At 34.1% G+C, this 121,896-nt stretch overlaps 2 protein-coding genes across 2 annotated transcripts; both read left to right on the forward strand.

Moving 5' to 3' along the window:
- The first annotated feature begins 75,505 nt into the window (after positions 1-75,505).
- Positions 75,506-95,984, forward strand: LOC124358255 (protein lin-28 homolog). The gene is made up of 4 exons (XM_046810549.1): positions 75,506-75,608; positions 86,616-86,761; positions 88,981-89,153; positions 91,041-95,984. Exons 1-4 carry the CDS (start codon positions 75,506-75,508, stop codon positions 91,321-91,323), a joined length of 705 nt encoding a protein of 234 aa, XP_046666505.1. The 3' UTR covers positions 91,324-95,984.
- A 17,318-nt stretch (positions 95,985-113,302) lies between these two features.
- On the forward strand, positions 113,303-114,402 carry LOC124358673 (venom allergen 5-like). Its single transcript, XM_046810978.1, has one exon. It carries the CDS (start codon positions 113,436-113,438, stop codon positions 114,351-114,353), a length of 918 nt encoding a protein of 305 aa, XP_046666934.1. The 5' UTR covers positions 113,303-113,435; the 3' UTR covers positions 114,354-114,402.
- The last annotated feature ends 7,494 nt before the right edge of the window (positions 114,403-121,896 follow it).

Raw genomic sequence — 121,896 nt, forward strand, 5'->3', positions numbered from 1 at the left:
TGTTTTTCAAACACAGTCATATTAGTAACTGGCAGTTTAAAGTGGATAAGAAGCTTTATTGAACAAAGCAAAATTTTGTATTCAGGCACTTTGAACGAAAGAAAACTCTATTAATACATATATCAGATGTTAGATTTACAGTTAAGAAAGAAAAATTAAATAAACGTCTGTTATAAAGGTCTATTCACAAGAAACAGTGTTAACTCCTTAAGGAATTTCAACACTTTGAGCTTTCATATATCCGTAATAGCTTTCTTTAATAAAAGGAAGTGTGAAAATATGCCAAACATAAGATTTTAATTTTTTTAATTGTAGATGTTATATTTACAGGTTAGAGCATTATACGTTATTATGCATTATAGCGCAAAACAAAAAAGCATTTTAGCATTCTCAGGTCATGTACAATAATGGTTTCCCCACGTGTTTTTTTTATACCTCATACAATTTCCAGATAGCGGGTGTACACAGTTTTAAGTAGTATATCTCATTGCAAGAAAAACTTCGAATTGTTAATAGATTCAGTATAAATGTGGTATAGAGACAGTATATGGATATGGCTTTGTTGAGTTCGTTATCCAGCCGTAGCCATAAAACGTTTCAAGATGGCGGTCATTCGCATTTGGGTATACCGTATTGACAAGTAATTTCAAGCGTATTCTTCATTATGATTCATAACTCTTAAAGGTAAAGCTGATGTATGAAGCCTAATATTTTAATTGTAAATCATGCATAAATCCTTTTTATTTAATACAGCACAATAGTTATACTAAATTTAAACTTTGAAACATAATAGTACATTATTTACTACATAAGCTACAATAACTCATTTTTATCATTTCATTCTTGCTCGTATCAGCTATTTTTATTTTTTACCTTTTTTGTACATAGTATCCCCAACACAGGCACAGCCTTATGGGGTACTTAAATTTCCCTTATTGTGTAAATGTATTGGCCTAATTATTAGTTTAAAAAATAGAAAGAAAACCCTAAAAGGATGTAACCTACTTTTTATATTTTATTACTTTAAGTACATAAATTAGAAATCATATAAGTAGAAAACATTTTTTTGTATTTGTTATTTACTGCTATTGTAAATACGTTATGTCATAGTATTATTTATTACTAAGCACTGGCAATAATATTTGGTTGTAATATCCAGTTTGTTATTTTGGGGAAATAAATGATTTATTATTACTATTTATTATTATTGTTTCAAGTTTGTGGCCGTTTTAATTTATAGAAATTATCTATGTAATTGAACCATTATTACTGAATATGTTCACAAACAATAATTTTTAACTAACGGTAACTAAATCAAGCCTACATTAAAAAAATAAGTATGTATAACATTATAACAATTTTATTTTGTAAGTTTTCAAGATTATGTGATTTCCAAATGTTTGAAAGTGTTACGATTATATTAACATGCCAACCATCTTGGCCCTTATATTGTGCAAAATAAACAAAGTAACTAGTAATGCATTTTAAGTTTGACATTGAGAGATGACGACAATATGTACAAATCTACCTTTCTCCCGACTGAGCCAGAAGGGATATTTTTGATGAGTAAACAATATTTATTTTTTCAATTACATTATTATAGTCTCGACTACCATATTGGAACCGAAATTCATTTCTGAAGTTTGTTTTTCAAAGTAATAAACTTAGCTAAACGATTACATCAAATCAACAGAACACCACAGGGATAGCACTAATCATAGGTTGAATTCAATTTAAAGCGAAGCAATTTAACGCGAAGGAATTACAGAGTGGCTACATTACAAAGGCCGGACGCTCCAGCATTCAATAGGCAATCATAATTAGTCAATTTTATGGTAGAGTTATTAAACAATAGCTTCGTAAAGAGCGTAAAACTACCCGAAATTGGAGAGCGGAGGCCCTCCAACACGAACCGGAAACAGCGAAAACGGGCGGGAATGGGCGATAAGCTGATAGTGAGTGGTTTATAGTGAACGAGAAACTATCCGACACCTGGCGGTGTAAAACTACTCCTAGCGGGGCTCCTCCCTTGGAAGGGGTCAGGAAGTGGGTCAAGGATATTCCGAAGAGAAAAAAGACTTCGGTTTCATTATTCCAACACGCGTATGTATTTATTAGGAATAACAAACACAGGATTCATAGTAACATAGTAATAACGTATAAACGTTATTAATAGTACACATACAATGTACGCGTAAGCATATAATAAAAGGAAAGCATGAGATACCTTTTTACAGGCCACAATTCTTTAACTTTCACACAGTTGCATAAGTATGGCTCAATTATGTGGTATCCATAAGAGTTTATTTATGTTCAATTTAAAACCGTTATGCAAAAATACTTGATCTGGTAATTATGTCTTACTTGAAGTACCGTTTTTTACAAAAAAATTAAGTAGACACCAATTTTTTACCTTGGAAAAAAATTGTTCTATAACACTGTGACATTTTTCTGCAATGAATAATATTTGATAAAAAACATAAAGTTAAAATTAAAGCTAATAATTTTGCAAAATAATTTGTTTAGATCTGTGATGGAACTGTACTGTACACAAATGTGTATTTTTTCTGTCTTTTAAACTCTTCGTTATGATCGCCTAATAATTGACCTAAATTTAAGTTTTACCATTATTACATGTCACGTACATATTTAAATCTTTTGTTAAACTATAATACTGGTCATTGTATTATTTATTACGTTGTTGTATTAATGCTACATTATTTATTTATTTTTTAATTGTTACCACTTATACTTTTTATTTATTTGTCATTGAATGTCAATTTGTGTTACTTTTCAGAGCATTATTTACTACATATTATTTTTATTGCTCATTATTCCAAGCCATAGATTTATTACCTGATATTTTATTGTTATGCTGATGTATATTATTTATTATTAATGAACTGCTTGTTGCTGCTGCCTTGTAAACTGGTTTGGAGCGAACAAGACGTTTACAGAACTAAAATTGGACAATGAATGTAAAGAAACACCACTTAAAAGATGTGTATAATACTTCCGCACGCGCCGTTTGAGGTACATTGTGAGGTAAGAATTGTATGTATTCATGTATTTTTCAAAAATAAAAAGTTGAAGCTTTGAAGATATACAAAATAACCGGCATAACGTGTTATCACAAAACCCTTCAGAACGTAACCAAAATCAAACCAAACCAACAAAGTACTGTAAATCCATCTCTGAAGAAGATAGCCTTGCTATCGAAAGGCCTCACAAAAAATAAAAGTATTAAATATTGGTTTTATGTTTTAATGTAATTAAGTTAAATCCGTCATGTTGGAATGAATTAAATTGTCATATGACTGTACTCAGTATGTATACAGGTTTAATTTATCCGATTTTAAACAATGAAAAGAAAAAAATCGTTAACCTCGTTTGTAAGACGTTTGCAAACAATTAGGGCATACTCAAGAAAATAAAAATACAACAGGATCTCTTATGGATATAATGATAACATAAATACAAATTTGTACAATAGATGCAAGTGAATGTAATATATTGCAGTAAAAAATATTAAGTAAAATATATGGCTTTAGTGACAGTACCAATAATAGCTGTTCGTTAATAACCCCATCGGTTACTAATGTGAAACTAACCAGACTAAATGATATTGTTTTGACGGTTATGTGTATAGCGTTTTTAAAGGAGGTAAATTTCAAAATTGAGTACTTGCATTGTTAGATTTAATTCAACTCACATTTAAACGCATTGCTAGTAAAAACATAAGTGGAGCGTACATTATCAATATTTTGAAAATTATAAAACTAACTATCATGCCAATGTCACCCACCAGGTGAACATTACGCAGGCTGTACAATATTTTGGGGTGCCGATGTATAAATCGTTAGTTATGCTTTTATTTATTCCAAATACCGATTTTTAGAGCCTTAGTTTGATGTTCGTGCATATACAATCCTGAGTTTTTTTAATACACTTGCTTTTATATTAACACTAAAAATTTCAAATTTTGTCCATATACCAAAATCGACAATGCACATTTTCCTCACATTATCATCACCGAATTTTGGATGAGTGCAAAAGAACTAAATCTAAAAAAGAAGGACCATTAACAAAGAAAAATAGTAAACAAGTCTCACTGGATCAATAATTATTAAGAACGTGATCCAATGATGGTCTGGATGGCGAGGCTTTACCATTTAGGTAACCTCGAGTAAAAATAGTGGTCTGTGTCATATTCCACAGTGGGACGTCTAGTTAATATTGTCTTTGTTTTCAGCAAAAAACATTAAAATTTTTATTATGATATTATTCTATCTTCGAGGATAAAATTTACATCAACCAAATATTTCTTTTAGTAAACTAGTGTTTAATTTTTTTTAGATTTACGGGTTAACTGGATATTTTCATGAATATTGTTATTTTTGTTTTGACCCTTTTCTTAAATATACTATCAGCATTATTATCATACCACTGTCTGTTTTTTATCCAAATTTTGTTAAAAACTATTGTTAAGTTTACTAATACACAGTTGTATTATCATCTCATCTTGAATTGATTATTTTGTTTACGTGTTCTATGTAATATATAGCTCTACACATAACGTAGCTTTTAGTCTGTTACAACGTCTGATTTCAGAAGCTGTGTACTAAGCGGAAGGTGAAATGGAGCTAATGACCAACACTCTCTTTATATGCTTATTGTAATTATTATTAATCCTAAATATTTCTGACAGTAAATTTATTGCTGGGTAATGTAAGAGTGTGGTGACCACCGTGGAAAAAATGAAAACGAAAAATGCTTAAAAATTGGTTTGGTAGGCTACACAATAATTGGTACAAAGTCTAGATGGTAGTTTCATTAGATTTCCAGAAATGCAAACAGAAGCAGAAAAGGACAGAAAGAGGACAGGAAATAAATGATAGGAATGATGCCAGATTCCACAATGCAGCCCCATTTAAATTCAACGACTCCCACACAAACAGGATGGGTGGGCGAACTACCTGACTTCTCTGCATCCTGGTGGTCATCTTAATCTTATTCCACGTACTAAGATTATATGGCTGCTCAGTATAACCCTATGGTGGAATTGCCTTCAATTCACAGTTTTAGTCAACCAATATTCTCGCCAAGGTGAACTCTGCAACAAGCAATATAATGTTGCTAGATATTTTTCATACTTTGGCCTTCATAATGGACAGCGCCCACTGATTAGTCATTATTGATTCAAAAAATGTCACAACCAACATCTCTCATTGGGGTGTACCCTATTCTAGAGCATCCCTTAGAAATGATTTTATTGTGATATACAAGCTTCTGAAGCGCATCAGATGTTTTAGTGACGAGTTGTTGTGTAGTATTACCGAAGAAATATACACCTTTGCAACGCATATTGTCTCATTGTACCTACGCTGGCCACCTATAAGGGTGAATTAAGAACTTAAAGTTCATGACTAGCAAAAGGACCTTTTGTTTCTTTACCAACATTTTGCCAAATAATCCTGATCAACGCTGTTATAAATCCTTATCAGAGTCTCCTTTCATTTTACTGCACCAAATCTCATGGCCTCTAAAGGATCCACATATATTAAAGGAATTATTTATTATATTCTACCATGAATATTACAAGGATCCCCCAAATTTTTATGTTTTTTGGGAGAAAGTCAGTGAACGTAGTTTTGAATTAGGAGAGAAAAACAAACTTGCATTACCACTTATGATGTAGGGTGAATGTTCTTTGGTAATTTATTATATGGTATTCATTTGCTGCTGTTAAGATGAGAAAGGAACTGCTGAATTTAGAGCATTTCTTGGTGTGCTATCTTAGGCTGCATGAGTATTCGTGCAAAGTGTAACTTATTTTTCCCAGTTTATAATGACACAATATAACAGTAGGGCGGAGCCCGAAATTTTAAGAGCACAGCCAGTGATTAAGTGTTACTTTGGAGTAATTTAAATTGTTCCAAAATGCCATAGTAGGCCTAGTTGGTTCTGTAGTTACAAAGATGGGATGATCATCAAGCGGCCGTACTTTCAGTAGGCCGGACCTCAACCCTACTAATATCCCATCCTTTTAAAGGCGTGATAGGGTTGGTCACCGTGATTAAGGGTAGTCTCCATGCCCACGGAAATATGCCACTCATTATGGTGGAGGAAGTGGATGCCGTCACTGGAGCATCATCTATGGCTTGTTGAGAAGTTTAGTGACTAGAGGTAGAATCCCCCATATATTTCAGCCCTGGAATGAGTGGAGTGGTATATACATGTCTGAAACTACATATATTTACTTTCATACTAGACTTTAAATTGGTAATATTTCTACCGTGATAAATAAGTTTACGCTTTGCATAGATTATAATTACTAATAGATTCTTTATTGTGACGTTTCAAAAGTACAACAGTACTATTCAGCCGGCCGAAATTTGAAGCGGCCGAACTTACAGGTGGCCGAATCTGCCAAATTTATAAATTAAATACATTATACCTGACTAATTCAAAATACATCGGATAACTTCAGAAAAGAAGATCGGCAGATCTGTTTAGTAACTATTACATATTTGAACTAATATTAGTAGATATTAAAATATCTAAGAATCACAAATCAATTGGTGATTTTCTTTTGAATAATTGGTCGGAGAGTAATTAAAGTAACACATAAACATTTGTGTCTAATAGTGTTTTATGTAATGCTGTTCTATTATTACTTAACTTCGATTACCTGTTTAAATCCTTTCTAACTGTAAGACTTATAGGTTTAGTAATTCAACATGTAATGTTACACAATTGAATATTGTCTACACTAACACAGGACGAAAATTTTACTATTTCTGCAATCGGAGAGTCTTCACTTTCTCGGAAGGGTCCTCATGAAAGTCAACAAGAGAATTTTGGCTATCGGATGTACAATATTACTTTAATGATAAAATAGCTTATGTACTATCATTTGTACCTTATAATAAAAAATGTAACATTTGTATTTACAAAAGCTAATTAACAAATACAAAATTAAAAGTTAAACAAGTTAAACTTTTAAAACCGATTGTCGACCACTGTTTACAAGCATGAGGAAACTAGCTATATTGCGATCTCGACAACGTAATTTACATTTAAAAAGCCATTAGTTTGATTTTTAATTGTATATAAAGGGCAAGTACGAATTGCATGCAAGACAGCAATCAGAATAAACGCGTTTTGGGAGATCAACAAGTAGTAGAGTAAAACTATAAATGAATGGCATACCAAATACTGGAACGCAAAAATCAATAAAAACTGTGGTGCATACGGTGAAACGGAAAATTGAATAAGTTGGAAGAAAAAGAAGAGTTTTCGATGTAAACTACCCCCAATAAAGAATCCTGAGTTTTAAAACTTAATTCAAAACTAGGCAAGTAATTTCGATTAAACTATACACTTAGGCCCATAATTGTATACAACGTTCAAACAATTTCCAATATTAAGTTTATTGGAACGTTGTGTATGAAAAACAGGCTTCGTTAAGTTTGCATGCAGCATTTGAAATCCCATTTCACTCTCGAGATGTCCTGAAGGTGGATATAGAGACAGAGAATACTACAGAAAAGAAAATGAAACAAAAATTACGCTCAGCTAAATTCCATGCTTGAGCATACACCATCATAGACGCATTCTTGTCTACGTAGAAATAAAGTTTCATGCATAATTTAAAGTCTAAGATGCAATGTTTCTCGGGATATCTTGTCAAATGATCCGTTTTTGTTTATTAAATTAGGTTTTATAGCAGTGATCAAATAATCAAAGTTCTTGTAAGTTAGACCTACAACGCAAGAGTGCGCTGAAATCATATCTGACACCGTCCTTTAACATTAAATTTCCACTCTATTAAGTTTTTACTCTATGAACTAAAATGTGTCATATATGAATGCAACTACTGTACTTAGTTTGTTTACAACATTATTTATTCTCCTATTTTCTTGTTGCCATTATGGATCCTCGTAAGACCAATGTAAAAATATGCGCTAACGCTCGACCAAATCCAATTGTGTATTGTACACCATCATCAAACTCTATATATAGAAGTATTGTTTATATAGAATTAAAGTTTCAAGCACAATTTCAAATCTATAGGTAATTGCGTTTTTTAGATATCCTACGGACAGACAGACAGACAGAAAGAAATAAATGTTTTCAACCTCTCGAGTGATAGGCTTCGCTCAAGCTCAGCCAATAATCAGTACTACTTATTTAGACTAAATTCAAGCAAAATAGTTTAAAATAGAATTTGAAAATACAATTAGCTACCGAGAGAAAATAGTGTTTAAGCCAGTAGCTTTAAGTTTGATTGATTTTAAAAAGATGTAGTAGTAAGGGGTATTAACGATTGGTATAAAAGGGCAAAGTTTACAAGCTATATCAGCTTAAGGTAAAAAACTAAATTTTTATTCAAAATCAAGGTTAAACCGAGTACACGCCACTTAATTGGTTATATCATTACAGCAAATAGGTTTCGTTAAACATTGACGACAATAGTAAACGCCTACAATAAAATTAAATACTACAAAAACAATGCATTTTTAAAGCATCAGGGGTGAATATTTCTTGAAAAAAACGAGACAAAATTGTCAAGGGCAGTGGGATCGTTGTAGAGCAGCTCAGCTCAGAACTGGCAGCATCCCTTAGTGTGCACTGGTGCTCAACTGTGAATCGGTGTTTCTAGGAAAAGGACACAAGGGTCGAAGCGTCAGGAGAGGGGGAGAGTGCAGGATTTCAAAAAGAGCCCCAAAATAGTTGAAAACAGCCCGGCGGCCGAGGAGTTTGAACTACACCGGGCCGGATCTTTCGCGGTTTTGTTTTATTCACATAATTGTGATTGTGCATAATGACCGAGACTCCCAATTCCAGTCAGACCGTGGGTCCGTCTTCCACCCCAGCCCCCGCCACCGTGGACTCGGACCACCCCGACATGGAAATCATCAACACCCAGGAGGTCCGGCAAACCGTCAATGGTGAGTCTCATATCTATAGTCTGATACAACAATGACGAATCAGAAAATTGGTTTTGACGATGGTTGGCAACATTACATGCAGGTTTTAGTTTCTTCGAGTTAGTGTTAAAACTTCATACACTTCATTCTATACTTACATATTCTGTCAACATAAAATTGCAATTTCCAATTTAGAACTAATAATTTTAAAAAACTAACGTTAAATTGAGTTTTCTGACAAATATAAATAGAAACAATGTTTATGTTTAATAGTTTACTACACGTAACAAAGTGCACCAAGATTAATCGTACATTACCAAATGATCTTAATAAGGCCTAAATAAACAGTAATTGGTAATTAATTAGAGCATTTTTAGTTTCATAGTTAAATAATTGATGGGTTAATAGTTAGTTCAGTTGATGTTTAAAAAAGGAACATGGAACAAATCAACGTAGTGGATTCGAACCTGTTTGTCTCCCGCGTGCTCCACTGGTTCCCCAGATTTCTTGTATTATTCTCGTTTGCTTAAACTTTTTATTTAATATTTGAAAAGTAAATGTAAAATTTCCTTAAAATTCTTATCCTGCCAAATCAAAAATCGTCATTACGATATAAACAAAACAAAAATCAAACAAAAAAAACTTTTTTAGTAGATAAAACGTACAATATTTAAATAAAATTTTAAGTTATTTAAATTCTAAGAATCATATCTTATAATGAAACGCATAGTGAGACTGTAACAATATTACAAGTCTAATAGTCAATAGTTGTACAGCAATTCAGAGAAACAGTCTGACTTTTAAAATGTTTTAAGGATGATTTGACACGTTTTGTGTATTGTAGAAGATGAAAATGAAAGTATGTTAGTAAGTGAACATGATTAAAACACCAACATTATTGTCGCTATGCACACCTAATAACTATTTCACGTTTATTAGACGAACTTAGCGAAAATAATTTTACAATACTCGCTATTTAAATGTGTACAGGTAAAATTATTAAATAGAAATGTCAAAGGGAGGTTAAACCGCACACGATAGAAGCAAATATTTATAATTCTATGATATTTTTAACAAAGATTAATACATTATGTTAAACAAAGACAAAAATATAATATTTTTATTGAAAAATGGTTTACATACGTAATACTATTCAAATACAAAGTCATCAATTAAAGTTAACCATTAAATTGATTTTTTAGTTTTTAAATCAGGTCTCGGCGCGTGATGTAAAATATTCTTAGTCTTTTTTATTTTTAAATTATGGACCAGAGAACAATAATATATATTGGAGAACTCTGTTACTTTCTGTAATATTTCGAATATTTTGACTGATTCTTTGTCCCAAGACCGGAATTCCTTAGTTACATGGTCGGTAAAAGATGCATAAAGAATTACGGTTAACTTCTACCCTACGAAAAAAGCTTTACTTAGCCTATAAGATTGTGTCTCTCTAGTCGAGAGTTAACGGGTTTGACTCCTGAGAGGTCAAAATTGCAAATGTGTTTGGACCTTTTTCTCTTGAAGTAGAACACCATTAATTAATGGCATTGTTGTTCAAAGTATCCCTTAACAATTGTCGTGCGAACCGATTAAAGCCTCCTCATAGTGAAGTGGATATTGAACGTATTATTGCATTCAATATGGTCGCAAGTCATAGAAGGTACAGGGGGTCTGGGATATAAAATTGATAACGAAATGTTTTCATATTGTTTGTCTCATAACAACCTCCACTTAATGTCCAATTTAACTACATTAACAGTGTCTTTTAGTTTTCAAACATTTAAAACTTCAAAATGACGCACTATTGGGGATTGCCCAATGTATATTGTAAATATCGATGTATCTTAAAAACATAATACATTCAAATATTTTTTACCAGTATAATACAATGTAACCATATGGATCATTTAAGGTGAAATACATATCAGGTATTTGTTTAAAGTTGTTTTTGTGATGGATTATTTATATGATAACATGAAATTTGCCATTATTATGTATTACAACAAAATACAACGTTTATTACAGATCCCCAAACATATTTTTAAAGATTTCATGCATGCTTACCATTTTAAGATTAAATATCTTACATAAATATGCAGTCGTTATAACGTCAAATGTCCAAATCTCCAATACATTTAAATTGGCATATAACTATTTGGTGCTTAAGCTTTTCATATAATTCTGTTTGAAATCAGTTTTTGGTCGGTCATGCTGCACATTAATCAATGGGAATCTTCCTACGTGCAAAATAAATTTTAATACTCCAACTTAAGGCGGGGTGCAATTGACTTTGGTCGGAATAATTATTTTATGTTTAATAAAAATGCTCATTAGAATAAAATGCATTTACTGAAGATAGGAACAATATTTATTTATCATCCCAAGAAGAGTGGTATTTAATTAGGGCCACCTTACAATCGAGAAAAAACTGTTGAAAATAATCACATGTTTTTACAGCATGTAGGCTACTTGAAATGAATGGAGAGATTTACGGTTTTAGGTGTAAAACATTAAAATCCGTAGAACAATTATTACAGTTATTTCATTGATTAATTTCCTTATGCCATGAACCATTAAAAGACATACCGCTCACGTAAATACTAAAAAGACTCTCATTGTTATTTGCACCTCTTTTTAATTTGGGACTGATTACAAAATTGCCCAAGATTTCTTTCTATAAATGCCTGTAATCGTCGTGGAGTGATAAAACCACATTGTTAATAATAATAATAATAATAATAATAATAATAATAATAATAATAATAATACTTTATTGTCATGGACATATATACATGTATTGACAATGTCAGAATTGTTGAACGTTACATTGTTCTTAGTCATACTAGAGCAGTAAAAAAACAAAACTTAGCTGTATAAAATAGTAACAATGCATGTATTGCGTGTAATGTAATAAATGTAACAATTTTAAAAACAACGTAAAATTGATAATAATAAACTAATTAATAAATAAGTATATAAATAGATAACATCACAAAAATTCAACAAGTTAACAAAAAAATAAAGACTATTAGTAAGAACAGTTAACAAGAACAAAAATAAACTATTTAAAGAGTCAACAAAGCAAAAAGGTATTGATCAACGGACAATATATTACAGAGTTATGCCAGGGTGTTCTAGGAATTCCTCAATGTTATAAAAAGGATTTGCTAACAGCCAGTCATTGAGTTTTTTTAAGAAAAACCTTACAACTATACAATTTAACAAAATAACTTAACTTATTATAGACTTTTTTGCACATGACAGAATGGCTATTTAACATTTTACTTAATCGGCATTGTTGAAAACTAATATTATCTTTATTACGTGTATTGTATGGATGTAGGTCTTCATTAAGTATCATTTCTGGTAATTTTTTTAAGGAGTAAGCAGCAAGTTCAAAAATGTAAAGATTGACGACAGTGTTAATTTTTAAACTAATGAATATAGGCTTGCAATGATCTAATGGGGCTGAGCCATTAATTATTCTAAGAACCCTCTTCTGCAATTTCAAAATCTCAACAATCCTTAGAGAGTTACCCCATACAAGCAAACAGTATTTCATTATTGACTGAAAGAAAGCGAAATATGCCATCCTAATATAATCTGTCGTTACACAATGTTTCAGACGTCTCAATAGAAATATAACTCTAGACAATCTAGTTTTAATGTGGTCTATATGTGTTCCCCAGGTCAGCTGGTGATCAATAAAAATACCAAGAAACTTAACATTATTAACGGTGTCCAACTCTACAAGTTCCTGATTGTATGGCCTTAAGCTAAATATTACATTTTCAGTTTTACTTTTATTTAAGAGATAACCATTGGCTCGAAACCACACACCTGCCTCTTCTAAAGAGCTCCTCACCAAATCATTCAGCTCTACAATATCATTTGAAACATTCAAGAAAGTTGTGTCATCAGCATAAAGGAAAGTTCTACTAATAACATTTACAGGCAAATCATTAATACTTATTAAAAATAACAAAGGCCCCAAAACCGAGCCCTGCGGCACTCCATATTTTAGGACAACTTCTTGAGACCATTCTCCATCGATAAAAACCACCTGCCTTCTATTTTCTAGATAGGACTTGAAAAGCCTCAATGAGCTACCCCGAAAACCACAAAAATTAAGTTTTTCTAATAGGTCCGAGTGATCAACACAATCGAAAGCCTTGCTCAGGTCACAAAACGTTACCTGAGCAAAGGCCCTGCTCTCAAAGGCCTGCAAAATTTCAAAAACCAAACTATCTATGGCATCAAGCGTGGCTTTACCCCTCCTAAAACCAAACTGAAATTTGGTCAAAATGTTTTTCTCTTCCAAAAAAGTAACAACTTGTTCATAAATTATAATTTCAATCAATTTGGATACAACAGGTACAATTGAGACTGGGCGATAACTTTCAGGTTTATCTCTCGGACCTTTCTTGTAGATAGGACAAACTCTGGAGATTTTAAGCTCTTCAGGAAAATTTCCTTCTGTAAGTAAACAGTTGACACATTTAGTAATAGGTTCGACAATAAGAGGTAGTATTTGCTTCAAAAGAGTATTAGACATGTAATAATAATCATTGCTGTAAGAATCACTCAAATGTTTTGCGGCCTTAAGAACATCATCTGTTGACACGAATTTCCACTCAAATAAGCTAATATTACTTAAACTAACTGGGCAAACATTTTTAAGGAGAGCTTTAGTAGTAACAGCAGGTTTTTCGATGGCTTTTTTTGCTTCAACAACTGCTTCTATACAATAATTGTTAAACATATTTGGTGAGATCAAGGGCTCTTGGCCTTTTGCCATGTTACAGTTTTTCTTTATTAAGGACCAAGCTGCCTTACACTTGTTCTTGCTAGAATCTATTAGCTGACTGTTATAAGCTACTTTGGCAGCAGAAATGTTATTGGTGTACTCTCTCTTTAGCACTTTCAGCTGATTTTTAACTGTATTACTACCAGTATTCTTGTACAAAAAATCAAGAGACAACAACCTATCCTTTAAAGTTGCCAAGTCAGATGTATACCAACTATTTCTCCCTTTCACACCATTTACTTCAAATTTAGGTCGTTTTAAAATCAAAAAATAATTCAAAATATTAATCAAAATAGATAAAAGACATGTGAACATTGCTGCTCCATTACAAAAACACTGTGCAGAAAACAGGGACCAGTTAACAAGATTAAGTCTATCAGTTAAACAAGACATACTTTTTCTAGGCAGGACAAATTTGTAAGAGGAATTAGCCTTAAGTATACTATGTTGTTTAGATGAAGCTCCCTTTGCCATCGATCTATTTATGACCTTCAAATTAATAAGCATGCCATCATGGTCAGTAAACGGAAAATTTTTGACAACATTACAATTTACATAGTCTAAACTACAATTTACAAAAACATTATCAAGACAGTTGTTACCTCTAGTAGGTGCAGAGTTCAAACAGTAGCAGTTAAATTGTCGAAGTAGATTAAGAAACTCAACTGCTGTGGTCTTTGTAGTAGTTACATCGAAATCAGCATTGAAGTCGCCACCTGCTATGACTGTGTAGTCATCCCATTTTGTCAGGTGTATAAAGAGATCTTCCAATGTACTGAGAAAATGTTTAGGGTCAGACCCAGGCGAGCGGTAGATGCAGATGATGATAAGCTTGAAATTGTCCACAATTGCTGCCGCTGCTTCAAAGTTCAACTCGGAACAGAATGATCCTAAATCTAATTCTCTGGTTTCCAAGTTATTTTTCACAAAGATTGCCGCGCCACCTCTGATATGATCAGTTCTGCAATAATTTGCCGCACAATAATAATTCTCTGGGTGAGAATTCAAAAGTTCATCTTGACACAACCAATGTTCTGTGATACATATGAATGCGATCGGGGATAAGTCTAAGTTAAGATTCACTATATAGTCCTCAAGAACGACAGTTTTATTGTTAAGGCCCTGTATATTTAGGTACAAAAAACCAAGCACACAGTTATCATTATTTGATTTCACGAGGCTAGAGTCATCTAACCTCTGCGATTGCCTAAAAAATTGCCTCTGAATTGCCTACGCAGTGGCACATACTCCTTAACGAGTATACCTTCTTCCCAGAACTCGGGATCCATGACTTGATCAAACTGTGAGTCCTTTACACCAATTTTAAAAGACTTGTATGTATCATATTTTGTCTCCAACTCTAAACAAACAAAGTCCTCGATTTTAGAGTCTTTCAAGTATGTTTCAATATTTTCCTTGGCAACACTTGTATCCAAACGAGAGACAAACACCCAAGATCTCTTACTAGCAATTTTTAGTTTACTACTACCCCCTGTTTTTATCCCAACAATAGGTCTAGCTGTAGCTTTTTCTTGATAAGTAGTATCACCACTGTTATCTCTTTCTTGAGCATACTTCATAGCAGATTTTCTCCTTCGTGAGATATAAACCTCAAAATCCTTGTCACTTTCATTATTTTTTGAGACTGTATCATTTCCACCCATCTTAGCGCCAAGAGCACTGTTTTTAACTACTCTGGAATAGGTTATGTTGTTTGAGCGGGTAGCGGTAGTATTGACAGCATCAGGTTTCGTCTGCTGGCTCCTGTCCGTGTGACACAGAGTACTAGATGCAATAGAGCTTTCAATATTATTAGTTACGTTGTGATTAGTAGATCGACCTACACATGTTCGAGTGTCTATTACTTGAGAATTACCGTTTATGCGCATAATCTCATTCAAAGTTACATGGTTTGTTTTAATTTCACGAAGTTCGCTGTTAAGTTTTTGATATTGGGAGGAAAGCATATTGATTCTCTCACACAGTAAAACATTGTTCTTGCTTTGATTTTCAAGTTCTGTTACGACTACATTAATTATACTCGGCCACTCACAACCGTCGTCAACTTTCGATGACTTGCGGAAAAGCATATTCAGTTTACTGTTACATGCCTCGCAATACCATTTAACCTTATCGGCTATGTCATTGATCACAGCATACATTTCATTGTCAATGTCCACACAATCAGGGTGGTACCATAATTGACAAAAACCATCACACCCCATAGCCATTTCATTGGAAACTGGCACATTGCACTTTCCACACAAAGATTCTTCTTCATTTTCTATAGTATTTGCCATACTGATTTTGGCCTCAAGATTATTACGACTACGCGTATTCATAGTTCAAATATGGTTGGCTGCCTGTATAAAGTATGAAGAAGGAAAAAAAAAATTCTTCAGTATAGGTAATAAACCTACAGTGTATTATGAAGAAAAGTATTTCCAAACAAATTAACTTTCTTGAAGTACAGATAAAAATAATCCAATACACATAAATGTGTTTTATTCAATTAAAAGTAATTTTCTTCATAAGCAAAAATATATTGCCAATGGCGAGAATTGAACCAGGAACCTCAGACCCAAGAGCTATCTCACTAACCAACTGAGCTATCAAACCATACAGGTTATTGCTGATAAGCTCTACTTGGCCACAATCAAATCAGTTGCTTTGCAGGTAGAAAACTGTTATCAACAATAATGACCTCAGTTCAGCCTAGGCCCAACCAACGAACTATACTATAATTCGATGGGCCCAACTCACCAAAGTGTAAATGTCAAAATCAGCTGTTAACTGTTGTTTACAAAATTTTATTTCACAAACACTTTCAACTTTCTTTCAGTTTTAATTGAAAAAATTTATTATTTTCACAAAATACTTATGTTGCAAAACACAATTGTTTCTACACGTTCTATCTTAAAGGAAATCTTAATGAACTATATCATTGAAATATAAGAAAAAGTTTTATTCCAACCATAAATCGATTGAACCACCATTAATGTTGCTCGAGTAAAATACATATTATAGGTCACCTCCTTCACTTATCCTCATCAAATTGAAACTACTTTATACGTTTTGTAATAGTACTAATTTGTTATCTGTATTAAACTGCTAATATTTTTTCAGAGGGTATGTCTTTTGTTAGAATAATTGTTTAATTGAATATGTTGATATTTTTTAATTGGCCAGAGAGAAACAAAACATGGAACTACAACATTTTCCAAAGGCAATCGCCTGAGTAATTCTCTAACGTTTAGCGCAAAGAAAAGTAATTTTGAGAATGGAGGAGCAAAACTTGATGCTGACGCAATCAACAATATGATGTGGTGATGGAGAGTTTGTGACTAAGCATGATGGACCAGGATTATAAGATAGTTAACCCAGAGTGGAACCAAGGTCAGATGCTAACTGGCGTGGAAGTGCTGGGGGTTTACACCCTATAAAACATCCTGCAAGGGACAGACTGGAGCGGTTTATGTATGCGCGGCCTCACCGCAGAGAGGATGACGTTGGTTCTCCTCTTCTACAGGGAAGTGTAGAATACCTTCAGACCTGGAATCCTGTCTTGTTTCGAGTAAGAGTGAACTATGAATCAATCTCTGTTTTTGTGATGGCCCTCTGTGGTGGGGACAACTGGTAGTGTACTAACAGTTCAGACAAATTCAAAGAATGTCTTATTTTACCATTCGAACTGAAGGCTAAGAAGCCCTCTCTTCCACTTAACCTGGGGACTCCTACGAGGTGTCTTCGGAACGACCACCAATGACCGGGCTGACGGACCGCTTGAAAGACAGGATTGCTCAGCGGTCACCCATCGAAGCAGAACCAAGCACTATGCCATAGGCAAAGTGACAGAATCAATCAGCATCATAATATCAATAAAGGACACCTTAAACGTTCAAACAATTCCCTTGGGTGAGTTTGCAAATACGATTAAAAAACTAGTTCCATTTAAAGAAGTTATACCTCAAACATTTCTGCTTGATCGAAGATCTTTTGTTAGAATTAAAAGTTATTAATTTAGAGTTTTACTTGAAATACTGATTATTTGGAATTCACGACAGGTATTTTAGTTACGCTATGGTAGTCTTTTTTTACAACACCATGCAGGGCGATTTTATATACCTACTTTTTTACAGCCAAAGACAATCAGACTCTCCTCGCTAGGTACCATTAGCCGCTTTTGAATGTATTCTGAAATTCAAATATAATGAACTTTGGTTCGTACACTCAAGCCACTATGTGGTGATACTATAGCCCCTCAATGAGAGTATGTCACTTGTAGAACTACAAACAATTATATCCTGAAATGTTTACATTTTTACAGCTTAAATTTTCTGAACATTTATGAATATAAATATCATTTATTAAAAAAAAAACTACTTACACGATTAAGTAATTTTACAAATTATGTATATAACGCTTTTACTATAATAACGTGTTTTTCGATAATGCAACTACATCAAAGTAATTATTACTAATTTTCAAAATAAAACTACAATCAGGTTTGTCTAGACACTGTTGAGTCGATTAAACCCCATTCCATGGTGTTAATGGATTTCATAAAGTATGCCCTAGATATTGTTTGCTAGAAAACGTACCATTGTTATCTACAAACTGTTATGTAAAACATTTCAAGAAGATAAGAACTCCTGGTTGTCCGAATTCCTAAAATTTAGCGAATAACCCTTCTAAAAACGTCGTGCCAATTCACGTTTTCCTGCATAAAAAATAAATGTACAGATCTATTTATTAATAATTTAAAAAAAAAGAAAACGCTGTATTTTACTACGATCATATGGTCCTTACGCCACAAAAAAATAACAAAGAAAATAAATTTGGTTATAAATCTCAAGGGATTTAAAATATAAAGTTAGTCCATGAGCCAAATAAGCATTCATTAAAATAAAAAAAATCACGACTGAAAGTTTGTAAAGCAACCTCCTACTAACCTTATTTTCAGGATTGTTGCATAGCTATTTAAATCCAGTTACATTAAATTTTGAATACTTATGTTATTTAGCACGAATACATATTATAGTGATTATCACGCTACATCCTTTCTGACAACATATTACAAACTGCGCGCTGTAATGTAATGAAGTAAATTTAAGTTTTGCTATTAAAAACGCATGGACATAGTTACTAGGACACCTCTTGTAAGGTATGTTTCAAGAAGATCTCGGCTTTGTCTGATTTTGGCTAGAATTTGGCAGAGGCGCAATTACTGAAGAGGAACCGCGTAAACCGGTATAGTCTGTAACATACGGGTATAATTTACATTTAAATGAATAACCTGTTTTGAATCGTTGACTCACGATTCGAATTTGGCCAAATACAGCAACAACAAAACATTTAGTTTGCCTAAAAGTGAAATGGTGAGGTAAGCAAGTTATTTCGTTTTACACTTAGCAATTCTTCGCAGTTTGGCCCCTACTTCTCGTCTTCTCAGAAGAATCACGATTGGAATTTGGCCAAATACAGCAACAACAAAACATTTAGTTTGCCTAAAAGTGAAATGGTGAGGCAAGCAAGTTATTTCGTTTTACACTTAGCAATTCTTCGCAGTTTGGCCCCTACTTCTCGTCTTCTCAGAAGAATCACGATTGGAATTTGGCCAAATACAGCAACAACAAAACATTTAGTTTGCCTAAAAGTGAAATGGTGAGGCAAGCAAGTTATTTCGTTTTACACTTAGCAATTCTTCGCAGTTTGGCCCCTTACTTCTCGTCTTCTCAGAAGAATCACGATTGGAATTTGGCCAAATACAGCAACAACAAAACATTTAGTTTGCCTAAAAGTGAAATGGTGAGGCAAGCAAGTTATTTCGTTTTACACTTAGCAATTCTTCGCAGTTTGGCCCCTTACTTCTCGTCTTCTCAGAAGAATCACGATTGGAATATAGCAACAACAAAACATTTAGTTTGCCTAAAAGTGAAATGGTGAGGTAAGCAAGTTATTTCGTTTTACACTTAGCAATTCTTCGCAGTTTGGCCCCTTACTTCTCGTCTTCTCAGAAGAATCACGATTGGAATACAGCAACAACAAAACATTTAGTTTGCCACAGTTTTACACTTAGCAACAAGTCTTCTCAGAAGAATCACGATTGGAATATAGCAACAACAAAATTTAGTTTGCCTAAAAGTGAAATGGTGAGGCAAGCAAGTCATTTCGTTTTACACTTAGCAATTCTTCACAGTTTGGCCCCTACTTCTCGTCTTCTCAGAAGAATCACGATTGGAATTCATCAGGGTAAGCTATAGTAGGGTGAACTATAGTAGATGGGAATAATATGATCAATTCAGGTGCAAGTGGTGTAGGAGATCAGATAACCTGTCGGGTAACGACATGTCAAACAATTTTGACATGTAAAAATTTGATGAAATCAAAGGAGTAATAATTTCGTTACCATCGCCAATATCACTCATTTCCTCTTATATTTCTATCCCCCTTTCTCATGATGTCCACTTATGCTGCTAGGTAATCCAAACAAATATCCCACCAATCATTCCACTGAAAAACTTAACCTTCTACAAAACAATTCTTGATGCAGCAGTTTTGAGTCTGACCACAATGAATCTTCCCTATATCTCGCCTCCTATAGATTTCTAATGGAACGGTCCTGTCGAAATCCAAAATCTTTCTCGAAGGATTTCGGTGATGTAGACTTCTTAAGATATATATTACTGATCTAGCGGATGTTTAAAAAATTTGTTTACGTAACGTTCCCAATTATGCATTGTGGTGACTATATTCAATCGATTTAATTACGATTCCCAATCAATAATCGATTGTTAATTAGTGAGGCTTTATGTATGTATGCGATTATGAATGGGATAAAAAGGTCAAAGGGAAGTAGTTGCCTCTACAGTCAGTTAGATAAAGGCTGAACATTACCTTCTTGGGTCCTTCCGTACTCTCTAGTACCGGTTTATTTGGAGCTAATATATAAACCTATTTCAAAACATTAGCGAATTGAAAACAAGATTGTGTACGTCATGCGCCAGTTTATAACTCAGCACTCGATTAGTCGAGTGCGGGTCTATAATCCTTGAATGAAAATCAAAGCCAAATCTCGAGAGACAGTTCGACCACTCAGTTGTAGCAGTTATATTTGTACTTAGTCGAAACGTTAATAAGCATCGCTTCGTCTTTGGATTCGGCCTCCACATAGGCACATTTCACTTGCAATCTAATCACTAGTTCTTCGTTAGTTCGACCACTCAGTTGTAGCAGCTATATTAGTAGTTAGTCTAAACGTTAGTAAGTATCGCTTCGTCTGTGGATTAGGCCTCCACATAGGCACATTTCACTTGCAATCTAATCACTAGTTCTTCGTTAGTTCGACCACTCAGTTGTAGCAGCTATATTAGTAGTTAGTCTAAACGTTAGTAAGCAACGCTTCGTCTGTGGATTTAGCCTGTACATAGGCAGATTTCACTTGCAATCTAATCACTAGTTCTTCGTTAGTTCGACCACTCAGTTGTAGCAGCTATATTAGTAGTTAGTCTAAACGTTAATAAGCATCGCTTCGTCTGTGGATTAGGCCTCCACATAGGCACATTTCACTTGCAATCTAATCACTAGTTCTTCGTTAGTTCGACCACTCAGTTGTAGCAGCTATATTAGTAGTTAGTCTAAACGTTAGTAAGTATCGCTTCGTCTTTGGATTAGGCCTCCACATAGGCACATTTCACTTGCAATCTAATCACTAGTTCTTCGTTAGTTCGACCACTCAGTTGCAGCAGTTATATTAGTAGTTAGTCTAAACGTTAATAAGCATCGCTTCGTCTGTGGATTAGGCCTCCACATAGGCACATTTCACTTGCAATCTAATCACTAGTTCTTCGTTAGTTCGACTAAACGCTTCGTTAGTTCTATATTTTAACTGTTACTTGCTATCTAGGCTAAATGAGGGTACCAAAAAGCACTAGCCTGATAAAGAACGTAGAACTAAGAAAACTATGATGAACTAACGTGAACTATGAGACAGGAATTATTTGTCTGTAAATAAAGTGAGCAGGGTAATATCATAGACTTGCAATTAATTTTTATATTTGTTCCTTAAACCAACTATGGTTACAGTAACCAAATACTCGTTTATTAGCTACATAACAGAATTTTTTATCTAAGACGTTGCTGTTTTCAAATGTTAAGTACTAAATAGTTGGAAAAAAATATTAATATACACGAATGTTTTACGAAACCTTAAAAAGTTACATTTTTAGTTAAGCAATAGTGTTCTTGTTTTTAAAACAATAAATACGAGTGGTCCTTATTTTGGGTTAGCGCATATATGGCCACTTCTGGTTCTAAGTAATTATATTTCCAACGCAATGGTTGAGTTTGCTTTATTGCCCCATTCACAAAAGCCTACTTCTGTCAAGAACAACTAAGGTGGGACTTTATAAAACTCTGTAATTTTTTATTAAGTTAGATAGTAACTTTGCCTTAGACATCTGTAGCAAAGTATTGACCAAGCAATGAGTTGTTAAAATTTTCTAAAATTTACAATTAACGTATATTTGTACTAAAAACATCCAATTTTATTATCTGGATAAACCGTGCTCTACAGGCAATACAAAAAAGATGGAAATAAGAAGAGTTGTTACTATCTAGCTTACCCTATGCTTTAAAGACTATAAATGTAAACAAACTTAAAATGGTAGTTACAGTAAATTAATAGAACTGATTTTGTCTCATTTCAGTGTTTACAGAACAGTTTGTATTTACAAACAACAGGCTCTTTAATTCAATAACATTTGTTTACAGCAATGCATTTCTTATGGGAATTTTCGCAACTTTAGAAGACCAGTGGGACGTAGCCCTGACGCCGAAGAGGAAAATCCTTCCTTAATGCGGCTATAGGCACAAGAGAAATATATGTACCAAATTTCATGTACCCATCATTCGTAGTTATTCCTGAGCGTTGGCGAATCAGTCTGTCAGTCAGTCAGGGCATATCATTATATTTTTAAATAAATATATATATTTATCACCGTTAGAATTAAAGTCGGTTAAAATTAAAGAGACTGAAATCGCCTTTTTCAGCCAAATAGTTGGTTTCATTGACGATGATTTGACTTTGTGCGTGTATGACGATTGGTTTTATGCGTATCAAGCTAAATTTAATGATATTCATCTAAGAAAAGATATTGTTTTGATATTTTAAGATTCTCTCCTATTCGACTCTCCCCAAAACTATCGTGGCTGGCTATGATTTTTCATAAATAAAATTCATCCATTATTTCTGGAAAAAAACTAGTTTGACTGCTTATACAGTGCAAAACCTTTCTCGGCTTCTGGAAAACTCTTTCTTTCAAACTTTCTTTCAAAACACACCGCATAGTTTTGTATCGAGTACACTGTTGTTGTGAAATGTGACTAGACAGTTGGACAGATGACGATGACGATGAAGATGATGGTGACAGATGACGATGACACGTGTGTGGTCCACTAACCACTCTACTGTTATAATTTCATAGTTCATTACCCCGGTCTAAAGTTACCTGGCTGCGGACTCCGCCATGCTATCCGACCAGAAACTAGCCCGCCCTCGACCGTTATTTCTACTCCGATCGCACGAAATTCTCTTCATCCGTATCGCTGAAAAGCTGATAGTGTCAAAGAGATCGGCAGACCGCTCAATCGGTCTTCCTGATGTTGAAGAATACATATACAAATAAACTATAAATGTTGTGAAGAAGTAATATTACATATTGCACGTTTGTACATATTATCAAGGATCCGTCTTATCCTTTTTAAAGTTATACTAATGTTGTTCGTTATAGAAAGGCCCTGGAGACTTGAAACTTGGTACATGGGTTCCGTCTGGATTAAGGAGGAAACAGAGGTCAAAGGGCAACAAAGTTGCAACTATTTTAAAATTATTACATCGGTCTTATGGGTAACCATAAGAACAACGTGGAAAACACAAAACATAAAGTTTTAAACAAACCAAGTACAATAACATGGCATTTTCTCAACAAGTTACCAACAGATTTGATGATATAATGCGATGGATTGGCTGACAAAACGTTCGTTACCTTCTCTTTGGTTCTTCGATAGTTTAATTTGTTGTATCGGTGTAGTTTTATAAATATCTCTCTTAATTTTAACAATTTGGAACTAAATGCCATAAATGAAGACATAAATTTTTTTTGTTTTTATTTATATTTATGATATACTAAATATTTATAATTTACTAATACATCAAATGGTATTTACGGTATCAATATAAAATAAGTTTAAAGGAGTAAAATTAAGACTGCTGTGTTTATACAGTTTATCACAGTTTATTCAATTGCGTTTTAAATAATTCTGGGATATCAACGCACGTATGAGGCTTGCTTCTTCGGCTAATGTTAGAGAAATTTCTATTATGGGTGCCAACGACGTAAGAGGACGGTTCTTCTTAAGGTACGCTCAAAAAATGGAAATTGCTATCCAAAATCATACCACTGTCATATCTGGCGACCACAATAATCACATTCAAGAAAATAATTTTTGGGGATGGAGGGAAAAGAAGCTTCTCTCCTACATAAACGTCTTTGATACAAACCCGTTACATTTTGAACTGTTTTGAGAAAAGCCTCCGTAAATTTCTATGACGAATAACTAAGATTTATGACTGAAACGTTCAGTGTTGCTTTTGTTTTACTCTGACAACTTTACCTTATTCTTCGATCAAATACGGTCATAGACCAATTAGGCTACCTTCGAAACCGTCTTGAATGTTAGGCACAAAATATGGGGCTCCAACAAACAACCCTCTCACAGTTTTTAGGTGCAGACAGCAAAGGGAAAGGTGGTACGAAGAACATAACATATTCAGTACGAGGGTGTGGGGTGGAGGCCTGTATAATGAGGCATTTGGTCCTATCTCGCCCAGATGTCACCCCTTCTGGAAAAGGAAGGTGTAACTTATTCCGGCTTGAAATATATCGCAGTTAATTAGTCACTTCTATTATTTATGAAATATGAAACGTTACGCGTAAACGTTATCTATTGACTTACTGATTAAGAGCTACTTTTATGTTAATGATGATTTCAAATTCTCTTCCTATTAGTACTGGGTTTCACGGAGTGGAACAAAAAAAAACATGTATTAAACGTGTCAGTTGGTTTTTTTGTTTGCATGTTTTTACAAAACTCCCTGTTCATTTTCCTAGGCCCGGGTTGAACTTTTGAATATAATTCACCAATTCGATTACGTCTGTTCTATTCTATATTCGATTACTTAATACAGTAGCAATGAAACAGCAAGAACAGCATATGTACCCTTGTTTGAAGCTCACCTGAGGTACGGATTAGCTGTTTGGGGTGGGACATCAGCAACAGATCAGCAAGAATACTTACCCTTCAAAAAAGGCTCTAAGGGTTCTGGCTGGACTCGGACGGGTGGAAAAGCGTTCAAGAACCTGTGAATTCTAACAATTGTATCACTTAACATACGGGACTTAGTATTGAATTTGGATGGCGTAGAACTTCCCAGAAATATATATCAACATCATACATATTAGTCTTTATATAAACTTACAAATCATCATTCTGAACTGCATGACAGAAAGCTATCATAAAAGGATGGAAAACTACAACCACATCCCAACAGAGCTGCGGTCAAAGACCGGAAAACCACTGAAGTCACCACTACAAGAATGGCTACGGACACACCCTTTGTACTCAATGGAAAAATACCTGCAAAGAGCAAAATCATTGTTACTTTCTTTTTTCTATACTTCTACTTCGCAAAAATGTAAACACTAATTTTAAACTTGATAACCGACCACCATTAGTAATCTTTAGGATTATGGTAAGGTTGTTTCTGATTTTAACTTAATGATTTTAACGACTATTTTCTATTGAACAGTAATTAACAAAAACCTAAAATGAATTATATGATCCACTTATATCGAAAGAGTAACTAAAGTGAATGTCATATAACGAATGGCCGCTGAGTATTCATTCATCTTTAACGAATACTTGATTCATTTCTATCTTGATGGGAGAAATTGTTGACTTATTATTTTGTTACATTGACTAAACAGTAATTTACTAGTTTATTTTATATAATCGATGTATTTAATGTATATTAACCATGCTATTCTAACGTTAAAATAACAATACTTTTATTGAAGGAACCTAATAATTTGTACAGGCTATTAAATAAATTTAAACTAATCAAGTCATTTAATACTTTCTCTTGTATATTTAGTATAAAATATACGTAAATATAAAGTTAAATTCTATTGTATTTCTATAACTTTTATTTGGATAATACATTCACAATCGATGCTTCAAATAACGAAAGCATGGTATTGATTATTTTATTCAGTGCCTGGATATACTTCAATAAATTTGAAGAAAATTGAATGAAATAGAATGATTCGTAGTGAATAGTTAATTAGCCGTTAGTACGTACTCTAGGATCAAACAAATATGAATATACACGAGTTTGGAAGTTAACTACAGTCCGTTATTATATCTCTGTTAGTTAGTTTGTAGTTAACTTTCAACTCGGATATCCGAGAACATTATCTGAGAACTTTATGTACACATTAAAGTATTGTACAGAAAATAATAAAACTAATTCAATTGTTACTGTTTATTTTTTATAATTCAAACCAATAGTGATGTTGAACGTGGTACTTGAACAAATAAACAAAACAGTATATTTTAAATCTGGCCATTTTGTAGGCTGTAGTAATGTATTTAATGCACTATGCATTGGTGGGCTTCAAATCCTGAAATATGGTGTGGTTAGCACACCAATAATTAGAACGGCGCAAAAATTAGCTAATTTGTATAGGAATATATTACATTGGATGCAGTATCTTCTCATAGACTGTTGTATAAAATTAAGGGTTGCTTACTGAAAAGCTACGTATGATTAACCTTCACAATATAACCTGTTTGTTTACGATTTTTTACACTAATAAATAAGTCAGCTTTCAAAGCTGATTATTAATACTCTGATTTTTTTCTCATGTACTGTCACTTTGCGTGGGACAAATATTGCTAACTGACTTCTTGTGCTTACACAGACGTTAGTAAACATAGCCTTAAGCCCTGAACACATCCTTTCCGACAATGCAAAGTTTTCAAATAAATGTCCTAAAAAAATACTTCTTTTCAGTTGAGGATGGCCACAAATCTTAGCTTCACAGAGTAAGGATGACCTGACCACGAAACCTGCTACCACGAAGTGCTGCTAACACAATTCTCAACTAATTAGATTCCAGCCGAGAAATTAATTAATGAAATAAAAACTGCTTTACCAGTCGGGCTACGCACTTCCAGCTTTACTATTAGTTTTAACTATTAAACTCATGAAGGTAAGGAACTGAATTACTTTTAACTGCTAATTCACTAATTCAGTAATATTAATGATTAAAGAAGTTATCGGCTTAATAGCTATCATTATACGCAGAATTAATACTACTAATACGGACATATTTTGTGGGATTTCGTATCGTAGCGTGATACTAACGTATAATCACCACACATATACCAGAAGTTGGTTTTTTGACTCAGCCATGTAAAAGTAGAAGCATTAATTACGATAGTACTATTAAATGTTACGATCATCACATACGGTATAAACAGGAGCGCGCACCAAGCAGCCCAAGCAATGCGAACTATTTTAATGAATACTGAATCGAATAAGTATTGGAATTACAATATGGTTAGACCAAAGAAGTTGCGAGGTCAGCTGTCCATAATGGTCAACAGTTAAAACTATTCCGGAAATTGTGAAACCTTTCACGTCCCTGGGAAGTCGTAAATATGTGAGGAGCTCCTGCCGCCTGAGTCGTGCTGCCGGGATATGTGCTGACGTCAGGCGGTCATACATTCGTGATCACTCTCTGTGGGTATGGTGAAAATGCATTTTGATAAAAAAACTTCTTTACCGTCAGCTCTTAGAAAGTTTTAAAAATAAATTATTCCGTTATGACAATGTCGAAATAGTCCTTCCGGCTCAGTTGTAAGAAGTCGATAGATTTTGTGACTAATGAAATATTATCAATTTATTCTCATTTGATTTGTGTGTATTCAATATCTTGGATATAAACGATTTTTGATACAGAATGTTTGATAAATGTTGTAAACAAGCCTGAACATTTTTATTCTTTAGATTCATAAATACGGAGTTACAATCTTTTAAAGTTCGAACGGTCGCCATTTTGAAACTAAATGGCGTACATAGCTGTATGCCAACGAACTTACTCGACATATCTGTAAGATCAGTTTTTGTATCAAGTTTCAACTTGTTTGTGCTTTTTGGGACAGTTATCGTTTCCCCAAACCGTGCTATATAGCTTATATTGATATGTATACATTAAGTCAGAATAAGAAATCAGAACGTATTTATGAAGAAGAGCTCTATATTTCGGTTAAAATATTCTTCAGGAAATGAAAGATAATAAATAGGGTTATAAGAATATTTATATATCTCTATATCGGTATTATTAGACTATTGTCGTCGATATAAGTAATGAACACTATACAGAGTGTAAAATAAGTCCCACACTGGCGTGATAATTCCCGAACAATTACAGGTAAAGCAATAAAACTTGGTAAATCATTCCTGCACGCATAAATGTAATTTTTGGCAACTACGTGATGGCATCCAAGTAGTTAGAAGGAAATCTTTATTAGGTTTATTAGAAGAGTACAATGCCGTAAATCCAACCTCAAAATGTTCACTCTTTAAAAAGTTATGATGGTTTAAAGTTTGAAATATTTTCAGTGTAAGTCCTGTTGTAGATGGTTTAATATTCTTGTATTGGCTAATGTTGTGAAATTTAAACTTAGTACATGACCGGACTTTAAAAAAATAGTTTTTAAGGTAGTTAAGGAGTTCGATAAAAAATTAACGTAAACATAGCTTGACATGCATCATTATAAAGGGGTTGTTTAGCAGAGATGAATGATAAACCGAAAAATCTAGTATCGGTTATTATAATAGAAAATTCTTATTTTTATGTTGGGCTTTGGACCGGACCTATCAAGCCCATGCGGAACTGTTTACACCCTGTATATAAATGTATACCTTTGAATGAAGGGGGTGGTTTTGAGCTATGTGGGTGTTCGGTGTGTGGTAGAAATTTTTGGTATGTGCTACCATAAGGACCATGCGTGATTTCAAAGCATTCGGATATTAGAAAACAAGCAATTTCACAATTATTACAATGATAGTATTCAGTAAATGAATGAATGAATGAAAAGTTATTCAATTTAATTTCAATATTTAAACACAATAGGAACAGAAACTAAAACGTGAAATTCCACAACTAAAATTGCTATTCTAAAAACTACTATGCCGGGTATACAAATCACTCTAAAGAACGATACAACTTTAATACATTAATGAATTACAGTGCATGTTTTCTGTTTGAAGAGAAAGCGCATGTTCTAAAGAAAATACCCTACCTATGTAGACGGGCCTGTGCGATGGTCCGAGTTGATACAAACTATTGTAAAAATTTAATTAACACATAGTTACGATATAGGGCAAGTTGAGATCAGAACAAATTTGGTTTATATAAGTTAATTTGTGAGTAAGATTAATGGAATTAATTAATTAATTAGGAAAAAAGTTTACAGCCGCAAAATCTGTATGGTATTTATCATAGCAGCCTTGTCGGGTGCGGGGTTGGGGTTGGTAAGGTAAGTCAGGGAAGAGGTCAGGGGTCAGATCCGCCCACTGTTGGCCGCATTCAGTAATTGTCTAAGCAACAGTTAGGTTTGCCAACTGCAATGTTGTTAACGTGGTTCTTGAAAACGTATGTTAAGGGGGTTGCAAGAGTGTTTTATGTTGTATACATTAATGAAGAAGCAGAGTAGCAGAAAACTTACTTTTTTATGTGAGAATTTAGCTAGGGATTGATCATCATATTACTAAACATTCTCTTAGCGATTTAAACCGCCTTGAATGACTACACTCTCTTGCGTAATACTCATTTAGTTCTGAGAACAAACTTTTATTACACTCACTGAATCATAGTATATTTTAGGAAGCTGCCAGTTAGTTACTCGATCTGTTGTAGGAAAGAATGAATGGAATTTCCGGGAAAAGATGGCTGACCTCATCTCAACCAAAAACGGGGTCACAGCCGCAAGTCGCTTGCACCACGTGCTTCGATTGCCTCGACCGCTTGATAGTGATGTTTTAACAACTGTATGTGTTCGCCAGCCAATATACACAAGTGCTATTGTTGTTTTAACAGGCTTGGGAGAAGTCCGCTTCAATTACGAACACATTTACGTAGTTATGAGCATTTTGTTTATTGTGTTTAGATTTCCTGAATAATAAACGGAAAGATTAATAAAAGAATAAACAAACAAAGCAATGGAATACCGATCAAAGGAGATAGTGGCGTAGCCAGAATTTTCATAATGGTAGATTCATAGGAAGTTTCTTTATAATGGTCAATGAAACAACCTTATAATAATCCACGATTAATGTCAAGTTTTAAACAGTCTTACAACCGTCTGATCGCAATAGAGTGTATTTATTTTTCAATATTGTATATTCTGGGGTGTGCGTATGAGGTGTCATGGACAGTAGTTGTATCCCCGTGACCTTCCTTTTGCTACCCCCATTGATTTAAAACAATATAATGTATGAAGTGTATATGAACTTCAGGATTATTTGGTACACCAGTGGAGGCTCATATTCCACATTTATTCTTCTGACATTAGCATGAAGGATTTAGACAGACGGATATGAGGAAAATAGGAAACACGTTCTGATACGCTTAAAGAACAGTACTTTGAGCGTATTAAAGCGAAGAACTCGACTAAAGGCGACGTAGAGTCAGCCGTGTCTATACATATCTTGTGCATTCTACGCAGGAGGAATTGAACATCCAGTCATACAGTATCATCGTTACTCCAGTCATGAGGGTTTGGAATAGTAATCACGAAGGCGGGCTTGACAGGATCGGACTGTCTTCATACTGTCGACTGTGATGCTCGAGGTCGAAGAATTCTCCTAGATAATAACTTTTTTCGCAGGACTTTAGATCTCTGTGATGAAGCTTCCATTGTAAAGATTTTCAGAGATCCCCAGACTGTGCAGCTGCATAAAGGGACGTTCATTTTTACTTTCAGTTGTTAGTTGGCGAGTTGAAGTACTCGTTGAAAAGGCGAAACTCGTCGCTGACTTAGTCTTTGAATCTGTCGAATCTCGTGCAGGTCTTGAATTCGCTGGGTGTCCTCGAGGTGAATTGTTAGTTATGCTATCATTGTTACAAATTTAATCACGTTCCCAACCGCAGCTAACAGGAACTTATGTTCCATGCTCTCAACATTAGATACTGCATCGCTCGGTGGTGAAAGTGCCACATCACGGGAATTTGTAAATCTATCTCTCAAGAGGTCCATTGAAACCATTTTAAAGATAAGTAGGTATATCACATATTTATTGGCATAACATTAAAAACACGTAAAAAATCATCTGTGATGTTATTTGGAAACAAATCTTAAACTTGATTTTCATCAGTCTTATATTTCAACTTTAAATCTGCTAATATAAGCATATTCACATAATGTTGCTCTCATGGAATGGCAACGAAACTCGGTGAGTTTCCGGAGGAACCAGCGATTCCTGCTATCGCTGCAGGTGCACACGCGAACACTGCGATTTCTTGAAACGGGACAGGTGCACTTGCCAAGATTTCCGGAGTTGAGCAAAGTGAGGCCGGACAATTGTTTAATTCTCGCAGGTGTCAGCTCTGACTCATCCTATCCGCCTCCATTACGCGGTGATGGAACTGTAAAGATTATCTCGGCACCTGCCAACAGCCAGGTCTAATTACCGCCAAAACGGCACGCGCCGTCACTGCCCTTGCCTCTGCCTCGCAACTGGACTCTCCTATATTACCCTTGATTGCTGCCCTATTAGGCGAAATGGCTTTTAGGTAATAAACCCTCGTGTTAACATCCCAACGGTGACCTATTCAAGGGAGCTTTAATTATCGAAGTTATTTCAGTTTATCCTACAAGCAGTTCTTTCAAGTAAGCATTTCAGTTTACTTTAAACAATACAATCACGTTATATTTATTGATGTGTGCGTTATACTTAAAAGACATGATTTATAAACATAGTAATAGTAGCAAACACCGTAGTAATTTGTAAGGACCTAATTTATACCAATGCTAAAAACTCACAGTTTATTTTTTGTATTTTTTAGTCAATTTTACTCTCAGCGGACAAGAGATGGTACTTTATTTATATATTTCCATTAAGAGACCGCTACAGCGGTAGTGGCGGCCATCTTGATTTTAGTCCCGTAAGAATAAAGGTTAACCTCCATCACTTTTACGACTTAATATTAAATTGTACAATTTTTCGGTATTTTTTTGGTTACACATAAAAAAATCTCAAAGGAATTTTATATGAAACACTTAATGGCGTTTGGATGCGTATGAATAAGATCTGCAACATGCGACATCTCTCGTAAGGATACTACCATAGTCCTCATGCCCTTGCATGAGATTTAACATTGTTCTTATGGAAAAAACTCAAGGCCTTGACTGTAATGAAAGTAATAATACAGAAATGTAATAAAGTAAGTATAAAATATTAAAAGTATAACAACAGAAATCACTGCTAAAACAATAACAGATGTGTAGCCTACAACCTCGGAGATTTTATTTACGATAACATTACAACGAAATTCGGTTCAATACATCGCATCAATACGTTGTTAAAAATTAAAGTCTTCAGATGGTTTTAAAAATTTTTAATAGAAAAACACTCTCTTTGATTAAAGCAAGCTGCAATTTTGCTAACTTTATAGATTTAGTTTCTAAACATAGTTTAGAATACACAAACTAAATATTGGCTGAGCTTTATAGAAATCTCACTCGTAGTGGCTGATTAACGAAATCCTATTTCTGTCTGTCTGAACGCACGATAAAGTGTCGAACGGGTTGACCTTGAGAGCTGAAATTTGGTGTGCTCGATAACACGCTATATCATCGCTGAAGTGGAGGACTTCACTCCATTAGGAGTCATGATTTCTGTTTGTGAAAATTTAATGTAGCTGGTTATTTGGGAAACCATGTACAAAAAAGACTAAATAAACTAATTAGTAAACAGTTGATTGTGACGATAACATACATGACGTTTGTCAGTAGCTTATCAATACATGTTATTAATTATTAGTTGCTTTGTTGGATTTGTTGCAGAGGGAATACCTTCTACGGCTTAAAATTAATACGGTTTTTATTTATTTACAAAGTTTTGGAGATGTTACTCCACTCGGTTTATGTCTGCTTTTGTAAAGTATTGGTTTTATTGGCTAGGCGTTTAAACGCAGTCTATCTCACTAATGCATAACGAAGCACAGATCTTTGTGTACGAGTAGGTCTATGTCTATTTGCTATACCTCTCCACAGAGTCAACTTGGAAAGTTGAAATTTATTTTGAAACTCCACCTCCACTAACCCTACATCGAAATTTAAAATTGTAAACATCGGTCCATGGTGAGTCGCAAACCGAGCCAGGATGTTCCCTCCTGTGAAGGCAAAGACTCACGCTGGCCCGGAGTCTGACAGGAGTTTCACTTTGTTAAGATAAAAAAGACATATTGGTATTTTTACAAGTAGCATAAATTTTACAAGTATTTCTAGTTATGAGACTGGGCAGCGGGCAGTACCAGCTGGGCGGTGGAGAGGCCGCAGGCTCTGCTCCGCGCAGCTTGCGACAAAGACAGTAACATAAAACATCAATAAACCTCGGCGTAAACCGCTCGGTTCCCCGAACTACAGCTATAAGCCGCTGATTTATCAGAGTTTGGCGATATTATCCTCGACCTCACCCGCGACCGACATTTCAACTCTCCGTGTTGCATAGGGTATCTCATGAAAAACTGCCAAATACTTACCACTCTTACCTATCACCATTTCAATTCTCGGTGTTGGATAGGGTATCTCATGAAAAACTGCCAAATAGTTACCACTCTTACCTATCACCATTTCAATTCTCGGTGTTGGATAGGGTATCTCATGAAAAACTGCCAAATACTTACCACTCTTACCTATCAACATTTCAATTCTCTGTGTTGGATAGGGTATCTCATGAAAAACTGCCAAATACTTACCACTCTTACCTATCACCATATCAATTCTCTGTGTTGGATAGGGTATCTCATGAAAAACCGCCAAATACTTACCACTCTTACCTGTCACCATTTCAACTCTCCGTGTTGGATACGGTATCTCATGAAAAAAACCGCAATATACTTACCACTCTTACCTGTCACCATTTCAACTCTCTGTGTTGGATAGGGTATCTCATGAAAACTGTCAAATACTTACCACTCTTACCTATCACCATTTCAATTCTCTGTGTTGGATAGGGTATCTCATGAAAAACCGCCAAATACTTACCACTCTTACCTATCAACATTTCAATTCTCTGTGTTGGATAGGGTATCTCATGAAAAACTGCCAAATACTTACCACTCTTACCTATCAACATTTCAATTCTCTGTGTTGGATAGGGTATCTCATGAAAAACTGCCAAATATTTACCACTCTTACCTATCACCATTTCAACTCTCCGTGTTGGATAGGGTATCTCATGAAAAACTGCCAAATACTTACCACTCTTACCTATCACCATTTCAACTGTGTGTGTTGGCTAGGGTATCTCATGAAAAAAACTGCCAAATACTTACCACTCTTACCTATCACCATTTCAATTCTATGTGTTGAATAGGGTATCTCATGAAAAACCGCCAAATACTTACCACTCTTACCTGTCACCATTTCAACTCTCCGTGTTGGATACGATATCTCATGAAAAAACCGCAATATACTTACCACTCTTATCTATCACCATTTAAACTCTCTGTGTTGGTTAGGGTATCTCATGAAAACTGGCAAATACTTACCACTCTTACCTATCACCACTTCAATTCTCTGTGTTGGATAGGGTATCTCAAGAAATACCGCCAAATACTTACCACTCTTACCTGTCAACCATTTCAACTCTCTGTGTTGGATAGGGTATCTCATGAAAACTGGTAAATACTTACCACTCTTATCTATCACCATTTAAACTCTCTGTGTTGGATAGGGTATCTCATGATAACTGCCAAATACTTACCTCTCTTACTCGTCACCAATTCATCCCTTAATGTTTTCTTTTTCATATTAGGATAAACTGATAACTGTGAGATAATTGCCAACTCCATAATTCGCTTTAATATTTCTGGTTATCATATCACTGCACAAACTGGTAACATTTAATTAATTAGAATTACTCATCTCACTTGTTCCAAATATGCAAATTCTCCATATTGGCTGGTTTATCTTATGAAAAACTTAGTCCATTTTTCTAATTTGAAAATTTGTACCTCATCTCATCCGTTCTAAATATTTCAATTTTCCGTGTTGTATAATTCTTGTCGTGAAAAAGTTGATAGTATCTTTCTGAGTAACAAATGTTTTTTATCTATTTCATCCCTTAATGACAGCTTTATTTAAACAAATCCTATTTAGTACTTATTTCTATCTATACAGTTTTGATTAACTTAATGAGGATATATAACAAAAATAAATTATACATTAATATTACGTTCCAACAAATTGTAAAAAACATATGAAACATAATAATTTATTACGTTGAGTATACATAACTGTTGATGGAAGATATTAATTCGATCCGATAGGCGATAAGACCGCCAAGTTGTTGTTACCTAATTGTAAACACATTTGGTGTGTATACTTAGTAACAACCTTGCACGTAGATCTTGAGGACAGATAGTAGTATAACGCAATTTTATCAATCTGAGAAATTTTAAATTTATTTGGGAATTGTAAAGCTTTACTTAACAATACTGTAAATCTTAGACATACCGGTATCGAATTATTCAATGGTGTACACTGTATGCAAACCGCGCGTGACTCACAAGTTTCTGTTTGAATTTAGAACCAATTTACTTTAATTTTATAAGAGGACATTTTAATGTTCAGTAATTATCAACATTCAATAAGATTTTAGGTAGTCTTACGCTCCTTTCTGAATATCCAGAATGATTCCACTTATACTTTATTAAGAACTACTTATTTATGGATAGAACTATTATTACGAAAATATATGGGACGCTTGGCGTACTGTAATATAGCTAATCAAAGCGCTGGCGTTTGGGAAATTTCAGCGAAGGGGGTTTTGTACCTGGAATTCCCTTGATGGCTAGACCTTCTAGAATGACGTTCTCAGTAGGTTTGGGCGCAAGGAGAGATATCAGAACGTGTAGATTTGCCTATAGGACGTATCAGGACCTTTGAGGCCATGTAACCTGAATGAAATTTACCTTATAAATTAACCAGTACAATTGAAAAGATAAACTTTCTTTCTAATGACCCTTCGACCTACACAAGTACGAACTACACAGATTCCACCTTTCATTCACCTCATACAAGAAGTTTGGACTGTTCCCTTATACAAAGCAACCGTTCCTTTCGTTAAATATTCTAGTGGCGTTGACAAATAAATAACAAAAATCATAGTCATTCCTCCACTCTCCATGGTTGCGACGGAGACTTTTATAAATTAGAAGATAAAACCAAGCGATATCCATATTTTAAGCGTAACATTCCCCGTTAGTAAACATTACAGTTTTAGCTATCAGCTGGCTTCACGAAGAACCAGGTAAGGAACGATGCAATAACCGACCCATTCTTTAAACTGCAAGCTACCGCACCACTGACCCCTGATGCAATTATATAGAATAGTGATTGGGCAGTGCCTGACCAATGGTAGTCATGGGGGCGTGCGGGGAGAAGGGGACTCCCTCATGCTGGGTTGGGAGTGCAAAATGCAATGCGGAAGAGAATGAAGAATGAACGGTTCTTTAAAGATGAAAGGGTTAGGATACACGTTTTAATTATAAATCACTCAAAAGTAAAAAAAACTCCCGCAACTTTTTTTGACAAAACTTCTTAAAACGCGTTGTTGATGGATTGTGGATTGCTTTAAGATTTAATTTGAGTGTCGGTATTTTGTAAAATATATTAAAAAGTACTGTTTGTACCAGGGACATCGCTCCCTTCGATTATTTATCCCTATTAATTAAAGAGCTTGTAATTTTTATTAGAATGTTAATGAATATAATTCACACCCCACACGGGTATACATTTATAAAATAAGAATGGTACAAAAATAAGGTTAAATGAATTACATATGAAGAGGTACAAAATCATAAAAACTGCATAAAACTATTTGCTATATTAACGTTTTAATGGACATTACACAAATTTTAATATGCACCACAAATACTCGATAGGAGTAGCTACTGTTAATTACTCTGTAAATATCCAAGCGATACCTGTGAAAAACTAAACAGTTGGTGTCTTTTCGTTCGCAAGAATTAAAACAGGTGATTGTCGCAACAATGGAAAGGACATATCTATAAGTTATGTTTTGTCTTGGTTTGAAATGATACTTTGCCAGACGTTGGTCGCAATGACAATGAAGACGTGTGTGATCTTCGTTGCGTTGGTCGCCACGATTTACTACTCCTTGCGATGTTTCTTGTTGGGCTTGATTATAGACAAAGTTTACCATTCTTTTATGTTTAAGCCTAACAGAATCAGTGCAACCATAGCACAGGAAATGTAAAATAACTACACTCGTATCAAGTGCATATTAAAATATTACTAAATTTGTTGGTAATAATGAAGTCATAATCGAAATAGATAAACACTAAATTTCTTAGTTAAAAAGGTTTTTTTATTATAGTACTTGCACAAGAGAAATTGATATTACAAGTAAATAAATAAGAAATAAGACAAATGTATAATAATACATGTACTGTTTTGAAATGGTTTGAAACTTTACATTAGTACTTAGATTTAGTAGCTAAATCTAGAGTAACTACCTACATTGACTGTAGGTGTTAAATCGTAAACTGTTAAATATTGATTTAACTTTAAAATTAGTTCGTCTATACCTATCTCGTAACAAATGCACAGCAACGTTGTATAAAAACCCTGAAGTACATTATTAAAAATACAATGCAGGTTAGAATTTACATGTTGTTGATAATAATAAATAAGAGACAAACAGAGATGGAAATGTTTTGAAAAATAAAATGATACGCCACCAGAAGAGATAATTCCAGTTTGATATCTTATCATTAAGGTAGCGTTATTAAGAGAGTGTATCTTGAATCTCAACAATAACAACACAAACATCAACATAAGTTACGTCACTTCACTTATATGATAAGGAGAATATCGTTCATACTGTTTACCCAAAACAGTCAGGAAGATAGGGAAATGTACAACACTCTAAATAATACAATGTAGGTAATAGTCGAATCAAAATATCCTCCAACCTTAACCAGATACATATGACTTAGTCACATTTCCATGCTCTTTGCAATAGTCTATGAATCCCGACGTTTTATCGCTGTAAACGCATTGTCATGAGTAGTCAGAGTTACAAATGTTATTTTAACACCGTTATTGTTTGAACATTATCGAATCCTGTAACTCGAGGGTTGGACAAATTTCATTTCTGTTTGCCTGTCTATATATATCTGTATATACATGACATCTAGAGAAAGAATTGACCTATGCACTTTACGTAAAGCCAATATCGAGTTCTGTGATGATGCATGTCACTCCATTGATAACGCTGAGCGTTAATGAACATTTTACCTAAGTGTTATGGGTAACCATAGTGGCAACGGGTAAATTTCCATAATGTTCTGCGTGAGAGGTAAGAATAACAAAGCATATTGCATTAGTACTAAATAAGTATTATCTTAATCAAAGCTTGTGCTACAGAGTGGTTTGAAACTTAACATTAGTATTTTACAATTTTAACTTAAAGAAAAGGACTGTGAAAAGTTACAAAATAAATAATATTTCTTAGAGATAAATTTCAACACTTTTACTATATATTATAGCCTATTATCACACTAATTAAAAATAAGTACATTAAGTACACACAGAATAAATACTGTTGAGACAGACTGGGGGACATGTCAGTCTAGTGGGGTGGTTTATATTAACTAACAGAAAACTAAAGTTTTATTGTGAAATCTTAGTGATACATCCTTTTGGAAAGTATAATTTGATTTTTGGTAATGGAAAATTTGGATGCCGTGTTACGTAAGGATTGATGAACACGGGATGACATTCAGTGGAAGGAAGCATTGATTGATCTCTATTTAGCGGAAACGTGCCGTGGTTGCGCTTTTTGCTCCTACGAGCGCTCATGTCTTTTACGTATGCACAGTAATGTCACTGATCAATTTTCTAGAACACGAAGAATGCAATGTTAGATATATCAATATTTTAATTGAATGCTCTTGGTTTTATTCTGTTTCAGTTATAATGTTTACAATGAAATTGAATACTTCTAATGATTTAAGATATTAAAAACTCAAAAATGTTGGTCCACTAAATTTCCTACAAGATATTTTCATTCATAATCATAAACGAGCCATTTTTGTGTAGCTATCAGAAAAGGTGGAGCTTTGGGCCAAAAATACCGGCAGATGCTGTATGGATGCGTATAGTAGAACTGAAGTGTTACCAGAAGTAATATTGGATAAGAACAAGATTAGGAGAGGCTGGATGATTGTTAATAACCAGCAGGACTACTGGTGTTGCTTGGAGTAACGATAAAAAATCGTGGCTTTGATGGATAACTACCAGCCATAATGGCAGTAGTTGCTTGGAGTAAACGCACAAAAATAGCAGATGGTTGGTTGGGTCATGGTAGCTACCAGATCTGCAGAGAATCCTTGTAGTAATGATGAGTAATTAAATTTCATAAACGATGAGTGACAACAACCAGATCACCACAATTGCTTGGGGGTAATGAAAGAACACAACCCTTGAGTTTTGATTGATACGCTATAACCGCCAGAATTACTGAGGTTGCCAGGTTTAATGATAAATAAAAGAATAGCTGAGGTAGGATGGTGAAAGATAAACAACAAAATCACTAGAGTTGTTTGCTATAATGATAAGTACATAAATCGCGATAACCGCCAGAACTGTAGTAGCTGTCTGGTATTATGTAATTCGCTATTACCTATCCACTTGCGTCATGTCGCGTCGGTGGAAATGGGTAAATTTAAAAGGTCCGGGATCGTGAGTACTTTTCCACAACTTCTTTCCCTTCTTCTCTCACATTTTCGTAATTTTTGTACTCCTGGTTCCCTTGTTTAAATGAAAACTTTTTAAGACAAAATTTATTTAAAACTACTTTAATTCAGAGGCATTTAAATTAATGTTTCACATTTAAATTTGAATGTAAAACATTATAAATAAGCCGCATATCTTATCTTTAATGGAAACCCTCGAACACAGAAGCACGCCCGCTCTAGAGGGCGCTTTACTTTCTCTGCCTTCTCTGTCCAAAAATCTATCCCGGAAACGCGTGCGCTTTGGGCGCATCGATTCTCCAAAACAGCACGTGGGGTCAACATCGTTCATCCTCTCCGGCCTTCACGTCTATCTGTTCTCCCGCCAAACGAGATTTCGTAGCTTAACTAAAACAAAAAATAAGTAATATCTTATTAATGCACCTTTTAGTGTAATATATCAAAATTCACGGTAGTAGGTTTTACAATCAACTGTATTTATTCATCTGTTCAATTAATCTCCATTTTGAGGGCAATCGTAAGGTTAAATCATTTTTACCATGCCGATGCTGTCACCAAGTGATTGAGCTACAGTATTATAGTTAAGAAGAAAGGGGAGATGATTGAACCAATTTTGAAAATTATTGTGTTACAACAATTTTAAACCGCGAAAATTAGTATTTTATTATTTCCCGTTGTAATACTGTATCTTGTAAAATATCGTTCGCATTCAACTGTTGAAGATTTAGTGTAGTTAAAAGTGTAGTTCATACCCTAACATATGCAATAGAGGAACCGATCTACTCAATCATAACTCTAAGAAGTTTTGCATTTGAAACATACTAGAGTAGAAAAAGGGAGAAATGAGTCACACAGAAAACACAATATTGGAATTCACAGGTTTCTTTAAGCTGTTAGGTGCTTCTTCTAGGTGCTAGGTTATAACCGTGGCGTATAATAGACATAACATTGTGCCGTGGCGATATCATGGTAAACTTTATTTTATTACTACATCGTCGTAATGACCATCGCGTTTTAAATTCGTAAAATGATGTGTAAATTATCATAAACACAATCACTACTTTCTTAATTTTAACATAAAGAAATGTTATTATATTTTAGATTGCAACTAGGAGTAGTATAATACTATTTAAAAAAATAAAACTGCATATTGAGGGTTCTATTAAAAAGAAACCCTGGTACTGTTTAGGTTGGTTTAATTGGAAAACAAAACCTGCAAGGATATAAGGTTAGTTTTCTAGTTCTTTTAGTTTGTTAAAATTGAGTGAATAAATAATATGCTAGGTGCATACAGATCTACTTAACATTTTACACGTTTCATAAAATGGACATAAACTTACACTTTTTAAAATAACTGATATTACAGATTCGTAAAATTTAGTGATTCAACAGATTTGTGTTAGTAAAAGACAAATTGGCCCAGAGGTGAGACTCAAATGCAGAGAACGTGGAAATATCTTTTAAATACCTTACGAATAATGTTACTTTAACACGCGGTATCGCAATCCCATGTTAAAAAGGCAACATGTCCATTACAGTTTTAATAGTTGGTAGACAGAAAACATTCATGCAGACCAGTGGATGTGTAGATCCTCCAGTACACTAGGGTATTGGCAAAATTTTGAATCGCGTGACGCAATGACGGATTTCGTATAACAGAATCGCACCCTTTGGTTGTAATGTGTAGGATATGAACATCTATAAAAGTGCTCATGCTTAGTTATGAGTAAACTAAGCATACTCGTTGGTTACCACAGTGCACGACAGTTTTTAAATAGAAGACAATGTAAAAAATATAAACCAGAACGGAGACTTCACCAGTATGCAACATCTCGTAAAAAAGAACGAACAAAGTAACGCTCCCCTAATCTCAAGTGTGGTGCTGGAGAGGATGTAAGATGTAAGAAGTTTAATTAAGAACTTCTTCCCTCGAGGTTTTTAAGAACTAATGAGCAAGTCGTGCGTGTATGCAGTTTGTTGTAGTGGTGAATAACATATCTCAACTTTCTTCCCATCTGTAATATCCAGACAACGTCTAAAAATATTCTATTCAGTAGAATCATTACGTTTTTCTGTTTTTACAGTACCAGTTTGCTTAAAAAAATTGTTTGGACCTTTTGTAAGATGGGCAATATTTTATAAGAGTGTTGATTACGTGTGTAGTCTTCGCCCTTTTTAAAGTCCAGAGGCCAAAAGGTTACATTACTTCATATCTTGTTCAATTTTTTGTGAAATTATCTAACTCAGTGTATATCAATGGGATATTTGGTCTTCGAAAAGGACTACCCCTGGAGTCCATGCTCTTTGCTGGGAGCAAAATACATAGTCGTGGTTCAGTGTAATATAGCATGAATGGATTCAATTTTGACATTTGAATGTTGTAGTAGACATCTACAACTTTTATGGTACATGTTTCAATGGATACAGTTATCAAAAACTGTCTGTATTAATTTTGTACTACATTGCATTCATTATACCAAAGAAATAGCAACAAACTACGAAAAGATTTAATTATGGGAGAAATACAATTCAAGCAACCACAAGAAATGCTGTGAGCATTGCAGTAGATTGTGGATGAAACATATGGAGAAAGTTCTCCTTGAGTGAAGTTGGTGTATTCCCCATATCGCCTTGAAGATTATAGAGGCATTCCACCATGGGTGAAGCTGGTTTTTTTCTCAATGCCGCCTTTAGTTTCGTGACACAGAGTTCCAGGTGATTAACACTATGGAGGATAGTACCATACGATGTCAATACAATTCCATCTTGGATTTTGGAGGGACAGAGAGGTGCCTGTCAGTGAAGTCAATGAACAAAATACACCATGTGTCTGAAAGTAATATTGTTGCCAGTAGTTCTAAAGATGTGAAGACAGGTACAGCTGGGTAATTCTTAACACTTAAGGCTTTCAGGAGGGATACGCTAATAATACATTTGATTTTCATGTTATTGCCGTGGAACCTGTCAAAAAATTGACTCCTGATAATTGACTACTAATTAATGTTGTGCCATGACACGCATATAGGATTTTCCTAACAAATACACCATGACCGGTGTCTATCATCACAATCTATGTTTACTCTGAATGTCTCAATCTAGTGTTCATGTCATTAGTCAAATGAACATTAAAAAGCAAACCTCTTGAAACTTGTGAATAACAGATCAATTGCTGAAGGTGACAAGTGGTGTTGGTCAAATGTTATTGCAACTATCCTGCCATAAACTTAGTAAATCATCATTATAACGTGATGTACCTCTGATGTAAAAATACAATTACAAAAATTATACTGTAGCTAATAGGGAAGCCAAGAGGAGGGTCAAACAAGCGTTATAAGTTAAACATCAACGACGCCACCAGGAAAGAAAAGAAAAATAAACGGAGGCACAACACACTAACGAAGCGGCACTAGAACAAAACAGAAAGGTCAATTCCGACCGAACAGTGTCGAAATGAATGAGAATTGTGGGAGAAGAAAGGGGAAACAGAGAGAGCGCGCGATAGAGCGCGACAGAGAGGGAGAATCTCGCGGCCGCGGCTCGCGGGGAGGGGAGGGAGAGAGGGAGACGCACCGCGTCGTAGGGATGGCATTCTCAACATTTTCTCTATCCTTTGAAGAGTGCGTGTATGCGTGCGCGCGCGTTGTGAGGGGGTCTTCAGTAGACCTACTTGTCATAGTCTTCTGAGAAGGTTTTAGAGCGGGCCAGTCGAGTCTTTCCGTCCGTCCCGCGCACACTGACGCTGACGCTGTGCCGCCTAACCTCAACTATGCCCTGGTGTCGGTACTGTCGTGGGAGTGGGTGACTACAGGCAGCATGGAGCAGGAAAACACGAGTGTCCGCAGTGGTGAGTTACATTTATACACTGTTCATGTCCAACATTACATATCGCGATATTTAGTCGCAGTGTAGATGCCGCTGTGACCGAGTCGAGTCGGCGGCAACATCTATGCTCCCTCTCTCATCGATAAACGCTAGTTTGTGAAACATTGTCGCCTCTCCTCCGTGCCGACCATTTCATTTCTTATCCTTCTGCCGTGATATCGTTTAAAAAAAAACCTCCCCAGTTTACGTTGAATCCAGAAATGCATCGTGTACATAACTATTTAACCAATCACTGCTAATTTGATGCCACGTCGGTTCCTAACACTCTTTAACTCAATAAATTATATTACCATTAATGATCGTAAAATATTAGACTTAATTATGTTGTGTAAAATGTCTGTAACTTTAGCGGATAGCGTCTCATTATTTATGTAAATAATTAATCATTAAAAAAAAAAAACAAGAGAAACCGTAAGTACAGTATATACTCGGGATTTAAAATCTCCCAACTTTCGTTATGTGATTTCATAACTATTTTTAGTCACAGCGGTAATTTATGAGATCTCATCTATTGATTATAAGAAAAACAGTATTAGCCCAGTATTGTATCACATGTCATATGTTTAGTCAGCAAGAAGTACTCGTTTTTAAATAATTCAACTCTAACAGCATTCGGTACTAATATTATAGGATAAAATTAATTGCAACAATTGTGAAATTATTTTATATTTCTCAGAAAACAACTATAATCCCACGTTGTTCTTAGGGAATATTATATTTACGTCTTCGGGAGATTTTGGGAGGTTTCTGAGCTGTAATAAAGTTTCAGAATCGTCTTTCGACCGTGAGCCAACGACCGTCCTGGAGCCCTTAGATCCAAACGGGACGGTACGCGGTTTCAACAAACGTAACCATTTTTTTTGGGCGGTACGGTATTACCTGTCCTGTCTGGGGAGACTGGTCCATGGGACTAGGGGACTGTTGCGCCCTCCGGGGTGCCGCCCTAAGGGGTTAATTTCGATTTAATGCACAGGTACCGTAGTGGTGCATTTCAAACTGTCCAATGGACGGGCGTCTTGGTCTTGCCCATTGCTAAACCACTGCATCAACCCTTTGCCCAATCGTTGTTAAAATTCATTGGGTGTTTTAGCCTGTAAATTTAGATTTGGAGTCGTTTGTATATGATGAAATAGTGACATCGAGGGATCATTTACAAGGATCATTTTAAGAGAAAATTCATTGTGTTAAAGTTTAGATGCAAATAATTCCTTAATACTTCAACAATTCAATCGAAAATGTCGGGTTTAAATAGGATTTCAAAGTGATCTCTAGTAACATAAACAACAGTTTAATAATGGGTTTATCTTCAGTTATTATAATTTTATATAACGGTACAATAATTTAACGAGATTAACAAATACTTTTCATCACGATTAATAAAAGAAGAATCACTTACAGCTTTTAAAATTTATTATATTCTTACTTAAAATATGCCCAAAACAGACTGTTAAACATATGGAGACATACAGAGAATATAGCAAGAGTATAGCGTAGTCATCTCTCTGTTCAGTACTAAGTAGTATCATGAGACATGAATGAAAAGGACAAGTAAAACCACTCCAATTGTTGACTTTCCAAACCTGTAACAAAATATTAATCATTCCAGAATGTATTGTTAAAGTACAATTTCCCTTGTTATGTTTTGCCCAACATTGTAATACTTGAATAAACCTACATATCCTCAATTGGAAATATTTTCATATAATTATTATTCGTTAGTCATTTCAAATCATAAAACGTTAGTAGCGTACTTTAAATAACATTTAATTATTAATATGGTCTCGGAGTTAGTAAACAGATCAATAAACAAATATAACAGTTTCTCTTAGCTTCTGAAAATGATGCTGTCATAACCTTGACTCCCGGAATCTGGAGTCATGTTCGTCTGAAGAGACCCAGAAAAGATCGGGGAGGAAGAAGATCAAAATAAACTCTTTACATCATTTATACATCAGAGACAACTGGATTACATATTATAATGTAATCTAAGTGAAAAGGTATTCTCGTTGTCTGATCTGGTGCACAATTGGAGCTAAACCCCACATACACATCGAATAAATCTCTTTCCACCGTAGGTTTTCTAAGTTATGTGTAGAAAACTGACAATTTAATATTCTTGCACAAATTTATGGATGTGAATTAAACTCACAAAGACTCCTTCTGAATCTGTTTATACGTTTAAAAAGAAAAGGGCATATTCACTTTATCTAAATCTTGTAAAAACAATTACCTATCTATCATACGGTAAGGGATTCTCTGTGTACTTAGAATCACTGAATAAACTATATTGATCGACATACATTACCAAAACCTTACTTTCTGTACCAATTTTGCATAAATTATGGATGAAATCCAATGCTTAACATTTCGTGCAAAAGAATTAAAACAAATCCTTCTATAAAAAAATGTTTGTCGTAAAAGCGCGGTATTCAAATAAAATACCGTAAATAGTAAAACACTAATCTTTCCATATTATTCCAATAATTGCATCGCAATTCCGAGATTTTTATAAGTTGGTATCATGTTAAGCAAAGATGAGAATCACAGTTTAATTTTTGTCCAACCAACTATACCGATGAGCAAAAATGTTCGAATAGTTTATAGTTTCAAAATGTGGATAAAAGCATAAGGTGAAAAGTTTTATCAAAATATTTAATATTTTCCAAGTCCCAGAAATATTTAAAACCACGACTTTGTACTTGAGAGTGGATCATTTGTTTCACAATATCACAAGTCTTTTTGTGAGAACATTTTCTTTAACAAAATTAAATTTTTCTAAAGTGTGCCTTGCATGGTGACAATACTAATACAAAGCTACACTTTGATACAATAGACTTTAATACAACCTAATAATTATGGAATCTTTATATTGTGATTTACTAAGATCCAAAGCATTTAAAAGTTGTGAACCATTTCATATTCTACAAAGCATGCAATTTCTAACATAAATCTAAATTAACGTTTTACCATTTCAAATTTGTACCCCAAAATGAAAAATCTTATGTGTTCCCACGGCCGATAGTTTCCGGAGTTTACGTGTTGGATGACTTTAAACTTTGTTGGCATTCTCTTCTGTGCTAATGATCGTTCTTTAACAAGTCCAAAGGTTTGTCTCTGTTTGTCGTATGGTTAACTGTAACATTTAACAATGAGAGTTTTAAGTAACATTTGTTACTTTTGTTGAGAATTCAATGGATTAAAAATTGTCCTAACTCAATCCAATGATTCATGTTTTTTCCACATAAAGACTCTTCTAGGATTCCAAAAAAGGACCATACTAATCCCTATAAGATCTAAGTTCTTCGATTCAGCTGAATGGAATTCTTTTTAAGAAATAAAAGCTAGTGTTCAATGCACATGTTTAAGCACAGTGAAAATAATTAAATGTTATACTATAGGCAATGGTGTATATCCTTTTTGAATTTTTTTGGATGAAAACTTAAACTTCCAAGTTTGTTATGCAACATCTTACAACAAACTAAGTTTGTTTCTTTTTGCTCACTCAGATGTCCTAGTGAATCTTAAAATCTTTAATACTGAACGAAAATCACGAATAAAGCGTAGTAGTTGTGCTTTAAAATGCGCAATCGTCTTTTATGGATTTGCTAGAACAGTAATGTATAATTTGTAAAAAAAAAACAAAAAAACAAAAAGAAATTGTATGGACACTAATAATTTATGGTTAAAAAACGCACACTCTCTATTGGACACGAAACACCGACTTTATCTCGATTTTATATTTTAGAACTGGTACAATTTAAAGTAATTAGATGTAATAGAGTTCATTTCTCCTTTATTAGTGAAAACAACTGGTAAAAGAATTGGTTTCCTTTGCTGAAAAGTATAAATAGATTGTTTATTAAACTGAAATGCTTTAGTAGTATATCCTAACAATACACACAACAGCATAATAAGAGAAACTATTTCTGTTATTACATTAATAGATGTTAATATTGTAATGATTATTAGACACAGAGAAGTCATTATCAATTTATAAATCTGCCCCGCTTTAGAATCATAAGGGTTTCTCAGGTGATTCTTTTTCACAAAATTATTTAAAAAATTATGTATCATTTGTCGCATCGTTACGTTTCCTATTTCTCTCCGTCAAACAGCGCTAATATGTAAAAGCTTTTCTTTTAAAAAAATAATTTTTAGATTTGATATTAGTGAGGAGATAGACACGTTGTAGTAGTCTGTCAGATCTTCTTAGCCAGGACGTTTTAGTAGTAGAGTTTAGTCCCCTACACTGGTAGGGATGGTACTCGAAGAGAGAGCGAAGCTCTCAATCTTTAACTGAATACTCTGTAACATTTCAGCTGTCATTGTGTTACAGCGTACTCAGTTGAAGATCGATCGCTTCGTTCTCTCTCTCCGAGTACCATCCCGGCCAATGTAGAAGACTAAACTCTACTCGATATCAGTGTTCAGAATGTAATACATTTTGTGAGTTCAACCGTGGAAATATATTAAACCGTTTCCATTTCTTCGTTACACGCTCACGGCTTTTATCCAATTAGTGAACCAGGTCAGAGAGATTTGCAGACTGCCATTAGCTTTTGTTGTTTGTATGATTTATTTCGACAGCCCGTATATTCGAGTCTGAACAACAAATTTAATAATTCAGAGGAACAAATTGTGGTTTTTTCAAATAAAAAACAAATTCTGTATTCATTATACAATCTTTCCATACGGAAATACACGTATTTACACAATTTCCATAGTTTACAATTTCTTCGTGTCGGATTTTTCGTTTATATTTTAACATTATTTCTCAAAATCGGCCACAAACCATTGTAGAAGAGTTCGAGGTATACATGTGAATTGAATTAAATAAAAATAAATAAAAATGGTGAAATCCAAAACGGAAAGTGATTTTAAAAATTGAACGTAGGATAATAAATTTACGAGTGCACTATAATAGAACATGTGTCCAGTTGTAGAAAATAAAATACGATATATTATATAATAAGGGAGTAACACATTACCCTTCCATTTAAATTTATATAATATGAAAGATGGAAAACAGATTCAACATGTGTTGTATAGTAACAATTTGTTGCAACCTTAGGTTCACGCGTGTAACATTGTATGGAACTTGTTAAGTATATTGTTTAAAAATAAGGTAGACACTTGTAATAGGATACGAAAGTTTCTATATCAGAACGAGTGAATGTACGTAAGTGTAGTTTCACGAGAATGCTGTTTTATAATACTACAAATACTACAAATACTAGAACAAATTTGTAACCTTCCGATAATGTATGAACACGATGTAGAACGTGTAAAGAATTAAATATTCTATGAATAAAAGTGTAATCCGGCACGGAAACTACACATAATAATACATAATATGGTAAAATACAAAAAAGCGCCTGACCCTTTCCGGAAAGTATTCTAGAACAGAACGTGTGAACATGGAGTAAAGATGTATAACTTGGTGTAAAACGTTTTTTTATAAGACGTGTAAAGAAGTAAAACGTTCAATTCGGTGCGAAGAATTGTTGTATGTTAAGACGTATAAACACAAAAAAATATAACTCAGTGTGGAAATATTTAAATATGAGACCTGTGATTATGAAATAGAAACGTGTAACTAGGAGCGGAAACCTTTGACCATAAGAAGAGTAAACATGATGTAAAAACGCCCGAAGTGATGAAGTGTGGAAAGTTTTGATTGTATGACGTGTAAACATGAAGTAAAACGCGTAATTCGGTAAGAGCCATTTTTTACACCAAAACGTGAAAATAATTGTGTTATCTCGCGGAGAGAGTTTTTTTAAATGTTATAACGCGTAACGATTGGGTAGAAAGTTCGGCCGGGTCCGGAAGGTGTTGTCACCAGGGCAACCGTCGCTGTGACCCAATCGCGGACAAAGTTGAGCTTGTGTTGTCAGAAACCCGATAACTGATAAAAGAGTTGAGTGACTCACGGCATCGTTGCTTGGAGACTTCGACTTTGATGTTTGACTCGTGTTTGTTAGGTTTCGTTGTTTGTTCCACACAAACACGTGTTACTTGGAAATTGTGCAACTGAATGTAGCACAATACGATGCTTTTCTCAGACTTTTCCCAATGTTTTCGCTGGACCGAGAACGATTCTTGAAAATAATGGTGCTGTACACAAGAGGACGGAATAAAACTTTCGTTCTTCTATTGTTTCTCAAAAGACCATTTTAGTCTTTAGTCGTCTAAAGTTTGATAATGTTACAGTTAATATTTAAACGCTGTTGCTTAAACCTCCTAGGAGGAGCTGCAACACGATGCCTCAAAACGCTAAACTAATCATCCTCCTGTCCATTTGCTCGCCATGATGGTCAGTATCACTACCACCTGCAAACTAAAACTACACAATATTGGCCAACAAATTCAAAAAATTAAATATCTTTAACTGTTTGCAGTAAACCCAATACAGTACTAAAGTTAACACAGTTATGTATAAAGGTCCACGCGATTTTTGATATCAGCAATAAATTCCGTTCTTAGTTTTATGCCGATTTTGACATCATTTGGATGTATACAATTGATGGTACGTTGTTTTACGTATTTAATGCAGTACCATTATTTCGCATAAAATGAAATTTGTAACTGTATATTTAGTGTGTGGCGTTTTGTTGTTAGTTGCAGTTTTAAATTTAAAGACTAACTTAACATGTTTAGCATATTTAAAAGGGAAACTTTTACTTATAACTCGAGACCTAAAAATATACTGAACATTTATAGGAGTTTTTTAAAGCAATGTAACCAATAATACGAAAATGTTTTGTAAAAAAGTTCAATTTTGAAAATACATCGTTATAAAATCTAAAATTTTAATCCAAATGAGAACAACGCATTAAATATTGAATATTCCCAAAACAATACTAAGGTACAATACATGTAATCGGTAATTTTGTGATACTTTTAATTCATGACATGAAGGAATACTTAGAAGGGCCACATGTAATATCTATATCAATGACAGAATGACCTTACCACCCCAACCCCCACCGCCCACCCCATTCCTTTTAGGGTGGCTTGGGGTTGCCAGACAAGATTGATTTTTCAGATATAATTTAAATATAATTAATGGTCAGATACTGTTCTTCTCTAATTAGGGATGTCCTCCGCCATAACTTATATTGATTATTAACGTTGAGTAATAAACAATTTTTTTGTTTATAATAACCAAATTATAGTAATTAAGTAAGAATTTATTGATTAAACATTTACTGACGTAATCAATGCAAGTATATGCATTTTAATATTCCATTTAAACAAGAAACTGTTGTTTAATTCTAAAAAAATAAGTATTATACAATTTTGGATTGCTTTTTAAAATAATTTTTATAGCATTTACTCAAAGAGTGTGGCTAGGAATGGACTTGATCACGTATTTTCTGGAATGAAACAAAACAGATTATTATTAAATTAGAAGCAGACGTGAACCAATCTACGCGTATCTTCTAAAAGTGTTGAATGAAAATTACTATCTGGTTCAAAGTAACAGGAATCATTAATGTATTTTACGCTTTTATTTTGTCACAAGAAGACGTATCAAATAGGGAGAACTTTTGTAAAGAAAATAAATGCTAACGTTTATATTGGTTCGAAAATTACATAATTTCACTACGCAGAGATAATAGATGTGGACAAAACTTACAGAAGACAAGTAGTAGTGTGTTTTGTGTTTTGGTACAGGCCAAAAGTTTTAAAGACATTTAGCTTTCTATACAAACATCCAAAATCCAATAATTGATTTTTTAAATAATAAATTAAATCAAACGTCAAGTGGAATAATTTTAAAATGTATATGGTTATTTAAGTAAACTTTGTTACTTTAAATATCACTATTGACTTCAAATAAAAATTTAACCTTAATTCTAAAAATCACATGATTACAATCTATGCCAATAATATAATAATCTGGACCCAAATTGGACCCAAATCTGGATTACAAATTTAGAAGACTTCAAATCGTTTATGACGCGTAATGCTGAATGAAATGTAATATTTGTTGCAAAAGGATACGATATCAACTGATAGTTATACATTTCTGTATGCATATATTAAATATTGTTTTTTTATAGAGAGACATGCGTACTAAGAGGTAGTACAGAAATTCAACCCTTATAGGTACGTATAAGATGCTCTAAGCGACGTACAGTAAAAGAGGATTAGCATTTGTTGCTATAGTCCATTGAATTACAGAAACAATTTAGCTCAATCAGAACGCAACATTAGAAAGACAGATAACCCAATATGGCAATAACATGAGACATATAGCCTGTGTTGTTGGGCTTCATTGTCACATAAGCGATCTCTACGTTCTACCCCTTTTTCTTAAATATATCACTATTTTAATAGAAAATAACGCTTGAAACATTATTTGTTATTTTTTTTTTCATGAAAATGTGGTTAACAATAAGTTAAAAACTATTTCTTACGCATTAAAAGAAAAAAATATAAATTTACTAACAAATTTACCTATTTTAAAAACTAATTAGATTGATTTTATTACTGAAATAAGTTTAAAGTTTGCCACTATCGTACCAACACATTAAACACAGTTTAGTGAGCACTCTCTCCTTCACGTGTTAAATTCTAAGACAAGACTAAATAAAGTTTATGAATAAAAATTGTTCTGAATTTGATTAAATTTAGCTCGAATGAAGTTATGTATTAAGTCGTTGGATCAAATAAAGGCCTCACTCAATTTGTCTTTTGCTACGTTTAACTTTCAGAGTAAATCGTAATTTTTAATAATTCATAGCTTTCATGCAAGCTTTTAAGTTGTTTGTAACAGAGAACGCTGGCTCATAATCTAAACCCTATTATTCTTATAAAAAGAAAATAACTTTATCGCTCCTTTATTGATCCTTCCATCTGACACCAAGGAATACTAGAATTCTTGTGACCCTGTGGATACATTCTGGAGACGTTGTTGTACGATTAAACGATCATGTACGTTTGTTTGTGTGTACCAAAGAACAACATGTATATAAGCTATTATTCATTAATAAATGATTTACCTATTCTAGTTTACTAAGCTGACCTATTCAACATTTTATGTAATCTTAGAACAGAAAATAAGGGAACTATTTAGGAAACTACGTCCTCAGCCGTAAATTTGGTTTTACCCTAACGAAAAGTAGAGAGCTTTCCCTATCACAACTACGTGTCCCAATACCTAAATATTATCTGCAAACAGTTACAACTTGGTATCACGTGCCTGTACATGAACAATGTACCTATTGTAAAAAGTACCTCGTGGTGGAAGTTCGGGTGGGACGGAAAGGGTTTGTTTGGATTTGTATACGTCAAGAATTGAGTATGACGTGACAGTCAGCAGTGACAATACGTTAAGAGCAGTTTTAACAGTAAATTAAATCAAGTATAGTAATATAATAATATGTCACTTAAACCCGAGGAATTAAATACTTCGTGGTGTATTTAACTGTGAATGTAATGTTTTTATTTAATCAGCCAAAAACTTTTTAGCCTTATTAATTTTTTTTTATACTTTGATAATGCCAATTCGCCTAAAAGTATTTTATAGTTATCTAGGTTCTTTTCGACATTTAAAACTAAATCTTCCATGTTCAGTGTTTTTGCTCAATGGGTTGGTGTGCAAAGACTTTGAATACCATTTGAACAATACAAAGAACATTCGTTTTTATCGCGGTACCTTGATAAGAAGTTCGAAAATAAATGTTAAATCGTGATTAAGTGAACATCTTAAATGAACTTATTATAATAGTTCAATAATGTCCTGTGCAGAAGTATACAGACAAGAATAATGACATCCTTCAGTAATTTGAAATTTGATATAACTGTTGGCTTAAGCTGAAATCACAGAAACATTTTTTTTATTAATGTCTTTAATGACCCAAACAACAGTCCCTTCCTCTAAGCTGTAAGGAAATTAAAGCAGCACACTGGACAAGACATTATCGTGCTGCCTTTTTTCAGATAGAGGTTTTTATGTAAATTTACAAGTAACCCAAATTGCTCTTTGCTGTTTCACTGAGACAATCTGTCCAATAAACTCAATTTGCTATATAGAAAATTAGTTTTCTTGATTTTTCTTCAAAGCAATAGAATAACATTTTGGCATGTTTATACTCGGCATATTAACGTAGATACACTCAAATTTTGGCCACTTTGTTTCACTTTGTATTTTAGTGAAACTCCGAAGAAATAAAAAGAACAATATTAAGTCAATTGATACGGTGTATTGTAAACTGCTGTAACATGTGATGGAATGGATGTACATGAATGAGATTGTTTCGATAAAGATGAGTATTTTACAAATAAGAATCAGAAAGTTACTTATACAAATTTCTATGTGAGGGTGGAGGTTGGCTCCTGCGTCAAGATGTTTTTAAATTTTTTTACTATCTCAAACGACATTAGATCCTAGATTGAGGACCTTCTGAGACCACTCAATTTCCGAAAGATATTGACGGAGTTCTTGGAATTGTTGCCTTACTCATAAACGTAATAATAATTAATTTAATGTTTATTACTGAAATATTGATGATAAGGAAACACAGTGATTTGTTTCTATAAATTCTTCTATAATTCGTATTGCACTAATCGATTATAAATGTCTCAAATTAATATCTTTAGTTGTTGGTTTTAAATGTATTTCAAAACTTAAGTGATTGTTCGAGAGCGAATGTTGATTACTTTCAGAATTATATCTGAGACGAATGGCTGTGGGTTTCGTATATCCTTAAATGTGTTCATAAGAAATATATCTGGTATTTGGATGGAAGTGTAATACCTAGAACAAGAGGTTATAATTAAAAGAGCGTTTTACTTTTTTAAACGTCATCGACCATGAAAGTCCCCAAAAAGATACTTTCCATTGTCACAAATACACACAAAGTCCAATAGTCATAATATTTGTTATACTCCGTATTTACAGAATAGAATACAATACGCAGTGTTTTTAATACAGTCATAAGATCTAGGACTTACGTTACCTAGTAGTAGGGTGGTTCTCATCTTACCGCCCCTAGTTTGAATTCCGGTTTGGAATATACGTTTGAGCGATCGGTGTAAGGGTTTCCCATTCCTATTTTCTAATTTGTACACTTTTGTTTGGTATATTGGTATGTGTTTCCTCCGTTTTCATAATATCATTAAAGTTAATTACACAATATCAATTAGATAAGAGAAAATCAATACACTGTAAATCTTTGTGAAACGTAATTTCTTATAACTACTACTATATTCAAAGAACCAGTCTTTTAGATCAAATCTCTTTATATGTATTTTTATAAGGGCATTGCTTTTTATAAAAGCATTTAATATGAATAGTAATAATAATTATAAGCTGATACTGCTATGGTTTAAATACCGAAATTCAAAAGGAAGTTTTATTTACAAAATTTAAGTATTGCTCTTATATACCTATTTACGAATATACAATCTTTGGCCACAAATTTACCCTGATTGTAGTAAAGTAAGGGTACAGCCAACTTATTATAACTTTATTTAATTATTTGGATAACATTATGGAGACAAAGTAAGCCTTACACAGAAACATCTGGGAAGCCTTATGATGGGCTGAATTGTCGTAAGTTTGTTGCTCCCCAATTGAATGGTTGTCGAAGACGACGTCAGTATGCCCAACAATTTGAATAAATGGATTATAAATATAACAGATATCACCTAAATTTTCACCCAATATTTTCTGTAAATACAAATCGAAAAGGTTTTCAGACGAATCATTTACCATAAGTTCATTAAATCATTTAAACAAATGGGAAATAACCACGCATTCATAAAAAATATTGCGTAAAATTTTATTCAGTCTTGATTTTGTTTGACAATGCAATTTAAACTGTAGACATCCCAATAAAGCTCTCTACATGTTCATTATACTCGTATACAGAATGTTAGCCATATTTTACGCTATACACACGCATTCATTATTATTGTACATTGGTAGCTATCGATTTGGCTATATCAGCTACAATTATTGTAGGTAAAGTAGAAATTTCTGGACGCTGATTTCTGCGCACGTGCTTCTTTCCGACACTGAAGAGTATAAATAAGCTGGTATTATTATTTCTAACTTATAGACGTTTAAAATAATTTATTTTCGTGTTGTAGTTTTTATTATTACCAAGTGTGTGTCTGACGGCTTAATCAATTTAACCCCGGTCTGAGGAAAGCACCAGCTTAGAATTACAAGTGGTGTCATATCTTCCACCGATTGACAGACTATCTCGGGATGTTAGCTTTACTCTAGCAGCGTGACGTTTAAATCATCATAAACACTAGTATTTAATAGGCTGCAGGTGCATCTCGGACTACAAGGGTGTTAAGTGGAGACCAGCTGCATAAAACTTAATGATACCACGTTGGGCAGCGGCGGCCGTGGCGGCAGCGGCGTGGAGTGGCGAGGTAGGGCGCAGCGAAGCACCTGGTCTAGGCTAGGGCTAGGCCAAACTAGAGGATGGAACTGGTTTTGGCCGTCCTGGCCCCGGTACCGGCCAACTCGAGCCCCTCCGAGAAAACTCGATATTCTGGCCAACTTCTCAAAATCGGCCGGTCGCGGCCCCTCCGAAGTGGCTAGTTACATGTCCGCTTATAAGGGTGGATACAGTTCGGACTGCCTGTCAAGTCGGTACGGTAGTTTTTGTACGGGTTGGATATTAGAAAAGTTCAATGCAAAACTCTTTCGATGCCCTGTTGTATTAATTACTGTGCATTGCATTGCTGCCATATCAACAATAATGCATACAAGTGTATGTGTAAAAAGTGGCTAACATTCTTTATACAAGTATAATGAATATTCTATTTTTGGTTACAAAAGTCTATTTGAGCGTTATCTGGATATTTACAGTTTTAATTGCATTATCAAACAAAATCAAGATTAAATATAAGCAATATTTTGCATGAACGCGTGGTTATTTTCCATTTTTAAACGATTTAATGTAGTGTTAACTTATAGTGAGTGATTCGTCTGAAAATCTTTTCGTTTTTTTATTTACAGAAAACATTGGGTGAACATCGTCACGTATTTGGTACAAACTCCTCAAACATCTATAATGTGATGGGGTCTCTAATAGGTTTCAGAGAGAATGTGCAGTTTCATCAAGGCAAAAGTATCCACAATGTTTCTACCACGTATATTTTTTCGAAATTCAAACTTTTATAGCTTGTTAAGTAATACTGCTTAGAAAGATTCAGTTAGAGCTGTTTCAGATAATTCCGGCTTGTGTGTTTTATAAAAATCGAAGTCAATTAAATGTGTATACATTTAAAAAAGAAAAGTAATTTGGGAATATTATTAGTCTGTTTAGTCATTCATGAAAAATTAGGTAATATCTGTTCAGTGCTCTGTATGTGTGTAGTGTCTTTGTGAAACCAGTTTTCGGTATTTTTTCTGTATGTCCCAACATTACTCCTGGTTAATGACATATATCATCATGCATTTAATAGAATGGCCATTTTCCGAGATAGCATTACTGTTGAGAACATCGTATACTCAGAAACGGTGACTAACTATAATCAATTACGATAGACCTACCTACATATAAATGATGACAAAATAACACTTAAATTATTAAGCAGGTAAAATGAAAATGAAGTATGCGATTTTTTAGCCTCCACCATATCTTTCATCACAGAAATAATAACAGTTGATAACTGATTTATTCCTCCGTGGTGTAAAAATTGAGCACTGTTTATTATTAAATGACTGGTTGTTTGTAATTAATTTGACTCAGTCCATTATAATAACATTTTCAAGATAATATTTCATTCTGATGTTTTCGTTTTACTCAGATCAGATTTTAATTTCAGAATGAGCTGTTTTCATCAGAACTCTGTCCATTGTGATAACATTTTCCAGATAATATTAATTGATTTTGACGTTTCCTTACTATTTCAGAATATGCTGACAACATTACAATGTAGACTATATCGGTTTAATAGAAATGTTCAATTATAATTGATTGCACACCTGAAATAAGGGTTTGTCACACGTGGGTATTTGCCACAAGAATGGAGAAACAAGATTATGTGTGGCCACAGAGGATTCTCTGCCCATTAAAAAGCTCGCTCTACTATCAGAGGAAGCTGTCTGTGGTCTGCGCGGATAGAAAGGCCGGAAGTCGACTTTACTGGGCGACTATTCAAATGTGCTGGGCGACGCGATACAGTAGTTGAATTAACAAACCGGAGTGTAGCAGAGCCCGGAGCGAGCAGTCGGGCTGGAGTGGGCCTAACACGCATTTTTGGTGTCAGACGACAATTAAAAAGATTTATCTGGCAATGGAGACTCAGATAAGGGACGGGTGTGGTATTTACCGAGTACCAGACTGAGCTGGGGCTGGAGCCACTTGACTACCGCCTTGCCGCCGATACTATACCCGGGCATTTCTAACTTTACCTCTGTAGATTGCACTACTTGGCAACACCGCAGGAACGGCAGGGATCCTTTAACCAGCCCGAAATTTGCTTTACTAGTCGCGCTCGTTTGCAATTTCTGGGGTTCTTTGCATCTCTATATGCAAAGTGCTATCCTATGAATAATTATTTTTCTATCTCCTAGTTAGGCTCTTAAGAAGTTGTAAAAGGATTCTTTATTTGCGACGTTGCCATTCTGTCTTCTGCGAAAAAGCAATATAGTTAATTTTAGAACGGTCTTAGTATAATAAGTATTGGCACTTACGGATTATTTGCAGTTATTAGTTATTACTTTATACCTAGAGTAATGAACACTGTAAAACGCTTATTTATTTGCAACGTTGCCATTCTGGCTCCCGCCAAAAGAGCCCAAAGATAGCGTTAGAACGGTCGTAGTTTATTAGGTATTGGTACTTGTATATTCTTTGCAGTTATTAGTTATTATTTTATACCTTGTAATGAACACGCCAAAGACACTGTCACACTTATTTATTTGCGACGTTGCCATTCTGGCTCCTGCTGAAGAAGCCCAAAGATAATGGTGGTAGTGTTGTAGGTATTGGCACTTATGTATTCTTTTTAGTTTTTAGTTATTATTTTATGCCTTGTAATGAACACGCCGTAGATGTTATCAAACGCTTATTTATTTACAACGTTGCCATTCTGTCTCCTGTCAAGGGGGTCCAGAGGTAAAATTAGAACGACTCTAGTTAAAAGTAGTGTTTACGTATTCTTTGGGGCTGTTAAATATTATTTTCTAACTCTTCATGTAAAGGACGAAAAATCATAAATTTTCACACCCTTATACTCTGTTAAGCAAAATTATGATTGTAGACATTATATAAAAAGATCTTTTCGGAAATTACGAGTGTATTAAAAGTTTTCCTAATCCTTGGTACAATAATTGTATACTACCGCTATGGCAATAGTTACCAAGATTGTTATCGATTTTGTAAAATATGTAACTTATCAAGTATCGGGTTGCTTCATTCTCCATAGTTTAAGGTATTATTTTAGTTTTATTATTATAGTAATGTTTTTGTGAAATTTCTCCACAAAAACTCCTACATAATAAGCAGATGTCAACAAATTTAATTTCTCTCTGATGTTAATTCCCCCCAGCGCACTTTTTGTGGTCTCAGAGCTTTTTCAAAGCTGCTTAAACAAAAGTGTTGAAATCACAACTCTTTGTCTCACTCCGTGGTAACGTCAAGAGCTTCCTCACATTCTCTCTCTCTGCCCTAAATATTTCTGTAGGAATAGTAACAGATTTATGCGCTTCTATTGTATTTGTGTTAACTCATGAAGTTCCAGATGTTTTAACTCCATGCATACGATTACATTGTTTTAGGAATTAATAATATTATATTTCTACACTGAGTTTCTTACATGAGTGTCTACTCTTCCGTATAAAGGTGAATTCTCTTCGAAAATATAAGAGCAAGCGATTGTTTTTTTATCTCTAGCTGATAGTGTATTTATATTTTTCAAAAAATATTTTCGAGTACCTATGTTAATTGCTTGTAGATGAATTTATACAAAATTGGTAAGTACAATTCACCAGAGAAGTAGTTGTCCAGTGTATTGTTTTTCTTTCGGTCTTCAGTAATATTATTTGTTCCACAAGAAACCCACATATTTCTATATTATATACATTAAGACTTTTAGTACTCCAGCGTCAAGCCAATTTTAACACCTGGAAATCCTAACCGATTGTTTAAATAATTTCAGTCGTTTACACTGATAACAAGACAGTCAGTATAAATAGTTCTACAATGTTTTGTTTTATTAATATAAAATACAATTTTATCAAATAAAATATAAAACGTTTTCCCAAAAAATAAAATATAAAATAAATGCATCCAGTATAAAATTTTGGTTTATGTGCAAAATAATGATAATCACATTATTATTAAACGTTTCGGTATGATAATTGTTAAATTAAAAACATCTAAAAATCAATAATCTATAAATAGTAATAATAAATACAAATAATACATTTAGAAATAATTAGAAACTATCTAAAAAATAATGCACTTCTACTGTTGTTACAATAATTAGCAGGAGTTTAGTATCTTTATATTCTAAAATTTACAATTTAAATTTGATTGATTAAAGTAGTTTATTAAAAACCAATATTTTAAACGTTACCAGAACTTAGATATTCTTAAGAAAATATCTTATCCAGGATAAAAGCTCCAACATGGATCAATGAATTACTAGACGAAGATAGCTTCTACTAATCTTCCTACTTGCTACAGTTCCATCAGGAACAAATTGTCAATGGCACACGGAAGATAAAATACAGAAGTCTCACTGAAATACAGAGCTATCCGACGGCCAGACCCAGGAATTGCCATTTATGGGCTATAGCACAGTACTGGTAAATTCACTAGAATTTTACACTATTTACAACATAATGCGCATACCGCTGTTATATAAACGTACTCGAACACAATCAGATAAGTGTAGTAAAATTAACCATTTCAGTGTTGATTCAGTCAGATGATGTCTGACTGAGGTTTTTAATTAACAAATACCGTGAGACGTCCAACAGTCCATTTATACTTCTGGCACCTTGTCTTAATTAATTATCAAATTAGCGCCTTAATTACTCTTTTGCTCTAATTACAGCTTTGGACTAATCTTGATCAGTTTACGCCAATATCCTAAGTAGCGTGCTAGCTTTCTGGTAAGTAAGCGAAGCTGAGTTTTTAAATCACAATTAATGATTATTATCGTAAGGCACTTTGTTTCTAAGTAATGAATTCCTTTTCGCTTGAACATATACGATTTTAATTTCTACAAAATACATTTATTTAATGTTTTTGATACCAGAAAATATATGTGTCATTTTTGAAATTGAAATTTATTTACAAACAAATATAGCACAACCAATTTTGAAATACATAAAAGTGTGCTAATTACATTACGTTCTGATGCGTAGTGAATGAGAAGTGGAATAATGGTGTCAAAAAAGAGGTCCAGGGTTGCCACACCACATGTTGTACCGGAAGTGCCCCTACTTCTCAGAATTTATATTTACACTAGTTAACAAAACAGCTGTTTTTGTCCGATGTCGACTTATCAATACGGCAGTTCCGCGGCGCCATTGGCTCCTCAAGGGGACACAAAAAGTGTAGAAAGGTGCCGCTTTTTGTAAGGGCATTTCGGGTATGCCATTTATGTCTGGTACCACTTTACTTTTACCTCAGTACTTTGTAATCATGTACTTTTATTACAAATATGCTGTGGATGTTAAACAAACTCTTTTTTCGTGTTTATAGAATCCCAAGTAAGTTCAAATTTGGGTCACTAATTATTAGCTACAAGCGACATGCTAAGCAAGAAACTTTAATTAATGGCTCAAATGAAAGCAGCCAACGAAGTCCTTCAGTTTTTGGTGGAATAGGTCTTTTAACCAATAGGTTTCTATGTTGGCAACCAATCGCCCAAAATGTGATATGAATTTGGTATAACTTGAGGCAGGGACGAAGGCACAATAGGAGATGAATCGTACAATACAAAAAGATTTCCGATTTTACCATACAAAATATTTCCGATTTTACCATAAGGCTGTTGAAGATTGCCAAATATATAACACACAGTGATGATTCAAATTCTCTAGTTTTCAGTTTTGTCTGCATGTTTTGGCCATGCGAGTACATCAGATGTTCCACAAATTCAAGTAGTTCTTTAGTAGTGCCTAGAGTTGTTTCTAACTATGGACGGAAATAAAAAAATGTGAAATACTTATTGGTTCTTTTGTTGAGGAATACGAATTCAAGTGCTTCTTAGAATCAGTGTAGTTGGAGAAAGAACGTTGTTAGTACAGATTGAACATATGATAGGAGACAATCCGTGTGTATAATCAAATAAAACGCCTGTTTTAGATTTGAGGATTTAAACAAAAAAGAATGTTTGTTTAATAGTTAAATACTCAACATATATAACGAAATTTTAAAAAACGAATGTAAATAGTAATTAAATTATGCATAGTTCTATACCTTTAAAACCTATTAATGTTATTGCTGCATCATCAAATACTCGTTATAGGCTAAATTTAATAAAACTGGTATATAACAAGAAAAAGCTCTATTAAAAGAAGAAACCCCAATCTGAACGTCAGTGTATGTCAATTTATTGGAACACAACAAAGAAAGTGCTTGAATCTAAAAGGTTAAAAAAGTATTTAGTCTTGTACCATAATTAGAAAATCATTAATTTCAAAATGTTCAATAATAGTTACTAAATATATCCATATGTTATTTTTATCCTCTATTAAAATGTTTTAGTATACGTGTCTACAGTAAAGAGAATGACATTACCCAAGCCTTGATTAAAATAATTTTAAAACACTTAGAATAGCTTTTTGGATCCAGTTCTTGTGTGTTGGGCCATGTCTTGATTGTTGCGAGGAACCACAGCTAGGCTTCTCTGATAGAGCCATATGAATATTAATAGGTGGAACAAGACACTACAAGAGGTGTAGGGTCTGCACGTTAATCTCTCCCATGCGGGAAGTCAGGTCAATTAAGGTTGTATAATCGGAAGCGATTGGACTATTTTTTAAGCTTTCCTGAAGGGAAAAAGAACGTTTTTGTTATTCCATGAGAAATTGTAGGCATTAAAGAAGTATTTGGAGTTGTCTTGAAATCAGCACCTTAGGAACACGGTTGATAATAGGGATACGAAATTGTTACGGTTGTGGACTGAAGGAAGGTTATCTTAATTGCGTCAATGGCACATGGGTGCACTCATATCTTTGCGATAACAATTATAGAACTTGAATCTCCAAAATTCCAATCAATTGTTTTTAGGAAGTACGTCATTATTGGTTTCAGTAGGTGTCTAAAGACAACATAAAAGAACTAACTAACGCTCCAGGAACTGTTGGCCTTGATTGTACTCTAGTGACTGTGACACGACATGAGCTTTGCGTCACTATAGCCAGAAGTCCAGAAGGTTATGTGGGCTGGACACTTCTAGGAACACTATGTCACGGCTTATACCGCCTTGCCTTAGTTACGCCCACTGGCTGAATCCAGGACAGGGCTAGGCTCAAAATATCACTTCCGCTTTGGTCAATGTTCTTGTCAATTTAGCTGCAGATAAACAATGGTTCCATATAGTATTTTGTGTGTTAAACCTAAATGAGCTGAATCTTTTGATTCGATAGCCATTCCAACATAATTTGGATACAACCCAATATCTCAAACGTCTGGAATGCAGCCTCTTTCCACTGACGGTTCCTTCCTTTCCTTTAGAACCCGAAGATATTTATGTCTTGTATGGTTGATAGTAAAAATTACATTTTTATTGCACAAAATAATTCCCCAAAGTTTTTTTTCTACATTATGGAGAAAGGTAAAAGAATAACTTTTGAACAAAGACCCTAAATGTGATAAGTGAGTACCTTTTAGTGAATGATAAAATAACAGATTTATAATATATATTATAACTTATAATATAATTAAATATAGTAAAAGACCCATCTTAGATGTTTTTTAATAGTAGTAGGCTTTTTAGACCTGTACATATGTATTTTCTTGATCGGGAAAACAACGCAAAATCAACTAAGGTACAAAAATACAAAGACCGGAGTAAATTATAATGACCATAAATATACCCTTTTTGACATGTTTTCTTGATCGTGCCAACAAAGCCAATTCAACAGTGGCGTCGGAAATATAATGCACCCGAACTAGAAGTGCTCATACACGTGCTAAGTGAACGAAATATTACAAGACTAGATTCCAAATATCAGTGTCATTTTGGTAAATGCTGCGAACAAATAATAATTCCGCATAATATCCTAAGTATAAACTTCAAATTTTCAGAATCTTTTGAGCCAATATAACATATAAATTACAACAAAAATCAGTAGAGCATCTTTCATTAGTTAAAGAACATTCGAAAAAGACTATATCCTCCCTTACTTTTCAACACAAAAAACGTAATTATTTCCTGTAATTTATTTTATACTGATTACGCTTGCTTTAAAACGCTGGAATAGGTTTTTTATTGTTACCTGTTTTTTATAAAGATTAATGTCTGTGAAGATAAAAAGGTATTTAAAATAGCTTTTCATCATTCTCCGAGGGTTTATGGCCATTTAAAGTAAGAATTTTGGGACATTTATAAATCAGACTCTAGGAAGAGTAAGGGAGGATTATACTTATGAGGAAATAGTTTGATTTTTAATAATAACATACAATTAATTTATTATTTTGTAATAAACCGCATTTTCCTGTCTATAATAATGGATACAAATTAACACAACATAATGCAAGTTGATCTGTTTCCGTTACTTAGCAGGAATTATACACTAAAGTTGACTTGCACATTAATAATTTTAAACCCTGTACCGAGATCTAGTTAAATTTTGGAGACTATGCATTTATTTTGGTAAGTTGAAAACTCATATTTTTGTAACTAAACTATTGAGGTTTGTACTTAATTGCCCATAGGACATTCCAAGTAACCAACTCCATTAAGAATTAGGACATCGTCTAGCAAACGTCTTAATTTTAACCATGTTCCTGGAGAAGTTACATTCCATATCGGAGAGCCAACTATAAGACGAAGTCTCAACCATCTAATGTAGTTATTTTTAATGGGGTTCTAGTATCTGGTATATTATATAGTATTAAGTAAATACTATATAGTATTAACTATTGAAGACGGCCCACAATTGTAATCTTAGAAAATATGACTTTTATAGCTAAAAAATTGAAATTGGGAACTTTATCTTGTATTTCTTACTAATTACAATCACGTAATTTGCCTTGAATTGATGAACCTGTTTACTCTCAATCCATTGAAACGGATGTATTCCATGAAATAAATTCTAAGTTCCAGTAAACACTAAATGCACATGGCTGGGGCTGTAATATCCAGACACGAATAGGCGACTCCCGCCAACCCCTAGGAATTAATTGCGAACGACTCAGAACAAAGCTCGACCCTAAACAATATCAGTCGCCAATTAAGCTCCAGTGCGCAGGCGCGGTGTGGCGCAGCCGGCAGACAGATAGACAGACGGATTGTACCCCAACTAATTCACCGCTTGTCGGAAGTGTTTGAGAAGGGTTGTAGGGTTGCGCGCCTAACGGCCCACCTCTATTGGAATTAGAAAACTATCTTAGAATGGCGGAAGTTCGCTCCAAGAAATTCGCCGTCTGGGGAGTAAAATGGACCGATTGGTGAAGTGACTCAGACCCCCAACCACCACAGACTATGATTTAATGGGAGACAATTGCGCTATTGTTAGGATAATAGGATTTGTTCGAGAAATTCCCCTCTATTGTGTTTATGGTACAATCAAATATATAATTTCTTTGAACTGGATTAATGTGATGTATATTCATTAGAAACTTCAATAAATAACTATAAACTTAACAAAAATAAGTACTAAAAAATGAATCATCGATTTGTTGCTTCCTTTTTTGGATAAAAAATAGGTACATTCTTCGTTTGAAATTTATTACTGGCAATGGAGGGTTTGATAGGATCTTGGATATTTGCCAACGTCTTATGTTAAAAAATATAACACTAAGTTTCCAGTTTGAAATCAATCCTCTACTTCAAGTGTAAATACTTAAGATATTTGTAAGCACAAATCAGTACATGGCGATTAACACTCTACAGTAGAATTGTAAAATATAACATGTACGCTATAAAATTCAATAATACATATGAGAGTTCAAATCAAATGTGATTTTAAACGCGTTGAAAAGTAATAAAAAAAAACTGCTGGTAGAGACAGGTTGCTTTTTGGAAGGCGCGCTTTAACCATTTTTGTTATAATGCCTATTTTACATCGAATTAAAATATTCTGTGCGTTTGGGTTTTACACACAACATACTACATGGAACCATTGTTTATCTGCAGTTAAATTGACAAGAACATTCACCAAAGCGGAAGTGATATTTTGAGCCTAGCCCTGTCCTGGATTCAGCCAGTGGGCGTAACTAAGGCAAAGCGGTATAAACCGTGACATAGTGTTCCTAGAAGTGTCCAGCCTACATAACCTTCTGGACTTCTGGCTATAGTGACGCAAAGCTCATGTCGTGTCACAGTCACTAGAGTACAATCAAGGCCAACAGTTCCTAGAGCGTTGTTTGTTAGTTAGTTCCTTCATGTTGTCCTCAGGCACCTACTGAAACCAATAATAATAAATGTCACACACGTAATTCAGATACCACGTACATAGAACATTATCTGATTACACCTATTCCAGTTTATTTAGTTATAAAACGAAATGTATTCAATATTTGTAGAGTTGCAAATTTAATTTTACGTCGTTTCTGAACTTAATAATGGATAAGATAAATTTCAGCCTAACTATTTAATCCTATTCAATGAAATAAAGGGATAAGTAATAAATACCAACTGGCCTAACATGTTCAATTTATAGATGTTGAATACTACACCCTTTATGCACACTCTATTATTCTTGCCTTATTTTGTGGATATTCTTAGTCGGTCTCTAGGCAGCGGAAGAGACGTGACAATGTTGCTGTGCTGGATCAATGAGAGAGTCTGAGTAACCTTCTCCGCATACTACAGTACGATCAAGGTCGAGTACACATAACTACGCCACACTTACTGGTTCTATCATGTACCTTTGCTCTCGGCCAGCTTCTTAGCAGCAGAAGTTGAACAGTGGCACTGTACTGGAGCAATGAGATATTCTGAGTGACATAACCGCGTCCTTATACTACAGTACGATCAAGGTCGAGTACACACAACTGCGCCACAGTAACTGTCTCTGTCATCTACTCCAGCTCTCAGCCAGTTTCTTGGCAGCAGAAGATGACGTACGTGGCACTGTGCTGGATCAATGAGAGAGTCTGAGTGACGTAACCTTCTCCGCATACTACAGAACGATCAAGGTCGAGTACACATAACTACTCCACACTTACTGGTTCTATCATGTACCCTTGCTCTGGGCCAGCTTCTTAGCAGCAGAAGTTGAACAGTGGCACTGTACTGGAACAATGAGATATTCTGAGTGACATAACCGCGTCCTTATACTACAGTACGATCAACGTCGAGTACACACAACTGCGCCACAGTAACTGTCTCTGTCATCTACCACAGCTCTCAGTCAGTTTCTTGGTAGCAGAAGATGACGTACGTGGCACTGTGCTGGATCAATGAGAGAGTCTGAGTGACGTAACCTTCTCCGCATACTACAGAACGATCAAGGTCGAGTACACATAACTACGCCACACTTACTGGTTCTATCATGTACCCTTGCTCTCGGCCAGCTTCTTAGCAGCAGAAGTTGAACAGTGGCACTGTACTGGAACAATGAGATATTCTGAGTGACATAACCGCGTCCTTATACTACAGTACGATCAACGTCGAGTACACACAACTGCGCCACAGTAACTGTCTCTGTCATCTACCACAGCTCTCAGTCAGTTTCTTGGTAGCAGAAGATGACGTACGTGGCACTGTGCTGGATCAATGAGAGAGTCTGAGTGACGTAACCTTCTCCGCATACTACAGAACGATCAAGGTCGAGTACACACAACTGCGCCACAGTAACTGTCTCTGTCATCTACCACAGCTCTCAGTCAGTTTCTTGGTAGCAGAAGATGACGTACGTGGCACTGTGCTGGATCAATGAGAGAGTCTGAGTGACGTAACCTTCTCCGCATACTACAGAACGATCAAGGTTGAGTACACACAACTGCGCCACAGTAACTGTCTCTGTCATCTACTCCAGCTCTCAGCCAGTTTCTTGGCAGCAGAAGATGACGTACGTGGCACTGTGCTGGATCAATGAGAGAGTCTGAGTGACGTAACCTTCTCCGCATACTACAGTACGATCAAGGTCGAGTACACATAACTACGCCACACTTACTGGTTCTATCATGTACCCTTGCTCTCGGCCAGCTTCTTAGCAGCAGAAGTTGAACAGTGGCACTGTACTGGAACAATGAGATATTCTGAGTGACATAACCGCGTCCTTATACTACAGTACGATCAACGTCGAGTACACACAACTGCGCCACAGTAACTGTCTCTGTCATCTACCACAGCTCTCAGTCAGTTTCTTGGTAGCAGAAGATGACGTACGTGGCACTGTGCTGGATCAATGAGAGAGTCTGAGTGACGTAACCTTCTCCGCATACTACAGAACGATCAAGGTCGAGTACACATAACTACGCCACACTTACTGGTTCTATCATGTACCCTTGCTCTCGGCCAGCTTCTTAGCAGCAGAAGTTGAACAGTGGCACTGTACTGGAACAATGAGATATTCTGAGTGACATAACCGCGTCCTTATACTACAGTACGATCAACGTCGAGTACACACAACTGCGCCACAGTAACTGTCTCTGTCATCTACCACAGCTCTCAGTCAGTTTCTTGGTAGCAGAAGATGACGTACGTGGCACTGTGCTGGATCAATGAGAGAGTCTGAGTGACGTAAACCTTCTCCGCATACTACAGAACGATCAAGGTCGAGTACACACAACTGCGCCACAGTAACTGTCTCTGTCATCTACCACAGCTCTCAGTCAGTTTCTTGGTAGCAGAAGATGACGTACGTGGCACTGTGCTGGATCAATGAGAGAGTCTGAGTGACGTAACCTTCTCCGCATACTACAGAACGATCAAGGTTGAGTACACACAACTGCGCCACAGTAACTGTCTCTGTCATCTACTCCAGCTCTCAGCCAGTTTCTTGGCAGCAGAAGATGACGTACGTGGCACTGTGCTGGATCAATGAGAGAGTCTGAGTGACGTAACCGGCTCCGTATACTACAGTACGATCAAGGTCGAGTACACACAACTGCGCCACAGTAACTGTCTCTGTCATCTACCACAGCTCTCAGTCAGTTTCTTGGTAGCAGAAGATGACGTACGTGGCACTGTGCTGGATCAATGAGAGAGTCTGAGTGACGTAACCGGCTCCGTATACTACAGTACGATCAAGGTCGAGTACACACAACTGCGCCACAGTAACTGTCTCTGTCATCTACAACAGCTCTCAGTCAGTTTCTTGGTAGCAGAAGATGACGTTCAGTGGCACTGTGCAGGCTGGATCAATGAGAGAGTCCGAGTGACGTAACCGGCTCCGTATACTACAGTACGATCAAGGTCGAGTATACACAAGTGCGCAACAGTAACTGTCTCTGTCATCTACAACAGCTCTCAGTCAGTTTCTTGGTAGCAGAAGATGACGTTCAGTGGCACTGTGCAGGCTGGATCAATGAGAGAGTCCGAGTGACGTAACCGGCTCCGTATACTACAGTACGATCAAGGTCGAGTATACACAACTGCGCAACAGTAACTGTCTCTGTCATCTACAACAGCTATCAGCCAGTTTCTTGGTAGCAGAAGATTACGTTCAGTGGCACTGTGCAGGCTGGATCAATGAGAGAGTCCGAGTGACGTAACCGGCTCCGTATACTACAGTACGATCAAGGTCGAGTACACACAACTGCGCCACAGTAACTGTCTCTGTCATCTACAACAGCTCTCAGTCAGTTTCTTGGTAGCAGAAGATGACGTTCAGTGGCACTGTGCAGGCTGGATCAATGAGAGAGTCCGAGTGACGTAACCGGCTCCGTATACTACAGTACGATCAAGGTCGAGTACACACAACTGCGCCACAGTAACTCTCTCTGTCATTCACTCTCATGGCCCGTGAGTAAAACCACTTATTCCGTCGTATTAATTTCAGTAATGCGTTTCAGTTAATTTCTGCAATAGTTATATTTTCCTTTTTTAACATGATATTGTATCTTAAGCATACAAAAATGGGTTGTATTTATAAGCGATTTGACCTTTACTATTTTGTATTACATGTTAATATGTACTTAATCTTCTATAGCTTCTTAATCTTATATATTCTTATTCTTTGCAAGGTAGCACAGAAAATAGAAAGAATCACGTTTCCATTATCCTTTTATCCTATAAGCTAAGTAGTATGGCCAGTTCATTTTCTGAGAGTTTAACATATTAGATTTTAGAATATGGGGACACTTTGTTAATCTTCTGCTAGCCAAAAGATTCTAATACTTTTCTAGTCTGTACGTTATGTAGGAAATGCATGTTTTACTTACTTTTATCACAGTACAGGCAATGGTACAATTGTTAACATTTGATTACTGTATTTGGAATATATCTCCACCTGCGAAAACCATTTTGAACGTGACATTAATGGTCAGGTAGACGTAGCCATGAAGTTGAAGTTTGTTTAGCAGCACTCCCCCGCCCCCCACCAACAAGTAACATGAATGTATATACACAATTTCAATATTTCAGAATTTTATATTGCGTTATTTGCATCTTATTAATGCCATTAGGTGGGAGGAAATATGAAACCATGACCATTTCTTGAGAACACCTATGACTTAATATGCACAACGCAAAAAATGTTTGTCAATAATTTCTGAAGTAACAGTATTATCTAATCTTAAAGTCCTTTGAACTCGGACTCCGAAATCGGAGAACATAACCGAGTATTAAAAACATTAATTCTGTACCTCAATTTGTCCAGATATTCTGAGGGAAAATTGACTGACTCAAAAGGACATACAGGTAGACGTAAGGGGATTATAGCCACCCTCTTGAGTGATAGCAAGCAAAATTTTAATATGTAACTCAATCAGTCTATGCTCTTTATATCCTGCATACAGATAGGCTATGCTAACGTTCAGCCAAATCCTCGAGGGTACGTGCACTATCGTCAAACTCGATGTTGCCTGTGTAAAAATGAAGCTTCATCGCAACAGAAACAAGAATTTTCTTCAACCTCCTGAGCGAACCAAAACATCCAAAACTTGGTCTAAAGCTCTATTAATTCTTGAGGATATCCTGGGGACAGTTAGGATTCGTTGATACTCAGCCAAATCCGATAAAAGGCTTATTCACCATGATCGGACTCGATCACTATTGCTTCATGCTACATTTAAGACTAGTCATCTACTAATTTTCGAGATATCGTGCGAAGAGACTGGTAGATAGACAGAAGAAAACGTTCACTAGACAATTTAAAATATTCCACGACACTTGGTTCGGTCATTTCTGATAACTCTGCAGTTTCCATTCGTATTTGAAAGGCAGGGCTGAAGATTAAAATTGCGAGATTGGTCTAACAAAAGCAGATTCCTTTAACTTTGGGCACAGTTATTGTAACAAGTTTCTTGCCCTGGCAAATATTTCTAAATGGTGCTGATTACAGCAGGGAAAGGGAGAATACATAAACGGTGTTCTTATGTAAAAAGTAATAAATTATTTACTTTTTAGACATGTATTGCTTTTAAATGTTTGTTTTGATAGCCACAGTTGAAATGGAATCACAATGACCTTACCTCACAACCAACGTGACAAATCAAGGTCACGTAATAATACAAGGTTAATAATCCTTGACTGGCTTTAAACTTGACTTTGTTTTGGACGGGCGTAATTATGGAGATCTGCAAACGGGTTTTCGCATCTGTTTACAGATGCCAACGATTACGGCGTTTTCCATTCGTTAAAATCGATCAATTAAAATGTTTTTGAATAAACCACTTATTCCGCACTTCCATATTTTGTTGATAAGTTGCACAGGGCTCAAAACTGTTGCTCGTGTGACGTGTACAATGTAAGTAGAAACAGTGCATCACGCCAGTCGGAGGTCTACATCCAGAAATGTTATCAAGTTAACAAAATTCCATCAAGATTAGATTTTAAATCTATTACAGAGTAGATATCGAAAATATTGTAACAAGTCAAGTGTAACAATAATCGAAGAACAGAGAGTTAATTTGCACTATATAAGCGTACAACAGGATTTTCTTCGATAGAGGATTTTTCATAAAAAATAAATCAATCGACAGCTACGATAATGTAGGTGGAGGTCGAAATGGGTGGTATTGAAAGAGTGTAACAATTTAAACGGTAATTTTTTCTCTAATTACATTTTCCTACCACATACAATCGATTTAGAGTAATAGCTAATTCATCGCCAGACAACTAGATAATGATTCTGAAACTCTGTATTTGAAGGGTCTGCTTATGGTTAGTTAACGCTTATTTAACATTAACTTAATTGTTTTACGGTTAGTTTTAAGTGTTTCAAACTAACAAAAATATTATCTGAGAAAAAAGTATTACTTCATAGTTTACTTCATAGACCTGCACCAAAATTAGAGCGGCTGGCTCTCGATTTCTTTCGTATGAAAAATTCCTCTATCAATTTCAAGAAAAAAAAAAAACACAAGTTTGTGCTTTTAAAATGCAAATCGTCTTTCTGCCCTTGGTTTGTTGTGTTCGAACATAATATAAATGTTCTACAGTAATCGATAAATTTGTTCATAAAACCGCTTTTCGGTTGTGCCATTCATTCTACTATCGAGAGCAATCACTGGATTGGATCTCCATTCAGGATATTGTTTGAAAAGACACGTCTCTGACCCGTTGCCGTGAATGTGACGTTGCCAGAGGAATGTACGCATGCCTATGAAGTTAAATTACTTTCTTATTTGGTTAAGTTCTCAATTTTTACTATCAAAATTATAAATAGTAGGTTAGTTTATGTTTAAAAATGTATAACAAATTTTAAAAGTATTGTATAGACCTATATATGCAGCAATTTATTAATTAGAACGGATTTATTGGGTTTCGCAAAAAAATTTTTATCGATGATGAATTTGGAAATTTAAGATATACAGTTATTTTTTATGTAATAATTTATTTTTAGCCGTATTTAGTTATGTTTTAGTGTGATTTTTATTTATTTTATTAGAGCCATGTTGTCCCAACTTTGCCTGCTTGATTGGAGAAATTCCTTTTCATACTTTATTTATTTTACGTTGTAGGATACTTAAATTTATTTAAAATGATACTAGACTCTGTATAAAACGAAATTATTGTACTCTAGTGAAAGGAAAATTTGTAATGGCTCTAGACTTACAAAGAAGTACAATTTATATAAAAAATATGCCACCTTTTGTTCTCAGCTCAAAACGGGATCATTCTTTCAACCCCCGTTAGTCCCACACAAAAAGCATCTCAGGCTAGACCTGACCCAACCTTTAAAACGTGTGCCTTGCCGAGCATTCAAATCTTATATGGGTTTAGAACATGTATTAGATTAATTTAATTTAAATCATTAATTTTAGATCAATCATATTTTTCTTGCAAAAATTTGTACTTTTATTTTATAGTCAAGCAATTTTGCTTATTCGAATGCCACAGTTGTGAATGTGCTAGTACATGCCTGAAAGAATACTCGTATGTTTCAGGATTATCCGTGGAGGATAACTTCTTCGTGTTCTGTTTCTGGCATTGAAAACGTTTTGTTAAGAGTACAGCAATTTTCGTCGAATAACAATAACTGTTGCGTGAGAGACAAACTTGTAAAAGGGCGTTACGAAACGGAATGTGTAATCTTCGAGGATTGAGGAAGCCACAAGAATTGGTGTTATTGAACCGTATTGTCAAGCTCTCTTTAAAAAGAAATACAACGAATTGTGTGGCTACACAAGAGGAACTGGTAAAACGACAGTTTTATCATACAAATTGAGTGTTAAAGGCCAATAAATCCAAAGCAACCACTGACGACCCGTTAACTCACGAGTTGTTGGACGTGATCGATACAGTATCTGAAGACGTCATACAACCCCCGCCCCCAAGTCGTTCCTTATCTAGTAATTTTCCTCCTGTCCGACCTGTACTCTATGTTCACTTGTCCCTCCAGGATGAGGGGGTGGGAGACATTAACTGTGCCTGTAATTGATATTACCGTCTGCGCCAGCAGGTGATCGATCGTCTGAGGTGACGCGTCTCAGTCGCGTTCACGTACCAGTCTACGCGCGTTTACAGTCATTTAATTAATAGGACCCTCGTTATGAGCTGGGCTAGGAACAATGGCTCGTTAAATTAAGGAATTCGAGAGCTGACTAATGAGGAACGGAATAATTTCACGGTGAGCGGACGTACAAACACGGGAGTAACCGGGAGCGCGTCAGTGGCACATCCTGCGGATCGACCTCGACGTGATCGGTTTTAGGCAGATTATTCTTAAAACACGGGAGTATCCAGGAAAACGTTCGAGCCACATATAATAGATCGACCTTTGTAAAATCGACTTAGGACCGATTATTCGCAGTCGTTCTGTGTCTGACATTCACGGTGTATGAGCATACGATAACGGTGAAACCAAAAACACGTCCTCGGTATATACGATATATCGACACATACATAGTAAACTTGTGGCCGATTATCCTCATCGTTTAGTAAATGAACGTAAAAAAACACGGGAAACTAAGAACACGTCCACAGTAACTATTTGCCGATTACCTTTAGTCATTTAGTGGCAACGTTCAAACTCGGTGATACCCAGGACACGCTCGCGTTAATTTATAGATCGGCACTAACGTGAGAGACTTGTGTTCGATGAATCTGTTATCTAGTTGTTGACATTTAGTGAGTGAGAACGTACAAACCCTGAGAAATGAAGATGTCTAATATCGATAAATATCGTAAATCACAAGTCTCACTAAAACACCGGACCTATGAACTGCGATTGATGGGACGTTAAGCAGTGGCGAATTCTGTTGACTGGACTTACTTGAAACGTAGAGATGTTTGGGTTGGGATTGTGTTTGAGGGTATGCAAGCGATTCCTCGGCATTTGCAGTTTATGGGCATTCAGTCTTAGGATTTCGTATTCATGTTAAAATCTCCCTTTTTGGTAATTTTATACATTCAAATTTGCTACTGATTTCGTACTGATTTGCTATGTGGATTAGCCTGTAGCTGAGAATCCTCAGTCGTTGATATACGTACGATCTTGTAGACTTTGAGTACACAAGAACATATCCTGTGATTGACATATTTATAATAAGCGAATGTACAATCACAGGTATGCTAAGTGTCTTTAATATTATACATTCGTCTCAATATAATAGATTTGGAGTCTAAAATCCTTATTGATTTATTTATCAATGCAAACATGGGGAAAATGTAACTATTATCACAACTGTTATATATTTTTACGACTTATAAAATATTTCAAGTCGCATTTACACATTGTATGTTTTGCAGGATCAAAATTTGATAAATTTTGTCCAATTTATAGAAAATACCAGATCAGTAGAATATTTCAAAACTTCTTATGGAAATTTAAAGATGCTTTTGCGGCTTTTATCATAATATTATTCAACTTTAACTTTCCGGTGGCCAGCAGCAATCGTGCTGGGCAGTAAAATTCCGCTGAGTTGTATCTTCGATGTAAGAGCAGAATGTTTATGAGATCAGTTTATAGGCCATCGGCAGTCAGTGAGTGGACAGTCCTGCTTAGGAACCGGACTGCGATGCACAGCTTGGAATGCATTCCGGTCCGGCGTTCCTGTGTGGGAGAGGAGGAAGTGACCGGAATGCCGAACTGGACCGCCCATCTGGCTCTCAGTCCAGCTTGTTAATTGTTTCTCTTCACAGCTGCTGATTTTTATGGATCTAGGCCTGACTTAACACGTCCAAGTTTTTTCGCAATTACTCGAAAATGGTTTCTTTCGGACGAACGCAGGTGAGGCGGTGCTTAGACACGGGTCATTTGCCTCGATCCAGAACGCCTTTTAAATTTTGGACCAAACTGTAACTTAAAAGTGTCTTTATATTAAACATAAAAGATAATATATTAATAAAATAAATCCTTGGGGAATATAAAAGGCTAATCTTCCTTTGCATTAGTATCTGGTTTCAACAAGTCCCGATGTAATTATTGGGTATACAAATTTTAAAATTTGGTAACCAAAAGTATTTTTTAAAGTAAGAATATTATTTAAATACTCATAACGAATAAGCCAAGAAAACAAATTATAATTTAATACATTTTAATTTTATGTTTAAAAAGCACTCTATTATTAATTAAAATCGCTAACAAAATGGAAACTACAGGAGAAGGAGAGCTTAAATAAAATAGGAAGGAAATCACAGGATGTTCTCTGGTACTTACAGTACATACATACGCTGGTCAGAACTTAATATCAGTCCTAAAATACCAAGCTTCGTTTTGTTGCCTCGGAGATTCTAGTTGCGATCGTTCTAATAAAACTGAGGCCAAAACTAAAAAAAATTGCGCTCTTAAATTGCAAGATAAAAATAAATAAATAAATCGCAATCCTCAGCATTGAATCAATATCACAATCATTACTATATGAGATTTCCGCAAGCACAAACGTACCATTGCCTTGTATTAACATACTTAGAAAACCGCTGTTTAAAACTACTTGTACAGGATGCTCTTCACTGCGAGTTTCTGAGCACGTTAGAAAAGTAGACTAGAATGTGGATTGTTCATAGTTTAAATACTTATATTCGACATTCTTATGTGTTGCAGAAACTCGTGTTTAGAATATTGCGTGTGAATTATGTATCCACACTTAAATAATAACCAGGAAGTGTGTGTTGTGTTTTATCTATCATAACATTCTTACCATTGAGCATTGAGTAATAAAAGCCAATATACTAAGATGGAATATAAACCAAATACAATGTGAAAGATTAAAAATAGGTTATGAAATCGTTTTATTGTAAAACTCTTAACTTATAAACAAATGTAAAAAATATATGGTTGTGCAAGCTATAAGCATTAATTGAGTAAATCTTACTAACTACTTTAAACTTAAACGACAGATAGTAAAGTTTAATAAGTCTATAATGTTTTAATATCATTCTATATTTTTATATCAATACCTTATATTTTACTAGAATTAAAAGCGGCTGACTAGACCTTCATAACTTTCATTCTTCAAAAGTACATATCAGGGTCCTTGAGGAAATAAATCCAAGTTACTTTAATAAGCTTTTAAATACATTTACTAAATATATTTAAAACTAATTTTAAATAAAAATGTGTAAACCATCTTGTAGAGTATAAATGTCGTGCAAATTTATTTAAAAGTGCTAAAAATAAAATTTGTATCCACCTGAAAAAGACAACAGGATACTTCCACACCCGCAGCTATTTCTGGTGAAATATTATGTATTGCAACAGAATTACTATGTTTTGAGAACTTGTATTTTCTGTCTTCCTTGGGTGTCTCGTTCCAAAACAAAAGTTTAAGAACGGAGTTTTAGGATTTAACACCTAAAGGAGAAAGCGGACACTATTTCGAATCGTTTTGTAACACGTAACGTTGATTAATTGTATTTAATACTTGCATATTTACAGTTAAGTATGCATAGTATGTTATTTTCAATTTCTTTCGGCGTTTTTCAAACTGACAGTAGACATTTTTTGATAAGATAAAGAAAGGAAATATTTTGAACGAACATCAAACATAAATTACGCCTGTTTTTATTTACACTATTAATAAGATCTGTAATGCTATAAAGAATTCACCTAACTATAATTTCAGAAACACTGATTTGATTAAGCAGATTCCCTAAAATGGGAAATTATGCTGGGGCTTTAAAATCGTACCACTCAATGCTCATTAATAACACTTGCAGAAAGTGCACTCGCAGACACTGCAACACAGATAATACAACAGACGTCTCACCGAGGCTAGTAACGAGGGTCAGTCACCAGAATTCGCTAGTGATGCACCTTTTCCCGCCAATGGTAGCTCTCAGGGCCGGCCGTGGGGTGGCGCTGTGCTTCATATTTTCTATGGCCTCGATGTATTTAGACTAATTATTTCTCTTGTATGATGGAAGTTATTAATTTATCTGTTAATGTTTGTTGTTAAAATTAAATATTTACAGTTAGATAAAAAGGTTTCTGATTTAATGAATGCAGTAGGCTATTTAATGCAGTATATTTGCTTGATTCTGCACATGTTATTAAAAAAGTACTCTTGGATCTATAAAACCGAGGAACAGATTGGCACAAGATATAGATTCATATTTGGAACGAGAATTTAATTTTGTTTAAGTTGTGAACTAGACCGTCCCCTAACTGACTCCAGTTTCGAAATACGTAGGAACGAGATCAAAGTCAATAAGTTAATTAATTTTCTGTTTAATGTTATGTTTATTCAATCATTATTTGTTAGGATCAACATGCACAGATAGAATCAAGTTGACAGTCTCGAATTTAAGACAATTTTCATCAATTTCTGTTCATTATCAAAACATGTATGTTTACAAGCACTTCTGATTCGTCTTTCTTCTACACGTGAGCTACTTGTATATTAATAGTTAAGATACAAGATAAGATCAATAATAAACTACGATATAAAACAAAGACTATTAATCTGACTTATAGTGCTTGTAATCGTTCAGCTTTGAATAAAGAATTAAATCCTGTAACGTCGTTGTTTAAAATGTTTGTCTTAACTATATGAAGAGGGGTTGTCAGTTAAAAGTATCGAATGAATTTATACTTTAATTAAGGGTGTGTAACTTAAGGGCGGGGTATAGGTGGTTCCCATTATCCAACTCTTAAAATTTACGAACACGAGAACGATGAAATTTTATTCTTAAATTTGAAGATTAGCGGTGAGTTTATATCGCTGTGAGTGTTTTTTAGTTGTGAAAAAGAAAATTTGTAAACACTATACCACCGATTACCAATGTTTAATACATGTGTAACAGTGTTGATGTACAACATAGGAGAATACTATCAACCTCCCGCGAACTGAAAGCTTGGACACCAATATGATTTTAAAATAATTAGAGCGTTCAAGATTTTTAGAGGAATTACATTTGTATTGAAAGTATCAGTACGCCAAAGTTTGGAACAAGAGATGGCTATTTTCCGTGGAGAAGCGTAAATTGTAGCGCGGAGGCCGCCACGTGGCGCTAGGAGCGGGCCCCGGGGCATTGGCAGCGTAGCGTCGTACCGCGGTCCGGAGCATTTGTTTATATCAAACAGTAACACCGAGTGTGTTAGAGAGAGACAGAGTGAGCTGAAGGAATGTCGGACATTACCATACTGGCTGGCAGTTGCGGTGCATGCTACAATATGGCGGCTTGTTTGTAGTGACAACCACGTGTAGGTCTACCCCTCCACACCTCTCTCCTCCTCCCACTGCTGCAACTCCTCCCTCCCTCCACACTGGTAAACTCGCCTCGTGCACTTGCATCGTACTTGCACTCTATCACCTATTAATTTATGCAGTAGTCAGATATACCATTTTGGTGGTAACTGAGTCGTTAAAGTTACAAATAAGGGGTAAATACAATGTTTTGTTATTTATTTTGTTATCGATTCAGTATTCAATCAATCAATCAATCAATTCATTTATTGCCAAAAACATAACATGCATAGGCATTCGTCAAGAAAATTATAATATCCCAACTTAAGGTATACACTACTGACAGATCAAATACAACAAGACCAAATCAATATAACAGGAGTGATCTACAATTTATTATCCTCAACGTATTCCCGGACACTGCAATATTCTCTCGAAATAAGAAATTTTTTCAGACGATTTTGAAATTCCCTATCGTCCACAACAATTTTCAAGCAGGATGGCAAAGAGTTAAAAAGGCGGATGCAGGAGTAAAGACTTTGTTTTTCAAAAAAGATGTTTTATGGCAGGGTAGGATTAGGTTGTTTCTTTTTCTTAAGGAGTAATTATGGGCTGGATTAACGTTGACTGAAAAAAGGTGGGGATACTTTTTGTAAAAAGAAAGACACTGATGGATGGATATAAATGGATGGGAACGTAAGGATATTATTACTGCGAAAGAAACCTCTACAAGACTGGGAACGACTCAACTTGAAAATAATCCTTATAGCTCTTTTCTGGAGACGAAAAACATATTGAGTTTTTTTACTCTCGTATCCCCATATAGAGACTCTGTAGCAAAGGTAAGGATAAAAACAGCCATAGTAAGTAAGCAAAAGAATTTCCTCACTAGCAAAACAGGATAGTCTATACATAAAAAATATGCAGCTGCTCAGTTTTTTCGTGACTTTATCAATGTGACTAAAAATTTTAGCTGATCATCCAAAACCATTCCAAGATAATTAACATTCAAAGAAGGACACATTTCTGACTCTCCAATCATAATGTTTTGAGATCCAATCAACGTTTTAGCAGACTTTCTAATTCCAAAATCAAAAAAATTGGTTTTAGATGTATTTACAAACAGAGAGTTTTCACCCAACCACTGCACCAAATTACTGGCCTGAACAAAGGTTTGGATTTCAAGCTCGGCTCGATTGCAACCAGAGATGGCCAAGGAGGTATCATCAGCAAACAAAAACAACTTTGAACCTTTCACGCTTCGATGGATGTCATTTATGAATAGTAAAAATAATAAAGGACCAAGTACGGAGCCTTGGGGAACTCCTATTTAATTATTTTGATAGAGGTCATGCTCCAAGTTTCGTTATATGCAACGTCCGTGGAACTGCAATACAACGTAAAGATCTCGTTTGCAGGTTCTTGAGAGACGTCAATATTATGGTAACAGATATCTTTAACAAAATAACCAATAAACAACAATAACAAATAATTGGAAAAAACACGTCATCTACTTTTTGCGTGTTATTTTTCAAACAAATATACACAATTGATCAATAGGTACAAAAATGCAATTTTTTATTGTTTCTTTGGTAATTTATTTGGGTTTAAACATAGTATATTCAGCTTAAATAATAAACAACAATTACGTGCAAAATATTTAAAATGGAAAACTATGATTTACATCCTATAAGGGTTGTTGCGATTCACGACCCATTAAGCTAACTAAGCGAGACGCAGGACTCGTCCAGCGATACATGTTCCCACAGAAGAGGATGTCTTGTCAAAACTAACTCATTTAGCACCCCAAAATATATGACGTATAAATATCCTTTCAGTCCTTTGTAAAGGTTGTACTGAATTGCATAGGTAACCGAAATGTATGAATCTCGATTAACCGATACCAGATCAACCGAACTTCGGATTAACCGAATCGATGCCAAGCTAAGAAAATTTCATTTTTATGTTTTTTATGTTTCAAATACATAAATAAGTTGCGAGTGCATGATAAAATGTAACGTAAGTGAAGTTTAATTTTTTTTCTAATCAAGGTATACTGTATGATTAACGTTAATTTAAATATGACCCCAACCCCCTTAGCGTTTTGAATTCGTCACTGGCGTAATCTGTAAAATACAAAACTTTTGCCATTGCTATTTTGAATACGATACTGTTCAAACTGCACACTTAATACTTTTAAATCAGCATGTAAAACCATCTTCCAAGTAGAACGTCTTGCTTTTGTAAGCTCTGTACACAGCAGTTGTTACTTAGTGGTTAAAAATAAGAAGTTTTAGTTTTTAAATTTCAATGTAAACAAACGTTTCAGCCTTTTTCACCATTAACATGTCTGTAACTTAAAGGTCAGTGCAATACAGCCTTATATACGTTTGACATATTTTTGGAACTAAAATATTACTACAGTGTTTAAAATTAATTCGTACAATCTTTTAATCCAATTCTTTTATTCGTTATGCCTTATGCAAGGCCAAAAACATCCAAAACTGTCACATTTATAATGTTATTAAGGAACGAATAAACAGAATCTGACAAAAATATAATTATTTATAATTGAATAAAAATAGTTAAAATTAAATGTGTATAAATCACGGTGGTAAATGTAGTACAATAAAAATAACCATACAATTGTAAACAATGTACATTCATAATATTTAATTCATCATATATTAGAACATTCCGAGTTTAAGTATGTACACCAGTCAAACATAATTTAGCTCAGCTATTCTTTTAAAGTGGTAACTAAAAAGTACCCATGGTTGAAGAAGAAACTCACCTAGACTGTCACAGTATTACATGAATTAACTCAGGACGAATACAGATAGATAGACAGTTACACGTGCCGTTAGAAGAATCTTCTTGTGTATTGCACCAATAGTACAATGTTAATTGACAATAAAACTCACCTAGACTCTCACAGTATTACATGAATTAACTCAGGACGAATACAGATAGATAGACAGTTACACGTGCCGTTAGAAGAATCTTCTTGTGTATTGCACCAATAGTACAATGTTAATTGACAATAAAACTCACCTAGACTGTCACAGTATTATGAATTATGTCAGTAGTATGAATTAACTCAGGACGAATACAGATAGATAGACAGTTACACGTGCCGTTAGAAGAATCTTCTTGTGTATTGCACCAATAGTACAATGTTAATTGACAATAAAACTCACCTAGACTGTCACAGTATTACATGAAGTAACTCAGGACGAATACAGATAGATAGACAGTTACACGTACCATTAGAAGAATCTTCTTGTCTATGGCACCAATAGTACAATGTTAATTGGCAATAAAACTCATGTAAAAGACATTTTAGCCATTCATCGAAACTATTTTGGTTCGGTTACTGTTCTATTTATTTAATAAAAAACAAATATCACTAGAGTTACTTTTAATAGGTCGTGCAATTATTTAAAAGAAAAGAAATCAAACAAAAAAATAAATTATTAAGGAAGGTGACCAAAGAATTCGTGATTATTATTATTTATGAAGGTAATGAACAAAGATTATTCACAAAAATCGATTCCCGTTGAATTTGTGTTTTAATTGTTTCAATACTGTATTGTAATCTAAGATACTACGCAGAAACAACACTGCAACTGGCGGCCATCTTGATTTTAACACCATAAGATCAATGTTGAACTTCAAACACTATATCGTCCTTATTTAAGTTGTGAACTAAGGGAGTTGTCTCATTTTAAAGGTATAATCATTATACATCCAAGTGCTTTTAATTTTTTCAATAATTTAATTGGTTGATCTCAATTTTTATACTAAAAATGAACTCTTTACGAGAAAAAACTATAACGTGTTTAGATGCTTATTTTAATCATATGTTAAAAACAACACATCGCTCATAATTTTACGATCAAATATGAGGACGTAAAAGTTTAAATCGTTCCCATGGGGGAAAACTCAAGGTCATTTCACTAGAGCCGGCTCTTAAATCGCCGCATCATCAATGAGTGAGTACTCATTCATTCATAACTGGAAAGTTTTGTTGAGTTAACCGGCCGCTCATCTATAGGTCACCCCTAGTTAGCATGGGGCTTAAGTTTAAAACCACACTGTAAATAGAAACTCACCACAGATACAACATTTTTAACTTCAGAAACTTAGATTTTATTGTTTTAATGCTAATGAAATGTTAAGTATACGATTATCTATCAATTCTAATGGTTTATTATACTTTAAATTCAGTATGTCTGTGTACTGTCATGATGTAAAACTCCAGATTTTTAGGTTGTCAGTGTCTTTACAAATTAAAATGATAAAAACGTTTTAAAAATAATAATTTTTGGTTTAAACGTATATTTTAACGAAGGAAACTTTACTTATGGCTGGATTGTGCTATTGGATTATTATGTACTTGCCTACATTTGAAAAATATTTAAATCTGCTGGTATATCAAAACTGTAATTAGATTATTAAAAAACAATGTTATAGTTCAGTCAATCCTTGATAGGTTTCGACAAATTTCATATAATTGGTTTTGGAATTGTATTGCACATCATTTATCTGTTGATTGTGTTTTCACAATCTCAAAGGAAACATTGAGTTTCCATGGCATTTGGATATGAAAGTTTAAACACATCGCTTTTTGAATCTGTAAATAATGAAATATTATTACTTCACACAATTTTACTTGGGATACTTACAATATGTGTACTATTTTATTGTTTAAAATATATTTTCTATAAAAGTATAAAACAAAAAGGTTTTCTATAAAACACACACACACACACACACACACACACACACACACACACACACACACACACACACACACACACACACACACACACACACACACACACACACACACACACACACACACACACACACACACACACGCACGCACGCACGCACACACGCACGCACGCACACACGCACGCACGCACGCACGCACGCACACACACACACACACACGCACACGGAAAGCAAAGCATTTCGGTTACATGTTCAATTAATTTTCCCTCTATCTTGATATCTTCAACGGTTATCTGAAATATTGGCAACCTATTATGGAGTATTCGTAGATTATAGGCATATAAATAATTAACCTCATAGCAAAAGACAGATAATAAAATACCAAATAATATATTTCTGTGTAAAAAACCTGCTGCTCTGTTTTTATAAACACATTGGTAGGTTAAAAAAATACCCATCAAAATAGAAAAGATCTGTGCACTTCTACATTTATCACCTCCTGGAGTCTCGTTGAAGGGACACATTTTTAATGGTGTTCAGCAAATTCAAGCGATTTTATATCTAATGAGGATTTTCACAACCATACACAAAAACAAGTAAAATTTTGTAAATAACGAAAACGTGGAGGAAAAGTCATGTCGTGTTTTGGGCACTTGATTCTCTGTGATCAACTGGTAGGGTGGTTTTGACGTGTGGGAGGGGTTGGGGTGGTGTGAGGGTGTTTGGTGAACCCTTATTAAAATCCTCTCCAAAGACACACACCACTCTCAATACTCTGTCATGTATGCAAAATAATACCCGATTCATACAATAATATTGATGTGTGGCTTTGCCATGCATTCAGTTCTGAATCAATTATTTCAGTTAACATCTGCTTTGGGAGGGGAGGAGTGGAATGTGGTTTAGCAATAGATGAAAACTGTTGTGGACTGTTTTAAAATTATGAATTCAAATTACTTTTGCAAAAGTTATACAAAGTTTCATTTATTTATATAGTCACATACAAATACAAACAACTGCCTAGATCCACGTATTTTTGAAAAAAAGAAATTACACTAATCCTGCTAAACATACAGTATTTCTAAAAGCAAAGACATTTCAAAATATAAGTTCTGAAATAATGGATTTAATTGATTTCCAAAAATTATCTCCATTATACCGATGATGTTTTAATGGAAGCTATTTTTATTAATATAAACAGTAAATAATAATTAAAGTGAATACAACTAATTTACCAATATTACTAATCTGTTATTCATATTCGCTTTTGGAATGTCAGCCAATCAGCTCAGTAGCTGCTTATAAAACAATCAAGGCTCTCAAGGTGAAATCAAGGAGTATATTTGGCTGATACCGAGACACGTGGCTCATCTGGAATGAAAGGGTAAAGCCCTCAGTTCTGCCGGTGCGGCGTCATTGCCCAATGAAAATTTCACAACTCCCGCATAGTGCAGCGGTCGACCACTTGGACGTACAGTCAATAAGTTCACACGTGGATGTTCAGTTTGCTGGTAGAGAGCAGCACCACTCAACAGTGGCGCCTGCTCTACGTAGTTCCACTACTGGCCACTTAACAGCAGCACCATACAGTAATAATGCCAGTACCACATACTTCTAAGACTGTCAGATAGAGTGGAGTGCTGTACTAGAACTACTAAATTTATTTTTATTTTATCGATAAACATATTCTACAAATTAAGATCCTTTTATATAAGAGTGAATTGTATTAAATTAAATGGAACAGAAGTGTGAACATACAATTATACTATTATAATAACAATAATTAAAGTAGGCTTTAACCAACAGGTGTATACATGTTTGATAAACACTTCTTAGTTTATTGAATACCGGTTTATTTAATCTGCTTTAAAACAATTAAGATGGATTTCATATTCAAAATGAATAACATGCACTTTTTATTGCATTACATTTAATACAATATGTTATGGGTTTACTTTTATTATTCTATTCAGTAAAATTTAATTTATTAGGCACATAATTGGAGTAGTTCGAAGTTCCTATAAATATTTTCAATACTATAAATCTAGTAAAAAAAGAGTTCTTAAATTTGGCATACTCACAGTTGTTTGTTTGTAATATAATGCCAATAAAATTTGTTATAAACTATGTAAATGTATTTTTTTGGTCACAAATAATATTATAGTCACTTTTATTTACAGTGTTTTTAATATGACCCTAGTAGGGGTCTTACAGGTCTCTGCAATTTGTAAAAGGATAGTTCAATGTACTAGCAACTATAAGAAATTGAAACCACCATAATTATTATGCATGTATATGTTTATACAAGAATAAAAGCTCTGGAACCAACTAAGGAACATTTGATTATTTTTCAGTAATAAAATTATACTACAGTTTAGCACCACTTATTTAAAAAAAATACTTAGACATCATTTATCTATTTCAAAATACACGTTTTTCCTGTATTGATTACTACTATAACGGTGCAATATTACCACACTGACATAGAGTAAAATTCAGCTGATTTCTAACATTCCTTAGTAGAAAATCAAACTTACACAATTTGAATTTCAAGGTAAGTTTAGAGGTTTTTTTAGGAGTATTGGTACACTACAAATTAAAAACTAACAAAGGAGTTTATCCTAATTTTTAATTTCTGTCAGGGAAATGCAACCTGTTATAATTTTTACCTCTTTTAAAATTAATGTTAAATGTGTTGCTTTGATATAAAAAGATTTCAAATTTAACTTTCTGGATCTTGATGTAAGTGTGTTCTGTGCAGGGTCGCCAGGGGGTGCCAGCGGAAGTGTGGGGGATGAGGGGGTGGGCACAGAGAAGCGCAGAGGCCGCTGTAAATGGTTCAACGTCGCCAAAGGCTGGGGCTTCATTACACCCGACGATGGAGGCCAGGACATATTCGTCCATCAGGTGGAGTACTTTTGTAGCATTGGAACTTGTGTTTAAAGTGCTAAGCATATTTTATACTAGTAAACACATCCACCATGAAAAACAATTCTTAAATATAGATTTTTGTACAGTATCTCTGAACTTTTACTTTATTAATATTTTTGGAGAACCTGTTTGATATATACATAAAATAAAAGATAATTTTATTTTCAATTTACTGTAAGTATATAACACAAAGGCTAAATTTTAATCAGAGCTGGTTATAACTTCTTTATTGGATATAACTTATTGTTGTAACCACTCAAGAGAACTTTAAACCCCCATTGCCAGGTGTGCAGTTCTGACTGCTCTAGGAATTTTGCCAATAAAGATGGTTTTCATTCTAAGAATCCTCATCAAGAAAATGTTAATTTATGTATGAACTAAATCCCAATGGTTCCACCTCAACCCTTCAATATAATTGTGAAAAATACAAATATTTTTGCCAGTTGCTGTTGAAAACTGGTTGCTTCAACAAGAATTTGTCATTTCCAGACCTTTGGAAGTATGGAGACCTTATCTGAAGGCTTCTGGCATCAAAAAATATCATCTCTATTACTACTTTCGAGTAGATACGTGAACTAGATGTTCTCAGAAGATTTTTACCTTCAAACATTTTTGGCAGTTGTTATCGAACAAAGATACACATTTTGAATTTTTTTTTGAAAAAATCCACACTAGTAATTCCATAACAACAGGATGACATTGTACAGTCCAGCTGTATTGTTTTCTGTCTGATTCCGTTCTATTCCAGATCCAATTGTGAGTTGGTAGAATTTGGAATAGAAATGGTAAAGACTATTCCTCTTGGATGAAATATACAGTATTTGGATTATTTAACTGTGAAGGTAGTATTCACAGGTTATACCAAAATGGTTGCTGTGTCGGAAATTAGGTCTGTGGCACAGACAGAGTTGTTGGATACTGAAGAAAGACACTGTATGTTCGATATAAGCTATAATAGGGAGTAATTATCTGTGTATTGTCTACCTAAAATTAAACCTTTGCCTCAGCCTATTGGAGCTAATACCAATCTTCTTGTTGCACAATCATATGGTATAAATTTGCTTATCTCAATAAGTTTTAGTCTCAAATCTCAGCTGTTTAAGGGAATCACCATTTGTGTACTTTAACACAGGTGTATGATTTTTAAATAAGTGCAACAGAACACAACCAGAAGAACTGGTTGTGACCAGAAAAACTTTTTTGGGGATAGCATACACCCCCAAAAAACCATTTACACAATAACTAACAATAAGAAACGCAAACACCCACTATAGGGTGCGTTGTATGTACCCTTGTTGTGTGCCTGTGTGCTGTATGTTTAATGCTTATTTTTAGTGAATTCATATGGTTTGCAATGTTAATTTGTTTTAATAGTATTTGCTTTATTTCTTTCAAGACGTATTCATTATGAACTCAACAGAACAAAATCACTTTCTAGAAAATTAAAAATTTGTAGATTACAGTTATTAGATAAAAATTTTTATTTCTATAAAATGTAAGGTAAATTGTTTATGACTAGAAAGTAGACCAATATGGTGAGTTTAAATTTTCAATTCTAACTTATTGCAAAAATTTGTAAGTTTTTTTCTTGGCACAAACCACTGACTATTAGTGAAAAGTTGTTGATGGCCCACTTTGCTTTAAGAGAAAGAGAAAGATTCAAACATATTACGAAATTTGGTACAGTACTACAGAAATTGGGGGGTTAATTTTGCAGGTGTTTTTCACCCATTTAGAAGATTGGTATTTTTGACACTATCAATACTTCAGGTAACTAGATTATGTTTATAAATTTATGATTTAACAAGAAAATTAATTTATACTGGCTTGAGTTATCGAATTCAATGCCAACTATGACAATGGGAGTCTAAGAGTGTGAGATAGTTTGTTTTAAAAATTAGAAATATTTCATTATAAAAATATAAACATACTCTACTAATAAAAAGAAATACTGATGTTCTATACAATACGATTGATATCAGCTAATGCTACTGTTGTGTATTTCTTGTGCACCATTTTTTCATTACAGAATATAACATATTTTACAACACACGTTTTAGTGGTACATTTTTATGGATTTAATTGAAATCTTAAAATTTAATGAAAAAGTAAGAGATGTGCCATGTAGTGGTAGTGAAAGAAATAATACAGCTTAATGCTTGAAGATTCATACTAATGATCAGTTGTGTTTCTAGAGTGTTATTGTGATGTCGGGATTCCGCTCACTTGGTGAAGGAGAGGAGGTGGAGTTTGAGTGCAAGACATCGGACAAGGGTCTGGAGGCTACTCTGGTGACAGGACCTGATGGCTCAGCATGTGTTGGCTCCCAAAGAAGGCCTGTGGCTAAGAAAAGATTCCGCAAAATAAGGTAAGATTGTCGTACTATTAGTGTATTACCAATGCCTGTGCTCTCGAGTAAATAACAGACATTTTGACCTACAGAGTTGGTCGGTGGGTCTAGATCTGCCATCTTTGTGTAGAAATGTTCTTACACTCAGTATGTATATAACTGTGGTTGCGTGTGGACTGTGCCCTTTAAATTTTTCCCTCTGTAACTTGTTAAAATGTGCACTGAAATAAAAAGTCATACTGAGTGTATGATTACTTGTAAGATTAGACTTGTAATTAAGTGTAAAAAAATACAAGTTTTTTTACTTGTAAGATACACTTGTAAGATTAATTCTGTGATTGGAAGATTACGAAAAAATGGTGACATTATAACCAATAAAAATTTCACCATGTTTATCGTAACTGGGGACGTGACATGGGTGAAGCATGTCAGTTTTGTAAGCAGTTGTTATTGATGCTGAACTGCATGCTGGAATAAACCAGTGGTTGAAATCGTTTTGAAAAATTTCCGCAGAGTTGGTATTGAATAACTTGTAGCATAGTATGATGTGCCTTAATTTGAAGGGCAATTGTGTGTAAAAATATCTTAATAACGTAGCTTTCAAGTGTATGTACGATAAGTTTTTTTTTCATTTTGTTGTTTTCATGTTTCAAAACTTTTCCTACTTGTTGCATGCTTTCATACGATGTGAAGGTGTCAGTGTCGATATTGGTAGGAAAACCAGATAACAGCTTCCTACCAATATGGCAAAGATTTGTCTCTTTATTGTTCTGCTTCTACCTAAACTGTATACTCCCTTGAAAACAACTAATTTGAGTATAATTACTTTCTCCAACATACAATTAAAATATTCAGTCTGAGCTGTAGTCTGTGGAGAATGTACTTAATTTTGTAGACTTAAATTTTAATATTTGCACAACCATCATTTAAATTTCATTTGTTATAATTTTCATTGAAATTATACTCCATTAGGTCATATCGAAAACTTAAATGGATACCTAATCATATTTCATGAAATTCAGTTTAAGTGTTGAAACCATCATTACTCCTTTATGTTAATACTGGAGAAATCACCTAGTAAGTTACATTTACTCTGCCCAAGTGTAACATTTGATTCTAGATTGCAATTCAAAATAAGATGTTCTAATATGAAATTTCCCTTTAAAAGGGGCATCTTAATGCTTTGGTGTGAAGAGGAAGATCATCGTAAGATTTTCAATTGTTCCTATTAAAAACAAGCAGAAGACATAAAAATCCAAAATGAGACAGTAATCAAATTTCAATGCTGTGTAACTATTAATCAATTGTATCCTATAAAAAGATTTCTATTAGTAGCTAGAAGTATGATGCAGCGAGTTTGAACTGCATTTACCTACATGCAGTAAATGAGAATGGGCAAGAAAATATACTAGCTCTTTTCCTACTTCCGCTAGCTAAACTAAACTTTCACATTAAATCAACCCTTCCCACCTGTATTAGCTGTAGCTGTATTATGTATAAAATGTACTAAATGTACCATGTTAAAGACAATTCAAACCTAGACATCTTACTAAAGTTATTAACCATGAGTAGTAAACAGATCTCGCTAGTCGGTACTGACACTAAGTCTAACAGTTTTTGGGACTAGTGTAGTACCTGTATACCTGAGTGTACTGAGAAATCGGTCTTTGAAAGTCACCAAGCAGCTAGTCTTGATCAAAGTGGGTCAGCCAGACGCTGTTGTTGGATATAAGAACTATGTTGGTCATATATATCGATCCAAGGATAAAATTAGGACTAATTAGCTAGCTGTAGAGTGACAATCAGAAACTGAATCACAATTTTTTATTTTCTTCACAAACCTGTATGTTTAGTGGAATTCATTAAAAAGTATGTTTTACTGACGGTAATGAAATGCGTTGACAGGTGCTACAACTGTGGAGAGTTTGCCAACCACATTGCTGCCAAATGCACACTGGGGCCGCAGCCAAAGCGTTGCCACCACTGCAAATCCACGGAACATCTGATCGCTGAGTGTCCAAACCGCCGCAAGAGCCAAGAGGAGTCGGAGGAGTCTGAGACCAGTCGTAGCAAGCCTGTTGGAGAGTCGAGCACCACCAAGGCACCCTCCGAGAAGGGAGATAATGCTGAGAAGAAACCGGCGTCAGATACTCAGTCCTCCACTAGCAGTAACAATGCCAAGGAATAACACCCATTTTGGTTAGGTTTAGTGTTATAATAGCCAAGAATTCTTCAACAACTTTTATGTACCCTATTCCTAGTATGTAGATGTGTACAAAGCATTCATTTTCACTTTTGTACAAAGTAACGTGTAATTTTCTTTCATGATGAAAGAAACTTTAAATGGTTACTCTTCATCATGTTTTCTTCTGTTGGTTTCTTTCCTTACAACCAACAATGAATTTAATACTTGAGCAGCAAACCCCAAATATTGTCCATTTCAATGACTTTTTAACTCAATTTGGTTGGTTAATACAATTGTTTAGCTGTTGGTATATCAACTCACTCATTCACAATTCGTAGTGTCATATCCATTGTAAAAGTGTAGTAGATGTTGTCAATGAGTTTTATAAACTTGTATGTGTCTTTATGAAGTTCTGAACAATTGTATAAATGGAAGATAAAAATAACTCAATTTTGTAATTACAACTTCAACAGACAACATCTCCTTCATTTAAATCTGTTCCTTACACTTAACTTTTCTACTTGAGTATTTGTATATTTTGTTCTTACTTTTCTTATGAAGAATTCTTGGCATTCCTAATAGTCTAACATATCTACCTCAGCGTCTACCTCATTTACAGGCTGAAGCGTTTTACATTTTATGTTTTGAGTACACAGAGTTATGTAGCATGGTACATAATACATTGGAGTTGAACTATAAACAATTGGACAGGTCAATGGCGTGGCATTACAAATTATGTGCAATTGAAATTGGCGTTAAAATTACAATCTTTTGGAGTAACTACATACATCTAGTCGAGTCAGTCTCTATTGAGCATGGCTGACAGGTGGTTTTCGAATTTAACCAATAATTTGTGCTGTGAAATTGGTCTTAAATCGTGTATTTTAAAATTACCAAGTCACAGTATTACTTGATATGTGACAATAATTCTTGGAGCTTAAATGAAAATATAAATGCAATTTAGTGTCATATTAATTATTTATTTTCAAAGTATAGTTAAATATTATTGTATGTTTAATTTGAAAAGTATAATTAATTAGTAAAGAGCTTTAAAAGAAGTAATGTTAGTTAGTAATGTACAAAATGTACTCCAAGATTCAAAGTGGTATTATTTTTATTTCGTTATAAATAGGAATATTTAGCTTTAAAGGTGTAATATGACATCTATTAAATAATTCATATTTGTAGATAATTTCTTTTGTATTTCATGACTAAATGTTGTTTTTTCCTCCTCTTTAACCAAATATTAACACATTTTTAATTTTGTGTTGTTAATTATAAACTCAGTTTTTTTTTTAGATAAAATATTATTAGTGATGGGCAGATTTCCAGTCTTCATTAATTCCAGTTAAGAATTTTTTACATATCATAGATTTCTGAATTTGGGTTATGTAAATAATACATTGATTCATTAGACAAAGCAACCAATCTGTCCTCATGGTGAAACTCATTAAGTATTTAACTTCCTTACATTATAACAAAATTGTTCATTTTCTCTAGAAAATTGATTATTTATACTGACATCTAAGAATAGAGGTTATTATATAGAATTTTGTATCTAAACTCAAGCTATCAATATACCATAATAGTTTGAAATAGTACGAACTATTCAGTAATTAAATTTGATAAAAATACTAAAGTTATAAAAACTTATAGATTCAAATGGAATTAAATGTAATAATGAATCTGCCAATCACTGAAATGATTAATATTTATAATATAAGAAAATAAAACTATACCATATTGGATCTTGACACAGTGATTGTAAATTGACAAAAAACATGGAACTGTAACAACAATTATATGCCCTTCGGAGAAAGGGAAGTCCTTTGCCAACCCACTTCTGTTCAACAGCTCTGATGTGTGAATGTATTTCATTTGTCTAGTTTTAGATAGTTTTATGTGGGTGTGAATTGTATAGCCTACTAGTAAGCCATTTAAAGTAGTGTTTGTGTTTTAAGTTTTCTCTGGACAACATACTGGTGAACTAAATCGAAGTTTCAACTTGTATTATTAGAGCAGTTAAAACTCTTGTTTTATTTCCACTTGACAATATCATCTCTTCTCATTGTGCTTGGTAATTTCCAGCATTACAGATCTGTTTGGCAAAAAGATCCTTCACACTTGTTATATCTTGTCATAGTATCTCCTCCAGCTCGCACAGCCAGTAGTCCTCTTCTCTCCACTTCTGCCTTCACCCTTTATAACTGACCATATCCAATTCTTTCTCTGGTCTCCTTCCCCTATAATTTTACACATGGGCATCTTCTTAGGTAACCTTTGTTCCTATGTTCTCTTCAAAACACGACTTCACCCATTCTCTCTCGACCATTACCAGCATTTGTCCTTCCCTGTAATACTTCCCTGCAATATATATTTCCCTGATGATAAACGGTAACCCCATATGTTTCTGTTGTTGAACTACGAGATGATAAGAGATAAGGGATGATAATGTTGACTGTGAAAGAGACAAGAGGTCACTTACGATACAAAAAATAATGCACAAGTATTACAACCAGTGAGTTACTAGTAATACTGGCAGTAATAGTTAGTGCATTGTTGTCAAGACTGATAAACAGTGCCTACATTGTTGTAATTCTCAGATGTTTTAACAATCGATGTAACAATTCCAGTTTGAGTTGACTTACTTCAATGTTAGAAAGGTAGTTGGTTTGTGCTCGCCTACCGTTTATAAGACTGAATAACTTTTTGTAGCTGTAGTGAGGATATGTTTATTAATGTTATGTTAACGTTAGTTGCTGTATTATTTTTTAATGTTGCATAAGAATCGGGCGTCTGTTAACCTCTGTGTTTGGGCTCGGCGACTAATCTTTGGTTATGATAGTTTTAATGCTTCAATGACAATTGAATTCTTTACCTTTTCCACTAAAAGTTATACTGCAATGTTGTAGTGGATCTGGAAGATATTGTACATCAATAATGCATGAAGAACTGGTCATTCATTCAGAAGTTAGTTGTATGATGTTGCACATTAGAGCAGTAGTGTTAGCTCAACAGTGTTTTCAAATAAACAAATCTAAGTTTTGGAAGTTTCCAAAATAGTGTTGCTGCCCAATACATGTTTTGCAGGTTCCGAAATGTCAAATTTACCACATTCTCAATTTAAGGGAAATGGATTATAATTAGAATTATATTTGTTCATAAATACAACACTATGAAAACAAAAGACAAATTTGAATGTATTAAAAACGTTGTAATATTATTGTGAGGATTGAACGGAATATTAGTAACGGTTCTTTTGCAACTTATTAAACAATAATACTTTATCAAGATAAATGTAATTTTAACCTTAATTACCTAAAGCTTTGTATATATACCAAGCGTCAAAAATCAAATATATAATCCTATTTAATATTGAAAACCATCTTTAATTAAAATGTAATTAATTTCCATTTCAAGGTACTAATGTTCCTAAGCACTGTACCATTGGTTGTAACTCAAGAGATACCTCTCCTACGTTTGTGTTGTTAATTTAACTTCTACCACACTTGACATTTAGAGATCCAGGTTTTCATTTACCTCCCAGCTTCACAGCAATGGTTGATGTGAAGCTCTCATGTTTGACTTGGTTAGCTTGGTTAGGTTCATTCAATTACTGCTGAATTATGAACACTCGTTTAAAATGTTAATTTGATTGTAGATTTTTGTTCATCTTGATTTTATCCTCTCCATTAAATAAAATCTGTGCATGTGACTTAATCTAGTGTGTTGCTGTATTTGTTTTTTGTAGTGACATCAGCCAATCTGGCATCGATTATAAAGGTTGTTCTTAGCAAACAACCTAAAATTGATATTTCATGACTCTTTGTTTTACAATAATCTGGAAACCATACAGCCAGTTGTATTTTATCAATAACTTAATTAAACAATGTTTAACAATAAACAATGTTAAATAAGATTTAAATAGTACAAACTCAAATTACTAGTGAATCATTAATCCTTTTTTAAAAGTTGTTATATTTCAAAAATAGACCCATTATCAATAACTATATAATAATATATAATTGTGTTTATATCAGAATGTTTTGAGCATTCTAAGAAAGATTAAATCATTCTTTCCCTCCAAAACCTCATGTTATATAATGTGCCTGAATGAGGCAGTGACGTTAAGCAGATAAATTATTTTTGGGTGTTTTTCTATTTTTTTAAAATTGTGCTTTAAATTTGAATTTTTTTTCATCTTATGTAGTAGTACAACAGCTAAGTGTTACAAGACCTGCATACAGTTGTGGTATTCTAAGTGTGAAGTAGTTACACGATAAATTAATATTTTTGAATGCTTATTTGACTTGTATCAAAATGGTTTTGATGGGAAGTTTAGATTCTAATCAAATTACAATTACTCTATTTCCAAGAAGATTTTACTAGAAAGAGCAGAAGCTGTACTCATAGACTTTTTCTTTGAATATTTATCAAGAGAAAAGTGCTGTGCGACAGAATTAAAGGATTCCTAGTAATAAAAAGACTGTTTACTCCACTCAGTACAAACAAATAGCAAAGACAACACTTTATCTGTATCAGAATACATAGTTTACATAAGCCTAGGTTAAGCTCTTAGAAATAGTTTTCTATTTTTGTACTTTAAAATTCAACAGCAAGTAATTTTGACCTTGTTGATGATGAAATATAATGTTTTTATTTAATTCTTTTTATTAATCCCTATAAATCCAATATCATTTCGAAAACAATGAGACAGCTGTGTTTGTTTTAGGAGTAACGTTACATACAAAGTAGGAGTACACCATACCACTTGTCATGTAACAGGTTTTGCTGAGGTTGAATGCAAAGTTCTATATAGTTTGTTTACAAAATTCATTTATTGTTCGATTTTCTCACTGCTGTCATGGTTACCCATAAGACCATAGTAAAAGTGTTTGCTTGTGTTCAGCTAAATGCTATGGAGTGACATGAACTCATTTCATGCAACATTTCAATTCTTGAGATACCGTGCAGACAGACAGACAGAAAGAACATTTTTAATAGGCTTTTCTAACTCTCAAACATTAACATTATTAAATATTAATGTAAGGTTGCTCTATAATTCATCTACTGCACTGAGATTGTGTAAATTAATCTCTGAGAATGTATTACACCCACAATGTTTTACTGAGTTTTCGAAAATTAGGATGCATATTCTAAAAATAAATGATAAAGTAAAGTTTCTTGATGGGGCCAATGGTACTGCAGATAGAAGAATACAGAACCTGGACCTGATAATCTATTTACAGAATAGATATTTACAAAAATTACACAGATGGTCGATGAAACAAATTTCGATCGAGGATATTTGTGAGCAGATTTTGAGCGAAAGAGACAGCCCAAGGGGGGAAACAATTTTTTAATCGATAGTCCTACTTGTACTCAGGGTTGATGTGTTTCATATAAAATTGGCTTATACATTTCATATATAATATAAAAGATCTTAACCGCCTGTCGGTAAATAATGTAGATATAAGCTTTTAACTGTTTGTAGCTTGGGTAATGATATCGTAAACATGTAATTAGTGAAAACTTTGCCGTGTGTTACAACAGTGAACAGCCAATATTTATGTTTTAGGTGAAAAAATGTTTCTAATTAGACTTAACAACTTTTATTATGCTCTAAAAATTGTCACATTTTAATATTTGTTATGGTATTAATCTTTAAAAATTTCAACCATCCACCATATTAAAACATGATATAATAAATAATATTAATTATTTTCATTATTTTAGGCTGTAAGAAAAATAACAGTACCAAATTTGAGTTCTATATCTTAATGAATTCTGAAATAAAAAATAAAAAAACTAAAACACACATACAGACAAATGGTAAATGAAAAGAGATGCACCACTGGTTGCATTTAGTTTCTAGCTCCTCTTGGAAAATATAGTAAAGTTTGTGTAGAGAGTTTTGTTACATCCTGTGTACATTTTATTTATTGGGACAACAGTGCAAACTCAACTTATGGTACTGGAGGTATCTAAGACCTGAAGAAGACACTCTTGGATTTAAGTATTTCTATATATTATCTATATCAAGGAAACAAGGTAAATTCAACTGTACTGTGTACAGGAAGTGAATTTCCACTGTCGGAATAAACACTTTTAAACCATTGGCTAATAAAAAGGTTGTATACGTAGGGTTTCTAAGTCGTATGTATGTACATATAAATTCTCCATTTGGGCAACAAGGCACACCCAAATTTTGGCACGTAACATACCTTATACTTAACCATGGACACTGATATTTGTGTGCTTACATCTGTTTAAAAATATCATAGGATTCTATTATATTACATCACAAATGTTTTCACTAAGAGAACTACATTTTGAAAATTTCTTACAAAGCCGTGGTCGACTGCTAGTCTTATAAATAAAACTTAATGGCTTAATGTGTTGTTAATCCTTAATCTCAGGAATGGCTGGACCAATGCAGCTAATTCTGTAAAAAAATATTCATTGAAGTTCAAGGAAGGTTTTAATGTCAAGAAAAGTTGAAAAATTTTCCTGGAATATTTTAGAATTCCAGAAAATAATTATAATATTTACAAAACGTAATCCTAACATAAATGGCACTAAACAGCTGTTGACAATTACAGCTGACGTTCACCAAACAGGTAGTAACATTTGTTTACATTTAAATTTTAGAAAACATGAAAAGTACAGTGTGTAATGCAGATCAGTAGTGTAATATAAAGATGAAATTACTATCTAATTCAGTGATGAATTTAAACCATCTAATGCATTAGAAATACTATTTAAATGCTGTTATAAAACCCACCATAGTGAATAAAACTTAAGTTTTGCCCATAAGTGTGGTACTCAACATTGGTTGGCTCCCGTGGTATTGTTTTGGAATGTTTACTGTAAGCTTAAGGAAAATCAAAGGAAGAAGAAATACTATTTTCTCTTTCCTTTATACCTGAAGAGAAATACAAGTAGGAAATATACACTTTTTAACTGAAATTGTCTTATAAAACTTACTTATGCACATATTTTCTTGATCATCAAAATTAATCATAGCACCAGAAATATCGTAGAAGCTTTTTAATCTAAATTGGTTTCCAAAACCTAAATAGGTTTTTATTTTCTTGATCAGCTCAACAACATAAACCCAAGTGTATATAAATTAAACCAGACGGAAATTTAAATGGACCGAATTGGAACTTTTGGAACTACAGTAACTTTTTGTTCACACGTATATATTTTCTTTATCGTGACAAAAAAACTCTAGCCATGGCACTTGAAATATAACCAGAAGTAGATTACAAGGGCTGATGGAAAATCAGCTGTGGAACCATAAATAAATAGACCAGCATTGTGATTTTAAATGGCGGAAACTGACTCTTCGACTGCAGTAACTTTCAGTCATACGTAATGGACAAAAAGGCAAACTATATCTATGGTACTTGAAATATCTTACACAGGAAGAAAATTAAAAGAGCCGAAAGTAGACGCTTTTTGATCAACATTGGTTTTTATTGGTAGGTCTATATATTTTCTTGATCATGGCACAAGGCGAACTCAACTATGGCATAGGAAGTACACAGAAATTGAACATGCAGAGTTAATGCTTTTTACCGAATTAGGTGTCCAAGCCCTACATGTATTTATTTTTTAATACAGCAAAATCTAAAATATAACCAGTCCAAATTTTATTTAACTTTTGAATCTCTTAGCAATGTACATTGAGATAATATGTTGGCCTTCCTGATATGTCTACCTCTGTTTGAAAAATATCATAGGACTCCATCATATTACATCATAAATGCTTTCACTAAGAAGGCTAAACTTTAATTTTTTGAATTGCGAATGAAGCCTAACTGCTAGTAGTTATATAAATTAAACACTCATAATGTGAATTATGAATAAAGACAAATTTTTAAAGTTAGGCAAATGTGATATTAATCATTGTTTTCTAGAAATGTGATTATCTAGTGTTTCCTTTACAATAAAACAACCAAATCATCCTTGAAGTAATGAATTATTACAGGTTTTCGGCCATTTTGCATTGTTAATGTTACAAAAAACATTATTATGATTTGAAGATTGGAATCCTAAAAATCTCAGGAATATAGGTCTACCAGAGGGTCCAGAGTGATTAAATGAAGTATAAGCCATGTTACTGCACAGAACAACATTCATACACACCAGAGAAAGTGAAATATTGATGAAATCTGTATGGGTACTTCCTGTGGCACCAGGATATGTCATATAAAACATTAAGGGGGATAGGTTGGTGATGGTTGACAAGGGATGCTAAAAGGCAGTCTTTCGGTCTTACATTTTTGTTCTTGATCTTGAAGTAAATAGTTAAAGATGTAAGTTTATGATAACAAATGTTCAAAAACCTGTTATCCTTTCAAATCAACATTCAGTTCTAACATTGGGACAGCAGGAAACTCCAGAAAGTTGCATGTGGCTTGTAAAGTTATCTAGGTCTTAGGTTTAAGGGCATTAAGGGCATGACGCTAAGAATCAATTTTAATATTAACATTTATAATATAACATTATAATTCTGTTTACTGTTTAATAAATTTACTAACAAATATATTTTGACATAAAATATTGCCTGTTTAACTGCAGTCAAAGATGGCACTTGAACACATATTTAATGATGTATTTTGTTAACAACAGAAACAAATAACAGGAATGTGTATAGAATTGTGGATAGCCCAGGGGCGGCAAATCTTCAAATCCGCCTCTGGGTTTAAGAATCAGAAGTTCTTGTATCTGTTCATTCTTATTAGAAATTAAAATGAATTGGAACAATGCCCAAATGTCTTTACACCAGCTCTGCTAAAGAAGGAAGGTGAAGCAACAAAGATGAACAGACTACTCTCAACAATGTTTAGTGGTATTCGAACTGTCTTAATGTCCTATTGTTGATTAGTTACAAATTAGTTATTAGTTTTTAACACATTTACTGCAGCATAAATCGCTGATGACTCACATTTAGTTTTTGAGAAACCTACCTAATTTCACTAAACATAATTTATTTTGCGGAACATATATTATTAAGAGTTCATTCCACATTTTAATTGAGGATTGAAGTGGTCAGAAGTATATTTTATAACTATTACTATGATGTTTATTATTATGTATGAGTTTATTTATTATTAACATGGGTGGCTCATGTCGCACATCACTTATTTAGCTTAAACATTATAATTACATTATTTCTTGTGAGTGGCATGAGCCACCAATGAGTCAGATGCATAGTTTTATCTCTTGTTCATGCTGATTTCACCTGCTGCTGTCACTGTCTGCTGTGGATCATACTCCAAACCTTTACGTTTGTTATGTTTTGAAGCTCTATTCAATAATTATATATTGCTCTAATTAAATATAAATAGTGTGCAGCACAAGTCACATGGAACTCATGACAGTTGAAAGTAAATACCATAGACGGTTGGACTCCATAACAGAACACACTCTGATAGATCCGCCAATTTCACCTAGACGATTCTAGATTTGACATTCACTAAACTATCAGATGTCAAGGTAGCCATCTTCATGAGTCACTGGTGAACCACATCGCACAGAAATAATGCATCTTTATAAGTTACCAGTGACTCATGTCGCAGTATGAGAAAAATGACTAAATTTAAGCAATGCAGTGAACACATTAAAGAGTGATGATTCTTGGAGTAATTGGAAATGTTTCAATTTGATACCACTAGTAATAATCACACATTTTTCCAATATAACTTTGTATTTTTTGTGAGAGCTTATGAAATCAAGTATTTCACCGGAAGGCAACTCCACAAATAAATAAAAAAGGCCATCAAAAAATAAAAATTAATGTTGGAAAAATGTGCGATCACTACTAGCGGTATAACAATGTTAAAGAGTAAATTTGTTGTAGAACAACTATCATACATTGTATATGGGAGGAATTAAAAATTAATAAATACAAAAATTAATTAATAACAGTTTACATGGTTTGAGGATATAAATGAGTAACCAATTCTAATGAACATAAATACAAATTTTATTACTTGTAAGTAAAGATTTAATTTTTAAATGTGTTACCGGAATTATAATTTTTGTTTAAGTAATCTAAACTATATTATGATTTATTATAAATTAAAAATCACTTATGTTATATGATATCTTATATTTAACAAGTTTCAAAACCAAACATGCAGCAGAATTTGACAAAATAAAAGTACCTTCTTACAAAATTAGGCAACTATTATCCAAGGATGATAAAAAAAACGATAGAAATTATTAAGAAAGAAAATAACATAAACAAAGGAGATTGCATAAAAAAGTTGTTACCTTGTAATAAAGAAGCTATATAAATCATTGATTAGTCCAATTGTCAAAAAATTTGCAGTCTGTGTTGAAACCCCTATATTGATTATAGCTTGTCATATCGGGTACTTATGCTCTCCATAGCAGGGCTGGAACATTCCACTTAACTTCCTTGCACATTTTATAAATGAACTTGTATCAAAATTATCATGTTCTTTTTTGGATGGGTTTTAATCAACATTAGTTCAAGAGTTCATACACAGCATACATATTTTCTATACATAACAGTACAGCAAGACTTATGATTGCATTTACAAACATCCAAGTATAGATCAAATCCTAATCATACAATATGAGTTTAACATTGTACAACAGTACAACATTGAGTTCTTACGGAAGAATCAAAATTCTTTTCAATAATTCCTCTACGTTCCCAGTGGCTAATATGGAAAGTTCCTGTAGGCTGAAAGCACTAAGAGGTCGAGAACTTTAACCGTCAGGAACTTATAAAGGCTGAAATCTTCCAGAGGTATGGTATTATCATAATGGAAACTTATACAGACTGCAACAATCTTACAGAAGCCAAAATATAATTGTAATAATTAGCAATTGAAAAAGGAGATTGAATTATGTTATTTCCAACCAGGGCCATACCCAGATTTGGCGTATCGGAAAAAGTAATTGGCCGAGCCCCGTCATATCCTGCCACCACGCCCCCGTTACAGACTCTGTGAAGATGCTTCCTCAGGTGATCATGTCCTGTAATCAGACCCATAATCTGAGCAGACACCGATCTACTTAAGGGGAGAAGGTCACTCTGTGCAGGTCTGATCACGGAGATATAGAGCCAATACAAAAGCTTTGGCTTAAATCCTCAAGACCCATCTATCACATGTCTGCATTGCATCAAATACCATTATGCTATAGCGATGACCCTTTCTATATGGATTTCCCAGTTCAGAATCCTATCAAGAATTACACCCAGGTACTTGATCTCAGACTTTAATTCAACGGAAGAGCCTCTCAATAAGAATGGACCAATACCTTCCAACTGAAGCCTTCTTGTAAAGGCAACCATGGTATACTTGGTGGGGTTGTCATCAAAAACCAATTTCCCAGTTCTTGGTGGGGAAACACCAGTTTCCTGCCGTGTTCCTGCCGTCAGTTCTGTGCCTGTTGTGGTGAACTTGCAACTCTTAAGAATCACAATGTCATATGCTGCATACCCCCTTACAAAGATACAAGCAGGTTATCCGCAACTAGGTTTCACAGAAGAGGAGAAAGGACACAGCCCCTCATAGTTCTTGCACTGATGTTCGCTTCCATAAGAGACCACTACCAAGTAACCACCCTATCTGTGAGTAGGGCCCTTATCTAGTCACATATTTGACCATCAATACCATGTCTTGAGACCTCATTGACAATCGCCTGAGTGCCTGTATTGTCAAAAGCTATTTCGATGTCCAGAAAGACACCTATGGCTACTTCTTTTGCTGCTACCCTTTTAGAGGGCATAGAGAAACTGAGGGTAATAGTAATACAGCATTGTTTTTAAGTAAATAAAACAAAAAACAAAAGCTAATAAAACAGAACATTTAACCCAACTCCTACAAGAAACTAAACCATCTCTCTTAATTCTGACTGAACATGGATTAAATTCATCAAAACTGAGAAATACTAATATAACTGGATACTCACTGTTAGCAAACTTCAGTAGAGAAGAACAGAAATTGGGAGGAGTAGCCATCTTCAAGAATGTTTTAACAGAAATGAAAACAACGAATATAGATGTTTCGAGTCTCTGCAGACAATTTGTATGTGAAGCAGCCATGATCTCTGTAAATTGTGGTAACCACCTGTTTTACCTACTAGGAATTTATAGATCACCAGGAGGTCCAGCAGAGTCATCAATAGAATCAATATCTAATATTCTTGACTATGCGCAAACACAATCAAAATCAGTAATTGTTATGGGGGACATAAATATTGATAGACTGGATGAAGACCATGCGGACACCAGAAGACTTGAAGAGGAATTACTGACCCATAATATAAGAAGACTCCCCTTACCTGCAACTAGAATTACGGCCATGACTTCTACTTCAATAGATTGTATTTGTACTAATATAGATGACCAGCTAATCCAATTCTCGGTTTCTGAAACAGGACTCTCTGACCATACTGCGCAAACACTTACCTTAACTTACATATCAGAAAACAAGATAACTCTGCCCTCAATATATAAGAGAAATTACTCTCAGGACAACTTAAACTCCCTAAAGCGAATCCTTCAACAAGAAGATTGGATTACTGTATACAGCAGTGCTGATATTGACATTTCTTATAACAACTTCCAAAGAATAATCAGAGGTACTCTTGAAGAAATATGCCCAAAGAAAAAATCAAGATCAAAAGCAAATCACAAGCCCAAAACTATATTCGATCAGTTAGCAAACCGACTAAAACAGAGCTACCTAGAAGCATTAAACAAGTTTAGGATTTCAGGGAAACCAGAAGACAAACTTGACATGATTCAAAGAAAGCAAAATTATGACTTATATTTAAGGAAACTTAGACAAAATTCTACTACAGAATACATTGACTCTGCACATAACAAGTCCCGAGCTCTGTGGGAAGTTATCAATTCAGAAAGGAAAAATAAGAAGACAACAGATATGGAATTGATGACTATAGATATTAACGGAAAACCAGAAAACCAACCTGATAAACTAGCATCCTACTTCAATACCTTCTTTTCTGAAATAGCAGACAAAACCTTACAAAAACCTCAAAGCTCTAAAAACCTCATATCACCTAAAACTCCTCCTAGTCAACATACTTGTATGTTTCATTTTACCGAAATCACACCTACAACAGTTATAGATGTAATACATTCCTTGAAACCATCACTATCCTGTGGAATAGATGAAATTCCAGCTAAATTTGTAAAACACTGTGCCCTGGAACTTGTTGTGCCGCTGACCTACCTAATAAATAAATCTTTAGTACAGGGAAAATTCCCTTCATCCCTAAAACAATCAAGAATCTTTCCTAAGCATAAATCAGGATCCAAGACAGATATTGCCAACTTCAGACCAATATCAAACATCTCAACTTTTGCAAAAATATTTGAAAAAATAGTACTTTCTCAGCTGATGTCTCATCTTAAAAACCACAGTCTCATTACCAACAATCAGCACGGTTTCCTTGAGGGTAGGTCTACAATCACTGCCTTAACAGATATAACTGAATATATTATTGACCAGCTAGAAGACTCAAATTATGTATCAGCAATTCTCCTCGACTATTCGAAAGCATTTGACTGCCTTGGACATGAGTTAATACTACAGAAGCTCGAATCTCTTGGAGTGGCACACAGAGAATTGGATTGGTTTAAGACCTATTTAATAGGCCGGACTCAAAGAGTGGAAGTACAGCAAATTCAAAACAACATAAAAAGCTCAGTTACATCAAAGCCACTGCCAGTCAAAAGGGGTGTACCTCAAGGATCAATTCTTGGTCCAGTCTTGTTCATCCTTTTAACTAATGACTTTCCTAAATTCATAAATGACAGCACTGAGAACAAATGTGTCATGTATGCTGACGATACTACTGTAATAGTGAAAAATAAACTATCTCAAGACCTTTCTGATGACATAAACACAACCCTTAACAAAGCAATTGAATATGCTGACAAAAATGACCTAAAAATAAATCCTAAAAAGTCCATACAATTAAATTTTAGCCGTAGGACAGAACCTGTACCACATGTACCCAACATAAAATTGGAACAGGAAGCACGACTATTAGGAATGACAATAGACTCTGATCTAGCTTGGACAAGTCACATCAACAAACTTTGTAGCCAGATTGGGACAGGGATATACGTAGTCAGACGTATGCAAATGTTGGGAGGCCTGAACATCGCTAGAACAGCCTACTATGCACTAGTTGAAGCCCACATTCGATATGGTCTAGTCCTATGGGGAGGCACATCTGAAGGAAACCCCAAAAGGGTTTTAGTATTACAAAAAAGAGCCATACGAATCCTGGCTAATCTACAACCAAGGGAGAGCTGCCGTGAAGCATTTAAAGCTCTCAAAATACGGACAGTGGTGGCATTATACATTGAAGCTGTTACTCTTCATGTTGACAACCTTGATCTACCTAGATGTGATGCCATCCATAGCTACAGTACTCGACAAGCAAGAAACTACTATCTGCCAACCCACCGCACCACATTCTATACAAAAAAACCATCTTACATTGGACGTCAACTATTCAACTCCCTACCAAGACAATTCGAAGGTCTTAGAGGAAGGACCCTGAAACACCAGCTTCAACAGTGGCTTGAACAAAATCCTTTCTACAACCTCAAGGAGTACTTTGAAGCTGCAAGAAGACAAAATACCGATGCTTGACTTGTATTTTATATGTTTATTCTCTGTACATTTGATTTGACACATATTCTGTTCTTAATGATCATGAATAAAGTATATCTGTATCTGTATCTGTAAGTTTGGTTGAAATCTTGAAGAAGTATGATCTAAATGAGACAGCATTTAGAGGAATCACCTCGAAACACCTTATACACCAGTAACCATATACAAAACGACCTGATAAAAGGCTTGCACAACAGTATTTTGAAGAGTATTGTACAGGCTGTGCAAGGGGAAAGATCTTTTATAGGTAATGAAAGGGCACAGTGAACGGTAATCAGAAAGTCTGTAGTTGTAACGTATTTTGATGAAGGAAATAACAGTCCTAGTGAAAGATTTTTCTGCTTGCAGAAATAAACCAAACAAATTCAGAGTCAGTTTTCAAGAAACTAAGTGAGGTCCTTGAAAATTATTTAAAGCTGAGTATTGTGGATATTTCCCTTTTGACAGCCATGAATGGAGTTAAAATACTCCGGGAATTTCTTTGATCTCAGAGAAATGAAATTTATTTAAAAAAAAGTTTGTCAAAACGTAGATGTAGAGGTTCCTGCTTTGAAAAAAGAAAAGTGTTCACGTATTGATGAAACTGTCCAAAACTCTCACTATTTTGAAACTAATAAAGACCAGGACAGATGTTTGACACCCATTCATTGACTTACTAATAATGGGTACAGTCGAACGATTTGACCAACACACATATGACTTGATAGTAGCAGAGCAGTAGGGAAACTTGTGAAGTTGAAAGTAGATGAGGGCGAGTTTAAAACAGTTTTAAAATGAATTCATGTTGATTTGCACGGTATCCAAGCAGAACAACTACTGCAGAGCTACAAGACGTGTGATAATGGAGGCCCAAAGGTAGGCCTAACAATTATTGAAATTCTTAATTTTTTTCGAAACAAAATGTTAAAAGACGTGGTTTATAATTATTTATACTTGATGGCATACACATATTTTAAAATATAAAACTGGACAGTTTTTTTAATAAATTATTACATTTCGGCTTCATACCAAACAAAATGTTAAAAGTTGTGGTTTATAATTATTATTTATACTTGATGGTATAATCATATTCTAAATATAAAACTGGACAGTTGTTTTTATAAATTTTACATTTAGGCTTTTACTGAAGCCCTCATCAGATAAAGGGTTCGGTAAGCAGACGAAATGTAGTAATGCAAAAACTGTCCAGTTGATGTAATTTAAAAGTTGATTTTATTATCAAATATAAATAAAATATAGAACTTATATAGTAATAACTTAAATAAAATTATGTGTTCAGGCTTTTCAATAGATATACTTTGATGACTCTGTCACATACTAATTCTAACAGCATAGCAATATATAATGTAATTTTTATCTTCATTTGATAGGTATGACAAGAACAGTCTTGAAGAAATGGTTTAGTGCTGAAAATCTAACCTAAAAAGTCTAAGTAAAAGCTAACCTATTCTCCGAGCTTTATGCAACATTGAAACTGCTTATGGAAATACTAGTGACAAATACTTCATCGGAGAGAAGCTTTTCTAAGCTAAGTATTAGTAAAACAAAGCTTAGAACAACAACAATGCAAGAGAGGTTGCAGTTTTTGATGCTGATGTTCATTGAACAAGAACTTGCTATGAATGTTAACTAAGCAAACATTGTTGATGAATTTAAAGTATGATTTCTGGAGAAAGGCAAATGTTATTGTCATTTTTCAGCAAATGGTTTATGTTCCATTAAAAAATAATTTTATTTAATTCACATATCTTGTCTTAAAGTCATTTTTCCTCCTTTACAAATGTTTGCTTATTATCAAAGATCAATACTTTTCGACTTTGTTATGACACAATTATCTTTAACCTACTGCAACATAGTGCTATGTAAGAGTTCTATGTTTCAAAACAATTGTCAGCATCAAATGAAAGCTTCAAAATTCATAATGTTGAGTATCAATTCCAAACATTTTTCCAGGGGTGGGTCTTGGACCCCTTTTTCTGTAGGGAGGTTTTCCATACTTCCCAAACCCCCAGTATGTCATGCACCTCCAAATCATGAACCCTGCACACGCCTATGATTATGTGACCTGAAATAAGAAAAGTGCTTCCTGTAACTTCTTGAAGTGAAGTGAGTATAATGAGTTGTAAAATTAATTATTTTTTCCCTTTCCAGGCTGCACATATTGTCCCTACTTGAGAAATAGAGATAGTATTAGAGCAGTTCTTTCCTTTAAATGGTGTATATTTGAGAGCTTCATTTACAGCATATAATTCTTAAGTAGCAAATGGTTTTGATTTATGTCATTTCATCCCAATTTTTCTGTTGTCCTTTGTATTGTATATACCATCTCAACTCATGATCCTTCAACTTCTTCCAATATTCAAATGTAAATATAAATGCATGACCGAGTGTTGATTGGATCCATTCCACAAACCAATAACAACCAAATAACGAAATAGCACATTGTAACTAAATGTTTGTTACCGTTTCCTAACAAAATGAATCCTAGAAACATGAGGATTTAGTCTCAAATGATTGAATTCCATAAGGGTACAGGCATTCCAAAACAAACATAAGTGCTCCAAATATTGGTCTTCAGTTTCAAATTCAACAAGAACATCATTAATGCAAGCATAGACAAAGCCATGCCTTGTAGGACTGCAAGAATAAAACATTGGTAAGTCTTAGCTGCATGACAGAGGCCAAATGTAATGCGAGAGAATTCAAATAACTCAAATGATGTGATAATAGTGGTCTTGTTCATGTGAAATTGCTGGTCCTAATGGATGCCTCCACCAGGTTTGTTTGTTTGACTTGGAGAGAGAATCCTCAAGAGGAGTACCCAACTCCTACAGAGGTAACATAAAATACACTGATCAAAAAAAGGATATGCTCTGAATCATATTAGTAGTGAATTATTAATATTTAGTGTATGTTCATATAATAAAGTTATTTTCACTTTAACTCTTTTTGAATTTGTACCTTTGGCCACTTTTGAATCCGCCAGCTTGCATTTAGGTTTAATATTTTAAATACAAATAAGCTCATGTCACATAACTTTTTAAGTAGTTTTTAATTCTGATTTTGAAGATGTAAGATGGTGTTCAATATCTCAAACCATTAAAATATTATTAGTGAAAAAAGTACAATTTTATGAAAAGATCACCTCAGATGATATATAAGGTGGTCAAATTGTTCTTCCAGTATTAATCACAAAATAAACAATAAAAGCTTTGTAATTTAATTTAGATACTTACTAATTTAAACGTTGATAAGGCAAGTTATATGTTTCAAGAGCAATGCAAGACTTATAAGTCAACTTGGGTTGTAAAAGTAAGAGATTATAAAATTGTAGTTTTTTTATTAATTTTCAATGGAATGAAATGTAAAACAAAATTTTGTACAATCAAATTAAGTTTAAGAAACAATTAAATATCACCTTATCCTATTTTTTTATTTGTAATATTAAACAAATTCAAGATGGTAAATTCACAGAAAAGTACTAACTATCATTTTATTGCCAATTAAGTAACTGTTAATATTACGTCCGTAATACAATTTTGTATATTTGTAAATTAGTAAAATTTATTAGTACTTAAATACAGCTATTTAGTTCCTTCAAATATGATTAATCTATAACAATATTTTGGCTCTTAGTAGCTAAGTGGATAGTATCTCAGATCGTCATCCCAAGGATCCACTTTCAAGGGCGTACCCAGCAAAGGGCAGGGGGAGGTTGCAAAGTGATCACCAGAAGATGATTGAAGACTACAAGCAAATATTGTCATCAATTATTTCTTGTATAATATTCTGAAATTTGAGAATTTCTCTGGTGATGAGAAGCTAAAGAGCCGCTTAGATAGATGTCAAAAAAATGCATTCTACACTTCACCAAAAATTCAAAATGAGATTATAGGATTATGTGATGAAGTTGTCAAAGAAAGAATTATTGAATATTGTGAAAAAGCAAAAGCTTATGCTGTAGTGGCCGACGAAACAGCAGATATTGCTGGAAAAGAACAGCTTTCTATCGGATGTCAGTTTTATGATGAAAATAAAAAAAATCAGAGATTAATTTGTAGCCTATGTTGAGCTGAAATCTCAAGATTCTTCTACAACTATTAGTGCAATTCAGAGTTTTTAGTTGATCAGAATCTTTCAGCAGAAATTTGTTATTGATTTGGATTTGACGGATGTTCTACAAAGGCTGGAAAAGAAGGCGGTTTACAGGCCATTTTGAATAAAAAGTACATTAAATCTTTATTTTTCCATTGCTCAAGCCACAAACTAAATCTTCTGGTCAATAATGCTAGTAAATTACTGGAAATAAGAAACGTAATTGTAACAGTCAAGGATACAATATCCTTCTTTCATGAGTTGCCAGCCTGGGTTACCACAAACAGTTCCAGGCTAGAGTCAATAAAAGTCTAGAAATTATATTTATATCACTCACTCAGTTCTTGAACACATGTGTATTGTAAGGTTGAGATCTTGAAGAAATATTGCGTCATACGCCATAACACCTAGTTGAACTTCATGGCACTTGGCAATGTTTGTAATTACTGTAATTTACTTCAGTCTTAAGTGTTAATTTCTATTAATTACAACATGCTAGAGTAGTGTAATCTAATTCTTCATCCCAAGTGTAATAACGAAATAATTTGTAATGTTTTAGAAAGAAATTTTTAATTGACAGGATTCTTACACACACGTATACCATAGCTAGCTAGATAGATGGTTAAAACAAATAATTCGTACATCAGGAAAGGCCACTTCCTATGACCATGGAGTTTCCTTTTTGGAAACAACATTGTAATGAATATGGTCTTTGTATGTCTAAGGTAACTGCTGAGGTAATTGGATGGTATGCTGAACTTTCATTTTACACATATATAAATAATTACCCCGCTTTCAACTGTTTGTATGAAGAACAAAAAATAACAAACAATATATTTCTGAATACTCTAACAATTAGTGACAATTTTGGAGTTACTATCAAGTAAAAACTTGACACAACAAAAAACACTAACAAAATAATCATACCACTAGATTTAAGTTATTTTGACAAAAAAGTCAGCTAACTCTTAAGCTTAAAATATATTTTCCGATTTTTTGAATAATCAATGAATTTTGAAAGACTGTTGAATTGGAAAAAAGAAAGTTATAAAATCTAAACATAAATTGATCTGTTTGTTATGAGATTGTAGCAAATCGATTTATATTTAGCCTACTACAACAAGGTAGGGGTACGCCAGACCAGAGTGTCACGTAATGGCTTAACTGTAGTTGCATGCAAAATCTGTCCTGTCCCTCCAGTACTCCCCCCCCTCTATTCCGTCCTACCCATATCTTTCTATTTAAAGCCTACTTCCCCGTCGGGGTATATTTGTTCTCATGATGTATATATGCTTCGAAGTTGTGCTAACACATGATATATTGTGTACAACATATTATCATGTGTTACAATTTTAATATGCATAGATTCTGCAAAAAAGAAGAGAACATTTATTTATGCATTACCTTAGAAAACATAAGATATAGAAAACCAATAATTAATATAAATAATGGTCAAGTAGGTGATGGCTATTTATACCTATTAAAAACCTGTTCATTTCTTATAACTGAAATATTTTTCAGCCAATTTGTTCAAGTCGACACTACGCTTAGTAAAAATTACAGCCTGTTGATGCTGTATGATCAAAATTCCTAAAGCACTCAACTTGGTCATTGGTCATTGTGTTTCTCAAATGAGTCTTGATCAATTTGAGCTTTGAAATGGACATAAAAAATTCAAATTAGGTTGAAAACATGACAGTTCCAAAATTAAAATCATTAACAAATTAAAAAAAAAAAAAAAACGCTTTATTATCCTACACAAAATTGTAATGAAATTACATGAAAAATGCGTATTCGAAAGATTATAGAAGTTTTTAAGACATTTTGGTAATTACGAATCTTTCAGCTGACGTTGACGTAACGCTGGGAGTTAAGAACATCATCATAGCTGTACATGAATCAGGAAGACTGCTTGATAGAGTTGTGTTTTATACTATTCACGAGGCAAACTCCTTAACTTTTTTCAATTCTCTGTTTTTATATCACTTGAAGCAATATTTCTGAGGCACACTATGTGTTTCTCTAGCGCATTTGAAACATCCTCCTCATACTTATTTCATAGTCACTGTTTTCTGTGAGCTACTTTTGGGATAAAAAAATTAAATGATCTTTAATATTGACTATGCTGTCAAAACGTCTGATAATTTGAGCAATAGCTCTATCCAAGCTACTGTAAATACATTTACTTTAAATCTTTGTAAAAAGATCAGAAAATTCATCATCGTTGGTCAGTTCGGCTTAAAAACGTTTTACTTTATTACATCGCTTGGTCAGCAGACTCAATATTCCGTCCCTTGGCAAGCGTTTCAGGTCTTTAACAACACATTCGAACTCGTTTCCATAGCCCCATGGCCCAAATCTTTCTCAAGATATCTTACGGAAAATTTGACTTCACTAACATCAGCAAAACTGCAAGGAGGACCATGCTTCACCATTGAGCTACATGTTATCGGGCGTTTAAACAGACAGAAATTAGATTTTGCTAGCCCCCTGAGTGTTGGTTAATGTTCAGCCAATAAATAGAAGAAAATTTTAAATGTTTCTAGAAACGCACAGTTTACTGTTAAGAAAAAAATAAAAATTTAAGTATACGGAACTGTAAGATTACATTGACTATTTCTTACTCATAATGTACAAAATTCGCCTGTTAACAGACAAAAAAAAGTTAATAAAGATTTCCCATTATTACCATAATATTGTAGCCATTATGCAAAAAGCGGATATCCACCGAGTTTAATATTTGGATGTCATGTATGGCTCAACCCTAATGCAGGGTGTATTGCAAATTCAAATCTCATCGATTTTGTGCAAGTAAGAAGACTATCAATCCATAGAGTAAAGAAAAAAGTTGACTCAAATGTTAATAACTTTGAATATTATTAGAATTTACAAGAAGATCCTAGGTGAGTTATTAACATTATATGAAAAATTTAGCTTACAAATCAGACCTCCAATCAGAAACCAATAACAAAGTGACAAATACTTATGTAGCCTAATTACGTCCATCTGCAGTTAACGTGATATTGGATTTTCCTACGTCATATACATTTTTATTTGCGATAAATACAACTTATAATTTGTATTGATATGAATTTAATCCGTGAATAGCGACAACTTTACCTTTCAGTCTAATCATATGATAAATTGACATTTAAGTCAATCTTGAAACGAAAACGTCTGCATCATAAACATATGACGAACATGTTAGAGATGTAAATAAGAGGTCAGTTGACGTTTATTGGTTAAAACTTGCGAAATCGTCCGTTAAAAATTACACACGAATCCCAACTTGAAACTATTGATGTAACCTGTGCTATGGTACACTGTTTCTTGGCCTGGATCGTTGTACAGTTAGTGTGCGTCGAAGTGGCAGCCGACTACGATTATTGTGGCACGGATTGTAACGGCACGAAGCACACCGTGTGCAAGTACCCTATGGGTGGCGGCAGACTTTGTGAAAACAACGTCAACGTCTACCTCAGAAAACAGGAGAAACTGTACATCCTGGAGACTCTGAACAACTGGAGACAAGTGATAGCCATGGGGAGTGAGAACTGGGACAAGAAGGTGTCCTACAAGTACTCACAGCCGCCGGCGAGCAACATGATGAAACTGGTGTGGGACGGTGAGATGGGGATGATCGCGAAGCGTTGGGCGGACCAGTGCGGGAAGCCGTTGCACGACGTGTGCAGGCGGGCCATGGACGGCACCGAAGTTGGTCAGAACTCCTACGTGTCCAGCTACGAAGACACGGGCGCCATCAATTTGGACAGGAGAGTGGAGCGCACGAAGAGGATTCACGCATCTTTGAAATCCTGGTTCAAAGAGATCGAATTCTTGGATCCGAATTACGTGCACAACTATAAATCGGATTTTGAGAACACGACCTCTAACTACACGCAACTCGCGTGGGGGAACACCGTCTACATAGGTTGCGGGTATACGGAGTTCGCCATGGGTGGTGGGACTATCGAGTACCGGTTCATCTGCAACTTCAAACCGAAAGGGAACTTACCTGGAAAGCCGGTGTACAGGACGGGCGAACCTTGTTCGCAATGCCCTCCTAAGTCGAGTTGCAGCATCACCTGGACCACCCTGTGCTTCAACGGAGAAGCAAACGACTTCGAAGAGCCCAGCATCGGAATGCACATACAAAGAGCGAGTCCACTCATAAGCCTGGGTATGGTTTTATGTCTAGCCCTGTTTTATCATCTTCATAAAAGATTATCGTAGGATTACTCTAGCGTAAAATGTTTACCGAAATAAATCATTTTGGAAACTATATCGTATATATGAATGACTGAAAGGAAATTATGCGTATGAGTTTAAAGCTAAGTTCAATAGTTTTGGTTAACTAAACACGTAACTGATCTGACTTGATTCATAGACACTTAAGCCTATGGGACTGAGAGGAGAAACATTAAAAGATGTATGAATACTTGATGGTCTTCACATTTGTATTAGAAATACACCGATACAACGTAGTATTGAAATCCCTTCAAAAACAAAAATGAGCTATCGCACAAACGAACTGTCCTTTGACCTACTCATCCCAAAATTATAACAGTTCTTTTTTTGACCAAAAAGAACCTATGTATTTCAAGATTCAAGACCTTTCTATCAAGAATTGTCGCACAGACGGGCAACAACACGATTTTCAGAAGGTCCTGTTGGGTTCTAATAATAGATATTTAAGATCTGTTCTCTAGGCTGGCATTGCAATCATGAACTTGGAGGTAGAGGATGGGTTATCTACTATGGTTGTCTTACAATATAACCGTATGCTGAGATTTGTACATTGGAGTATACGCACCCTTATTATTGTTCATTTTTTAATATTGTTTGACAACACAACCTTTTGTTACAATTTCTATGGACTTAGCCTACGTCCTAAAATTGCCGTCGTAACGTTTTGAAACCAATTTTCAACCAATTTAGCAGATCAAGTTTTAAGAAGTTAAATTTGTTATACATAACTTATTAGAAACCGTTTAAAATAAATGTTCATTATGCAATTTCCTAGTTTGATTAAACTTAGTCATGATGCTAGATGACTGCGAGAGTAATAGTGCTAGTGAAACATTGTTTGTAGTAAAGCTATTGAACATTTTATTCTTATTAGATTTTATAAAATATTGTGTTGATACCTTCCCCATGCAAAATGGGCACCCAAAACCAACTTCTGGATACGACACTGAGAGCCTTGTGAAGGAAATCTTTTTTAACTCACGTAAGTTGTGAAAGATTTTTAAACAATAGTCACATCGTGTGACTCCTCATTTTGAAAGTCTTGATAAATACGATCTATAAGAGAAATCAGTTATTAAAGTACGACGTTTACCTTTGTTCAAATTGTCCAAATTTTGAATAGAGAGGTCAGAATTTGATTTACTTGATGTCATTGGTTTTCTCTTAACAAGACACTCGATTAATTAAAAGTAAAATCGATGGGTCACACATACTACATAAAATATTCTAGATGCTCCCCCCCCCCCCGATTTGGGGGAAAAGTAGAATGATTTTGAAATTCCCTGGTGATGTTGTTACATATCTCTAAAGGACATTCGAAAATTCTCAACTTTTCAAAGAATAAGATCGGATCTACAGTACAGACTTTGGCACACCCGGTCGGTAAGAAGGTAAAAAGAAATCCAATCCTGGATGTATCAACTAGGACTACCCAACAGAACTCGCTAATTTTGCTTCACGTTCTGCGGATTTTACTAGGCATGGCCGTCTTTCCATTGTCACATGTGTTTTACTCGCATATCTTTTCTGTAAATAACAGTGTCTGCATTAGTGCATTGTACATACCACTCATATAAACTTAAAACTTTCATTATTAATAACATTGACTTTTCACAATAGCATAGGGATAAGGTTTCGACTCTCTGCCGGAGACGTCACAATTCGATTCCTGAAGAAGCCAAAACATTACAAATAGTTTTAAAGAATTTTCCATTATAATTTTATTATTAAAATACTATTTGTGTTGGAAGAAATCCTATACAACAAATAATTTCTTTCTTGTTTTCTCTTCAGGTAGAAACTGTTGCTGCAAAATTATGCTCTTTGTTTATACTCCGATTGCTTATCTATATCATCATATCTATGTCAAGGCACTGTGTTGCTCTATATTGACACTTCTATATATAAATAACTTTTCTCTTCCTATAACATTCCCATATTAAAATACGAATAAACGCGTTTTTTTTTTTTTTACTGAACTCGTTTCATCTTTCGTACTTGGTGTTCTGGGAGACGATTCCGTTTCAATGGCACGGTCTGACCTTGACCATTCTTGTTGCATTTTCCCTGTTACAAGAACACTATTATTTCTCTATAAGTCAGTAAAGTTTAAATGTAATCCACTTATTCATTCAGTACAATGTGTTTTAAAATATAATTTGACATTATTTTGCAAATTAACTTATAATTGTACCCAATTTATAAATTTCAAGCGAATGCATATTAACGATGTAAAGATTTAAGAACGAATATAATATCTTAAACCTGGAAAGATGACTTATGGCACACTAATATTTTATGAGTCGATCAGTAAGACATAAATAACTTTTATTTTTCGATTTTCTAGAGTAAAATACTAGCTGATATCTATACATTGGAGTATGTATTGGATGTTACAAAAAACACCTAATGTAATGTAATATTCGGGTTCGCACAGAGAAATCCTTAATTTAAGCCTATAGTCAATTTTATTTTAATAAAACATATGTGGTTTTATTTGACAATTCAAAAACTTTTAAAATTAGCCTATTTGGAGATGGGGACTAGATTTTTAACTTTGAGAAAGTCTAAAGATATGTTCCGGTTTAGAAAAAGAATAGCTTTAATTTAACCTCTGAAAGAAATGTAGTTATTCAGTCTTCAATAATTTCATATTTACTTTTTTACCCATTTGCCTACGGTATACACGTGTCAAATACTTTTCAGGACAAAGTATTCAAAATCCTATTTTTGTCTGTAGATACAGGTTAGAGTTAGTTGAAAAAAAATTTATGGATACGAACGTATTTATTACTTACTATACTAAATAAACCATTGCATGGCAATCTGATGTTTTGATATTTTTGTTCTCGTCGATTGTTTAAATGGTTGGTAGTTCTGTATTTTCGTAGTAATCTCTTTTAGTTGTTAGTTAGTCCGCTAGAATGCGCTTATTCACTTGGTCCGCGCTTTGTTCGTTTAGTTCCTTCCAGGTAGCAGCACCTACTCTCTAATTGTATAACAACTTTATTCCTCCATATGTTACGTTTAACTGTATAATTTACACAAACCAGCATCATAAAATTGGGTGTATTTAGTTTATTTAACCTATATAACATTGTTATTACTAGATTTATAAAATTAAACTTTATACGTTCGAATTTAATTTGCTACATTCTTAATCTAAACATAAAAGACCTAATTAGTTTTGTTTAATTTAGTTGATTTTACTCTACGTTGTTACATAAATTCTTATTCGTTTTGTATAACTGATTTTTCAGAATTCTTTTCTATAATGTATGTGTATGTTTTACACTTTTACTTATACTTTTCACGGATCATTATTATACGGATAGGAGTATGTCACAACCGAAGTCACGTAACAGACGTCACTGAAGTTGCTTGCAAAAAGTTAAGTCTACAACTCATTTAATTTTTCTGAGGACAGATAGACAAACAGGCAACCATACAGTACCGAGATTATTATCTCCCAGCAGACAAACGAAGAATTATGTCAATTTACTGAGTAAATAGTCTTTAATGAGGCTAGCTGGTCACCATAGTTGGGAGAACTCATTCTTGTCTTCATAGTAAAGAAATTTCATGCCAAATTTAGAGTGTGTAGGTGAAATTTTACTCGAGGTATCTTGCCACTTGATACATTCACATTGTGTTCATTAACATAAGTTTCAAAACAGAGTGTTTAAATATTATAATTACCGGTGAGCTAGGGAGGGTACTGCAACGCAAGAAACGATAAAATCAAATATTGCCACAGAGTTTTAACATTGACTTTCCGCTCTTTTTCTTATTACTCTATGAAAAATCACATATTGGACTAAGTTTTTTTTACAAATTAATTTATTTTGATATTTTATTGTTGGCAACGGGGCTGCCCATAAAACCAATGTAAAAATATTCGCTAACGCTCAGCTAGATCTTATGAATTGACACGCCCCATTGTCGGAACTAGTTGCTTATAGCCTATAGAAATGAAGATTCATGCAAAAGTTGTAAGTCGTTCTCGAGGTATAATGCGCTTAGAAAAATGAAATTCTTCGGCCCCTGGAGTGATAGAGTTTGCTAAGGTTTGGCAGAAAACAAAGTTTATTGTTAACGAATAAATTTATTCTTTAATGATATCAATCCAAATTGCTTGAATTAGTTTTCTAAAAAAAACCTAGTATGTATAGGTAACAAAGAACACACTTATGGCGAATAAGGATTAGCATTGTATTTTACTACAAGCTTTATTATTTGTATTTATTGTCGCAAGTATGTTTTTGAAATTAGCACAATGCGTTGCAAACAATAATGTCTTTGTAAATAAAGCTTTTAGCAGTGCCAAGCCTGAACAAGTAGTTATACGTAATTATGTATGTCCTGCTTATATTGAGTATTATATTTTAAAAATTAAATTCAGACAGAAACACATTTTATGTTAAATATAACCGAATTTGTTAGAATGTTATTTATCAAAGTAAATGTACATATTACGTGAAGGTAATTTTAACCTGCTTTAACCCTTTCCGGGCCAGGCGGCAATATATTGCCGTCGGTGACATACGCAAAAAAGCGCCAGACGGCAATATATAGTCGCCTTGATATTCGTCGTTTTCTTAAATAAATACGACATCAAATGATTAAAGTTTTATGTTTTTTATTCCCTGGTATATTTGTAGATAATTAATATGAATATAATTTTTATTTTGGAGGTCTATGCATTTTTATTTCGTAATAATTGTCACGTGACATTATCAGCTGACTCGATCTATTGTTGTTAATTCTTTATGCTTTAGTGTAATCGTACTATTATATGCTGGATTCTCCTTTATTATTTTATTTTGTGGTTGTAAATGTTAGTAGTGTTAGTAGTTACGTGCTTAGCTATTGTGTAGTAGTTACAATGACTGACAATTTGCGATCTCACGGGAGTGAAATTGTAAGTAGAATATTAATTGTAAATATAAAAAGTGTAAATACATTTCAAATAAAATTGTGTAAATATTTCTTGGTAAATAGTGTTTTTAACTGTATTGAAACTGTTTATGGATCCTACAATCATCTGTTTACCGGTACATCCATAATGTGAGTATTTATTTTAAGTTTCTTGCAGTGTAAGAGTCAGTTGCTTAAACACTTATAAAATGTTGCGAAGTACAATTATGCGTATTTATAATAAAATGTTGTGAAGTACAATTATGCGTATTTATACAAAATGTGTCATAAAAAATTTATTTATGAGAGAAATAACACAAAATTTTGTTTGGTTGTTCCTTTCTAAATGTACAATATAATAAAATATCTTCCCACGGTAAAATTATTTTCCCTTTTTTAGTTATTTACAAAAAAAAATTATGTAGTAATCTATTAAAACATTACTTTTTTAAAATTTAAATTACTTAAAAATACATCTATATATTTTTTTGTTGATAGTATATATCTATACGAGTAATTTGGTGCAACTTTTAGGTCATTCTCTAATTTTTATGAAAAGTTATAAATTTTAATCTAAGAGACTGCAAAATCGCCAATTTTAGCCTGGCACTTTTGACTAGTCACAAGCGGATATGATATGTGAAAAAATTTTGCAACATCTCATGTTTGGTCCTGGCCCTGAAAGGGTTAAAGAATTTCCCAACCTGCCATAACCTTACCAAGCGTCTGATTCAGACCTCTCACCTTAAGGTCATCTCGGCTATCAGAGTTATAAGAACCTCTTTAATTTTTCAAAAATTAAGGAAGTTCTTGGATTTTAGGTCCATAAGGGATCTTAGGAAACATTACCTAACTTATCCAAATTTTACACAGTATATTTGCATACTGTTTCTTCTAATTTGGGTCAGTTTATGTCCATACTACTGTATTTCTCTCCAAAACTCTTTACTTGGAATATCAGGTTGTCAATAACTACTACGTACATTTTATGTAGTATGGAAACAATTTTAACCATGAAACTGCACCCCATTCGATACAAACGTGTTATTTAAAAGGAGTCGGACTGCCACAAATTTAATATTTTCAAAACTTATTTTTAATTGATTACTATTCTCCCGGTAACGTATTTTACAGCCCTTTTAAAACACATTGCTGTGCCTTTTTACGTTATCAAACATTAAACATCTACTTCACAAAAGGTCTACCTCACTGCATGTAGTGAGAGCTTCCAATGAAGTGTGTGTATATATATATATTATATCTTTTTTGACAAAGAGTTAGAGAATTAAATAAAATCAGTGTTTAGGGACTAGGCTTCACTAGACCTCATAAGGAAATGCCTTCATGGAAGCACACAAAACTCCATCGAGTCCCTGAACAGCATTCAAAAATACCTTTACATATAGGAATGCACACATAGAAAAATATGTTTTCCTAGAAATACCTTTATTTTGATATCAACCCTTGATCTTGGTGCTTTTGGAATCTATTGGATGTTTTAATCAAGGATAGATTTGGGTTTCGAAGTTTTAAAGGAGTTAAGGTACATACCTGGTAACTATTTGAACTTATTGGTAATAAAAGTAAGGTGAACGATTAAAAAAAAGGGGGATCATGTCATTGAAGACCTGGAAAAGAAGAGCCGATAGCAAAATTAGACAAACTAAGGTTAGAAGAGTAATTTCAAGAGGAGGAAGGTCCAAATAACCAAGCATAAGTTCTAAAATATTAGTTAATACCAACGAATTATAATAATGGAACGTGCTCTGGGCCGGAGAAACCGAGCCGAAATCCTGAGCTGCGTTCCGAGTCTGCAGGCGCTGGAAATGGGCAAGAACTCACTCCGCCCATATGGCAGGTATTATAGTAATGATCTAACATCACTTTAAAACGCCTTCTAGACCTAATCCAATGTTAGATACTACAATTTATTTATTATTACAAATGTTAGTAGCTGCTTTTTAGCGAGGATTTTTATTTTTAGTTAAAAAAATGATTTTTGTACAATATCAAATTAACAGAGATTTTTACTTTTATTTTTCTTACAAAGTCGGAAACAAAGATTACAGGCATTAAAATATTTCCCAGATGAAAAAAATAATTTTTTTATTGACAGTATTTTATTTCAAAGTAAACTATATAAAATTTACAAACATGACGCACTTAATCTACGTGTTAGTACATACAATTATTTTGACCAATTTTTGCCTTATTCCTAAAATGGATTTTTTTATAATGTGAAAAGTTTTCTGTTTTTTTCAATGTTATGGGATATTATTTAAAAAAATAGTTTAGTCACAGTTTTAATTAAAAATAACTCATGGCTTCCAGTGAATTCATCATTAGGTAAATGCCCATTGAAAACACTACCAGTAAACTAGTTACAAACTCTCAATGTCAATTTAGAAGTTGTTGCATTTGTTTGAGATAACTAGAGCAAATAACAATATTTTACAATTTTCAATACATCATCACTTGATCTACTTTACCCTTAGATTTAAAATAAATAAAAAGTTAATGTGTTCTAAGATCAGCATCATTGGCATAGAGTACAGAACTCGGTGAATTTTTGCCCACTTTAAGCGCCTGCAAATCCATGGATACACCAGTA

The sequence above is a fragment of the Homalodisca vitripennis genome, chromosome 3 (assembly GCF_021130785.1).
Source record: "Homalodisca vitripennis isolate AUS2020 chromosome 3, UT_GWSS_2.1, whole genome shotgun sequence".
Lineage (NCBI taxonomy): Eukaryota > Metazoa > Arthropoda > Insecta > Hemiptera > Cicadellidae > Homalodisca > Homalodisca vitripennis.

Coding starts and splice junctions, on each gene's coding strand:
- LOC124358673 (XM_046810978.1), top strand. CDS start 113,436: ATGGTACACTGTTTCTTGGCCTGGATCGTTGTACAGTTAGTGTGCGTC.
- LOC124358255 (XM_046810549.1), top strand. CDS start 75,506: ATGCACAGCTTGGAATGCATTCCGGTCCGGCGTTCCTGTGTGGGAGAG. Junction 75,609..86,615: donor TCTGGCTCTCAGTCCAGCTT/GTTAATTGTTTC, acceptor TGTTCTGTGCAG/GGTCGCCAGGGGGTGCCAGC. Junction 89,154..91,040: donor AAAAGATTCCGCAAAATAAG/GTAAGATTGTCG, acceptor ATGCGTTGACAG/GTGCTACAACTGTGGAGAGT.